The sequence below is a fragment of the Catharus ustulatus genome, chromosome 1 (assembly GCF_009819885.2).
Source record: "Catharus ustulatus isolate bCatUst1 chromosome 1, bCatUst1.pri.v2, whole genome shotgun sequence".
Classification (NCBI taxonomy): domain Eukaryota; kingdom Metazoa; phylum Chordata; class Aves; order Passeriformes; family Turdidae; genus Catharus; species Catharus ustulatus.
In genome coordinates, this window is record NC_046221.1 from 33,533,219 (window position 1) to 33,677,397 (window position 144,179).

The 144,179-nt window shown below is 40.1% G+C and overlaps 3 protein-coding genes across 10 annotated transcripts; 2 read left to right on the forward strand and 1 right to left on the reverse strand.

Annotated features, from left to right (window-relative positions):
• Nucleotides 1–630: 630 nt before the first annotated feature.
• Nucleotides 631–25,679, reverse strand: TRA2A (transformer 2 alpha homolog). 3 transcript variants are annotated; one of them, XM_033076152.1, is made up of 8 exons: nucleotides 25,410–25,679; nucleotides 16,552–16,685; nucleotides 14,927–15,092; nucleotides 11,252–11,440; nucleotides 3,076–3,191; nucleotides 2,544–2,651; nucleotides 1,776–1,843; nucleotides 631–1,603 (listed from the first exon to the last, which is right to left on the reverse strand). In XM_033076152.1, the coding sequence occupies exons 1-8, from the start codon at nucleotides 25,443–25,445 to the stop codon at nucleotides 1,593–1,595; spliced, it is 828 nt and encodes a 275-aa protein (XP_032932043.1). In that variant the 5' UTR covers nucleotides 25,446–25,679; the 3' UTR covers nucleotides 631–1,592. The 3 variants fall into 3 exon arrangements, with proteins under 3 accessions (XP_032932043.1, XP_032932151.1, XP_032932117.1); XM_033076260.2 differs by having other exon boundaries at nucleotides 14,927–15,086; nucleotides 25,410–25,624; XM_033076226.2 differs by having other exon boundaries at nucleotides 2,544–2,648; nucleotides 25,410–25,623.
• A 4,467-nt stretch (nucleotides 25,680–30,146) lies between these two features.
• On the forward strand, nucleotides 30,147–45,713 carry CCDC126 (coiled-coil domain containing 126). Of its 4 annotated transcripts, none has more exons than XR_006163049.1 (4): nucleotides 30,147–30,196; nucleotides 30,727–30,810; nucleotides 39,884–40,014; nucleotides 41,584–41,610. XR_006163049.1 is itself a non-coding variant. In XM_033071397.2 (3 exons), exons 2-3 carry the CDS (start codon nucleotides 41,750–41,752, stop codon nucleotides 44,293–44,295), a joined length of 420 nt encoding a protein of 139 aa, XP_032927288.1. In that variant the 5' UTR covers nucleotides 30,402–30,810; nucleotides 41,584–41,749; the 3' UTR covers nucleotides 44,296–45,713. The 4 variants fall into 4 exon arrangements, 1 of the variants encoding a protein (XP_032927288.1); XR_006163050.1 differs by lacking the exon at nucleotides 30,147–30,196 and adding an exon at nucleotides 30,305–30,323; XR_006163048.1 differs by lacking the exon at nucleotides 30,147–30,196 and having other exon boundaries at nucleotides 30,386–30,810.
• Nucleotides 45,714–50,859: 5,146 nt separating this feature from the next.
• On the forward strand, nucleotides 50,860–61,892 carry FAM221A (family with sequence similarity 221 member A). 3 transcript variants are annotated; one of them, XM_033079820.1, is made up of 7 exons: nucleotides 50,860–51,373; nucleotides 53,494–53,667; nucleotides 54,136–54,326; nucleotides 56,376–56,582; nucleotides 57,381–57,491; nucleotides 58,117–58,205; nucleotides 59,895–61,892. In XM_033079820.1, exons 1-7 carry the CDS (start codon nucleotides 51,249–51,251, stop codon nucleotides 59,967–59,969), a joined length of 972 nt encoding a protein of 323 aa, XP_032935711.1. In that variant the 5' UTR covers nucleotides 50,860–51,248; the 3' UTR covers nucleotides 59,970–61,892. The 3 variants fall into 3 exon arrangements, with proteins under 3 accessions (XP_032935711.1, XP_032935720.1, XP_032935728.1); XM_033079829.1 differs by lacking the exon at nucleotides 50,860–51,373 and adding an exon at nucleotides 51,793–51,929; XM_033079837.1 differs by lacking the exon at nucleotides 50,860–51,373 and adding an exon at nucleotides 52,313–52,774.
• Nucleotides 61,893–144,179: the final 82,287 nt, after the last annotated feature.

Genomic DNA, 144,179 nt, shown 5'->3' on the forward strand with positions numbered 1-144,179 from the left:
CTGCTTTCAATTTACTAAGAATTTTCAACTGCAATTTATGGATAAGACATCGTGGATTCAAAGGTATCCAGCAATAACCACTTAGAACTTGTTTTGTCACCAATGTCTCCTGGCATATTCTATCAAGCTTTTAAGATGTATGTTGGTGGTGCTTTTAACTACTTATTAGTAGTTCCTGGCACCAACACTCAGAAATAGCTAATACAATTACATTTTATACATCTACCCTCTTAAAATCATGACAAACTCTTTTGGTGGCGTTCCCTGATATCAGGATGAAAATTTGCTGCAAGGGCTTTTGGTCATATTTCTTTTGCTGTGGCAATATCAATATTCAACCAGCCACTTGCCAGAGAGCTAAACAAAGCCAATAGTGTTTCTCTCGTTCAACCACCTCACCACAACTCCAGCAAGTGACAAGGATGGCACAAGAGAAAGCTGAACTACCCACCCTGCTTTGGCCATCCCATATAACCACATACTGATCCTTAGGGAAGACAAGGTTCCTGAAAAGACAGGTAAAAGCAGGCTTTATCATTCACACCCCAGTACCAAGTATTGTTTAACCTATAGTGTGACAAAGTTTAACCAAAGTGACACAAAATGCAGAATGAAAGACAAGAAACCATATTATCAGTGGACTTAACTTTTATTGAGGGGAAAAAAAGGTTTACATGTAGCTGTAGGTTTTGCAATTCATACTTCCAAAAGTTCAAAAAGGACTGGAAACAAAACCTGCTCCATCATTATTTCAATACCAAAAAGTTGGCGATTTTATCTTTCATGAACAGCAAATTATATAACTAATTGCTATGTTCAATAAATATTCTTTCTGCTGCACCAATTAAAAGGAAATATTCAACCAAGTACCACAAAGACCCCAGGAATTTAACAACTTTAATTTCAACTGTTATCCACTGCGCAGCAATCCAGAAACTTTTTTCTATAAAACACACAGCCTTAATTTTGAGTGTACAAGGATCTGTTCTCCCAGTCAGCTAAATACCAAATTCTGATCTAGCTCAAATAGTCTACTGTCAAAGCAACTACTTGACACAAAAAAAAAAATTTAAAAAATCCTCTGGTTCAGGACTATCTAAGCAAATTTATCATTACAGAAAAGGCTCAAAGTCATTACTTGTTTATCAAAGTAATAGGTAAACATTTTAACAGAAAGATTAACAAGTTACTTGGAAATGCAGGTTTATGTTAAAGTATCCGAGTGTGTATACTACGTATGACATGCAAGCTTTAAAAATATCAATGCTCTCTTCTGATTAGTCAGGAGTCCAACTGTTTTAGAAACAAAATAGGAATGACTTCCAAAATGTATCAGCACTTTGGGGTTCTCTATTTTTTTGCTCGAGATGTTTTACTACACAAAAACTACAACAATTACAATATTTAAGAGTATTACAATAAGAAGGGGTGGAAAATAGGAATACTTCAACTGAAAATATGTATATTCTAAATGAATCAAAGACTTGTCAAAGAGCTGGAAGGAGGACAAGAAAGGGAAGATGTAAGGGGAAAGCTAAAGATCTGAACTTTGTATTTAAAAATCAAGTCCTCATCTGTAACTCTTCTGATCTTCAGTAGCGCCCTGGAAAAAACAAAAGATGACACAATTACTAATCACACAATCAAACTAATTCACACATTAGCTTAACTGTACCCAGGTTTTTTTTGCTTTCACATTCAGAATTCCCATTGATGAATTCATACAGCAATGTTTATGTCAGCCAGATTCTGTTCATTCACTTCTATTTACTTACTTGGACTATAGGAACGGGATCTTGATCGCGATCGATATCGACTATAATAAGGCGATGGTGATCGTCTCCTTTAAAGGAAATTAAAAAAGAAACCAAACAACATCCATTATGAAAGAAGCCTTATTCACATCACTTCTACAGAACACAACCACTTCCTTAGCACTGAAAGACTTGGCCTGCATGAATGATTTCTGCTTTATTTGGCTGTGGCTTATGGTTATTTAACAAATGCTTTTATATTTCTCTATTTGATGCATTTAAACTCTAAGATATTCCCAGACAAAGAATTTAATAAATTCTCACTAGCCTTACAAACACATGAAGTGCTTTTCCAGATGCCTACAATTCTTGTTGAACAACATTCTCTGAAACCAGATAACTTTCAAAACTGCAGGATGGTTATGAAATGTCAAGCATTAAAAATCCCATCTACAAATAATCCCTTTTTAAACAGCAGTGTGTATCAGCTGTCCCTGGTTCTATATACAGCATAGAAAAACGAGTTCCCTTTTTATCTATCCACTTGATTCCTGGGGTACATGCTCCACACCTCCTTCACGTAGCAAAATTAACCCCTTAACCAAGAGAAAGACCAAATTACATAAACACTGAAGATTCTCACTACTTTAATTTCACAAAACCTACAGGAATGAGGCTCTAACACATAACAACATATATACAGAATACTGCTACAAACTGAGTAATTTGTTTTGTCATCTAACTTGTCAACAAATCCACTGTTACAGAAATAAAATAAAGATTAGGTACCTGTATCTGTAGTCATATTCTTCGTATCTGTCATACCCTCTGTCATACCCCCTATCATAATATGAGTCCCGGCGACGACCTGCTCCACCGCCACCACCTCCTCCACTGCTATTAGGGGAGAAGAAAAAACAAAAACAAAACCCCCTTTATATATCTACTCTTTGAGTTAAATCATTAGATAAATAAATATGATTTAAAATGTTTTTAAAGTGGTCCTGCAGTAAATCAGACACCTAAGACTATACCACAAAAACATACAAACAAAAGAATCAAATAAAAACACCTTCAAAAACTCCCAGAAAAACAAGGGATTTGACTCTAATTCCCATCAAAGTAAAAGGCAAATGGGCACCTTAGTATTTCAGCAGGCTTGAGCATGCTGGATATTATTTTTTATTAACAGGTCTTTCAGTATTTTTAGAAATAAACAACAGCAGGATTTAAGAGTGTACGTAAACCATGGTACTGCATTCTTTATATTAGTAATTTCTTCAACCAGATCCAGCATTCAGTTTAAATCCACTGAACTTACTGTGTTGGCCTGCCCATGTAGATGCCTGGGGTGGGTGTATGTGCTCTCTTGGTGATTGAGTAATCCACTCGAATCCTCCTGCCATCCAGCTCCATTCCATTTGCATGCTCCATTGCCTGCAGGAGACAAAGCACAGGGAGGTGAAATCTGCAACCTACTGGTAACTATGGAAGGCTATGTACAAACACATTATTTTACACTGGAGAAACAAGCCTGGAACTTGTCTTGTTTAGACCGGTTACTAGTGCCCCACTGTGGCGACTGGCTCATCTCTTGTCCCCACGCCTGTCTGCCGGTGGTGTTACAGGACTGCACTGGGGTGCCGAACTAATGTGACTCTCAATCCCTTCTTAAGGGAGCACGGGCTAACCACTAACACAGCCACTTCTTCCTAGACTTTATCTTCTACCCATCTGAAAGGTAAACTGAAAGTCAAAACTGCTTTTTTCCTGAAAACTGCATCTTTGCTACCACCATCTCTGACCCAGAGGGGACGGGCGGATTGAAAAGCTGTGCAAAACAGTGGCTTCCTGTAGGGTGCATATGGCCGGATTACTGCTCGTCGGCTGCCATTTCATGCTCTCCCAGCCTCCTGCCATCTCCCTTACAAGGACCTACTTCAGCAGAGCTTAGTAAAATGGCGGGTTCAGCCTACATGGATACCTAATTACAACCTTCCTCCCCACTCCCTCTCACAATAGCAGCTCGCCTAAGTGATACACACAAGGGTCTGCGCTCAGACGCCCGTGCCTTCAGAACCGCCCGCAGCCCCTGCACGCACTCGCTGGGTGTTCCTGCCCCAGCTTCTCCACTCTGAGAATCAATACAATGGCCTTTCACAGACTCCCACCATCAAAGTAACTTTTTCAAAGGAGCACAGCGTACTTTTGAGAATTATATTAATGCAAAAGTAGCCTAAAAACTCAAACCCCAACAAATCCACAAGTTAAAAATAACAGCTAATGATGGACTTGAAAAGATTTTTTAAAAATTTTCTTTTTGAATTTTAACAGCTTTTGTTAGCTGCTACAGGATCTCTGAAATACCAATGCACATCACTCACTTCTCAACACCAAGCACAGCACCTAGTCCAATACACATTATTTTAATCTTTCATGTGTGGAGAAGAGACACTGTTACAATCTTGACTTAAAAGAACATAATCACTTTGCTATTTTTAATCTGCAAAAAACAACACCCAGCCTCAAAACATGAAGGCACCTCTGAGCAAAGAAATTTTTTTTCTTCTTTTTAATAACAAAACATTTCTTCAAAAATCTCAACTCTATCAAGAACCTTACTGAACTTACATACAAATCATAAAAAAGATACAGAAACCTGACCATCCACATGATTTACCTGCTGTGCCCAAACTGGAAGTGACTGATGAGCACTAACATATTTATTGAGAGTGAGTTTGTATTTTAATAATGCTGTTTGTGTCCATACTAGATCGCCACCTAGTGATTTGTGTTCCCGTACTAAACTAACTACATTTAGCCAACTGCAAGGCACAGCAAAGAGCATTCCAAGTTGTTCAACATACACTCAGGTATGTTTTGTGACTAAAACACGCTCCTCAGCTTTAGGTTTCCAGCCTTTTTTTTTCCACAAGGATGATGTAAACTAAAATAAATCTGTGCACACGTACTAGCAAAGTACGTGTGCACAAACCTACCAATGAAGGCTGCAAATAACTGGCTGGAAAAATTACTCTTCATGATGAAAAAATACCTTTCTGGAAATGCAGCAAGTTAACTTGTAAGAAGTAAGAAATTTTCTGCTGCATGGCATTTTTAAGTCCAGTAAACAACTTGCAGAATAGTAAGCTTAGCTGACAAGAAGCCACCTCAAACCCAGAACATCTGGGGTGTGTGTCTTATTTAGTTAAGCCAATAAACACCTCTTCCAGAGGAAGAGCTCTTTGACAGAGGGAGCAGTACAGAGAAGAGCAACATACTAGCAAGGGAGATGAAGAATTAATTTTGAGAGTTGCCTGCTTGTTTTAGAAATATCAAGAAATGTGTGACACTTCAGTGGATAAAGATTAGTTAGTTCACAGTTACCAGACTGCACAGAACTCCTAACACCCTGGTCATAATATCTAATCCCCTACCAAAGATTTAAACATTTATTTTCTTATGGTTCAGCAGCTGTCAGCAATAACTGCCAATCAAAAAATTTAAAATAAAGGAAATCTTTAAAATATAGACAAAACCAATAAAGCTTCTTATAGTTCTGACTGCATCCCCAAAGGCAGGAAAGCCAAAATCTACAACAATTAATAGTATGGGACAACTCACATTCAGTAATTAGCAACTGGAAACTCCTTCTAAAGAGGTTCCCAGATTCTCTGCACCACTCAACGTGCACACCTCAGGTCTCTGAAATACTTAAGTTGACATTATTAGGTAAGGACTGCTGCAAGATGACAAAAAGCCCTCTGAAAAATCTGTGTTCACGTGTTATTTATTTTGTATGAGGGCTGTAAAAATATATTACTGAGCCTAACCACTGTCATTTCTGTGCTTTATTGAAAGTTAAAGTAGTTTACAAGAATATTTCAGATTTCAGTCTTACTGTATGTCATATTCAAAACAAGTTTCCTTTTCTTGATGGTTTTGGGTGTGCATGACTGCTGTGTTCAGAATATTTGAGTGTCAAAGAGAAAAAACTGCATATTCTCTCTAACAACACTGAAGACATTGCCAAATACTGTTTAAGATGATCAAATGAAACTTTTAAAAGAAAAAAAAAATCAAATAATACTTGAGTTTAAGACACACAGTGCCCTCTGTCTTCGGAGTCTTTAACTGTCAAGAATCTATTTTTATTACAACCTGGATTCTTTTCTAAATATCTGAATGTCATTAAAAGACTTGCTTTTGCAAGAGAGCAGTAAGCAAGAAAACAGCATTCCTATAAACATATATTAATTCTGGTAGCAAATTCTGCAGGAATCTTGATTTTTGTAGAGTAGAATACACACCTATATGTTTGCAGACAGAAAACAGAACTAGGACCAGGAATAGCATCAGTTCAATCTCACATCATGTTTATAAAGTTTTAGAGTTTTAAACCTTCAGCAGACTATCCACAACAAGAAAACTTGATTATCTCTAAGGTGTTATTCTGACAAAATCAGCAGTTCCTGAACTACAGTATCATCTCCAGTGGCTCAAAAATGTCAGAAAGCATTAAGTTTAACAAAGATTTCAATGTCATTTGATATTTAATACAGTATGTGATGTTTCCTGTATGCATTATCAGTTAGGTAGAGTAAAACAAATGTGGAAACACAACTTTTAATTAAATGCAAACTCACACGGGTGGTGGGTATTAGTTAAGCAATCAAGAATCCACTAGAAAACTAAAGACTTTCAGTCTGGGTAACTATTTCAATAACTTGACATAACTACAAAGTTAGCAACATACATACTGAATACACTTAAATAGTCAAAACACTAGCAGTTTATACTGTGATATTTTGAAAATGTGTTCCCACAATTTAAAAGTAACTACACAAGGTACTGTCTTTTTTTTTTCTCCTCACTGTAGTTTTGGGAATTTCTTCTTTGTTTTTTACCAGAAGTTTTTCTCTACTGCATTTAATGCCACTGATAAAAAACCATCTCCACTCTATCACAGGTACAGCAAGGGATGAAAGACACAATGGATTAAATTCCCCCCTCCAGCACATCGATTTCTCATTCAGTTCTGGATTTACAGAGAACAACTGAAAGAAAATTCTGAAAAACCATCTGATGGAATTAATGAAGAAATTAAGAAACTCAACTTTTTTACACTTGCTGCAGTCTGCCAAGTTCCATTCAAGTGTCAATTTTACTTTTGAACAACACTCAATTAACATTCTCTAGTTTGAGATTTAAAAAAAAATTACAATACTGTCAATGATAACTTTTAAACATACACAGTTATGAGCTTAAGCATTGACAGATTCAATGCATTACCTTTAAAGTATACTTTAGAGCCTCAAGAAATACAAGATTTTAGAGAACCAGAATGACAAACTGGGTGTTCCTGCAAGTACTAGCAATTTCAAGGTATTTCAGAGTCTCCAGAAGCCTGTAACTTGTAATTCCAAACACTTGAGACCTTCTAGTGCTCTTTTCTGGTATATCAAGGGCTGTTTTTTATACCATGAAGAATATTTAAACCATTTCTTCAACGAACCATGGGAGTTTTGTTCAACAACATTGGTTCTAGGCTAGTCTGCTTGATGCAATTAGGTTTTTCAAACTGAACTGATAAACTTCATTGTTATTTTGGTCTCTGGCAAGTGAATGATGTTAATGGTTTGTGTTGATTGTTAATGAACAGTACTTCAGAAAATGGTTCTGGAAAGATGGTCAAAACTTTTTAAAGAAGAACATCTAACTAGGATTAGAAAATTCCATATTGCCAACAGCTGCTGTAGCTGATGCTTCTTAGATGAGTTCCTCCTACAGACAGTATATTCACAGTAGCCTCAGTTTAAACAACTAACACTTCACAGTCTGAGCTACTGAAAAGCTGATTTAGCAGCATATGAAATCCCTGGTAACTGTGGTAAGAACCACGTCCCTAGAACAGCCAGCACTTTTCACTCATGATTTTCTCAACTTACTGTTAAGTAAGACCCTGACACAATCAATTCCTCCCCCGTCAACTTCATCTTTTTTCTCATCCTAGTACATCGAAGTTTGTGATCCTCTTAAACACAGGAAGAAAATCCTTATGTGATGGGCAGATGAATATCCTCTACAATTTAGTGAAAATACTGCAAAACAACATTATAACACTGACTCCATGCCAGTGTTGCCAATCCTGCAAACTATATAAGAGTGTGAGAAACAAGTCTTGAACAGATGTTTACAGATATTGGCTGTTGCACATGTGGTTCTGAGGATGTCGAAAAGGGTGGCCAAGACAAGACACTGCACCACCCAAGGCAAATAAGCAATACCAAGCATTTTTTAAAAACCAACAACTCCACAAAAAATGAAACCCATTATACTAATTCTAAAAACAGGTACATAATGGCAGCAGCTTTTCAAACAGGCTTGGAACAAGCTGACAGACAAGAAAGAACACTGGCACAGCAAAACCTCAGGCTTCTAGACAACCATTAGACATTCATCACTTGTTTCCTAGACATCCATCAGTCCTTGACATTTACTGTCTGCTATCATACTTTGAACTGAAGACAGTGTCCATGAGCATCTTCAATATGGGTCAAAACCTAAGAATCCAGCTGAGTGTTATTTTGCAAACACTATATCAGTGCAATAAAAGGATGGAAAAGGAACCTTCTGTCTCATCATGAAGTTTCATCTTAACCTTGGCAGAGTTTCAAACAGAATAGAACATATTCTACAAGTAATCTCCAAGATGGGACACATCCTTTGAAAACTCCTTTCTCAGTTCTGTTACAGTGGAATGTCTGAAGCTACTCTAATGCTTTGACAACTTCTCTGTGTAGTAGTTACCAAAAGCTAAGCTTGTGCTCCTCTTTATAACCAAGATGCTCATGAACAGCTACCAACAAGGCTGCTATGATGGTGTCATAACCTGAAATTCTGAAATTTTTTTAAAACAGTTTAAGTAAAAATAAACTTTAAAACTGCCCTGTCTGGTTTTAGGACACTGAGAAGTATCAGCTTTAAGAAATGCTATTTTACGTTGACTTTGGAGTTCCAATACATTGAGTTAGTTGATAACTTAAAATGCCTTTACCACTATATAAACACTGTACAACTTAGTTTCAGAATCATGACCCACAGCAACATTTTAACTAGTCCAGTAACTGATCCAGTTTGTAAAAGTGGTACACAAGGATGACAAAGATCCTGAGTGATTTCAGCTGCAAGAGAATCCATGCACAACTGACACTGTTCAATCTTTAAATTATGGAAGTTTAAACATAACTATTCACAATTTTATGTAAAACTTTAGTATTATCTTTGTTTCAGAGCATGTCTGCTGAGAAGCTTCCCTGTGCTAGCCTTCCTGAAGGGCAAGAGTGAAGATTATGGAAAAAACCTCATTTTTCTGTAGAGTTCTATTCTCATTTAATCCATCTATCTTTAAAAGAGCTGGAATTTAGTTCAACATCTCATGTCTTTATTTAATGTTTAGAATGTTGAAGGTTTGGGATTGTGGTTATTGGTTTTGGTTGGAGTTTAAAAAATTATTACTATTTTTAAGAGGAGTTACTTACTCAGAACAGAAGTAATTTAATGTCACTACTTTGATGCATACTCAACTTTTCAGACTGTCTTTGAAACAGAATTGCTTCATTTCCTTCAGTGTTCTCTTACAGAGCCTGTCACAAAATCTCACACCTAGAGCTATGTATCTATCTATATATATGTAAGCATGTACCTACATTTATGTACTTCCCCTTCTTCTACACCAGCTGCTACTTATTGCCATCTTCAAATCTGTCCTCAAGGCCCATGAAATAAGTCAAATAAACAAGTTTTTCTTCTGTCCTTCTTGCCAAAGTATTTCAGTTATTTAAGTTCCAGGTGTTGGGAGGGTTTGCATCCTTTCCCTCTCTTCAGGCACCAAGCCGTTGGAGAAAAGAAAAATGGGTTTAATTACATTCCACATTATTTCAGTTCCTGCTTAAGGCCGTAATTTTTACTTCTGCATTTCTGAATGCAAGTTACATCCCTTTTTGTTTTCCTTTGCATTCCAGTTTCATAGCATCTGCCAAAACAGCTTTATACTAAACAAATTACTTCATGCTATTTACACGGAACATTTTAAGAAATGCATGGTATCACGCATGACCATTGCCTGTGGCAACCAAGAAAAAACCTACTTCTAAAGAGATCCTAAGCTGTAAAACAGAGCAGACTGGTATATGAATGTGTCAAGGAATATTGTGCAAATATTTTGGATGTGAAATGTTTTACAAAACAGCCACCTGTCCAAAATCCCAACAAATTCAGTGTGCAAAGAAATACAAGGCTAGAAGTTAGAAGAGAGTAGGTCATTAAAGACAGATGGATATACAGCTATCTACCCCATGAAGCTCTCTACCAACCTGAGAGTGCAGGGAAATATAGAAGGGACACCAAAGGAAGTTTTGTGTCCTTTCACTTACCTCTATAACCTGCAACAACCACACATATTTACACATCTACAAAGACTACTCTTCCCATAAACTGATTCTCAGTTGGATCACACCAGAAGTCAAAGACAAGAACTAAGTATAGTTCAATCAAGTAATCCACAAAAGTGGTTTGCTTTTTTTAAATTAAAATATCAAGTAGCATCAGAGTTTTTATTTTTCAGCTCCTGATAGGTTCCAGAGTTGTCATCCTCCCTGCCTTCAATGCTAAATGATCTATAAAGAGAGGAGTCATATTTAATATCTCCTTATAAACTTATCAAATGCACACAGAATCAAACATCTGCCCAAACCTATTAATCCATAAACAAGATGATGTCTGTGACTCAGTTTGTCCCAAAGAAAGAGATAATCACACAATGTAGGTTTAAAGAACTTTTTTAGAGGGTGTTTTTAACGGCAACTTTATCTACAAATTTCAGTAGATGTGCTAAACTTCACGGTATCATTACAGGGGTAAAAAAAGCTACTGTTTATTGTATATTGTGGTGAATCGTAACACCGGTTGCTGTTCATATTCTTTGATTCTTTCCTTGCAGATCAATCATAATAACTAAGACTGAGTTGTTAGTAACAGCTATCTGTTAAACAACCAGGAAAGCAATTGACCAAGGCACAAATCAAGACAAACCCCTGTTTATCAAATGTACAATAACATGCCTAAGAGGAGTAAATGCAAAGGGATTCTTCAGAATTTTGATACTTAAAACTTTAACTTCCAAAATGTTTCAAAAATACTTTAGACATACAAGCCTGAAAGATGTATTTGCATTTTGAAGTAACAGACTAAAAGTCCAGTGCTCACTGGTGATTTAATACAGACAGCTTATGCTCAAAATCTGACCATGCATCTGAACACTGAACTTAAATGCTTCAATTGTGTGCCACACTGCTTGAATAAAGCATTTTAAATTAATCTCAGTGTGAGAATCTGCCAGTGAATACACACTCAAAAACTTGTTGTTTTTTACAGACAATTAATGAAGCTAATGCAAAAAGAGCACACCTGAAAAAAGTAGCAAAGCATGTGTTTACCTCTTTAGAATCATCAATTCTCTCAAAATAAACGAAAGCAAATCCTCTTGATCGTCCAGTCCGTTGATCATAAACCACATTGACACCAGTCAAAGGTCCATAACGGGAGAAGACTTCACGTAAATCTCTCTCAGTCGTGTACAAACTGAGACCGAACACTCCAAGACAGGTATTAGGATCTGGATTAGCCTGGTAACAGAAATGTTAAACTCCAATTAATTGTAGTTTAAAAAAAATTAAATATTCCTATATCAAAAATTACAGACTATTAAAAAACAATCTGAAGAAAACTAAACAAGTTAATATACAGCTTTACACTTTTAACAGTTATCATTCTAACTGTAAGATTGTTTCAAAAAGCAACTACTTTCAATTGTTTTAATTTTAGAAAAAAGACCAAGACAAACTTCCCATGTTGGTAAAAAACTGAGTTGATAGAATTTAATTCTGATTTACAGAAAAGCTACAGAACAAGAGGAACCCATGTTATTAATATCTCATACTGAAATTACCAACAAGGGGCAGACACCACATACAAATCTGTGCTGAGAACAGGTCTGTCAGCCTGAACTCCCACCTTCAGCCCATTTGCAAGGTCATCGCAGGCAGTAGAGTGCACACTACCTACAGCTGCCCACACTACATGCGAACACTTGAGCTCCTAAGCACAGATTACTGAACTGCAATTCGGCTTCTACTGAAACTTCTTCCACCTCAGCATTTCCTATCCAACTATACTGAAAGTCAATATTTACATTTGTAAGTTAATCTTTCCACTCATAAACTGGATGAAAGGCACCTGCTTCTTTCATCTAGAGAGGAACAAGTGTTGAAGGCCAGTTCTGTGAAACTGTAATCCAAAAGAATGCGCAATTCTTTAGCGCAAAACTCTTGACTCTCTGACATGATGTGGGATATTTAATAAATTTCACTTTAACTAGACAAAGTCAAATATGTAAGAGTACAAAGTACAAGTTCTTTTTAAGGTTCAAAATTTCTCCACATGTCAGAAAATTCTAATCTAAAGCCAAATCCTCTGTAAGAATTATTTTAATCAAAATCAAATGTTTTTCAGTTAGGTGTCTGGCACCTGTAATACTACATGCAGCAATTTAAAAACACCAGCAACAAGCACAGAGATTTAATGTTTCTGCCAAAATAACAACTGGAAGTTGACACAGCTGCAATTTATATTTCAGTTTCAGATAAGTCATCTATGCATAGTAGTTTATGCCTCAGAGCCTGCTTCTCAGTCTGATTCAAAGACTGAAAAGGTTTAGATCTTCTGCCATATTTTTTTCAGCACATTTGTTCAGGAACCTACTGTGACGATAAGATGCCCACACTATTCACATATTTTAAGTTCCTTTCTTTCAATTTGTCAAAGTTTAAACTTCTTTTTAAAGACATGAATCTTCTGCAATTCCTCACTATAGCTGAAGAGCACAAGACCTGGCAGTTTGTAATTCAAAAGTTTCAACTATACATATCAAGATATATTTTTACTCCATATTTCAATCTGATAGCTCAATGGCACTGGCAACTATACTTATTTTATTATTGAACTCCTGTAAGTATAATGAAATTTGTCTTTTAAATCATTGTTTGGGTAAATTCCTCCACATATCCATACCTGCTGCCCTTTTTGAACATCCCTCTTACACTTAAAACCTATTAATTTTTCTGAGGCAAGAGAAGTACTGAGATCAGTCTGCAGACAATAAGTGCCAAGTGACAACCGCATCACCACTGGAAGGCCTAAACTGACTGTGGAGGATGGAAGGACAGCTTTTGTATTAGGTTTTTGTACTGCCTCCCATCAACCCACTATGCAAGCTGTCTCTACAATAAAATAAGTGGCAAAATTGCTACCAGTTTTCCTGGTGTCTTTAGGACCTTGTGATTAAGGGAATTTCCAATCTCTCTGATTTCAGTTTCATTTTGACACTGCTAGAACTACTCCTTAGAATTACTGAGAAATTCACTGTGCAAACAGTTAAAGCATTTCACAAAGTCACTTCCAAGGCAGAAAAACATCTTCACATAGCAAAGCATCCTAATATTTTCCAAAGTAGCAAAGTGGATTCTTCCACCTTTCACCAGAAAGATGGCTAACCCGCTTGAAGTTCAGCTACTTCTGCCAATTTTTCAAGATACCGGATTAATATTTACTTCATAGTGATTAGATGCTGGCAACAATCCATAAAAAGCTACTATGAACATTGCTTCACCACAGTTTAAGCCACTGCATGCCAGCACTGCTGGAGTCTTGCCCTTTTCCCCTTTCGTCTTCTCCCTCACATTGGTATTACCTGCTCCTGGTGATCTGCTTCACCAAGGTAGGCCTGCAAAAAAAAGCTGTATGCTTTCTGACAATTAATTTAAAAACTGCAGACTAAACCAGATTAAAACCAAAAGGATCAGAAATATCACTGCCCTTAACAAGGTAAGGTAGACCTGTGTAGCTGTGAGCAGTGACATTCATTTGGATCAGCCTGAAGTGATGTGAAACCAGAAGCTAAGCAGTGAAACAGATTAGACAAGAAACTGGAGTAGAGGCTACAAAGAAGATTAGGGGATTGGAGTACCACCCTTATGAAGAAAGGCTCAGAGAGCTGGGCCTGTTCAGAGTGGAGAAGAGATGACTGAGAGGGCATCTTATCAATGCATACAAGTATTGCAAGGTCAGGCATCACAAAGATGGGGCCAGACTCTCTTCAGTGCTGCTCTGGGGCAATGGGCACAAACTGAAACATGGTACATTCCATCTAAATATTAAGGAAACTTCTTTGAGGCTGTCTGAACACTGGAACACACTGACCTGAAAGGTTGCCGAGTCTCCTTTTCTAGAGGTGGTCAAAACACTCCTGCATGTGATCCTGTGGAACCTGCTCTAGGTGCACCTGCTTTAGGGGGGTTGGACTAGCTGATTTCCAAAGGTCCCCTTCAACCCCAACCATTCTGCTGTTACAAAGAAGGACACTGGGATAAATCCCAGAATTACAAGATTTAGTATTATAGATTTTGGCTGGTGTAGCTATACCTTCTCCTGCCCATACAGAGACACTTTTCATTTACATTTTGAAAGACTTACTGTGCCTCCTTTTCACAACTGCAAATTTTTCTAGTCTACTAAGAAGATTTACATATTACATAATAACACAGGGCTTTAATTCAAGGTGAACCAAATTAAATAATCAGAAGCATAAAATCACAAGCAACCTTCAACACGTGCTCTATAAGCAAATAAACACATGGAATTTCTTTCTGTGGATCCCTATGTCAATCTTATCAATACTGTCAGGTTGCCAGCACTCAGAGGTGTTCTCATTTTTGTAAAGGTTACATATACGTGGAACAGTAACAAAGAAGAATCAGAACAGAATCAACTTCTAGAGTTGACAGAAGCCCATATCACCATATCTGCACATTATGACTTGCAACAGAATGTTTTTCAACCAGTTTCTACAACTTCCCTTCCAGTTGCAGGCCCAAGAAATAAGTGCTCAGCTGTAAGGACAGAGATTGCTCCACACATACCCCCCACTCCCACCCAATTCTTGTATCCTCCAGTGACAGTACAGCAGGTCAAACTCAGCCTGCAAGTAACCTGGACTACACTGATACAAGCAGCAATTCTTGTGTTGATACTCAGCCTTTTTGAATATGACATACTCTGCTGCCAGTGTGCCTTCTCCTGTTGGACATCGGAGAATGACTACGGCTCCTTCGACGTCGGTATTCTGGTGTGTATGATCTGCTTCGAGAACGTCTCCTATGGGAATGAGAATGGGATCTGGAGCGAGTGTAACGTCTGTGCGAATGTCTTCTGGACCTGGATCTTCGACAAAGAGAAAGCCTTCAGTCAGGTCATGCATATGGTCAGAATGTATTGAACTGTAAACCATACATTTTGTAGAGAAAAATCTTTTTGCATGTCTAAAAGATTTCATGGATCGCTAATAACCTGCTAAGTAGCATAATTTTTAACTCTCGGACAGTACTTTTGGCATATGCTGAGGATTATATTCACAACAGTTTTCAGGAGTTTAAACTTACAGCAGCTTGGCTGCTTATTTAACTAACAACTGCACAGTGACACAGAAACTAGATATGCCACACTGTAAAGTACTGTTTTGACTGAAAAACTGAAAAATCTGGCAGGACTACAGTTCTGCAATATCTACAAGCGAAGTTTGTCTAAGCATGAAAATTACTCCAGACAAAAAAAAAAAGCAAAACCCAAACACCTGCTCTACTCCTCAAGCACCTCTTTGCAAACGTCTTGCTGACAATATTAGCTGTGTAAAACAGCAGGTAATCATCTGGCTAAACATTGCAAGAAGAGAAGAGAAACTGTAATATTAGCTGAACTTTGGCAATTCAGAGCACAGCAACTCTTTCAGTTACTCTGGTATAAAGCATTTAAATAGAGAAGATGTATTACTGATCTCTCCCAAGAACTGGGAAGGAGAAACAACGCAAGACTATTCCTTTTTCCCCTCCAGTGCGGCAAATGCTATTTTCTGGTTTCTCTCTTGGGTGGTAAAGAAAGATCCACTAGCTCTCCTCATTATCATCAATATATTGGTAAAAAGGAATAGAGAAGATAAGCAGTATAAACCAGGTAATACTTATGGCATAATTAGAGGAAAAATCCAAGATATGTCTCCTCTGATCCATGCAAGCTCTGTCAGAACCGAGAGCTATAAAGTTTTACCCTCCACACATCCATATTTGCAGTAGAGAAGGACAGAGAAGGACATGTGCAGCATTGAAAAATTAATTTAAATCTTAAAACTCTCGTAAATCACAAACATACCCACACCCAATTTCAGACATAGGTTTTAATCATGTTTTTAAAGCCTCCAAAGCAAGAATGTCAAGAACATTGACAAACACTGTTTTCCAGTATTTCTCTTTTTATCTAACTCTTTGCACCCCCCTATAGGAGAGGGCCACACAAGAATTCCCCTATAAGCAATTTTGGGAGAAGGAAGCAGGAGCTTCACAGAACTGAAACACAATCCATTCTCTCTTTTCTGGAAGAGTTAAGCCTACATATTTTAGTTGTGATTTCTATGTTACTACTTCTAATTATCATGTTTTCTCTATTCATACCAATGAAATAATTTCCCAACTTCGTCCACCTATATGAACACAAACAGGTAAATTAACATATCCCTGTTAACACATTCCAAAAAGTTTGTAATTTTTACAACAGGGGAAAAGAAATTTCATCAACCCACCAAAATAACAGCAGTAACACTGAGCTGACGTGAGTAACTTTTTGAACATACCTTGATTTTGATCTTGACCTAGAGTGCGATTCAGAGTGTTTGGAAGCCCTCGATGGACTGCGAGATCCTGACCTGCTCTCTGATTTTACACGAGCAGGACTCCCAGCTGGAGATTTTGACTGGGAGCGAGACTCCTAACAAAAAAGACAGTATTAAAAATGGTATTGGTTGTGTCAATGCCTAACTCCTAACATTTTAAGTACAGTAATTCTATTATATTGATTGCTCCTGAAAAACAAATGGTTAGGCAATACCCTCCAAAATAAATTTCATTTTGCTAACCCACTGTTAATATTGTATGCTTGCCTCAAATAGGTCCCTGCTTGAACCAGATCACCGATTCTCTATTAACTAAGTAATCATGCAAATTCATCTACAACTTGATCATACAGACACTGGAACATAAACCATACATTTACTTAACCTAGGACCCATTCATTCTTCCAGATTCTTTTAATTCTACTTCACTCTTGCTTTCTACTTTTCTTCATTCTTCATTGAGTTTTTCATTTTTCATACTTCGTGTATTCTTCCCCAATTCAAACAATTCATTATAGCCTTAAAAAAATATTCAAGTGCTTCTATCTGACCAATCTTCTGTTCAATTTTTTCCCCCATTCAATTTTAATTTTCTGATCTTTAATACTTTTCATTAGCCTTCTTTTATCTTGATTTATCTTCCACATTCTTGGAAAAAACTCTTCAATTTCTTCACGAACATTAACCTTAATGGAAAAAGAACATTTAGTATATTTAAGCACGTGGGGATTATAAAACTCTGCTGGAGTTCAGATGTTATCTACCAAATTGAAAAGCCAGCAGGTAAAGTGCAAGAAACTATTTTATAAAACAACTTTTTAAAAAATATATCTTTAAAACTGTATAAGTGTCTATGTTCTAACAATAAGCTTACTGAGTTCTCAGTGTTTTACTCTATTTGCAAAGCTACCCTCCTCCCCTCAGATTTTTTGGTAAGATACATAGATACACTAAAAACTAATTAGCACAAATATACTGAAGTATTGATATCAGTGAATCCCCCCTCTAATATAACTATATGCTTCTCAAAATTGAATATCCCAAATTTTACTCCTACAGATTACTAATACACTCTCAATTCAACAGAATGGCCAAAAATTTCCAGTCAAAACCTATCTATGCACATACTTACTTGCACAATACATGCACATAGGTATAAGCAACATAAATCATTATTCTTCCTATATTTTCTTCCTCATTGTTATCCTGTTTTCCTTATATAATCCATATAAACTAAGATGTAGAATTGTATAGTTAAAGCAATCCAATTGAAGTAAAAACAGGAGGGGTTTTTTTCTTGCATGGTAAGGCACACAAGAGAAAAACTAGGAAAACAAGCAAACAAAGAGCAGGTTAGGATTTCCTCACATTTTATAGAGTACAGCATTTCTAGGGAGCTTAGCCACAAAAACCCCTACAGAATAGTATGCTATATACATTTGTAACTTCACAAAATATTTAATGAAAAAAAAATGTATAGCAAGTTCCCCTCCCAAATGTGTCACATTTCATGTTCATTTGCAGGATTTCTCCTCCTGATTGTCCTCACAATTTTTTCCTCTTTCTTACTCTACCTATGTCCAGATTTGCAGGTTTTTTTGCAGTTAAAATTCTTCACTACTTTAGACTGGAGTTCTTTTTCAAAGGATGCTGTCCTCATATTTCAAGACAGTAAATTCACCAGAAATGGAACCTGAGAGGCTCCTTATTATCAACTATTACAGCCACACTACCATGCCCCTTTACCTCAATGAAAAAAGACAAAGGACTCATGGAGAATGTCACCTACTAGGATGATAGGCCTGCCAAACTTTAACAATGAAGGCCAAATCCAAAGCTTGGTTGTGACATGTAACCGGGTCTGCGTAACAAGTTGCCCTTATGAAGATGGCCAGATACTGAGCTAACTACAGGACTCCACTGAAATAAATTATGTACATGCCTTTAAATATTACTAAATTTGATTTGGTGTTTTGACATTTGAAATCCACTGCTTGCAATAAAGAAAAAAAATTCCCTTATAACCACTAACATGTTTTTTATCACCTCGCTTCTGTCTTTGTACTTTCCAATGTTTGACAGCCTCCTAAATTTTTCTCTTTATAACTCATCCCTTGCAACAATTGCCAATTTCTCTGGGAACTATTTGTATTTCTCTCCCGAGTAAAAATGATCAGTAATAAAGAAAAACATTCAAAGTGACATGAGATTTAGAAAACACCCTTCAATAAAATGACAGAGAATTCACCCTCCTCAGACACTCCTTCACAGGGACACTGCATTGTCCATACTTTTTACATCTGAAGATCAATTCTTGACCAAGAACTCTGGAAACTTGAACAAAAGCAACCCTTCATCCCACCCCCTGATCCTGCACAATCTAGAAGTGTTGGGAGGTGCCAAAAATACCATGGACCCAATTGCTCCCATACAATGTAGAACTCAGCTTAGTGTTCTTAGCTGTTCAACTTGAAGCATCTTATAATACCACCCATAGAGTCTTCAATAATATCAGCTGTGACACCAAATCTGTATAAAGTTGACAAAAGCAAATATTACATAATTTCATACAGGTTAAGTCCTTTTGGAAGTATCTGTTGAAGATCCTTAGGGGCTGTATTCACAAATATACAACTTGAAAATTGCAGTGACAGAGGGGACCATGCAAATTCTAAGAGATTTCAAACTTCCTCAATCAAGTAACTGCAGCTGAAGAGAGATTACCTGATAGCAGTTGCACATTGTCACTGGCAAGCAATTATATCTCATCTTCTGATGCAACACAGTTCACCTAGTTACAACTCCTACAATGCTTCTAAAGAAGACTAAGGCAATCACAATAACCTGCAAAAGTTTAAGGACTTAAAGATGATGTTGAAAAAGTACCTAGTAGTATTTATATTACTAGCAAGACTACAGGTAAAGATTTAGAGATTCAGAGCTTCAAGGAGTCACAAAGAGATTTTAAAGAGTTTTTCTCCTCTACTTCCCACTATAATTAAACAATTAGCAAGCTGTGTATTAGTCCACACCACAAACCAACCCGACTGTTCATCATGAACTGTTTATATCCATTCTGCAATACGTATGATTAAAATATTCAATATTTTTAGTATGTCATCTTTAACATAAGAAACCAGACAACTCTATTACCCCGAAGCCCTAAAATACCTCAATTTTGTACTAGTCTCAAAGCAGCCTATGCATTCTCATCTTAGCTCTGTTCTTACCACAGAAAACTAGGTATCACGTAGGAGTGAAAAGACTAAAATTGCACTTTGGACCCTCAGCATTTTCTTATCTTTCTGTTCTAAAGATCCTCCATAATTTAAGAGCCACAGATGAGACTCAGCTTAAACTCAGTTCCTCATCCCACCAGCTTCCTACAAAACAGTACCTTATCTTAATGCCTTGGGTTTCATTATGCAGCTGACCAGTCACTACTTTCACCCTTACAAATTTGTAGGCAGATAATTCATTATCCCCAAGCCAAACTACCTAGATTTGCTGTCACTAGAGCCTGCAGGAAAAGAAACAGCTTTGTAATACTCTTCAGATCAGACTGCCCTTTCAAAACAAATCCTGTATCTGCCAATAACACTTTTCCCAGGAAACACCACTCCCCAAAACACAAAAAACCCCCACCCACCCAAACAAAAAACATACATTCACCTCCTCCCAAAAGTAATTACAAAAAAACCAACTCAATTGTAACAGTGTGCTTCTTCAGAGTATGATATAGTGGTTTCCTCAAATACACCAGGAAATGGAACTAAGCTTCACCAAGAATCAGAACTTCGAGCCAAAACTATAGACAAACACAGAATCTAAGGTTTGCAGCTACAGATTCTCTGGATAAAATGCACAGCTTAGAAGCATTTAAAGAGAACACTGAGGAGAATTTTTAATCCTTGTTACCATCTTTCTTCTCAGGAAGAGTAACAAACCAAAATTATATGGAAAATATTTCTCCTCCTCCCCCATTACTCCAAGCTCATATAAACCTAGACACCAAACAACTATCAACAACTTCAGATGATCCATCTAAGCCAGGCATCAGTCTGTCCATGTATTTCGCCCATGCTGGTGAAACTGTTTAACTGATTAAAGTTCTACCTACCACTTAAATTCCTTGCATTTTTCAAAATAAACCCTACTTCTCAATGTTACTTTAAACACTTTTATGCAGAGGAGAATTGCAGAAGTCTTGAAGAGGTATTCTTTCCATTTTCCACCCATCAAGAGAAGGTATGATAAAGAATATGGGGGGAACCACAACAAAACAAAACAAACTGTCCAACCAACCCCCCCATCAAACCAATCAAACAAAACAACCCCCGTTCTTTCACACTACTCTTCTGTCCTGAACTCATCAGGCCTTATCCTAACTCTCACAATTTTAGAATGACTGAAAGGCTATCAAAATTTAGAGCAAGGATGCTAACTAAAAATAATCATGTAAGTTTAAATTAAGCTTTCTATAGCAAAGCATGGGAAATAAAAAAAACCCAAAACATTAAATCACACAGAAATTTCTGGTGAAATTCATTTGACCTGGGGTGAAATAAAAAGGATAGGACAAGTGGTCTAGCAATACCATTGCAAAAATTTGTTCAAAACTCCTACCCAGACTAAAAAAAAACAAATGAAGTCAAACTCTATTAAAAAGGAACAGAAAAATACAAGCAGTCAAAAAAGAATCAAGAATTTAGCAGCGGCCTACATTCACTGGATAAAGCTATTAAGCTACTAACATCTCACTTACGAGGACAAGATTACATTTTGGCAGGAATCTACCAACTTTCCTTGGAAACTCACAAGAGAAGTTAAATCCTTTTTGCTTCATACTGCGATCAGTCACTACACTAAAAATAAAACGGGATCCTTTAATTAGCTAATCTTCTATAAATATTACAATAGTAGACATAATAAGCTTTTGTATAAAAAGCATCTTGTAAGTTGTTACCTTAAAGACATGGATATTTTAAAAATTACTAACACAAGCAAACTTGATGTATTTCTCAATGATCCCACTTACAAAAAAAAGAAAAGGTTTCAGCAATAAAGTTTTAGAAATTACAAGCTAATCTCACTGAGGCTTGAAAATACACATCTTCAGGGAGGGTTGTGTAGTCTTTCCTCCACCACGCACAAAAGACAGTAAAAAGAATTTGTGTTCAAAAGGAGTAGTTTTCCCAGCTGACAAAGTCCAGAAGAATGCAGAATTTATTAAGTTTGATTAAAACAACAAAAAATAAAAACTGCACTTCCAGAGAAACTCTCCTACACTGGTCACTAGACACTGCAGAGTGATCACAGCACTTCCCAAGCAAATGCAGAACCCCAGAGCATTAGCAGTCCATTGTGCTTGTGTTTGAAAAGGTGTGGGAAGCAACATTCTTTCCTTTCCACAGAGGTGGCAGACTGCCACTGCAGGAGAGATGGAATATAACAGCTAAGCAAGCCCAAACCCTGACACCGTTGTTCTTGTTTTTTTTGGTTTTTTTTTTTTGGCCAAAGAAATAATCTCAAAGTTGATCAGTTAGGTAATTCCATATGTATTAAAGTATTTTGCATCCAAACTTCATGAAGCATAAGGCACTTTCACTTAGCTAAACTAACCCAAAAGCCACTTGTGTACCAATGAAATATGCATACTTTCTTAAATAAGATGGGGCACGTGAAAAATCATACATTTCTTGAAGCATTTTATTAGATTATACTACTTATCTCACGGTAAGATCCCACATGGAGCAGGATCATTAGAGCGAAAATAGAATTGCAAAATGGAATTTTACCTTTGTTCCGCTAAAAGGTTTTGCCTATTTAGACAAACAACACATTAGTACTTGTAGAAAACTACTGAACTCTTATGATCGCAGAAATCAAATGTTACTAGAAGCTCAAAAGAAAAAAAACTGATCGAAATTTCAAGTGGAGCTACTGAAGTGCATGTTTGTTCAGACTCCCTTTTGTTCATTGCTCTGGGAAACATCTAAAGTTGCACCACAGACTGAACACCAAATAACCTATAAAAAATTACAAAAAATATGAAAGGAAGTAAGAGTTGCGTGCCATCTGACAGAAACAAAAAATGAAAAAAGTCTCATTTGTCTAATCTGCTTACAAAAGCATTCAGTTGTGAAAATACACTTCTGATTTTTCCAAAACTGAGTCACTGGATAAGAAGCACAATTTAAAATCTTTCTTTCTTTATTCTTAATGTTCATAAACTTAGTTCTAGCGTATCCACTATATTTTTAATTTCTTTCCATTAAATTACCATGCTTGAGGACAGGGCTTTCTTCTGTTCAACCAGCCACGTTCTTAATAGAGAACTTGCTTAAGTTGAAACAAAATGACATAAAAACAGAGCAGATGTTGATTAGTCTCAGTATATTTGATTAACATTTGCTTTAAAAAAAAGTCAATAAAGGAAAAGCTCTACAATGATTTCACTGAATGCTTTAGAAATGGAAGTTTTAAAGAGTACAAACTAAGCAATATAATTGGAAAGTTATGCCCATAATTATTAACTTTCTGTTCAGATTAATTAATATGATTTTAAAATCATGAATTAGAGGCAAAGCACATGCTGCATCTTACAGTCAATAAAATTAGCATTTAAAAAAATTCTGCTCATACTCAACTTTCACTGAAGTGCTTTTGGGAGAATATGCATCACACAGATGAGACTATAAAAGGCCTTAACCCAAACTTAAAACACCCTTACTCCTTTGGCATTCACTTTTTAAAAACACATCACACTAATTACCACTTAAACTGACAGGGGGTGGAAGAATTGAAAGGGTACTCAGAATTCCTATTTGTGCCAAATTCTACGAAAACAGGTTCTTAAACTTTTTTCCAGTTTCTGCAGCTCTTTCTCCCAATGAAAACTTCTGCTTTGTCTCAATGCTCCGTGCCCGGACGTAGCAAACTGAAGCATCGGAACATTCAGTGCCTGACAGAGTCCCATCCAACACTACAGCCTCAAAGTTACATGTGCTTAATTTTATGCCTGTGAGTACTTCCAATGGAAATGAAATATAAAACATAAGTTTGAAATATAATTTCTTATTTCAAGAATTTTAGTACCATTACAATAAAGCAGTATCACTGAAGAAGAAAAAAAAAATAAAAGGCTTACAAATGTTCTTCAGTAAAACTACAAAACCCCCAACTAGAAATCAATCAAGTACTTGCCATTATGCTCAGTTATGCCATACTGATTAAGAAATTTCAGTGTAGGGAGCAAAAAAACCCCCAAAAACCAAAAATAACCCCCCAAAAAACTGATAAGCAGAAGCCACAGTAACTGCTACTGCAGGACTCTTTAGACTTCCTGTACTTCCAACTACATTTGGCAGGAGGTGACGTGCAGAAATACTGAAAGTACAGAGCTGTAACATACACAACAGATCCATCAAAGAGCCCAATACCAATGTTCTGACAATAAACCTAACATAATTTCTTTCCTAACAATAACCCACACTGGGAATACAGACAAGAAAATAATCCTTAAAGATATAAATCTTGACTGTAAAATGGGAGATTAACTTTATCTTAAAGAGAAAAAACCAATCAAGCATACTCATTGCTCAAGTTTCTGAAACTTAAGTTCTTCCCCCTTCAGAGATCTATTTATTTACCCCAATATTGCTTAGCTACACAGCCACCTTTTGTCCAAGCAACCAACACAAGAGCAGCTTTACGTCACGCGAGGAAGCAGCAGCAGTTACTGCAAAGCTAGGTAAAGAGCTAGCAGCCCACTGATTTTTTTAAAAATCACCACAAAAATAGCAATAATAGTCATGTATAAGTAATTTTTGGAAGGTAATGCCGTTCTTCCATGATTTTATTGCTTATTTCCCCGGACAGTAACTACATATGTAACTGCAAGGCTGCTGTCACTGGATCATCAGAAAGAGACAGCAAGAGGATGCTCAGGTGGTTCCCTAAAGAATCTCTTAAAAGGACAAACAAAAGGAAAACCTCTGCAAAATTAAAAAAATAAACTGTGATGGAGGAGCACACATTTCGTTCCTGTTTTAAGCAGCTTCTAACTCCTGCTTGCCTTGATCATCACTAAAAAATAAAAAACAACAACAAAAACAAACCACAAAAACACTGAAAATGGAAGGGACCTGTCACACGTGTGCATGAAAACCCGCAGCCATCAGAGGGAAGACACAGGCCTAACGAGGTTACAAAGCCACAGCAGCTCGTTCGAAGCCTTCAGCTGCACGATCGATGACTTTCAATGGTTTAATAAAGACGGCCAGACCTCCCCAGCGGCCAGGGGGGGCCCAGCCCGAGGCAGCTCCTGAGCCGGGAGAGACCGCGCACCTCGCACAAAGGACGCGGGGTCCCTCCTCTTTCGGGCGGGAGGAGGCCTCGGCGGCCCGGCCGCGGCCGGGGGAGCGGGAACGGGCAGGACAGGCGGCAACAAGGCGGCTCGGGACCGCGGGAAGAAAACAGAGCGGCGGGGAGGAACGCCGGCACTACAGCAGCGCCGTCTGCACAGGATCAGCCTGCGCTGGCCGGGCAGGGGCCGAGCCACAGCACTGGGACCCCGCGCCCGAACCCCGCCGGGTGGATGGGAGCAGGGAGCGGGTGAGGGAGAGACGCGGGCAGCGGAGAGGGACGCGGGCCGTCACCCACGGCCCAGGCAAGCCTCGGGCGCCTCAAGGAGCCATTTTAGAGCCCAGCTGCGCTGCCCCCACCTCCACTAGGCCCGAGGACGCCGAGTGCCGCCACCCACCGCCCCCAGGTCCGATCTCCCCCTCGACACGGCCCGCGCAGGGGAGGCCACTCACCCTCCCCTCGAAGTTGTTCTCCTCCACGTCGCTCATGTCGGCAGAGTCCTGGCCACGGGGCTAGGGCGAACGGGGGACGCTAGTCCCGATTAGCAGCAACAACACCCACGGCCGCTCTTATCGCCGCCGTTACCACTATTGCCGCTATTTACCGGCACCGCCACCACCGCCGCCTCCCGCCCGCGCCTCCCGCACCGCCGCAAAATGGCGCCGCCGCGGCCGCTCCGTCTGCGCCCGGCACCGCGCTCGGGGCGGGGCCGCGCCCGCCCCTCACAAAGGAGGGGACGAGCGCTGCGGGGGACCCGCCGCGCATGCGCACCCCCTCCGCGCGGGAGCGCGCGCGCTGCCCCCGGCCCCGCCCCGCCCCGTCAGGTGTGCGGGTGTCCCTGCGAAATGTGGAATATGTAAACACATGTTCTTAAGAAAGGATGTTCTTTGATGCCTGATGTTTGTGAGCTTTCAAGCCTAATCGGTAAGAAGGGAGATGTAATCCCTGAGACAGGCGGCTGGCAAGCAAGCGCTAAGAGATCTCCAGGCGTTAAAAGGACAAATTAGCTGTCGGTAGAATTGCCCGGCTAGGGTTCAGGGCTGGACATGTTTCAGTGGTATCCGACCTCGGGGGAGGTTAACAAAGCTTGGGAAGAAGGATGTGCCACTGTAAGTGGACGCAAAGAATACAGAATTTATGGGCCACAAGGACATTTGGCGGAATTCCAAGGTAAGGAAGAAACCATTAGAGACAACTTGGCGACGGTGCTGAAGCAGCTCCGACTGGGTGAAAGGTAATTCCGGCAGGGGGAGATCTGTGACCGACTCACAGCCCAGCGACTCAAGAAACCCACCGACCCAAAAGAAGAGAAGGACTGAGCATGCGGGCTAGTTAGCATGAGAAGCGAGAGAATAACTAACCAACAGAAGATAGAATACTAATTAGCAAGAGAACGAGGTAACTTGTAGCCAAGGGACATTAGCGCCTTTGTTTGCTAAAATGTATAAATAGCGAAAAGTTTTGCGGGGTCGTCGTGAAGGCTTTGTGGATTTCCCACCCAGCACCCCTTTCTGCGCAGAACTGTCAATAAATCAAATACCTCCACCCTGTGTGGACTGGCCTCTTGCACACCGGCTGAAAGGAACTTATTTTGGGACAACACGGGGCAGCTCCTGCCCCTGCACACACAAAGGTCTCATCCTCTCTCCTACGAGGACTGCTCCTTCACGCCATGGAAATTATCTGCCTTGCTCCTGTGTCTCCTTATCTTCCACCTCCCCAGAACATGTTCTGGCTTTCTGCTCCCGTGGTGTGAGGAAGAATATTTATATGGATATAAATATCCTTATGGCAAGAGGATATTTAATATGCAAGGCTGGAGGGCTGCTTTTATTGTACACACGTGAAGGTAAAGTCACAGGATCTGGTCTTGAGTGCTTCTGTGAAACAAAGGCCTAAATTTTGACTTGCAATTATGAGAATTTCATTTTAACCACTATTATTAAAAGCTTTATCCTTTCTGCTCTGTCACCTCAGAAAGGTTTCCCTGATCCTGTATCATGTGCAGTTTTGGTGTTTCCTCCTCCAGCATGCACCAATAGGTACAGCAGTTGATACCTTGCAGGCATTTGAGACCACATATGTAGCTCCTCAAGTCAGAAAATTTCCCAAGAAGATGAAACAGCTAAACTTGCTCTGTCAGTGCAGGAAAGCACTGGATTCCCAACAGGCGCTTTGTCCCAGTGGAGATGTCACATGAACACTGGTAGCCACTGGTCACCACAGCTTGAGGTTCTAATGGAGCCCTGACATACACTCTTCTTTACAGGAATAGTTCTGTTTCTTCCTACCTGGACCAGAAATAATGTTGATTGTTTTGTGTTTCTGTTGTAAATGGAAGGCTGGAACTGTACGTGCCAGCCCTTGCTCTTTTCCTTGGGGATTCAGAAGCAAATAATTGACTGAAGAGTAAATTATCACACAGAGGTAAAGAAGGCAGTATTGAGGAAAAGTCTTCCTCGTCATCTAGGTCTGCAAAATATTTAATTTTGAGTAAAAGTCACTTGCCGTGTCACTTACTTAAAAAGTTTCAGTTGATTCCCTAATCAGTTCCTGTTTAATTACAATTAAATTTCTATTCCTAGGAGGCTGGCCTGAGTTTTAGCCTCTGCTGATGTCTCACTTTCAAAAAACAATTCTGAATCCAAGTCACAATCTCTCTTTTATAGCAGCTCTACTCCATTCAGCTCTGGTAGATAGAGTTGTTCATCTTCCTTTTCAAATGTAACTTTGTTAGTAAAGTACTTATTCTACTGCAAGATCACATACTGTTCTGGCATACTCTGATCCTGTCTGATGTTACCTATATTATAACTACAGGGGAAAAGAAGGAATGAGCATGAAGGACAGGCTTAAATTCTGTGATGAAAATACTGATCAGTCTTCTACCATAGAATGGATCACAGAAAAAATGGAATATGAAGGACCCACTGAAAATACATCATGTATTTAGTTACACTGAAATAAAAACCAAAACGAAACCAAGCAGGGGAGGGAGGGAAAGGTCAGGAGAATACAGGACAGGAATATACTTTTTGCTAACATGGACATGTATGAGAATCTAGCTACAGTCCACATTGTGATTTCAGTTCCTGAGAGATGCACTAGACTTGATGCACACATTCAAGACATTTGCATTATTCCAGCAGAACTTTTTTATTCCTGTTATCTTAAGATGTTCTGACAATTAAACCTAGAATAAAAATGGCAGTTGCTGACATAAATACCTATTTTTCAAAAGTTTAATTGATTTTTAATTGAAAACTACAAACTGCCTTCACCATTTTCCCCATAACTTCTCTGTCTTCATTGCTCTCTACAATGATTTCACCATAGTTTCCTGGACCATAAAGACAATAATTATTTTATATTCTATTTTAGCTTTCACTAGTTATTAGCAAGACTCTGAGGTTCATCTGGGTCTTTGGGAGGATCTCTTAAATGGAAGATACTTCTGGAGATGGCCTAAAGGATAAGCTAACGTGACATAATTACACATTCTTCAAATATGCCTTATAGAGGTTTTTCGAGAAACATTAATACACTGGTTTAATACAGTGTTAGCTTTAATGAAGTAGTAAGTATAGAGTAGTCACAATTTTGATAAAAAATACACTTTGGGGAGAAAGATAGGCCCAGATCAGGCCCATTCCCTGAAGTGAAAGGGTATAAACAACTGATAAGGGATCAGGAAGAGGGAAAAATAGGAGTGGCAGTAAGGCAAGTATGAAGTTGCATGTATTCCTATCTGCATATACAGATTATAGGATTAACTGGTTAAGCGAGGAGGCAGAAGCTGCTAATCGCAGAGCATATTAATTAGTGTGCTGTTCTCTAGCCATTACCATTTAGCAGTTTAAACACATTAGGAGAGGAAATTCTTAATACATGTTTGAAAAGGACAGAGCAATAGCAATGCAAATTAAATTAGAAAGGACTGTCCACAGATAGTGAAAGAATGAAATAACATTGCAGCAGCAATCTAATTATGGGTTTTTTGTTTGTTTTTTTCACTTTGACAAATAATACACTATACTGTAACATACCTGCAATCCTGGGCTTTTCTCTACCCCTTGAAATGATACCAAGAATATTATTACCTACAAATATAAGGACTATAGAAATACCTTTAAGGTTTGATTTTCATATGTCACTGAAGAGAAACATGATGCTTGATATTGTTTTGTCATACAGTTTTCACCACAGATCTCGGATTCATCAGCTGACACAGCACCTGCCAAGAGTTTTGTCTGTATACCTGTAGGTCTAGGCCACTAACCACTCTGCTGTATTAATATCCCTTTCTCTAGAACAGCATCGCATTGAAATGCTGATTTTTCCCGCATAAACCTGTGCAGAATAAGGAGGTTGGAAAGCAGGGAGAAGCCATGACGCACGTTTGAAGGGAGGGGGGCGATGCACGCTGAAGGGATTGAGATAAGGTGACCAACAGGTACTTCTGAGTGCTATCAACTCTGCAGCTGTTGAGCGTGCTCTTTACTTTGCCCTTATGTTCACCTTTCCTTAACTGATACCAGCTTCCTTCAAACAGCTCTGTGCAGGAAGAGCCTGGGTCTAGCACAGTCTTGCACTCACCATGAATTTTATTGAGGCAATTATCGAGGGGGGGTTTGTATACCACCCCAGCCATGCACAATCACAGAATTGTTAGGGGTGGAAGGGACCTCTGGAGATCCCCCAGTCCAACCCCATCCCAAGGCAGGGTCACCTAGAGCAGGTGACATGTCCAGCTGGGTTTTGAATGTCTCCAGAGAGGGAGACTCCATGGCCTCCCTGGCCAGCCTGTTCCAGCGCTCTGCCACCCTCAACGCCAGGAATTTCTTCCTCATGTTGGGGTGGAACTTCTCGTGTTTCCGTTCACGGCCTTTGCTCGCCGTCCTGTCGCGGGGCACCACCCAAAAGTCTGGCACCATCCTGTTGGCACTCGCCTTTGCGATATTCAAATGCATCGATGAGACCCTCTGAGTCTTCTCTAGCCTGACCATGGCCAGCCCCGCTCCGCTGCCCAGAGCACAAGGGATGAGGACAGATTCCCCGCGGGGCGCGGGGCCTGCCCCCTCCCGCCGCTGGGGGGCGGCCGCGGCGCCGGGCGGGCGGGAGGGGCGCGCGCTGCGGCGAGGGCGGGGCGGGGGCGGGGCTCCGGGCGCGCGGCGCGGGCGGAAGCGGCGCGCGGGTGCGGGCGCGGGCCGGGAGGAGGCGGCGGAGGCGGCGAGCGGAGGTAGCGCGGGGCGGCCGGCGGGGGGCGCTGTGCGGGGGCGCCCCGGCCCGGCCCGGCCCCGGCAGAACCCCAGAACCGCCTCCTGGGCCGGGGCGGTGGGAGCGTGAGGGGGCCCGTCCGTCCCGCTGTCCGTCCGTGTTTTCACCGGGGAAGGGCTGGGGGTGGCTGCACGCTCGGGCGGCACCGGGATGGCGCAGGGTGGCTGCGGCTCTCCCGCACGCGCGGGTGCGCACCGCGCCTGAGCGCCCGCCTTGGTCCGCCCCTCCTGCGGGAGCTGCGGGACGGGCTCGCCTTCCCTGGGGCTTCCTTCCCGACGGGTCCCGGGAGCTGCGGGACGGGCTTGCCTTCCCTGGGGCTTCCTTCCCGACGGGTCCCGGGAGCTGCGGGACGGGCTCGCCTTCCCTGGGGCTTCCTTCCCGGCGGGTCCCGCTGAGGCCGGGATCCGTGTGCCCGGGATGTGATGCAGTGTCCTTGGGTGGGCAGGAAGCGGTAGAGCAAACGAGGGTTTTCTGGTTTTCCTTCGTCGTTAGCGGTGGTCTTCCAGTGTAAAGCTGTGACTGCAGTGACTCTGCAAGATCGATGTCTTCTGCTGTAAGGACATAACTTCAAAAGAGGTAAAGTATGATTAGGGTGGTGTGATAGAGCTTACAGGAAGGGGTAAAGAAAAAAGAAATCTTATTCAGGCAAAGGCAGGATCCTTAACAATGTCAGGTTAAGCGATCCTCGGGCGCTAACAAGTCTGCATTAAAAAACCCAAAACAAATGGGTAAATATTTCACTGACATTGATACTGTTGAAGAAATAGGAAAAAGTAATGCTGAATGAAGTCTGCAAGATTTGAAACACTCAGTTTTAGGAGATTATTATATATGGGATTTCCTGACGGCAAGAGTTGCAGAGTAATGCTTCCTTCATAGAATATAATAAAGTTGCTTTTATTTGTAGCATCTGATGATGTTTTGACTGCACTTATCTTTGATTAAGTTTATTTTGGTAAATATGTATAACGTACTATTATCTCTACCTTATTTCAGTAGCTCTGTTCATCATTAATTATTAATAAACTCTCTCCTCGGTTCCCTAACCTAACATGGTAGCATCCTGTAAATTCTCTTTTATGTCTCTTGTCATCTAAAAGATACTGACAGCTAGAGTGGAGTGTAATTTCTGTGTTTGTGTGCCACAAAACAAGCAGAGAGAATTTTTGTTCTATGCTATGACATGATGTGGAGTTTCCTTAGAACAGTGCAGATTGGGTTAACTAGTTCTTTTTGGTTGCTGTTTTGGGGTTTTTTGTTGTTGTTTTGCCCCCTCAGTGGATGAACTGGAGGTAGATGGGTGTGTTTTTTCACTGTGAAAAGCGATCTTTGTAGGAATTGCAACTTTTTATTTTAAGAGAATATGAACATGATGTACATCCTAGTGTGCATGTGATATGTCCTAACTGTAACGTAGTGTTAATTTTGGAGCGAATGTAATGAATTGCTGTTTTACTCTCATGGGAATATCGGATAAAGGAGACAATATGAGGGTAATATTGTATTGTGAGTAGCATCTTCTGGTAGTGTCACAAGCAGCGTGATTGCAGTTTTAGACCAAATGTAGAAATTCACTGTTATCTTAGTTCCCGTTTTGACTGCAGATACCCATGAGTATAAAGCCTCAGTTATTCTGGCCTCTTTTTCTTATTTTAGGTGTTTAAATATATAACTGTTTAATAGGTACTTGAGAACTCCAGAGAATTTAGCAATTATGCTGAATTCCTTTGGTGTAGTAGATAGGTCTCTTTCCTAAAGTTTTTACAGTTGCAGATAAAGGTATTTCCTTCCCCCACCCCTTTTTTTTCTTTTGAAAGCTTTTGTAGTATCTGATTTTAGAGACTCCTTTTTGGCTGTTATCTCCTTGAAGGAGGCATTGGTATCAGCTACTCACAAACTGTGAAGTATCTTGGGGATTGGATGTCATTTAGCTGCTAAAAGTAAGATATTTTCCCTGGAGTTCGTGATCACTTGTACCTTTTTTGAGAATAGTAAAGGGGACTAGTTCTTGCATCTTGCCTAAACTGTAAGTAGGATAAATGCATGCTGTCAGCTAAAACTGTCAGCTGTGTAGTCAATGTATCTGAAGACTAGTGTGTGTAAAAAATAACCATTTTCTAGTAGCTGTCAAAAATCTGTGAGGCTCAGTCACTCAAATGAATCTGTTTTTCCTGGTACAAGTTTACAGCTAAAATGTACTTTATATGCTCTTTTTTTTCTTAACAACCTCTTTCACCTGTGATTGATAATCTGTGCCATTTTGTGAGCTGGGTTTTCTCAGCTGAGCATTATGAATAACAGCCTCTTATATTTTCTTCCATGGTTTACAAAAAATGTTACAAACTTTACACAAAACAGATATATTAGCATTTGCCTATGTAATTTAGAAGATTAATTTTGGATTGCTCAGAACTGAATGGGTACTTTGCCCATGTAAAATAGGGTCTGAACTGGAGGCCTAGACAAGGGAATGCAAAACTTATTCCATTGAAATTGGTTTCTTCAGTAATACTAAAGAAATAGGAGGCTACCATGATATAAATAATCCATTTCTGGGTACTTTTTCTTTAATGTTAAGAATAAAGTATTTTGCAGTGCGCACTACTGTGGTGTTACAGTTAACTAATGTCTGTCATAATCCATTATTATGCTACATTGAGCTGACAAGTCAATCTAGAAATGAGATTGTAGAAGAAAAGATGTAGAAGAAAAGAAATAACGTGTCTTTAATATTTCCTCCAGTGTTATTTTTCTGAAATCTTCATCTGGTTCAGCCTGCTGGGAAGGGGCATGAATCCAAAGCCTCGTCTGTATTGCAGTTTTGCCATAGAAACATAATTTTGGTGGACAAATTCATACTCAGTTTGAATTGTACAGGTCTCTTGAAAGAAAACCAGACAAGTTAAATTATTCCTCTCTCCCCAGTGGAACAAGTCCTTTTTTGTTGCTGTTCTACAGGAATAGTGTTTGTGTGGTGCACTGTGTACATGTGTGAGCAGTGGCAATCTCTCCTGCATTGCAGCTGTCACTTAGTTAGTTGTCTACCCCCTCCATTCATAATTCTCTTTAATGACTGCTGCCTTCCTTTTAGCTCTCCTTAAAACATTCAGTGAAAGTCCCTCTCTTACCAGTCACCTACATGCATCATCTTGTAGGCTTGGCTCTCTGTAAAACTAGTCAAAATTAGCTAAACATTATCGTCTCAGGAGGAGGCTTTGGAGTCTCAGGGGCTTTGGAAAGAGTGATACAAAGGGAGTGCTGTGGGGGTACTTGTCATAGCCTGCAATTAATAAATTGTGGCAGTGTTACGGGGAAATTAGAAGCCAAGAAAGTGCCTTGTGCTCTTTCATAAGCGACTCTTACCAAGGAGCAAGGGTCCTACAGTGACATGAATGGTAGCAATAAAGCATGAAGAGAAAATAGAGAAAATAGTCTCAGGGAAAATGAACCTGAGATTTTTTTTTTTTTAAATATTTCTTCACTATTATTATTTTTAAGACTCTGATACAGAGATGTAGAAATGTTTTGGGGCCTAGATGGACCCAGTGGGAGGAGGGAAAGTTCAGCAAGTGTAACATACTGTCCCTATTGATATACTGCCCTATTGATATCTGCTTGCTTTAATTTTCTTCACAAGTCTTGCCAAGCCATTTCCCCTCTCAAAATCTTGAATCTTGGCTGACTGCCCACAGGCAAGGAACAAAGAATTTCTGTTTTTAAATGGTTGGTTTATTTTAAAAGCATTCATTGGCAGTAGTAGGCAAAATAAAGGGGGAAGGTGCCGAAAAAAAAGATACTCTAAGGTACTTGAGGAGACTTCTTAGACACAATGCAAAATGAAAATAATTCTTGGTAGAAAATGTAAAACAAAACCAATTAAAATAGGAATGCATGCATTTAAATAGAAACAGCTCTCTAGTATTTGTAAAATACTGACAAAAGGTGGTCTAGTGTTTGGGCTCTCAGATAATTTTATACCAGAACCACAATAAGCTTACTGTGTGGGTTTTCCAGTCGAAAGCAATATGTTTGTGCTCTCAACTTGAAGTTCATCTACGAGACAAATTGGTGCTGTTCTTAGAAGCCTGTAGGAGGTAAAACCTTTCCTGGTTTAAGATATGTTTGAGGTAGTCCCAGCAGTCAGCAGCACTGTGTCTGCTTGATGAGCTGCATGTTTTGTTGGCCCATATATCCTTTGGCTGCATTGAGAGACAGAACTCTTGGGAGCACACATGATTTTGTTCTTCCTTTGTAGAAGCATAGGTATTTTTGGTAGTTACCCATTTTTGATATTCTCTTAAGCCTCGTGTTTCTTTCACTTGGAATACCCATTAAAGATGTTCCCCAAAAGGCAGCTAGTAAGGCAAAAGGATTTTTTTTCTTTTTTTCTTTTTTTTTAGTGTGCCAAGGTAATTGCAAGTCTTGGGCACGTGGAAGCAGGGAATGAACACATGGTGTAGAAGAAGGTATAAACATAGATGTCCTGGAAAAGACGCAAAGGCAGACTCCTTTGGCAACATGCTCTGAAAGTGGTACAGAACTGCTAAAATCTGCAGCCCAGCAGCCTTTCTAGTGATATGGCAACCTTTTTTTTAACCCAGAAGTATGCCTTCTTACCTGTTCTTAGGATAGCAGCATGTTTTATAGTACTGATATTTTCACTTGAGTCTAGCAGTTATTAATATAAACAGTCTCTTCTGTCTACTCATCTCTGATGCTTTCTGGAATGACCCTTGAGTTTCATCAGCATGTTTTAGTGGGCTCTGCTGAGGTTTTGTCAGTACAGTATTCTCTTTTTCCTCTCTGCTGCAGTGTTTTTCTGTTGACCAAATTTTGCAGCAGCAATAATAGGAATACTTGCAGTGCTGAGAATAAATTTTATCAAAAGACAGCTAAATGTGGTTTCACTTGTCTGTGAACTGGCATTGCTATTATAGGTTGGTTCTGAGTAGAATATCCTGCTCTTTTATGGTACTTTGCAGCTGAGTGAACCTGATTAATGAACCTGGGAACCAAAGGACAGCATTGGTCTGCAATAGTCACCAGTGTGGATGTGCCAGTACAGTACAGTAGTTCCATTGGCATCTTCTCAAGAACTTGTGTACTCATAAACATATGAGGAATGTGGTTCTTACTTATGCACCAGTTTTAATCAGGCCTCTGTGTAAACACTTCACTTCTTTGGGCACCCGCTTGCCAGCTGCACCTCATGTGGATTTTTCACTGCTGCCAAACCAATAGCAATCTTAGACTTCAAATTACCAGAATACAAACATCATTTTTGGCATTCCAGAAAGTCTCAGCATGTGAGCTCCTGGGCTTCTAGGTGCTTATTTCATTGCCTCAGCCTTCTAAAATTTGTTGGCTAGTGAATATGTTCTGTGCTGTTTTGATGTGTATCAGTCATTCTTTAGACTTCCATTTTCACTGCTTCACGGAAATGACTGAAGGTTTTCCAGATAACACAGAACCAGCCTGTTTGCTCTCAGAGTGGTCAGCACAACTGATTCCTGTCAGCTGAGTGGTGCTCAAAGTTTTCTGTTGCAAAATTAGAAAACAAAATACTTTGGAGGTCACAGAGGTAAAAGGGCCAGAGGGTGCACTCTGTAAATGGATGCAAAAAAGGGAAAATAATAGAGTGGAGCTTGATGCTAGTGTAGAAATTTTTTTCCTAGTATTATGTAATGCCCAGTGGTTCTTGTCTTTCTGCAATGTTTGTTGGTTATTGCAATGAGGTATCACTCTGCATATTTACAGGCAGTTTGTTTACTGGTGCAGTATCCTCTCTGTATTGAGGGATGTTTGCTGCCATGAATTTAATAGTAATTTCTTGTACAGATGTAATTTTAAATCGTTAATGATGTCACAATTTTTGGTGCTCCCACTGAGAAGGTAATAATTTTGTACTGTCCAATTGTTTTATAGTAATTATTAATGTCAGCTTTTATTTGTACTGTCCTGTCTGCTGTCTGTATTACAAGTTTTTTTCCCACTTCCTCTTTAATTGGATGCATGCTTCTATGACTGTATGTGGTTTTTTTAAAACTCTGTCTTAATAAATCACTTCTTTTTATGCAGTTAATATTTGGTTGCAATGCCAGACCTGCTCTTGAATGCACCATGTCGTGTTGTTGTTGATCATAATTTTAAAGTGAGAAACAGATAAATATTGTGGTAATAAGTAATAGATTGAGCAAAATTCCCACATTTCAAAGCTTACTTTCCTAATATATGAGTGCATTAGAGACCTGTCTGTAGAGACCTAGTTCTCTAGGGAATCACTGAGGAACTACTGCCTTAGTGTTTGAGATTCTATCTTTCAAAATATATGGCCTAGGAGGTGACTTTATTGGACTGTATGTTAACAATATTATTTTCACTGCATTTTTCTTGGCTTTATTCTTAGAAGTATTTTTCATCTTTGAATCAAAGGGGTTTCTCTCAGGCTTTAGTTTTCTATATTCTTTGCATCTGCAAAGTGCTTATTAATGACTACCAAAAATACCTGATGGACCTGCTGCTTTCTTTTTCTCTTACAAATAATTACCGTCATCTGTCCTATACATTTTTTTCAAACTGGAAGGTACACTAATCATCTCTGCAAGACAGGTTTAAATTTGCCCTAAAACCATTTCCAGTGGTTTAGGAAGGCTGGAGTCTCTTGGCAGGTTAGAAAAATGATGATGAGTATGTCCCAGTCTTTCATAAGCTGATTGACTGGCAAAAGTGGCAGTGCTGTAAGGTGCAATAAATTTTTAAGGATTTAAGTACAGTAAATTCACGAATACAAGCCGCACTGAGTATAAGCCGCATCTCTGGGTGTTGGCAAATATTTCGTTTTTTGTCCATAAATAAGCTGCACCTGAATATAAGCCGCTCTGTCGTTCGCAATGAGGACCCGCGTGCAACAAAGTTGCCAAATACCAACAGAACCACGGCATGGCGGAGGGTTTACTGGCTCAACTAAGGCTGTGCAGGCTCGGCCCGCTAGGGGCTGCTGACGGGGCCGGGTGGCCCAGCCCGGCGCTGCCGCTCGGGGCTGGCCGCCGCCTCTGGGTTCGCTCACCCCGGCCCCGCTCCGGCCACGGCGCCGGCCGGGCACGGAGCACCCCCTGCTCCCGCCACGGCGGCGGAGGGTGGGGGCAGAGCCCCCCCCCCCCCACCCCGAGCCACGGCAATGGCGGCGCGGGGCCCCCGTCAGCTCCCCGAGCCGCGGCAATGGCGGCGAGGGGTCCCCCCCTCCTCCCCGAGCCGCGGCAATGGCGGTGCGGGTCCCACCATCTCTCCCCCGGCTGCGGCAGAGGAGGGAAGAAGAGAGCTCTCCCGCCTCTCTCCCCGCCCCCCGTGCTGCCTGCAGGGAGCCAGGGCAACAGAGTAACACTTTGTAACAATCGCGAAATGCCAGCTTTTACTGGCAGGTGCTTGGCTCAGCGCCCTGGCTGGCACGTCTGGGGTTGTAAATGTCAGAAAATTATTCACAGATTAGCCGCCCCCGACTATTAGCCGCACTTCCAGGTTTCCACCAAAATTTTTGTCAAATTGCTGCGGCTTGTATTCGTGAAATTACTGTATGCACAGTTTTCCTGATAACCTGAGGAATGCATGAGGCATTCCTTTGCATTGTAGACCGTTTAGTTTTTGTATTGTATGTTAATATAATCTCTTGGTTTTCTGGGAGTGAGTAAAGCAGAATTTGAGAAAGACTGCAACAAAATTCAAGAAGGTTGTTTTGTAGGTATGGACTGGTTTCCATAGAGAAGGGCCAGTACTCAAACTGAAGTCTGATGCTAGTTAAGTAGTAGTTAAGTATAACTGCTTTATTATGGAACATTTTGTGTAGCTCTTTCTTTTACCTTTGCTTCTTTTGTTTTATGCAGTCAATAATATAATTTATATATGACTGATTTGAAATGCAGGTATACAGGATAGAGACATGATTTTATTTTGGAGGTGATGAGTGCCTTAGTTCATTGTTTTTGTTGCCAGATGGGTGTCAGTGTTGTGGTACTACTGGACAAAGTTGTATCCACATTGGTAGGTTTTGGCAGTATTTTCTTAGACTATCAGCAATGGCAACAGTGAAGAAAACCAAGCTCTTTATATATCTGTGAAATCTAGTGTCAGATCCTCATTCAGAAATTGGTCGTAGCTGCAGTTCTAATATTGCTCCTGGCTTGGGCTTGTAGCTTTCAGAATAATTTAAATACGCATGCTGATTTAAAATACTATGCTGATTTAAAGTACAGTAATTTCACAATTATAAGCCGCACCATTTTGACTAAAATTTTGGTCTGAACTCGAAGTGCGGTTTATATATGGACAAAGAACGAAAAGTTGCTGGAGGACAGGTGTCTGCTGAGAAAGGCAGGAACTTCTCTTTGAAATGGAGAATGTAAACCCCATCCCTCCAAATTATTATAATTTTGAAATCAAGGGGCTTTCAGGCAAAGATACGGGAATTAGGAATAACAGTTCTTTACTAGGGAAATTAAAATAGAAATACAGTACTACAAAGGAACAAACCCCAAACCCTGACAAAGTCAGAGTACAACCTGACACCCTGTCAGGCAGGGTGTTGGTAGCAGTCCCATTAAATGGTGGCTGCATCCTCCTGCAGTGACAGATGTGGTTCAGTTGGAGCAGTGCTCCTGCAGAAGGTGCAGTTTCCCTCTAAAGGTCCAGTGGTGATGTGCAGAAATCCAGTTTGCCTCTGGAGTCCAGTGGAGAAAGGGGCTCCCTTAGTGTCCCAAAACCTCTGCTTTTATCTTGGTAAGAAATGTTGGGGTCTTCGCCCTGGCTGGAGCAACTTCCAATGGGATGCAGTAATTTTATCAGTCACACAGTGGGACTCAATGGGCCATTAGCAGAAAATGACTCCCTGGAGGAAGGATGGGTTGTGAAAAGATAAAGAACAATGCCCCACCTGGTTTCAATGGATGGCCCATTAGCAGAATATCACCCGCAGAGATAAGGATCACTGCCCCCACCCTCAACAGATGGTTTGGGGTTTTGTTTTTTTTTTTTTCTTTCCTTCCTCAGATTTTCAAATTTGGTTCTGGTTGTACTCCTTCGTCTTCATGGTTGTCTTCCTTTTGTCTCAGGCTGTGTGATTAGAGATGGTAGAAATTGTAAGTCTAGCTTTGATGCGTCTTTTTTTCCTGTTCCTCTCTGCAATGCTTTGCCTTTGCAGCAAAAGTCCTTCAGCTGTGGTTGGGAGAGTGATATGCCAGCATTTCTATCCAGGATAAATCAGTGTGAAGAAGGAAGTCTCAGCTTCCTTTTTTTCCTGTTCAAGGGAGAATTTCCAACTTGGCATATTGTGTGCTTTGAGAGAATGAGGGAGAATAAAGATCACAAAAGGCAGTATACCCTCTTTCATGTGTGCTGTTACTTATGGGATACTACCTCGAAATTACTGGAAACAAAGGTCCATTCCAAGTCCAAGTTTTCTTGAAACTATAATGTTCTTGTAGAAAAGTGCTGATCCTTCAGGGCAACAAGAGATACAAGAATATTCCAGTCCATCTATCTTACTTTGCTGTTTCCTTCCTAATATGCGTGTCTGCTGTTCCAATACTCTTTTTTTCCTACTTTGTGTTATAAGTTTCCTTTTTAAAATTTTTTCTCTTTTTTTTTTTTTTACCCCAAGGATTTTGCAGGGAGTGTTTTATGAGTCACTAGACGTGCATGCACTTCGGGGGAAAAGAGGAGACCAAATCCCCAGAACTTTGAGATTACACTGGAATTCATGAAGCGGGAATGGCCTTTAAAAATTCATAGGTAAAGTGGCAAGTTCCCTTCATTTTGGTATACCTTGCTCCCATTTCCCTTGCCTCTAGTCAGTATGTGGGTGTTATGCAATTTCCCAGCAGGTTAAGTCCTTGATTTCCATTAGTTTCAGTAGTCAGCGTGTGCACTGTGAATCAGATATACATGGCGATGGCCCAGTCTGCAATTCCTGCTGCTGCTTGGCAGGAGTTTATTCAATCTGTTCCTCTTGGCTAGACCTCTTATCCTGGCTTGTGGTCTTGTTTACAGTGTGATGGCAGAGTTATTTCTACTCCGAAGGACTGTAGTGATATTGTCTAAATGCTTCAGGATGAGATATAGCTGGAGATCTGTGGAGAGCTGAACTAAATTTAAGTTTTGCAAGAGCTATCTGTTCTTTTCAGTATTTTTTCTTTTTCTTTTTAATAGAAGTAGAGACTTTTGGGAATGGGGTTTGAAACTTATGGTCTCTTCTTGGGAGATACTGTTTCGTCTTCTGAGCAGTCACATGAATACTGTTCTCCTCGACCTCCTAATGTTTTCCATCATATTTGGTACTGTTCAGAGATCATGTAGATGCATAATGATGTGGGTCCAGTTTATTCTTTAAAGTCTGAGTGCAGAGCCCTGGATTTGGCGAAGAGCTAGGGAAAAGAAGTTTTGGTTAGTATATGTTTAGGAAAGCTCTGTTTCAGGAAATCTTAAACCACATGATTCCAGATATTCATGCTGTGGAATGTAAGTTTTTATTGTTTTCCCTCTTATTTTATGTACTTAGGACAAATTAGTATCTTGAAACAGTTTTAGGGGGGATAATCAAATTCCTTGAGTAAAATACATTCTACTGCATTTACAGTGGGAGTTCAGATTGCTGTGTGTTGGATGTCTGTCTGTTTATGTACTGGCAGTGACTGCCACGGGGCATTTTACACACAACTGGCTGTTACTTTACAGCAACTGTGGTGTCCAAGTCCTAATGTCGCCCCTGCCTTGGGTTAATAATTTTCAGAATAATTTAGATATGCATGTTGATATAAGAGCACTTAAAAAATTTGCCACTTGAATCAGGCACACTGGCTCGCCTGTTGAGAGGATTATCTGAAGAGTGAAGGTGAAGGGTAAGGGACAAGCAGGGCTTGGTGCCCTGCTGGCAGTGGCACTTGTGTTGGCAGCAGACAGCGGGATATTGGCATCAGGCCCATGGAACTGGTCAGTGGAGGGGCTGGAAAGTGCCGTGGAGCCTGAGTCAGGCTTATCTGAGAGCTCTGCAGCACAATAAACTTGGTCTCAATATTCTGATACAGAGTGCCACTACAGAGTGTCTGGGTGTGCCTGAGTATGTGTGAGTGTGTCTGGGTGTGTGGAAGCACATAACTTTTGATATTTGGAGAATAAAAATCAATAAAAATAGGAAGAGGAAACCCTGTAAATAACAGATTAGAAGGAAATATAACTGAACTTCCAAGATTAAAAAACTTGTTTGCTAGATGATGCAATAATACTGTATTTGGAAATTGGTATTTGTTGTTGAGATCAACTGTAACAGTTTTGAATAACCAAGTGATACTTTACAAATTTCAGGAATCAAGACCAGCCAAAACATGAGAAGATATATTCAAGATGATCCAGCCAGAAGATTTTTCACTTCATAGAAATATTATTTTTGTTTAATATGTAATATAATTTGACAAAGCCAAATTCACTTACTTTTCTCAAGATTTGGACGTGCCTGTGGCCTGCAGCAGAAATGTTTCTAACATTTTCAAGAAAAAATATGTCCCAGAAACTGAGTATGTTTTTACTAGTCTTTGGAATCATTTGGGGTTTGATGTTGCTACGCTACACTTTTCAGTATCCAAGACGCCAAAGCAGTGCTGAGTTGCGTGGACAGATATTAGATCTCAGTAAAAGATATGTCAAAGCACTGGCAGAAGAAAATAAAAACCTAATGAATGGTGGTGGTGGAGCCTCCATGTCCGGATATGGTAAGAGGAAAAAAGCCATACTAGTTACTTGAATATATTCTCTTTCTGAAAACTGTAATTATATTTTTTTTCTTAAATAGTGTATACTCTTCAGCACAAAAAAGACATCTCTGTATTAAATGAATTGGTTTTAGTTTATTCAATGAAGTTGAAGATTAAGATGAGTTGCAAAAATGAAGATTCATATGTGAAATTTTTGCTTTCCAGGACTTTATTTTTAGATCTCTTCAGGTACATGAATACAGTTACTTACAGAAGTAGCAGCACATTGGTCTTTTTCTGACTCTTCAGCTACTGAGGAATCAGCACGTGCTTGATACAGGGACAAAGTTTTATATTAAGTCACTTCAACATTCCAGATTCTTCTAGTACCTCATTGTACCTTCTAGTACCTCTAGTACCTTCCTGCCTTTATTTCCTGAATTTTCTTCTCCTTAAAAAAGCAGTGAAAAAGCAACATACTAGTTGAGTTTGCAGTGTGGAGACTGCAAGGGACTTACGATTTTGGCAGAGTCTCCCCTTGTTCTAGAAGTAGCTGTAGGAGATAAGGTCCCTTGTCTTGAAAGCTGCAATACTTGGTGCATCCTGTCTCTAATGGGCCCATCTTGTGAATATGTGAACTTGATAATCTTCTGAAATACTGAAAATAATAAAAATGTTTATTTTAAGAAATAGTATCTCAAAAGATGTATAATAATGGACTTTGATCCCTTAAGATTTCCTTAAATGGCTCTGCCTGTTGTAGGATGTCCTTTATAGGCATTTGGTAAGAGTACAAGCAGCAAAAATTTGTCTGAAGTCTTTAAACTTTTAATCCTTTAATTCGTAAAATTAATTTTTATGACACTGAGTGACTCCCTTCTCTTCCCTGTTTTCTCCTCAAGCCTTTTTGTTTTGTCATCAAGGGCCTCCTTCCTTTACTGTGTAATTGTTTTTTCTGTCATTTAAAAAAATAAAAAAATCCTTGTGTACTGCAGCTTTCTCCTGCTTACAGTGTATTTCCAAATGAGACTTGTCTTCTGTGGTTTTGTCTGAAGTTTAATATAAACTTAAGTCATCTCTTGATCTACCTGCTGATCATCAGAATTAAAACTTGACAATTCCCTCCCTCAGATTGTTGAGCACAAAATGATACTACAGAGTACATGACTGTTATTGACAGCAGACCCTACTCTGCCTTGAATTGTTTAGCAATTTTTTTTCTTTTTCAAACTTAACATTACTAAACAAGAACTAGTTAGTTTTAGAGTGAGGTACTTCTTTTTTTGAAATTTAATTTACTACTTATTTTTAATTTTATCTGTTTTACTCCCTTTTTTTTTTTTCACTTTGATGCCTCTGATCTTTCTCCCCAAACTTTCTGCTTAGTTAAGAACTGATTAGAGGGCAGGGGGGAAGAGACAGAGTTTGTAGAAGTTGTAATGTGTAAGGGGAATCTTAACACCCTGTAAAACCTGGTAAGTTTGCTAAAGTTTTTCAAATCTGCAAGAAGATGGTGATTGGCAACAGCATAAATAGTTCTTTGTTGAAGGACGTTACTGGTTTTGTGTTCCAGAACATGAGAATTTTCTTACCGTCTTTTCTCTTATTTTTCAGTCAAAGATGTAAATAGATTTTTTTACCCTTGCTTTATAGCTTATGTAAGAAGCAATAAGATACCTCCTAATAACAGCTTTTCTATGGGCTAAATCTGTCATTTAGGGGAAAGCTATTAACTACCTTTTTATACTGGAGAGTATTTAGATATATTCTCTTGCATCCAAGGCTAAAAGGTGACATAGCTGAGTATTCAAATACTCCTCTTTGGATGAAATTTGAAACAATACCTTTGAATACCCACTTCTAATGTTCCAGCTAGTGTTTTTGTTCTTATACTCTATTTGGCTTCCTTCACAGTTCCCTGTTATGGTGGTATCTCCCTTCCCTAAAATAAGAAAGAAATGTTATTAAAGAAAAATCTAACAGCTGTTTAATTCTGTACTTCTGGACCTATTTGCACTCCTTTCCAAAAAGTGTGGTAGGGAGGAGAGCAAGTCTTAAGATGTGAATATGTTGAAATGGCAGTTCTTTTCTACTCAGAGTAAATAACAGTTTGTAATTTGTTTTTTTTTTCCCATTGTCTTCAGCTGATCTTAAGAGAACAATTGCTGTTCTTCTGGATGACATTTTACAACGCCTAGTGAAATTGGAAAACAAAGTTGATTACATCGTTGTGAATGGCTCAGCAACAAATACCACTAATGGAACTAATCATCAGGTGCCTGTGACTTCAAATAAACGTGGAAAGCCAGCAAGCAACATTAGATAGCAAACAGGACCGCTTTGTGTTGCTACATCATTGATGGGTAATATTTAAGATAAGCTTTTTGTCTCGGCTAGGGCAAAGCAGTAGTTGATTCTAAAACAAGCGTAAAACTATTGTATTCTACAATGTGCTTGGATCTATGTAGGCCTAACATGTGCTTAGGTTCTCAAAGCATTATTTCATTGCCTTTGAGCAGTGCTTCTGAAGTGATCTTTGTTGTCTCTAAAGATATTTTGATATGATTTGATGTAGTAGACCATTGGATAATAACAATACGTGGAAAGCAATGGGAATCTTATTGGTAGATTTCTAAATATATTTATTTAAGTATGAATATAACATATCTTTTGGATAGGTGGGCGGTATTGTAGCTTACTTGTTTTTTGTGATCTGCATTAAGCCAAGGTAACTGAGGAAAATGTGTTGCTAAACAGATGTTAGGAGATGTGTACACTTAAAATATTTTCTTACTTATTTACTAAAACAATATTAAATTGAGGATAGCATTGGTGGTAATATTTTAAAATTGTGACCCAAAGAATGTATTTATTTGCACTATCTGTCAGAATAGTTAAAGAGAATTTACTGTATATTTAAGAAAATTTATTATAATAGGAAAACTTAGGTAGTAACACTGTCCAGGTTTATCTTTATGCCAGAGATAGGGCAGTTAGATTATCAAAAGCAAATCATCATCTGATATATCTTAGATGATTATTTCTTAAAAAGATATTTAAGTGTATGTATTTTGTAATTGCAGATAAAATTATTTAAGTGATGGAAATAAGTTTTGGATATGTGAATACAGTTTATTTTTATTCATTGCTGTTTGTTTTTAACATTTTAATGCCTTGCAGTTTGTGTTTAGTATAGCACACCATCTCCCTGAATTGCTTTCTTGATCAGAAGGAAAAGCAATGAAGGGAATCAAAGGCATCTCTACATTTAACAGAGGTATATGTACTAAGGGTGTCTAATCATGGAATATTTGAGAGGTAAGGTAATGTTTGCCTTACGTCTAAGTCAGCCTTACAGCAAAGTGAGTTGCATGCAGTGTGGTGCACTGTATCTCAAATGTTACTGAAATTATATTAAAGTGCCACTGAACCTGTTTTTTTGAACTGTACTGAATGTTTAGGGGGGACAGGATGTTCAGGGACTTTTGCCAGAAGTGTCCTGTAAGTGAGGTTTTGGGGATGAGTAAAACCGGAGGCATTGGGTGATATACCAGGCAAAGTTATGTGTTTTTTTCCTTTCTTCTGTTTCCCTGCTGACATTCTCAATGGTTATAAAGGAAAATACAATTGCAATCTTAGTTAGTACTTAGTATCCAGTTGATTTTTTTTTTGTCACATTGTGTGTAAACATGTACTCACTTCAAAGCAGAAAGAGAAAAATAAATTTCTAATTGTACTTGTAAATGTTTCTGGTGTTTTGTTTGTTTGTTGGGGTTTTTTTGTAATTAAATGGTCTTGTCATTCTTGCTACATATGCTCTATCAGTTTCTGGATTGCAAAATTGTACATTTCTGAGTTCTAGTAGTACTCTTTCTGGCATTCTTCCTTCTTAGTCATTGAGTTCTTCTGCTTTTGAAATTCTAATGCCCTGAAACTTTCCTCTGGTTAGGGGTGAGGGGAGGAAGAAATGAAAATAAAAGAACTGATTTAGATCCGTAATGGCAAAGGATAAAGGGGAGGTCTCGGCTAAATTTCCTATTAAGAGTAGCAAGAGAACATCTTCATACTGTAGCCTGCAGCCTCCTATAGAGGACATATGAGAGGTGTGCTAGCCCAGCAAAGGTAGGAGGTTGTGTAAGGAGCCCAAGGGCTTGTGAAGAAGAAGGAAGAGAAAGCCTGCAACTTACCCCAGGTCCAAAATGCTTGATAGTATCACAGCGTGTTTTCTCTTTCTGAGGAATACTTAAGTAGTATTTCTGCTGTGCTGCAATTTTTATGATGCAGCTGTGTATTTCCCATTACAGATGACATTACAAAAGCCCCCAAAAGTGACTTCATTCAAGTTTAGTGTATGAAATCTCCTTATGATTGGTTGGTTCTTAGACTGGATGGGGTTTGGGGTATTATTTCCTTTACTTCTCCTTCTGTTCTTTGGTAGGCAGGAGGACATATAACCTATTTTATATAAAGAACTGCTAATTTGAGGGATGGGGGATTGTTTTGGTTTTGTTCTTGAAATCTTTCAGTAAATTAGGGGACTTGAATTTTCCCAGCTGTAATTTGCCTCATGAGTGTTTATCAGCTGATTTTACTAGGTAATTGGCAGTACTTCTATGCCTCTGAGTGATTGCTTAATGTAGGTAGCAAAAAATGTTCAAAATCCACTTCCAAACAAAAGTTCTAATGAATTAAAATGGAACGATAAGAATATATATTGTTTGCTGTCTAAATAGACAGAACCAGCAGAGGTCTCAATACAGCTGTCAAGTTCTACAACTATATACCTGGCAGGCAAAAAATCTTGGAGAAATTGTATTTATTCTCTTGTCCTTTCTGTTGCTTTTCTCATCTAAATAATTAGTTTTTAATCTCTGCATAGTAATCTTAACCTAATGAAGATATCCAAACCTTTTCTCACAATTGTATGTGAAGAAGAAGTGCTGAGGGATTCCACATTAAAGAACTTTTGAGATGAATGGATGGACAGATGGACAGACACTCCTCTGAAACACACTGAGACAGCTCTTAACAAGCTGCCTATGCACTGTTAAGGTGGCAGAAGTTTGCTGATCTGTTTTAAATGAAATAATTTTAAAAATACAGCAACGGGTCCAGGATATACAGGTTCTTGTGTTTAGTGTGGTGAAACATCAGTATCCTTGGCACCCAGTATTATGCATCACGAAGTGAAGAGTTGTCTGTTTTTCCAAGTAACTACTAAATCAATGACGCAATCATTTAACAAAGCTAACTAGATAGTTCTAAATTCTAATTGAAAATATTTGCTAATGCAGAGGTTTCCAAACCTCATCATGTTTGTTATGTGTGCTAGTTGCTTTAGCAATCAAGCACCTCCTGTGCAGGAACATGTTCTGGAGGTATTTGCTGCTCTCACGACCTTTGTTCATGGGAATGCAGCATTAGAGTAAATTTAGGAACCTCTACCAAGAAGTAATTTAGAAAAATTATTGCATAAAATTTAACATCCCAGTTTATTACGTTTTCTTGAAAACTTTTTAATTCTGAAAAATGCGCTAATTGAATGAGCTGAATGTCTAAAACATTCTTACATAAAATTGGTGTGATATTTTTAAAGCTGATATAGAATGTCAATTAACAATCCAAATATGACCCTCCTTACCTAACGATTGTGCTCTTTCATTGTTCTGTACTTTACAAAACAGAGAGTCTGCCATCTTTGGGGTTCAATTTAGTGTATCTGATAGCATGCCACATTCAAAGGCAAGAGCAAAATGGGAGACTTCCCTTTATAGCAGCCAAAAAAAGTAAATTAGACTTCTGCTATATTTTTCATTTAGAAAAAGACTGGTACTGCATGGGTATTTCACTAATCTCTGTTAGGAATGATGCACATAGGCATTTGAAAATATCCTTTAGGTATTAAAATGAAGCCAACTTTTTTTAAAAAATCACATTACATACATTCATGGAATCACATCTCTTAAGCACCAGTGGCGTCACATGCTACTGCTACCTCTAAGTGATCTTAATTACTACAAGTTTCCTAACTGTGTTTGTCAGTACCTCCAGCAAAAGCCTTTCATTATTAGTTGATCCTTGCACATAAACTTCCATTCCATATTCCCTGTGGCATTCATCAGCTTACTTTGTCAGTTGGTGTCTAATTGGGTTCTGTTTTTCTGATAGCAAAACTGAAGAAAAACATGTTGACATTTTTTAAATACTGTAAACTAGGTTTAGTAATACATAAACTGATTTTTACTGTAGCATAGTATATGGTCATGGTTAGAAGTTTATAAAAGTGAGTACTGCTTGGATTTACTTTTAACTATATCGAGATATTGATAACACACGTGGAGAGTGGGAGCAATTTGACAGAAACTGTTTCTGTTATGGTTTATGCCACTTAAATTCTTCTCATTTTCAGAAGAGCTAATTAGACAGTCATTTACCAGATCCATAGAAATAGAATGACTGACTACTGCTTCAAAATGATGACTTGAGGTCTGAAATATTAAAGCAAGTTTTTCCTAACTCTTTGTGTTAGTGAAGTGGCTATCTTCAATTTATAGATGTTTCTCTCAGAATAATTTTAAGCACTTGTCAAACTTGTAAGGGTTTTAAAAAATTTAAAGGGTCACACATTTTATTGTTAACAGAGGGTGTTGAGGGAGACTGTCAACACCCTGTGAAGCATTAAGCTGTTGTCTTTGATGTGTAGGCAGCACCTTAGGTCTCACAGAGCTGTACTGTAAGTATGTGTCCATATGTTCAACCCACTTTGATGTGTTCAGGGATCTTGGGCCAGCAGTATCCGTATGCTACATCACAACTACAGGAGGGAAAACATGCCATCTGGATTCCCATTCCTTTTACTTACCTTGTGTCATGGCTTCATGGCTTCTTCATGGTACATGGTAGCAGAAAGCCTTTTTTTTTTTTTTTTCTTCCCTGCTATTCAAAATTATTTGACGGTTTACAAAAAAAGACCTGTTTTGAGCAGTCTTTAACGAATTTTATTTTGGAGGTCTATTAACAATCTCCTAGAAGGGATGAGAGACAGGAATGAGTTTTCTAAACCAAAAATGTATTTCAATACTCATGCTATGACAGTAAAAAGAGAGTGTTTGAGATACCTTTATTAGCTAAAAACTCAGTTTCTGAGTTTTACAAAGTACCTTTTGTGTCTGTTCCCAAGTAGGTCTACTGATCCAGATTTGGATCTCAGGAGTTCTTGGGCTGGAGTCTTACTAGAACTGGATGCTAATAAACTGTCTGTATTAAAGAAAAATCAAGCAGCTGTTCAATTCTGTACTTCTAGACCCATTTGCACTCCTTTCCAAAAAGTGTTGCTAAACACTTGCTCTGATCAAATCCAGGAAAAAAATCCTCAATTTTTTTGATGGGAAGTGGTTCATAGGACAGATGCCTCTCACTTGATTTCCTACTCTCAGTAAGTTCTCACTGGCTGTTCATTCATAAACACTGACATGAGTGACATAGACTAACATTTGTACCCCTCACTAAAAGCTGCCTTACTTCTCTCTAAACCCAAACTGTGTTTCAGGGGACTGTTTTTAACAAAGATCTTGCACAGATGTGGCACATCAACCCCATGACACAGGAGGTCTGCTCATTCTGTGTGAACCAGGCTTGCCAGAGTTCCTCCTCCCCACACCTCCCCCTCTACTGGCAACGCTGGGACCTCTGGCACCAGCAAAATGGGCATACAGAGATCTCAGAGATCTTCGGTTTTGTGCAGCTCCTGTGGAGCAGTGTGTTCCCAGTATGTTCAAACTCTGTCTGCAGAGCTTCTAGTCCTGCTTTCAAAGTCCCCTTTCCCCCATCTGTTTCTTTTTTGAAGTTTTGGTCACTGGAAGAATTTTCTCTTTCCTGACTTTTCCCTAACAATCCCGGTCTTTTTTTTGTGTGTGATTTTATTTTTGTGTGTGTGATTTTATTGGAGACTTGTGTCCCATATCTTTCCTACCTTTGAGGGTGACCTGTTTGTATTCAGATCTCAGTGTGACAGAACGCGTGCGTTATGTTGCAGTGCTGTGTGCTCTGCTGAAATTTCTTATACATGTGGCATAGCCACAGGACAAATGCCTGGACCATATGCCCTATCACCTTCCTTGGATACTGCTGGGAACCTGAGAGTGTCCCTGTTGTTTCATCTCCTTTGGAGGATGTTTTGGCAAAACATTGCCATGGTCCTTGTGACATTCCTCTTCACCTTCTGCTGTATTGCTGGTGGCTTGCCCAGTTCAAAACTATGTGGAGATTTCCCTGAATTGATGTATCTTTTTTTTTTTTTTTTTTTTTAAACTATTGTATGGTATGGAAAAAACCTTTCCTCCTGAATCTGAATTTGATAGTCTGAAGGCTCATAGCTTATGCACAATTTAAATACCAATTTCCTAAAGCTGAGATTAGAAAAATATACCATATTTTTTCTTCACATATTTGGTCACTTCGTGGCCAGTCTGTTTGTATCAAGGAGAATCCAAACAATTTACACAGATAGTACTGTATCAGAAATAGCAACCTGTGGTGGACTCACTAAAAACACATTGGAGAAGTTGTTCCAATGTGGCTACATTGATTGTGGCATATGGATAAGAACTGGGACTTGCAGGTTGGCAGTCTAAGAACCATCTTTGGTTAGGAATGTTTCCCAAAGTTGGCTTCCTGTAGTCCTGAACTATGAGCAAAATATATTTTCTAATGGAACATATATTTTATTTTGTAAAGGAAGAGGAATAACCAATAATACCCCTCACCTAGCCATCAGAAATATGATGGTCTGAGTAGCAGCAGCAGAGGGCAAAGTGGATGCAAGGCAGGCACTGGGAGGGCTTGGGAGCTGTGCTGTGTGGCACCCAAGACTGTGGGTGCCCTTCTCCTTCACATCGAGCCCCTCAAGGTTTGAATCAAACTTTGCAAGTTTTTTGGTTGTCAATCAGTAGCTATAGCTGGACAGTTATGATTGAGCAATTGCATAGTGAGTGTTGTATGCTTGGCTAATTTTTTGCTCTGAGGGAAAGAGAAGACAATTCCAAGATGAATGGACTGTCTGGATGAGAGCCACCACGAGTGAAGCCAGTAGAAGGGAGCAGTAACTGGGGGAAAGGTAATTCCAGCTGTGGGCAATCGCGACCACCTACTCCAAACAGACCCCAGACTCAAACGGGCAGAACCATGCTTGTGTACTGATTAGCATGACAAGTGAGACGTAGGACTAGCAAATAGGGGGCCGAATGCTAATTAGTAGAAAGATTGCGCAATTTGTAGCCGATGCCTATGCCTTTGTTAAAACCTAATAAACAGTGTAAAGTCTTGATGACCTCGCCTTTCGTGCGTTACCACCTAGCTCCCTGCTTTGCGCAAACCGGAACAGAACAAAGCCGCAGCTCGCTCCGGTGCGTGACTCGTGCCTGGCGCCCGGTAACGAGAGCGGGGACAGCGCCCGGTTCTGCACCTTTCAGGGGCACCGCACAGAACCTCCCGGTTCCGCACGTTTCAGGGGCAATGCACAGAACCTCCCGGTTCCGCACGTTTCAGGGACACCGCACAGAACCGCCAGGTTCCGCACGTTTTTCAGCCACCGGTGCGGAACGTGCTGAGCCGAGCCGCCCGCCTGCCCCCGTCTTTCCTCCGCCTGTCCCCCACCCGTCCCCCACTTTTCTCCCGCCTGTCCCCCGCCTTTCTCCCGCCTGTCCCCCGCCTGTCCCCCGCCTTTCTCCCGCCTATCCCCCGCCTGTCCCCCGCCTGTCCCCCGCCCGTCCCCCACTTTTCTCCCGCCTGTCCCCCGCCTCTGCCCGCCCGGCTCCTCCCGGCTCCTCCCGGCGCGTCCCTTCTGCCGCTCTCCGTGCCGGGCCCTGCCCGCTCCCAGCGCGCTGTCCCGGCCGGCCCGGCGGGCATGGAGCGGCTGCAGGGGGAGGCGCAGGCCCTGGAGGAGTACGCGGAGTACCGGCGGTGAGGGCACAGGGGCTCGGCTCGCTGGGCGGGGGGGACGGGCCTTTCCAGCCGTGCCGCATCCCCGGCAGCCGGCCCGGCACTCCTGAGGGAGGGATGGATGCTCGCCTCCGGCCCTCCTGAATCGGCTGCTTCGGGGTCTGCGGCGGCTCCGGGGAGCCGCAGGCACCGCCCGCCGCTCGCTGGCGCAGCCGGAGGTGCCGTGGCTGGTGCGCCCTGGAGAGGACGCGTTACCAAGCCCTGGCTGCCAGCACTGAAGTCACGCATCATCCCCCGCATCCCCGCAGCGTGAGATGTGCTGTGGGAGGCCATCTGCTCCACCAGCGGCATCCCTGCCCACGGCAGGGCACAAGGGATCAGATAGTCTTTAAGGTGCCGTCCAATCCAAACCATTATTTGATAATCTGCCAGCCGTACTGCTCTTTCAGAATACACGGACTTCTGTGCATCACGAGCTCGAAGTTCTGCGGTGTATAAATCCCCCACACTGCTGCGTGTCTTTGCTAATTTTGTCAGCGGTCCTCTCAAAAGGCTGAACAAAAATAAACATAGTCGTTGTGCTGAGATGAGATCTTATTTAGTTTAGGGAAACCTTGAGTAAAACACCAGAGGAAGGCACAGTGGCATTTCTTACATAAGATGTGCAGTGATTCAGTGGGTGTTGGCTGCGTTGACATGCAAATGATAGCGTTGTGTTGGCTCATTTTTCTGGTGCTGTACAGTGCTGGCAGTGCAGAAATCCATAGAATATTTGACAAGGAATTACTCCTTCAGCATGTTTTAGCATATCCAATAAATAATAACTGAAATATCTACAGACATTAATAAAATCACTTTCAGCACAGGTAAGTGCTGCAGCTAAGTCTCAATTGTATTTTACATACTTTATTTATTGTCCTCAACTGTTTCCATAAATGCAGAATTTGGATGCTGCTCCAGAGTTCCAGCTACCCAGTAACCTTGAATTTGAACATAGTAATAGCTTAAACAAACGGGCCTGTCTGAATTGAGGGATACAGCTCCCATCAACTTCAGTTACAGAAACTAACATACTGTAATCTTCTTGCAAATCAGAAGACAACTTGGATGTGTTGTTTGTTACTTTGATGGCAGTGGGGTTACCTGCTTGCAGCTGAATACTCAGACTAGACTAAAATTAATCTCCTGATACAAGTTTGCAGTACAGTTGGGTGTAGAAGGGCGATTTGCCAGAGGTCACTCAAGAAGTCTGAGGCAGTGCTGGTTGGTTACACGACCCTTTATGCTCACTGCTTTTTTTTTTCTAAAAGAACCTCCGGTAGTTTGCTGTATTAATTTTTTCCTTCTCTCTTAGAACTGGTTTCCAGTCCATCAGAGCAAAATTTTTAGAAGAGCGTGAGTCCAAAAATATTCTCTAAAAATCAGTATAATTCTGTCAAATTATTAGAAGAATAATATGAAATACAAGACTTATTTTGCATTTACAGAAAAGGTTCTGTTATATATTATTATGAAAAAAAATATCTGGAGAAGCCTACTATTTTGTCTTCCTTTTCTTATGGCTTTTTTTATGCCATGTATGCAGAATTGTAGGTGATGATGATGGAGGAAAGCTCTTTACTCCTGAGGAATATGAGGAGTACAAAAGAAAAGTATTACCAGCTCGGCTACAGAACAGGTTGTATGTGAGCTGGAGGTCACCAACTGGCATGGACTGTAAGCTTGTGGGACCAGAGACACCCTGCTTTTGCACTCACCGGTGGGTAGCTTCCCTTCTTTTACACTTTAGTATTTTTAAAAGTCAGGAAAATGCGAGATGTTCCCAGACACATTACAGTAGCACATAGGTAAGTTTATTTAAGGTTTAAGGAATGAGAAAACCAGGTTTTAAACAGTAAGAATTATTTGTAAATGCAAATGTGAATATATTCTTGAGATCAAAATGATTTTGTGGTCTCAATAAATTCACCTGCAAGGCATTCATTAGCATAGATCAGATTATTTCTGGTATTGCTCTCAAAATGAAACATAAGGATGCGCGATATCTATGCAATGAATAGATATAAAACTACCTGCTATTACGCATTTAATTGAAAATTAACAATTAGGAGTAAATAGTACAATTAAAGCTACTTCAAAATAAAACTTGTGAAGTAAATGGTAAGATTTTCAGGTAGTATGGAAAATACTAAGGAAGTTCTAAAAGTTACTGCTTTTCCTGTTTTAGGTATAAACAACACAAAACAGACTATGAGGTGCTTCCCAAAGAGCGCCCCATCCCTGTGCCTTGCAGAGTGAAGCGTTGCCCGTGCCAGTCCTACCAGTTTGTGCCCCTGAACGGCACCCAGCCCATCCGCTGCCGCTGCAAGCACTTCCCTGAGCAGCACAGCGCGGCGCCCGGCTTTCCCTGCAACTCCTGTAAGTCACTGCTGGCCTTGCAGCAACTTCTGTGCCAGGAAACTCAATGGGAACAGCATCTGTGCTCTGCCCAGGGTATGGTGTGTGTGCTGCTCTTGCCACTGATGCCCTTGAGGAAGGATGAGAAGTGGGAAGGAGGACAGCACCTTTTGCACAGGAGGGTTTAGAACAACGTCCTTATTTTCACCAGGCCCTGTGAAGGAGTTTAAATTTCTGAATGCTTCAGATAGATGCTTATGGAGACAGATGTCTGAAGGCAGACAGTATGGAAGCACCCTGTTTGCAGTTTGTCACTTTCAGCTGCATGCACATGCCATTTCTGCCTGAACTTGGTATTCTGAGAGAGAGAAGCGTTGATCTCCATTCCTCTATTGCCTAGTTGACTACAAAATTAATATATTTTTATGTCTTTTCTCAACTCAGCAGGAAGTAGTACTCTGTTCCCAAATAGTACTATTGCTAATACTCTAACAAAGATTTTCATGATCATGTAGATTGTGGGTCTAGAAATGCAAATGGAGTTTCCGCAAGATCTTAGAGAAGGGATTAAGAAGAAGCTTTTTGCTACAGTTGTTTGAGGTTAATGTTGTGAAACAACAGTAATTATTAACCATGGGAAATAAATAATGCATAAAGATGTTTTAGTTTGAAACCTCAAATTACGTAAGATGAGGAATTTTTTTTGCGGGAGTTCTGTACTGTTATTAAATTTCTTTCATGGAATGTCTCCATTTTGTATACAAAAAAAAATGCAAACAGCTTTGGCTGGTTGAGAATCATATCCCACAGAATAAACCATAAAATACCTATATGCCAGCTATTCAAGAATTTGCAAGTAATAAGTAATAAGTAATATGAAAATCTTAGATGTGCAACTGGATAATTCAGACCAAATCCATAGAACACAGTGTTTTCAATATAATGCTTTTTGTTTAGTGTTTCTTAAAAATACCAGACACTTCTGAGAGCTTCACAGATTTTGCAGTGAAGTGCCAAGAATTGCTTCTATTTTGGACTTATTTTGTTTTAATGTAATGGTGTAAGTCTTGTCCAGTGTTGATAAATCTAATGTGACAGATAAATTATAACTGGAAAACTTAACTGCTTGTTGCTCTGTATATATTGCATATACTGTATTCTGTGCTCAGTGTTCTGTTACTGAGAAGTGCCCAAAACAGTGTGAAAAAACCTTTAACATTTTCAAGAATGTGATCAACATATTACAATAGATATTTAAAAAAATATTTCTTTATATTTAAAGAAATACTTCATAGTGCTCCACAAAACGAACTGTGAGCTGGAAGCAGGGTAATTTGTATAAGAAAACATTTGCAACATCACTTCCTTAATTTCTTGGTCACATCATTGTTCCAGAGGGGTTTTGATGACACTTTTAGATGTATCTAGGGCAGATAAGTCACTTTCTTTCTGAATGTCACATAACATTTGTATAACAATTTCAATTACATCCTGTGCCTGTGTAAGCTTAAAAACCCCTGAAAGTCAGTCTAATGATACTCCTGTGTAGAACCAATTTTGTTGCTTCCACAGCCTCTATTTGCTGAGAAAATTCTGCTAATTTTAGAAAATATTTAAATCATGATTTGTGTAATAAATTGTGGTATGAAGTTTCTTAGCCCTGCAACATTGATATGAGCTATACACCTTTGGAGGAAACGCTGCCAAAATGTTGGCGGGTTGTCAAATTTACCCAGTGTCAGAACTTCTTCTCTTTTTGTTTGTTGAAAGTGGATGTAAGAGATGTGTTGTTAATGACAATGAACACAATTTGCAACATAGAAAATGCAGATATCTGAAAAGAAATTTCTGGTCCAGCATTGGTCCAGGCTGCTCAGAGAGGTGGAATCTCCATCCTCAGAGGTACTTGAAACTTGGCTCAGTAAGATCCTGTGGCTGGATGGCCCTTGTGATCTATTCCCAAGTGTTGTGTTTTCTCTTTTATACAGCCTTTTCATACAGCTAGATGCTGAAGTCCCATCACCATCTCACTAATTTTATTAGTTTTATTTTATTTTATTCATTTCTTAGGTTCCAAGTGTTCAGGCTTTCATAGCTGCTTTACCTGTGCATGTGGCCAGCCAGCATATGCTCACGAAACAGTTGTGGAAACAAAAGAGGAGCGCTTAGCCCAAGGGAAGCCCGTGGGGCAGGATGTTCCTTACGCTGCTATGGGAGGGCTGACTGGCTTCAGCTCACTAGCTGAAGGCTACATGAGGCTCGATGACAGTGGAATAGGTATGTGCAGCTGACCTGAGGTGAAATTTTAATTCCCCAGCAAGTTTTGAAAAGTACTAAATCAAGATAGAGTTTCAAAGTTTGAAGGCAGTTGGATGAATAGCAGTAGAACTGCAGAAAGATGGTTCTTTTCCAGCTGTTCTCAAAGTTTTAAGGAATTCACATTGTTCTACTCCCTGTAGTGAGCTGATAAAAAACCCTTTTTCAACAGTTCTGGTGTTCAGCCTGGTTGCTTCTGCTTGAAATGCAGCATATCCTTTAGAGAGAACCTGTAACTTCTAATACTCCTGTAACCTAGTACTTCCAAGTTCTATATGTTAGTCCTTTTGCCTGACACTGCCCAGGTATTTCTTGGTTATATATTTACAGCATTTTTGTTTCCAAACTCAAAGGTTAATAGCTGTTCAGCATAAAAAAAAAGAGGTAATTGGTAGACCTTTTTAACAGACGTGTTAGTTGGTCTTGGTACTTTTTCTGCTCTGTGATTTTGTGTCATTTAATAATGTACATGTTTTGTTCTGAAACACTGGTTTATATTTTATATTTTTTAAATTCTGATCTGTTTTCCTGGATTTATCTGAAGTTTAGAAACTGAAACATTACTGTAGTAATTGAAGAAACAAAGCTTTTCATTCCTTTTGAAGCCATCTTTGTAATGCTTTCGTTAACTCCAGTTTATGGGGTCTGCACTGAGAGTTGTAGATATGAATCTGTAACCTTGTTTTGACCCCAGCATGTGTATTAGGGCTGTATCTCCTGGAGTTAATTGTTGTTTTCATTCCACTTATTTTCTGACAGGTGCTCCTTCTGCTGAACTTTTAGAAGCCCCCATTACTAGCATGGATCATCCATTTCTAAAAGCATTTCAGGGGCCTTCAAGTTCCTCTCAAACCATGCCACAAATAGCAGGTGATGTATAAGCAGGACAATACTGTTATACAAAAAGAATTTAATATAAAATTAATTAATGGATGCTCAGGGAATTAAAATGAATGTTGAAGCTTTACTGTGTGTTAAGTTAGTACTAAATTAATGTTCTTCAAATGTTCAGAATAACAATGCTTGCTATTTTTGCTTGTGATGCACTTTTTACCTTAAATTATTTTTTTTCCTTAGTGTTTGTTATCCTTCTCATCAATGGTGTCGCGTATTCATTTGATCAGTTTTAAAAATTCCTCTTAGAAACTCATCATATCTGAATGGGTTGTACATATTCAGCACAATCCTGTGAAACTGTCTTCTGCCAGAAAGCTTTTTCTATATGGGATTGTGGATCACTTACACTTATTCTATGTCCCTTATTTAATAAAAGAAATTAGCAATTAATATAACTGTTGAACTCCTTTAAGACAATTTATACTAGGCGAATGCTGGGTTTTGTACTTGCTTAAAAAGGTGAGTTCCCATTTTAAATGGGTTTTACCAAATGTAAAACATAACTAAAGGAAAAGCAAGTGTCATTAATAAATCCTATTTTTTTAAAAATATTTTTTGTTTGTTTTGTTTTTGTTTTATGTTTATGTTTTTTTTTCAGGTAGTTCAAGTGGCACAGGGCAAGTTTCTCTTGGAAAACAGTCAGAAGCTGATGACATGGCTTACTTTGAAAAACGTTATCAAGAACGGGCAAGTTGCTGCATTTATTGCTTAATTTGAATACACTTTAACAAGAGGATGTCTAAAACCCATACATGTAGGATTTAAGTGGAATATAAATGCATTATATAAATTCTTCTAATTGCTGAGAAAGCTAACTTCTTAATAAAAATTTTTAAACACAGTTATGAGCTACTGCAGGATTTCAGAGGTCAGTCATGTGTGGGATGGCATTTATCTTAACCAAGTAGATTTTGATTAAGGTAACTCTGCTTCAGAAAACCAATGTTTTACTACGTGACAGAAAGGAACAACAAAAGAGTCACAGAAACTCCCCTGTGACATTTAGGACTGTGTGTTGGCTACCCCACTTATAGAATTTTATGATGGTTTTTTTTTTTTAATGGCTGTCTGTGTAAGTTTGGCTAAATTTGTTCTGTCTTTCTTAGATGATCTGTATCACTCACTTAGAGGTGCCTCCTCCACCACACTATTTTTAATTTAAAGGCCCTGTGGTGTAGGTTATTCGCATGTTTAAATTCCTTTTTTTCCCCCACATTAGCCCCTTAGCTCCACCATCTCAGCTGAAGAATGTCTTGACTTTATGAATTCTTTTGTAAGGCAGTGTTGCATAATCAACTTTAAAACTTCTAAACTGTTTTGCTGTTTTGCTTGCTGGCTTGCACCAAGGTGTTTGTTGAGGAGAAAGCTGTTCTAGCTTTGTGAAATTCAAAATAATTTTCTTTGTTTTGTAAATCATTGCAAAATATGGATAGATGTTACAAATATTACATTGGGGTCATAGCAAACATCAAATTCAAATTTCTCCATTTCTTATTCCCCCCAAGATTTTATTTCCTTTGGAAAAGGTGGTAGGAATTTTAGATAAAAACCTCAAGCCTCCAAAGGGGGACAAGTGTTTTAAAATGCATTTTTCTGTAGACCAACAACATTTGCTTAGAAGTGAGTTCATTCATAGACATCCCAATGAGATCTTGTTTCCTTTTGATATTATTTTATGACAGGAAAAAGCATATTAATTCTTGTTTTCTTGCATTTTTAATAGTAGCATATTTGTTAGATGGGATGCAAAAGTCTCTGCATCCCTTTTATATAATTGCTCTAAATATGATTTCATTCACTAGGGTAACAGTACTTGATAAAAATCATAGCTTCTAAAACCAAGAGATATATTTGTTTGGATTAATAGTCTTGCTACAAAATGACAGAGTGAAAGGTGTATGTGTTGCTAGATTTTACCAGGCTGCAAGAGCCTTTTGTGTAGAAAAAACCTTACCGGAGGAAGTCATGACCTTGTGGCTCCAGCGGAGACTCTGAGATGAAGGTCCAGCACCATTCCTGTGTGGTTTTATGTGTGTTGGTTCTTCTGTGTCTGTTAGACATCTGCTATAAAACTGCTCCACCTTTCATTGACATAGAGATAAACCCACGAGCACACTGGCCTTGAGGGATCCTCAAATACCAAGATTGCCATTACCAGAGATAAGGTTTCAGTCAATAAGGGAGGAGCTGCAGGGCCATGGAAGTGCTCCTTTGTCTTGTGGTGCAAAAGTAAGCAGTGCTAGGTTGGGATAATAATGCTGTGTACCTTTCTGCAGTGCATGTATCACCCTGGTGAATTTGTGACTGGATGTAGGAATTTAATATTTGCAAATCCATGTCTGAACCACTACTGGTGTCTTTTTTGTTTTGTTACAGCTGAAAATGGAGAAAGCTGCTAAACGGAAAGAGAGGAATCCAGTGCCATCAAAGAAGCCTGAGATTAATAAATAAATATTTATTATTTGGCACATTGTTCATTATTGCATTGAGTATTTTTCACTGTGCCTACCCTGTATTTATTCACTTATTTATTGTTTTGTTCCTTTGCCAAAATTAATTTTTAATTATCTCATTGTAATAAAACTGGTTATTTAATCAGTGTGTTTCTAATCTCCAGAACTCTTACACAGACATTTATTTGAGAATGGAGAATCATATTTAGGGAGTTGCAGGTCTGAAGGTTAAAGGTCTGAGAGGGTAAGATCTGAGAGAATAACCTTGTATTTAAATATTAGGTTGTAAGAGGGCAAAGAAAAGATATATCATTCTTAGACTTTTATGACATGTTTTCTTTGGATTTTGTGTAGTGAGATTTGTTCTGCTAATATTGACATTTTAATATTTTCTTTAAATCTTTTTCCCTTTTCCGTTAATTTCATCTCCTTGGCATAAAATTCAAACATATCCTTCTTCTCTCACACTTCTGTAGGTTCTGTTCTTGTCACCATATAAATATTTGTTTAAAATATGACACTCTGTACACTTGCAAACCTATTTCCACATTTATGAGCTACTTGAAGGGATTTTACTTGTATACTTTATCCCAGATTTCTCTGGTGGTACCAGAGAAATTCTCCCAATTCCGTTTGTCTGTTACTGTCCATAACAATTATTACACTAAACTTCTGAAAACCTTAAGTGGAAATAGATACGTTATTTGTAGCATGTAAAGCAATAATTGCATGTTGGTTGGTACAAACTTATTTATCCAGGAGATTCATCATGTCTAATCCAGACTGAATCACCTCAGGGAGATGTGCTTTTGTATTCTTTGTCCATATTCACAGCTGTGGCAACATATGTTGTATTAAAGGTAGTGGACAAGAAAATACAAAATTTAGTGAGTGTGTGGTGATTTAATTCTGCAGAGCAGCACAACAAGGACTTGTTACAGAATAACTGGCAGAGAGTGCAGCTTAGGAGGCAAAAGCACAGCCTGAGTTAACTGGTTCTGCTTTGAGAACAGAGAGGTGTAACTCTGTTCTTAAAAAAGACCTGAAGGTGTCTCTGGGACTGGAGGCTTTACAGGAGGTGTGTGTACTGAGGCTTTACACCAAGAACTGGGAGAAGCTTCCCATTGGAGAGAATGCCTCCTTGTGCCTGATGGCCAAGGGAAAAGAGGTGAGTTTGAAGGCATTTACTGCTTGGTTTTTGTTCAGGTAGCACCTGTGGAGTGGAGGCTCAGTTTTAAGAGAGCCTTTTACCTTTAACTCTGACCTGTACTGCCATTAGTACAGATGCCAATCAGAGAGGCTAATGTGTTACTTTAATTTAAATGCATGATACATCAAAGTGTCTAATTAATGTTTTAAAAGTACCTTTACTGTCAAATTCTAGTTACATGCTGCTTTAGCCTAATAAATGAAAGTACTAATTTGAGCTCCCTCTTCTGGCCCTGGCAAGCATCCATTCTACACATGCTCTATTTGGTCTTGAAAATAAATCAGGTTTTCACAATGTAATCATAAGAAACAAACAAATACAAATAACATTCATAAATAAAAGTGAAAAAATTCAAACGAAAAGCTTCCATTTTTCAGAGAGATTATTACAAGCTTAATAGTGGCAGTTTACTCTATTTTCCCTCTTATTCCCATTACTGTACCCATGAGGGAATGCAGTTCTGGAAATCTGTGTGTGTGAAGTGAGCCTTCTCATAGCAAATATTGTTAAAGGGAGAGGCTCTAATAGTTACAAAAACTTTTATTTTGTGTTCCTTTTGATACTGAGAGCATACCTTTTAGGACTGTAAAACGATGCATTGTTTTACATTTTGAGTTGACAGTATTTTTCTGTTTTAAATGTTAGCTCTGCCAAATTCAGTCCTACTAAACTGTACTTTGATCATCACAAACTGGTTTTATTAAAGTAATTTAAAAATATATTCTGTGCTTTGACCTATTTACTGTTTCCACTTTTATAAAAATATTAAAAAGTTACTACGTTTATTTAGTGACATTTCTTTTTAGTTGGAAAACAGTTTGGATCATAAAAATATCAATGGCATTAAATACTGCTTAGGAGTTCTGACCACTTTTCATTCATGTTGATGATGTCCAAGTAAAATAAACTTGCTTTCCTCATTAGAAGGCATGTTTCTGACTTCCTAGTATTTGCATACTACTTTTTTTTCTGAAACTTTATTGGTATCTGTACATGAAAAAACAGGTACAATATATCTCATAACATTGCTGGCTGTGAAAATTGGACACTGTTGTCATATTTTAAGTGAAATTTGAATTTATCCTAAAAAAACAATAATCGTTTTTTCAGGATCAATATTGCAACCCCCAATTTTATTGAAAAATTTCTTTATAAATTCATAGAAATGAATTTTTTAAAAAATTATAAAATCAGAGAGCAAATGCTAGAACATGTGCCATTAGCAGTGTTCATCAAATAAAGAGCTCTGTTTAACAGGTACTTGCTGATGGTTTGTTTTCCTGAGCACAGCCATGAACTTTGAACAAAATATTATGGGATGGATAAGTTACCAATTCATCCGTGTGGTTTATTGGGTGGGCATATCTGTCTTTCAGCTGGAAGCATTAACTGTTTCTGAATCTTATCCAAGGAAGTGAGGCACAGGGAAAAGGGTTTTGTTCTCATGCACATGAGTGCTCTGAGCTGTCAAAGCCTATCTTAACTAGGTAGTGCTTAAGCATGTCTTATTTTTAAAACAGTTGGCTTTCAAATCAGTATTTTACCAAGATTATAACATTCCTAGAGTGTACAACAGCATTTTTTCACTGGTTTTGATCATCCTGTACAAAGGCTTAGATGTTCCTTGGCTGCTATGATAGTGGACAGTGGTCAGTGCTCCTAAGTGGAGCACAAAGGAGCTCCTCCCTGTTCTGTGTGTTTCTGATACTAAATATAAACCAGTCTGTCTGTCTCAGGTCGGGAGGGAGGGGAGAGCCATGTGTGAATTCACAACCAGTAATGGCATCCCCGCAGTTGCTTTGTCAAGCTGTCAGTGTCTCTGCAGCATGCTGTGCATATTAAAAGGCTGGCAGGTCTCATGACTGTATGTCCCCAAACCTCTCTAGAGCTGGTTTATAGCCATGTGGCCAAAGAAAAGAGACAACTTTCCAAGTAGTCATAGTATTTGTTCTTAGCACAAATATAATTGAAAAAAAACCCTAAGGTTTTCCAGTCTGAAAGACCTTCCACAGGTGTACCTGTTATATTTTTTTTTTTTTTTGTAATTGTACTATTGTACTATTTTTGTCTAGAAGCTTACTCTTGCTTTGGAGCCTCTAGCATCTCTCTTCTGGTAGAAGGAATCATTACTTGCTTTACACTGAGTTTAGCTCTGATTTTACATTCACTGTAGCCATCATGTCTGGCATGGCTGGGCACTGATCCCATGGGCTGCTTTAGTTATCTCCCCAGGGAAGGTCCCAGGCTCAACCATGACCTGTCACCATGTGATGCTGTGTCTCAAACAGAATGGGAGCCTCACACAAAGTTTATTAGTTGGGTCACACGGTGCAGAAAGGACCCCCTTGCTTTCTGAACTCCTCAGACAGGAGTCTAGGTGTGGCTGGATCCAATCTTAGCCCCAGACTTAGTTTATGTCTAAAGGATTATCCAGGTGTAATTGAACCATTGTACAACTTTGTCCTACAGAGTTAAGGATGGCAAACCAGATATATTTATACAAAATATTTAATTTATTATGATAATGATTAGACTAAATTATCTTAATCAGAAATATTTACTCCACAGGCAGAAGCTATAACTATTAGTACAGTCTAATTCTCTGTTTTTAAGCAATATTGAAGCAATTGTTGGAAAGCTAGCAAAACCAATTAATAAGTAGGGATTGATGTTACTGACTCATAGCAAAGACTGTCAGCAAATTTCTTTTGTTCAGCCTTGAGGAATAACCTTGGGGGACACCCCCAACCCAAGGGACGATGTCCACACACACTCCAAGAAGGGGGATGTCAGAAGTCCCTGCCATTAAAGACTGGGACTGCTCAGTGAGATGTCTCCAGGCCAGCTGTGCCAGTTCAGCAGCTTTAGATAAGTTATCAGTAGTGTCACTTTGTCCTTCTTTTATCAGTCCCTTTGCCAGGCCAGCTACATCTTCACCTCTCTCTCAGGATGTTTAATTTTGGAGCTGATGAGTCAGTCTGCTTTCAGCATTATTCAACACCAAAAGCAGCATGAATACCTTTGCAAATAGGGCATTGTTCAAGTTTTTTACCCCATTCTAGGCAAAGTATCCTGTTACACACCAGCTGAGCACATTCAAAACTATTTGGTTCTAACTGAGCTGTTTAATCTTATCCTCTCTCTCTCTCTCTCTCTCTCTCTCTCTCTCTCTCTCTCTCTCAGAAGTTTCTATATAAGTGAGAATAAAATATAGCATTTAGTTTTGGAAAAAGAAGAATAATCTAATTCAGATTTCAGAATTTCAAGTTATTCTTTTCTGTTATGTCAAAAAGAATTGTTAATCAAATGAATACACAATGAGTGAGAATCTGTTGCACAAATAAATTTGTAGCTATACTTTCTTGAATATTTGGTCGGCCAAAAAATAAATAAATTGAGGGCTAAAATATTTACTGTTGACTGGAGAATACTGTAGAAGGCAGCTGGAGTCCTGCTGGGAGTGTATCTCCTGCCCTAAAAATATTAATTTTTATGTAGATGGACAGGAAGATGTTGGAAGGGAGGAGTGAGTAAAAGTAAAAATACTCAAACAATGAATAGTTTTCCTTAATATGAGGACTGCAGCAGAGAGGGGAAAATCCAGAAGGAGTAGCACAGGCTGCCTTTCCTCTTTGGTGTGCTGGCTAATTGGTGTGTGCATATTGGCCAAAATCTGTGTAGCTTTGAGCCAACTGGAGGAGGCAATGCTGCTTGTTGTGTCCCCAGTGGGAATCTGGGGAGGTGGACCAAACTCAACTCATTCTGTTTATGGAATAACTTTTTCTAATAAAGTGGTTTTTAGATTTAATAATCATAGGTAATTCTCTTTTTGGCTCTTATTCTGGCATTGAGACTCAGTCAGAATGTTTTATTTAATATTGCAAGGTACAGAGTATAGGAGTGTGCTTCTAAGATTATCAAAATATTCAGTTGCACAGGTGTTTTCTTTCCAGCTCTGAACTCCGGATCTTTTCCTTTGAATTACAGGTAGAATGTTGTCTACCAAAAGCCATGTTTCTGGAATCGACTTTGTCTTACAATGATTCAGATACTAAGTTATAAGTGGAGAAATTATGCTTCTCTCAGCCAACCCAAACCCCAAGACCTTCACGTAAAGAGAATGAGGGGTATGCCAGAACTTCTGCCTCCTTGATTTAAGGAGGGAAAGAGAATGGATACCACATGCATGCTAACATTTGTGAGGAAGGATTGATAAGTAAGATCTGCATACTTCTAGCTGGTAATTAAACTGTTAAAAGTGTTCATTGCAAACTATTTCTGTGAGGTACATTACCTGTCCTGATCTGATTCATTAATTCTTGGAAGAAAATGAGAGCAGGCTTGCAAGTGCACCTAAAATAATAAAGACTGAAAGCTTAAGGTGGGGCTTTACTTGTCTCAACAGCAGTGTGACTGTTTTGATTTGATTTTTGGCTGTTACAAGCCATCAAGCACCTATGAAAAACGACAGCTAATAACTTGTATGTTCTCTCCACACTTTGAATGTCAGGAGATGTAATGACTTCTTGAAAACAAGCTGTGTGTTGACTGAAGCTCATCCTCGGATTAATGGGGTTTTTGGCAAACCAGGTTTTAGTAAAGTAAGAAGTTTGTGTATGTGTGGAATTTGTTTCTTACCTGGATGTAAAAACTTTGATTCTATGCAACCACTTTTCAAGGTACTTGCTTGTTCCTTGAATATGTTGTGGGTTATATTATCTTAAGTTCTCTTTAAGAACTGTTGACTTTCCTACAGAAAATGCTTATTTTGTGTGAGCAAGTCTTGCTGCACTTCACACTTCAGTAAAATTATGGAAACACTGTTTTGGGTTTTTTTTAACACTCAGGAAATGCTACGAGAAGGTAATATTCAGAATGCTGGATTCTCTTTGTCCAGTGTACAGTGTGGGCTTTCTTTAAAAAGAGAGCAATGCTTTTTGAAGGTAAGTAGTTCTTTGCTCATATCAAGAAGAGAAAAAGATCTTTTAAAACCTGTAATGTTGAATGTGCTGGACAAAGTACTCTTGAGAACACAACAAGGACATATTTAGTAGCACTTCTATGACAAGCATAAAAAGGATGATGGCAGATTTTGGGTTTTGTATGTGAACTATTGGTGGTTTTGCCAATTGCAAATTAAGGCAAAATTAAAAGATGTGTCTGAACTTTTTGTGTAAACTACTTTCTAGATTCTTCTCGGAAAAGGAAGAAAACAAAATGCACATTTATTTTGTGACTAGCCTGTTCCTTTGTCATGTATATTCAGATGTCACTGTCAGTAAAATGTAGCAATATATTAAGAGAAAAGCCATGTGAGGCTTCTGTGTAATGTATTGATAGCCACAAAACTTTCTTTGATCTACTGTTTTTAGGTTAGAGGATTATGTTTTTGAAGCATTAGCATACATTTTTTGAGAGAGAAGATATTAAATGCATTACTTTTTTCCCCGTAATTCTGTTGGGATAGTTACAGGAAAGTGTAGAAATAACATCTGTATTCCATTCCACAAATACCAGTTTGAGGTATGCTTATATTTTCATAATGGCATTCTTGATAGGTTTTTTCCCCTAATTTCCAAGGTCCTAATTTCTTTAATTTACAAATTTATGGTGTCTGTTTATCTAAAGACAGATGTTGGTACAGCAAGAAATCAAGAGTGAATAGGCAAGAACTGTTTCATTAAAGTTTTTAACTCTATGTCAGCTCTACATACAAAATGCTAGCACTAAAGGAATCTTTCTTTTTTTGAAACCTGCTACATGAATGCATTTTAAAACAGTGAATAATGTGGGACACACATTCAAGTGACCTGTCATTTAAAAGAAATATAATGAAAAGACTGGCAAACATCACATATTTGCAAAGTGCTGTTTGTATCTCTTGATAAAGAGATTCACAAGTGATAGTTAATGTTGGTAAGAAATGTAATTTAATTTCAAAAACTTCTGTCTGATGAAAATGGTAGGCTTTGTGTGACATGTTAGCACTGATGGAAATGACCTGAAAGAGCTGCTAATCAGCTTTAAGAGACTGGTACAGCGGGCTTGGAGATCCTATTTAAAATGTTAGTGTCTAGACAGGCTGTTTGGCATGGAAACATTAGATTATATTGCTGGTCATGAAGAAGGTCTTGTATATCACTCCTTAATTGTAGCCTTTAGAGAAAAAAATTGCCAGCAGAGATCTATTATGTTACTTAAAGTTTTGTCACTTAGCTTTTAGTCAGATGCCAGTGTAAAAGATTTTTCTCAGTTCCTTCTTCTGAAAGGTATCTGGCCTTAGTATGGAAGATTCTGACCTCTGCAGCATGGTTATTTTCTAGTAATTGTCAGTGCATATTACTTGCATAATCTCCAGTGATCTGTATATTATCTTATTAAGGTGACTGTGGAAAATCTTAAATTCTGAATGGACCAAACACATTTAAAATTCCACCGAAACTGCAATGTCCAAGTGTTGATGAGAAGTACAGGCTCTGGGCACTGCAGATAGCAGCTGGTCTGAACTTAAACATGAGTGACCAGGTGAGTAACAAATTTTAAAGCATTTAAATGACAGGACATGTTAACAGATACTTGCAAATACTAGCACAGAGTTCACTGGAGGAGCTTAACTGAAAGCAGGGCAGGCTGGGGAGGATTGTCTGATCTGTTGCCATGAACATACTCTAGAAATTAAAAGGTTTTGTCAAAAATGGTTCATGTTGTGCTGGAGAAGTGATTTTTAGAGTACAATTTGCCCCAGGTCTATTTCTATCTGACCCAAGTTCTTCCTGGTGCTGAGGAAACAAAGTACCTCTGCTTCTTCCTCTTCTGAGGAAAAAAAATACCTCCCTTAGTCACAGAACCTGAGGTAAATTCACTTGCACCTGTGAGCTGCTTGAATGCCTGGGTGCTGTGCAGACTTTTGGTCAAAAGAGAAAATAGCAGGTGGGAGCAGGAGCCCTGTTACCCCTGGCCAGCACTGAACATGAAAGGCTCAGGAGCTGATGGCAACAGCTTAAAAAAGCTTTGAGCCCTTCTGAGGTACACTGTGACTCTTGGACAAGGTCTGCTAATGTCAGCCTCTCTTTCTGGGGCACCTTTCCCAGCCCTAATGGCATGCCTCTTCAGGGATGGGCTGGCACTGCCCATGCTGCACTAGCCTGTGGCTTGGGAGCAGAGCTTGCCAGAGGAGCAGGCAGGAAGCTCCTGTCCAGCTTGCCTTGTCTATCCACCTATCATCTAGAACAGGCTCCAAGAGCCCTGGTACATGGTCTCATCCCTGTGGTCCTATTGGCATTGCTATATGTGATTACTTAAAACAGGTGGAAAACTGTTGCCAATTCCCTGGAGTTTTGTGTTGGCTTATTTCTTCTATTTTTAAAAATTATTACAAAAAAAAAACCTTTAGTGTTTTTATTGCTTGAGCTACCTTTTTATTTGCTTTCTCTCTGTAGTTTTCCAGACCCTATACCTTCCACTCTTAGTTTTCAGCAAAACGAGTTCATTTTCAGAAGTGCTAGCGCAATAAGATGAAAACACTTAATAAAAGATTAATTTCTCCCAGACATCCTGCAAAGGTCTTGAGTGCATCCCCCAGTCTTTCAAACCTTTTTTTTTCTTTGATATTATGATGAAACTGGTAGCTGCCATTTCTGGCCTTTCCCAGTTTCTAGATTAATGGTTTCAGTAAACACTCTGAGTAGCTGCCAGCTCAGAATTTCACTGGAAACCATGTATTTGGCCCAAAGTAAGACAGTGGGATGTCACAGGACACTTGATGTAAGTGATGTGATCAGCTTAGGTGCTGAGATGGAAGTATCTGAGAAGATGGGAGTCAGTATCTAGAATATGAATTTTAATTCCTGTCTTTCCAGCAGCAGGTAGTACTGGTACTCAATGGAAAGAAAATACACGTGAGTAGGTGGTGGTGGGAATTAGGACATTTAATCTACAGAAAAACTTCATAGTTTATTAATGAACTTCATGTTCATTAGTAGTGTTGCTGGTTGGAGAGCTTGCTCTTCCTCATTTGATTTCTGGAGACAGATTGTTCTTATGTATCTTAAAGCAAGATTTTGAAAAGAAGGAAGGGGTAACAGCTTGTAAGTAGAGGAGGAGATACCAAGAAGCTTTTTTGAAAGTGGAGGTTGCAGGACATCAGGCCTCTAGGCAGATTTTGCAGTGATACCTGTTTCAGCATCTGTGTAAATTCCACAGGCTTGTCCTCGAGGCTTTTTGTAGCTACCCCCTCTTTATTTACCTCTATTAAAAACTCACTGAACACAAATATGGATTGCAAAAGCATGCTTGCCTACCAGGACAGACATGGTATGGTGATGTAGCCGTGTGGGAATGCAACAATGTGTGCTCATATGAAATAAAGGCAGCTATCACAGTTTGAATCAAGCTGTCAGGGGATAACAGTTTCTCTGCAACTTGTAATTACATTGACAAGAGGTGCAGCTAAGCTGGCAGATACAGCTGTTGTCAGAAGCCTTTTTAAAGAGACTGGTCCTGCTAGGATTGCCATGGCAACAGGCTGCTGAGGAAAACGCTTGCGGGTGGCAAGAATGGTGCTTGGCATTCAGAAAGTTGAGATGGTGTGAGGAGTATAACGTTCCCCAAAAAAACTTGTTCAGGATTTGCTAATGTTCCATAATTGGAGTTTTTGGAACATGTTAATGAATCACCTGAGGGTACACTCTTCCACATACCAGCACAGTATCCAATTCTGGTACAGTCAGGTCATTTAGGCAAGTCTGTGCTCTTAACAAATATTAATGTGAAGTGAGGTGCTTTTCACAATAGTCTAAATTTATAGCAAAATACCTCATACTGAATTATTTTGATACTTTGATCTGCCCTGTTTTCTGAGTTATAGTTGTGAATCTGATTTTTTTAAAAGGAAGAGAGATTTTTTTTTTTTGGCACACAGTGTTGAGACACTTTTATGTACAAAGCTGCCCTGACTGGCCTGAGCAGGGAACAGCCAGCAGATTCTCTGTTCCATTTCTCTATCATTTGCACATCACAGACATTTTCGGGGTAGTATGCCTGAGAAGGAAACAAGCCAGGATGTAACCGAAGCCGTGCAGGTGAGGATGGGCTTGATGAGAAGTGTAGTGGAGTTTTGACAGTGTGTAGTATCATCACAGCATTCAGAGACAGATTGTTTTACATCGCTCTGTTTTTGTTACAGAAACAACTTCTAAGATAGAGATCCCAAACACCAATTCTAATGTGCTTTGGCTTATTTAGTAAATGGGAGATTTGAGCTACAATGGACCTTGGCTTTCCCAGGTCTGGCATAAGTGTTTATTGTAGGATGGTTTTTGGGTGAAAAAAGAATTTTGAGTTAGTGACTGGGAAAACATAAGGAGCTTTCTGTAATTTTTTTTTTTTTTGTAAGCATCACAGAATCATAGCAGTTGTGGAATTTTAGAAAATTTCCTTAACTACTGCCTTTTAAAAAGGATGGTTTTGTTTCTTCCTGGGATTATCTGAGAGGCACAGCTCTCAGTAACTGGTTAAAAAGGCTGTGAATGGTTTTAAGTGTGATAAACAGCAGAAATATGAAGGGATTGTGTGAAAAGATGTTACATTTGCACAAATTCTGAAAAATGTTGTCCAAACAACAGATATGAAATGAAAATCTGCCACTGTGGATTTCCACAGTGACACCCTCCAAACCTGAACTTGCACACAGCTGTTTCTTTTTCTTGCAGTCTAAAATTAGTCATAACCAGCTTTGTTACTTGCTTAACTTTTCCTAGACCATCTACGTTTCTACATGAACCAGACTGTCATTGCCTGCATCCTCCATCCACTGAACATGCAATGTTTGTGCACTCCTGTGCCAGCTAAATTTCCACAGAACACAGCTAAGAAAAAAAAATCTGAACGTAAGGAAATCCAACATACACTCTGATGATTTAAAAAAAAAGATTGTTTTCTACAAATTTTAATCACCATTTTGTGTTAAATACAAATAAATAACTTTGAAAGAAGAGGTTGTGGGTATTCTCTTCAGTGAGACAATACTTACTCACTGCTAAAAACACTGAGGTAGGTGATGATTTATTTGAGAAGGGTGATTTGTGCTGTTAGTGGTTTTGAGGGATACTTAAAAAAAGTACCATCATAAGACTATCATAAGACTATGAGTGCACATCTGAAAATACAGAATTATTTAATTCCTTCTATTGTTTTGTTTGTTTCTTGGTTGGCATTCTTTTTTGTTTGTTTTTGTTTGGTTGGTTTTTTTGTTTTGTTTTTTTGTTATATTATCATATAAGTGAGTGTGAAAGGCTAAAACATTTAAAGATAGTTTCAATACCTAAAGAGGACTTTATAAAAACATCTCTGTGGAATGAGAGCAAAGGTTTTTAAATTTAGGTTGCCCCCTTGAGGGACATAGCCTGGTGTGATATTTGGGCTTTTTTTTGGGTCAATAATATTCCTTATTTCGTCTTAAGAATATTCCTTGTAGGAAGATGAGACTGGCTGTACATAGAGTGAGAGTTTTGCTGCACCATTTGAGGTGTGGCAAAGATGGGAGTGAGGAATTTAATGAGGCCCTGGACTTGATCTCCCTGCACTAATGGGTAGGAATTTTCAACCGTGGAAGAAAAAAATTCCATGCTTTCTGGAGACCTCCCAGCAAATGGGGAGTAGTTGGAGAAATGCAGTACTGAAATGAGAGGAAGGAAATTAACAATTAACCTTTTCAAAACTACTAAAGAAAAGAAAATTATTCTCATTGGTTTGTATGTCTTTTTAGGCATTTTGTTAGTGTTTTGAGGAGGGGCAGCTCTGTGTGTGTTTATCTCAAGTTTTCAAAAGTCTAAGCTGTGGTCTGTGTGCCAGTAGCACTGGCTGGCTGTTATGACTCTTGATGTCTCTTTCCCTGGCTTTGTTGAAACGCTGCTCCAAAAATGATAAATAATTCATAGAGAAGGAAGCATCTAAGAAAACTGCAGAAAGCTTTGAACAAACCCTACGTACTTATATTAAAATAAAAACAAGAAATTTGGCTGCTAGGGTGAAAGCATAGGGAAAAAAAGCTAGGTATGGGGTTTTTTTCTAAAATAGGACTATTAATCATTGCCTTGCTTATCTCTTGAAGCCATGCCTGCTTTTTTGTTTCCCAGAAGTTTAATTTTCTTAATTTTCTAAGAAAAATGTAGTGTTGCATGTATGGAGAGGGGAGTATTTCCCAAAAGCATGGCTGAAACCTGATTTTTTTTTTTTTGGAGGGTTGTTTTGCAATTTGCTTTATCTGCCTCTCCGTGCTTATCGGATAACTTCAGTTCCCTTCTGCACCTTTACTAGAAAAGTTTTCAATTCCATCTCCAAGAAAGTAATTAGTAAATGCATCTAGTTGCTAGAAGTAACTGGGTAATCAGGGTTCCTTGGGTGTTTCTATGGCTGTGAGAGGTGTATCTCTTTGGGTAGCCCAAATTACTTTTCCAGTTTTAAAAGAAGAGGCAAAAGTGATGGACAAAATGCAGACAAAAGTCAAGAGGCTTGAAATAGAGGTGACCATCAGTTCCTCCAAGAAACAAAGTGTATATTGGCATAAGCGTATATGACAGATGAGTTAAAAAATGACCAAGAGTAGAAATAGGACAAAACAGAAATTAGGAACAGGATCGAATTGCCATGTGCAGCCTGGTCAGTTCTGAGGTATAATGAATGTATTTTTTGTCCTTCCGCATTCCTAAAAACAAACAAAAACCAACAACAACAGCAACAACAACAACAAAAAGAAAAAGAAAAATAAATGATTTAATGGTTGAATGAGACAAATTGCTGCTGCTACCTTTTGAAAGAAACTAAATTATTAACAGGGCAGGTGTTATCTGAAAATCTGTATGTTCAAGGGGCCTGAATAGAGTTAATTTTTAAACTGTTTGAGTTGTGGAAAAAAGGTAAAATGTTGTTTCCTCCTCACAACTTAGACATCACAAATAAGAACAGTCATTTTGGGGAGCAGTTCTCACAAGCCATAACAGTGATTACAGAAGTTTTTCTCACTGTTATGTGTTCCTTGAAAAAATTGCTGAAGACTTGGACAAGAATGACTTAACTCAAAAAAGGATTCAGTTGTGCAGAAATGTGGTGTGTTGGAATGATTGTTTTCCTTAGAAATCAAAATTTAACAGCTATAGACATATATTTTATTACTATTTTAGTTTTATGCATGTAGCTGGACAGCATCAGGGCAGCATAAAAACATCTTCACTAGATGACATAAAAGGCTTTGCCATCTTTGCCACAATCGATGCATTTGTGGAGTTTCACTTTTTGTGTGTGCTAAACCCAGACTTTTTGACAGCCCTGCTTTGTAAAGAAGCGTAAGGAAATCAGAATGCAGTAACTAAAGGCTTTCTGTTCCATAATAGTTAAAAACCGTGCTGAAGCTGTGCGCCTTCAGCTGTGTTCAAAAGCAGAATGTCACCACTCAGGATGTGCTCCGAGCTGGGAATGGTGTGGAAGATGGGCTAGGACAGGGGGAAGCTGCCATCTAGCGCAACTTCTCCGGAGCCACAGTCCCAAGAAACCCGCCTGCGTGTGCAGGCAGTAATGCTGGGTGATGAGGATGGGGCTGCGCTGGTTTTGGGAGCTCCCTTTGCCCTGGAAAGGCAGGGAAGGGATGGGTGGCAGCTGTGCATCTGGGATAGTGACAGCGAACACGCTGGGCCTGTGCTCAAATATAACCTAACGTGCTCCAAATGTGCTTGGCTGTTCTATACTGAATTTAACAGCTCGTAAAGTGGACTAGAAAATGATCAGCCACAAGGAGAACCCAAGAAAATTCTGTTTTGTTGCTTATGAAGGGAAAACACTTGGAGCATGGCATACATTTAATTGGTGTTGGAGAAAAGAAATTACTTTGTTTGCTAAATCCCAATTTCAGTGTTTGAACTTTGTAACATTAAGGTAAGTGTTAATGAGCATTTTTAGTGTTGCATCCTGCCTGGGGGAGTAGAGTGTAGAAGAGTAGCTAGGTTGTGAGACAGGGCTGTTTAGGGATTGACTTTCACAAACTTTACTGATCCCACAGTAGCAGTTGGAGTTTTCTGGAGATCACAGGGGTGACTGAGCTCAGTGGGGTCCATAAGCTGGGTTAAACAACAGTCCACAAGTACAGCAAAGCTGTCTTGGAACTTGTTTTCATCCCGTTGTCCAGCTTGGTTTTGATTCAGTTGGTTTGGAGAGAAATGGGAAGAAAACTGTTAACGTGGAGCAGGGTTGGAACAGATGCACAGTCAGTGGTGTGACTGGGGAGTCCCAAAGGCATCAGTGCTGACAGAGGAAAGAGTTTCTTTGGTGCCATTCTGATGACAGTGTGTGTGAGGCGCTTTGGGGTTTTGCTTTCGTTTTTCCTTTTTTGTGTTCCCAACCCCAACAAGTAGTATTCTTCCACAATAAACATGATGAAAAGGGTTTTCCTTCTTGATGACTAATTGAGTGATGTACTAAATTGTTGAAATATTAGACAGTCTGGACATCGACACCTGTTTCAATTGTGAATAGCTAACAGTGAATTAATGTCTGCATGATGCATTGTGTCTTACACTGCCAAAATACTTGAAATGCTGCTGAAATGAGCTTACAGCACTTTGATGCTTCTGGTAGCTCCACATATATTTGTTTAGCCCTCTTGTTTTGTGTTGACAATGTGTGGCCTCATGTGTGGCTTGAAAACTATTTTTATTCAGGAACACCACAGCCCCTGCCCCATCTCCTCACCCATTTTGACATTCCTGGTTGTCTAAGCTAAGGTGCAAATGAATGACGACATGAAATCTGACTTTTCAAGAACATGCCATTGTAAAAAAAAAAAAGTCCTGCTATCTGAAGTGGGGAAGTTATCACAGCAGTCTCACAAATATTCTAAATGGGGAGCAATGAAGAAGAGAGGAGCTCTGCTGAACGTCAGGTATCCCCCAGAGTGAGTGAGTGCTGCAAAGGGTGTGCAAGTGGTAATGAGTGTGGAAGTGTAGAGCTCCCTGCAGAATTAATGCAGTTTTCAAGATGACTAAATAGCAGCTGGAAGCAGGCCATCTTCAGACTCTTGTGGTATTTGTCCTGAATATTTTGAAATCTTTGGTAGCTGAAGGATGCAGAACATGAGTTTTGCTGGCATCATGCTGGAGTTGTGGAGCCACAAAAGCTGTCCTGTCTTAATGCACAGTGTAGCGACTCAACTTTTTATTTTGCTGAGAGTAATTTTTAAGGATCTATTTTCTGTGTTGTACCATTCCACAGAATCTTGGCTAAGGTATTTTCAGGCAGAAGAAATGTCTAAGATGCACACAGTAAAAAGGTGTGTTTAGTATTCTGCCTGTCATACCCACTTAAATTATGCTGACTGTAGGTAGGTGAGCAAATATTTTTGGTAGTGCAACCAGGTGTGATGATGTTAGTGATTTTGTTTCCAGCTCAGTTAAAATGAAGTTCATGCAAATTCATTGTACAGGAAGCACAGTGAACCCAAACAGATGGATGAGATAGCTGGCTAATAAACTGAAGCAGACTGTTTAATTCTGCTTAATCTGTCAAGCTAACTGTCAAAATTGGCTTTACTGAGTTAAATCTTGCTGTTCAGCTGCCTAAGCAATGTGGTCCTCCTTCAAGATCCCTGAAGTGCTGGTGCCCTCTCTCACTGTCACAAGCCTCACTTGTTTTGAAGCTCTTGGGACTGAACATCTTGTCTTGCCTTGAGGAAACCTGGTGCATGTCAAACAACTATCACAGGTGTGAGTAAACCCAATAAACTTTGAGTGTAGAATAAATGGCATTATTTCAGTTGTCATTGCCTGTGCTTTCTTAGTTAGTTTATGCCGGTTTAATTGTGTCTCTCCTGGAAACTGTCCCAAAATGAAAGATGAGTGACTGGAACATTTGTTCTTAAAAAAGTATTTATGTAACATATGTCTTGGAAACATAAGGAGATAATCAGTGAACTGGGATATCACTGGGACATGGTGTGTATGAAAATAACAAAGATAGTTCTTCTGGAGTAGAAAGGCTTAAAAATAATTTCAAAACTAATAGAACTTGATGTAAATTCTATGTCCAAAGAGGAATGTAGTGGTGCTGACCACTTTACCAGCTCTCCTATGAAACATTGCTGAGAGGATAGCAGCTTTCCAGATAAAATAACAGGGATAATTAGAAGTTCCCTTGATTGAAGCTCAAGTAGGTACTCACAGTAATAGGGTGTAATATATATACTGACTTTTCAGACATTGTAGCTTGTTTTATGTGGATGTGTCTGCTAATTTGTGATTTTAATTTTGAAATGTATTGGAGATTGTAGTGTACATATTCAGTGCTTTTTTTGGTGGGAAGAATAAAAAGATACTCATGCTAATGTTTAAAAAAGGTAACTATTCAGTTGTTCATTAAAATAAAGATTTGGGAGATGGTGGGATAATTTGAACCATTTAAGGATGCAAGTTGATGCCAGAGCTAGCTTTAGTTATTCCATATACTGCACAGTAGTAACTTGCACTAAAGGGACCCAAAACCTGCTCTTGTAGACTTTCAGAAGACTTGTTGTAGTTATCAGAAACAAGATGGGAAGCTGGCTTGGAAGGTGATATGACTGAGTTTGGTGGTTGATCGTGTGGGTGGTTTGTAGGGTTGTTTGCATGGTGGCTTTTGTGTTTTTGTTGTTGTGGTTTTGGTTTTTTAAATTTTTTTTTTAATAAACTGAATTTTGTAGTTTGAAAAGCCTTTAGCCTGTTTTAAAGGAATTTAATTCTGTTTGCTAGTGTGAAGAGCTTTCATCTTTGTAAAGCAGACTTTTAAAATGCTGCCTGTGTACTTAATGCTCTGTGAAGTTATCTAACGGCCCTTATCTGAGCCATGAGCTGTCTCGCGCACACAGGTTGGAAGGGGATTTGTCCTGTGGTTCCTAAGCCATCTGTTGAGCTCCTGGATTTTCATTTAGTCATGGGTAGACCGGTAAATATTCTCTAGTGCTTGAACTGGTATTAACTGGAGTTTGGTTGAATCTTCTGCCATATTAAGTTTCTGTTGCTCTAGTGTTTTGAAGTACAGTAATTTCGTGACTATAAGGCACACCCTTTTGACTAAAATTTTGATTGAAACCCAGAAGTGCGCCTTATAATCTGGTGCGTCTTATATATGGACAAAGTTTGGAAATTTGCCAACCCGGAAGTGCGAGCCACGAGCCGAGCCGCGAGGCGCGACGGGCATGGGGGCCAAGCCGCGAGGTGTAGTGGCCGCGGGGGCCGAGCCACGAGCCAAGCTGCGCCAGCCACGCCAGCCATGCGAGCCACACCAGCTGGCGCTGGGGGCAGGCAGGAGTGCCGGGGCCTGCAGCACAGGGAGGGCGCATGGGACTGCATTTAAAGGCTACACCAATTAGTGAAAAATGTTTGCAAATTGAGCACGTGCCAGTAAACTCCAAGATCGTGGGATTCTGTTACTAATTCATTGCTTCGTTGCGCGCAGATCCTTGCTGCAAAAAAAAAAAAAAGTGCACCTTATAGTCCAGTGCACCTTATATATGGAAAAAGTTTGGAAATTTGCCGTCACCCAGAAGTGCGCCTTACAATCTGGTGTGCCTTATAGTTGTGAAATTACTGTAATATCCTGCAGAAATCTTCTCTTGGAAAGCGTTCTTCATGAGATGGGGTCCTTGTTATCTTTTATGCAGTGTGCTACAGTATTTTTTACAAAGTAGCTCTTGCCTTATGTAGTAAAACCAGAAGGAAGTCTGTAACAAAAGCATGTGCTTCTGGTCACCAGAGATGCTCCAAAGTGCAGGAGTGTCTATTAAATATTTTCTGTTGTTGTTTCATATTTTTGAGTGTTGAAGGAATAAATTTTGTTCATCTTCTAGAGCAGAACGTAATCCACTGGGTTTTGTTTTCCAGCTCATTAATTGAACAACAACTGTCCAATTGCTAATCTAAGCTTTTAAAGAAATGTGTGCTACAGTTCGGGGATTTATTTTTAGTTGGAATTTGTCCATCTTGCAATTTCCAACCATTGGATCTCATTCTGCCCTTGTTTGTTACAGGTAAAAGGTTTCTAGTCAATCTTCTGTGGATACTTAAAAATTCCTGATGAAGTCCATTTCTATGATTTCACTAGATAAACTTTAAAATTTAGAAACACTTTGGAACCTCTGTTTCTACACACTTATTTGAAATGTATCTGCAGATACATTTATATTATATATGGCTTGTCAGTAGGAGATTTTAATCTGATTGCTCATCAACTCCGTGTGAAACCGATATTAGCGCCATGTTAACTCTTCTGTTGTGTTTCCTCCCTAATTGCCCCCCACGCCAGACTTTCCAAGATTTTGAGATGTGTGTGTGCTAGGGAAGAGAACACGTGTCAGGACAGGGTGTTAGAGGTACTTCAATCATTTTTCTTACCTTTTTATTTTTGGAGATGCATGTACAAGGGAATAGCAAATCTTTACAGCAAATCTGTAAAGCTGTAGCTTGGTCTTCCATGTTCATATGCATTTTCATATTTCTGTGGGCGTGTTGGGTTAAATCACAGTGAAAAGAACACTGCAAGCCTGCTTCTGGGTATGGATTTTTAACTTTCTTCATCCATTTCAAAAGTTTTGTCTTTGCTGAGTCTAATAGGTACCTTGTCTGATATGAATATGAGGTTCCTCTAACTAATCCTGCCAGTCATTCAAGGAAGCTTTTAAAGTTTTTGTTTCTAGAAAATTATCTTTAGTTTAATGACTTTTCTACCAATAATCAGTAGGGAGTTCACAGGTCACCTGCTTTTCTTTCTAGAAGACAAGGATTTCTTTATAATTCTAGTGAATTCTTTTCCGGCAAGAAATCTTTTGTAGTCTGACTTTGTGGATGTTATTTTGAATTTATGGACACGTGAATAACCCAAATTCTAAATTCTGTAACATAATAAAAAACCAGAGGGCAGCTAGGACATTTTAAGTTTTCAGTGGCAGTTAAGAGTCACCCTGTTATCAGCAGTCATGCAGAAACTCTTCCTTTAGTTGTTTGATCATGTAGTTTTTACTCTGGGAAGCAAGGCAGTCATGTCAGAGGTTAAAAAAACTCATTTCTCATCAGGTATGTATTGTGTTACACATGCTTAACAAGGATTAATGCTTTTTTGGTATCAGTTTCTAGGTTCTTTGAGTGAGAGTTTCTGCCTTGCTTTCCCTTCTGCATAGGAAGAAAGAGATGAATTGATTATCAAGTGAGATGAGGTGCAGCAGAATTTGTATCCAGCAGCAACAGAATTAATTTTGGAAGTGGATCAACCACCCCTCTCTGAGCACTCAAGAACATTACAGGTGAGGAAGTTGCCCTGATGAGGATTGATTTTGAAACACTGAGAACCTGTTGAGGGTGTTTGTTCAATGTGAAACATTTTATTGTTGGAGACCTGGCAGCGGCAGATGAAGCTTTAGGTTACACTCCCAAGTGAAGCTGTACAGCTGACACCTGTGGATCTTAACAAAACTTTTGATCTTAGTCTCCTAGATGTTTGTTTCCAGAGGGGAATTATTAGCTAGATCCAGGATTTAAGCATCAGCTTTTCTTTTATGACACTGTGTTTGGTGATTGACAAGACTTCACAAAGCACAGAATATTTAGAAGACAAGTGTTAATGAGAGAACCTATAATTAAAAAGTCAATGCAGTTACCCTGTAAATTGTGGTAGAGGGTTGGTTGGTTGGTTGGTTGGATTATATACTTCTCTACCAAGAGCCTCTTTCCTCCCAGCCAATCTAACAATAGAAAGTAAGGATATAGAAGGGGAAATAGGCTCCATGGTGGCAGTAAGAGCTTTTGCAGAGGACTTTGCCAATAAAAATTTGACTGGCCTTTACTAGTAAAAATAATATATTTTCTTATTTTTTACTTCAGAAATATTACTTCCCTTAATTTTGTCTGTGCAAGTGTGTGTGGAGAGGGAAAATTTTGTCAGTAGCTGGGCAGCTTATCTGTATAAATTCCAGAGATTTAGTCATCCACACATATAGGAGATTGCATTCTTATGAATGAACACCAAGGTTACAGTCTGCACGTAAGTTTGTGTAAGGTTTGAGCAGCAAGGAGTTGAAGCATTCAAATTTTCATAGAATTAATTTCCAATGGATTCATTTTTCAATGGCAATTAAAACATCCTTGATACACATTTTTTTTAATGATCTGATATACAGATTGGTATCTAATTGGAAAAGATACTGGATAGGTAGCACTCTGTGGCTCTTTATTGCTGGAGGCTCTGTGAGCATCCTGCTCCTTCAGATGGAGAAAAGTTGTGGTGTGTTGTTTGTAGGTTTTTTCCTGTTTCAGAGTTGGTTTGGGTGTTCTTCTATGTGTGCATGCTCAAAGGTTATGCTGTGCAAATCCACTAGGTGGTAGGCATTAAGCATCTTGTAGCTATTTGTACAGCATAGAAATTTCAACAGTGCTTTGCAAATATTTGAAGGGGTACTGAAATACTGCTAACAAGTGTGTTGATCTAATTTTGAGCTTTTGCTTAACAGGATTTGATGGTCCTGTCTTGTGTTAGGAGCTGGAACCTACTTCTGCATGCACATGCTGGTGAAATTGCTAGTGTTTTAGAGAACTGTGTTTATAGTATGAAAAATAAATAGGAAGAAATAGGATATAACTTACAGGATTCTTTCCTTGAGGGCAGCCTGGTGGAATACATGCAGATACTCTTCTGGTGTGACTAGTGCTATTATTTTCTAAACAGAGTGTGATATTGGATATGAAACTGTTACTGATCATTTTTCTCTGCTCTACTACCCATTTCAGGCTGCTGTTAAGTGGGCTGATTTTTTTGTCTCTCCTTCAGAGTGTTCCATTTGAACCTGGCTATTGCCTTGCTCTGCCATTTTCTGCCCATGTGTGTCCTGGTGTATTGAATCCCAGCTATTAAAAAAAAATGCAAGGAAATTCTGTTGTGAACTTGAATGATTGAAATAGTTCCTGTAAATAGAGCACAGACCTCTTCCTGGTAGTTATTTATAGGGAAGCATATTTGTTCAAAGCTCATGCCACTTGGCTCAGTTGAAAATTGCAGTTTAATCAGCTGATTGCACAGAATGAATGCTACTCCTTGTAGCAGCTCGTTATGAAAGTAGGTTTATAACTTTCACAAAATTCTATTTGTTCTGGATTTTTTTTTGCTACTCTATTCAGTAATTATAAAGTGAAGAAATTCTTATTCTTCTGGCCCCAATCTGAACTTTTGCTGTGATGTGTCTGTAGTGCCACTTCAGGTTGCGGCATCATTGTGCATAGTTCTACAAAACCGGTTGAACTGTTGAACTCACTTCTCACCTCCACAATGCCTGCAGCCCTCAGAAAGGGGAGGCCACTGCTGTTCCAGCCTCTGGTGGTGGTGTCAGTCATTTACTTGGTGTTCCACTTGGTGGCTCATACCTCTGCATTTCAAGGGTCAAAAGGTTTGCATTCAGAAGGTTGGCTGCTCACCTTGCTTCTTAGTACAAATTCACTTTGTTTTGTGAATTTGTTTCCTGATATTTTTTTCTGAGTTTGAGCAGTTGTCTGAGGAGCATTATAAATTGAACCCCATTTAGCTCTTTATCCTGATGGGCATGGCCAAGTCTATTGGGGTCAAGTAACAAGAATACAAATAACTTCCTATGAGCTGTTAAGGTTTTTGTGGTTGTTGTGGGCTGGGGGAGTTTTAGAAATTTTTCCCATTATTATGTTAAGCTGGCCGGGGCAGCTCCCCTTTTAGCTGTTAAGTGCTCAAGACAAAGGGATGGCTGGGCTGGCCCTGATTGCTCGACTGCAGAAGGTGGAGTGCTGCTTTGTCCTGCCGCGGGTGGGGGGACACTCGCAGCTCACCGGCCCGAACTCGGGGAGAGAGGTTGCTTTTTCTCCGTGGTGGGATCAGGCCCCTGCACTCCGACTGCTAAAGCTTCCTGCTTCTGAGAACAGCGCTGAGAACCAGGATGTCCACGGTGAGCAAGTTCTTCCCTCGCCCTTCTCCCACCTGGGACGGGGCTACCGCCTCGCTCCCCTGCTCCTGCAGCAGCCGCGACTGAGAGGCTGCCCTGCCCTGCTCCATCGGAACTGTGCGGACGAGGAGGGGCATCTGTGACTGGAAAAAGGGACTGAGACTGGGTTTCGTTCTGTTCTATCACTGTTTTTTTCTCATAGCTGATGCTGTTTTTGTTTGTCTTGCAGATATATCAGTAAAGAACTGTTATTCCAAACCCATACCTTTTGCCTGAGAGTTCCTGAATTTCCAAATTATAGTAAACTGGGAGGGAGGGGATTTTCACTATCCATTTTTTGAAAAAAAAAAAACAAAAAACAAAAACAAAAAAACCCAAAACCAAAACAAAAACAAAACAAACAAACAAAACAACTCTCGCCTTTTCCTTTTCCTGGCAATACTGTCCCTTTAAACCAGGACAGTGGTGTATTTTATTTCCATGCTTACAGTTTAAAAGTTAGAGTCAATGATCTCTGTGTGAGATTCTTTTCTGCATTGCATTTTCTAGTAGACATACTGGCACTTGATCTCACAGGAAAGCGGAATGTAAAATAAAAATTTACTTCAATGGATATATAGAGAGACTTTTGTAGTAAAAGTAATTTTACACCAGCAGATAGTGCTAACTTTTTCTGTGTTAAATGAATCTTGATTTTAGAAGGTCATATGTGGTCACAGAATTCATCAGGTGTGCAAACCTGTTTTTGTTTGATTCACTTGACACACAGGAGCTGACAGCTTCTCTGGAGATGATGCATGGTCAAGATTCTGAAGCAGATGACTCAGGAGGTATTTCAACAGCTCTTTGGGTGGAAGAGTGTTAAAATAAAGAAATTAATTTGTGTCAGAAATAATATGGACACAACTCTACAAATTCTTGCTGACTGGTTCAGTGACATCTAAAAGGTATGACAAACAATCAGTCTCTGCTGTTGGTGAAAATGATGAAACGTGACACTTTCTATCCAAGCTTGTGAGGCACAGGCATTGGTAGGGACAACTGTTTGTGGCAGGGAGATTGTGCATATGAACAATGGCTCTAAATCTCAGTGTCTCAATACAGAGCATAAGGTAATGCATTGAGTGTTAATTTTCCTTTATTTTTGGTGCAGTGAGCTGGAGTTTATACAAAAGATGTCCTCTCAAAAGAAAACAGGAATGTCAGTGCTTTTGTGCAAGTATAATTTTGGGTGTGCTCTTCCACCTTGGTTATGTGACTGAAATGCCTTAATTAGTTCTTTCAAGTGGCCTTTGGAGAGAAAGATTTCAGATTTTAAAAGGTTCTAGTTCAAAAATGTTTCTGAAGGTGGTGATGAAGGCTTATGTAAACAGCAGCCAATCTGACTGGATGTGATTTAGGTACAGCTGCAGACAAGTATATAATAGATTTTCTTTCTCATTTAAATACTGAGTGTGGGGAATTTATACAAATAAAGTGCACACCATCCTGCAGTCACATTCTGATGCTCTGTCTCAGTCTGAGTTGTAGGAGGTTTGGAGCAATGAGATTGGCTTCAGGTTATTTTTCTTAAAAGGAGAAGGATGGAGCAAGTGGATTACCATTCATCGAGTTCTGCTTGTAAAGAAAACAAAAAGTAGGGAGGTAACTTTGAGACTTGCCTACCCCTGTGCTCAATATCTATGTTTTTTCTCAGTTTAGGACTCAATCTTCATGGGAAGACAATCAGCTGCTCCTTCTCCATTCCTGCAGGCCCAGCTTCCTCAGTCCCCTCCTTGTCACTATTGTACATGAATATCCTGTTTGTATCAGCACAACCTCTCTGTGTGAGTTGCACATAATCACAAGGGTTGTGCCCTCTCATAAGGAATGAGTTTTCTGCTCTTGCCTTTCATTGTACCCAGAACATTTACTGTAGCCAGATGCAGCAGTTTAGGCTGGGTGCATGTCATGTAGAGTATAATGTTAATGAATATAATTTCTTACACCTGTTTATAATCACGTTGGTTATTAGAGGGAACAAACAAACATGCAGGTGGGTTCCTGTGATTGCAATTCAGAGTGGCATTCTGCATGTACAAGCATGGATGAAGTTTGTTAGTACAGTAACAACTTTGGTTTACCTATTTCAAATCTGAACTTTTCTGCAAAAGCTTCATAGGTACAAGAAATGTACAAAAATTTGATATGGATTGCTAGAACACTAGTTGGTACATCAAGGAAGAAATTTTCATTTATCGTCTTTGTCACTTCTGCTATGGAATTTTTCTGTTGCAATTCAACTTCTACCCCCTTTTAAAAAGGGTGAGCAGTTGCGTAGAGGAAATGCTTCTTTGAAGGGTTTCCCTTCTATTTATTTTGACAGTAATTTCACGATTATAAGCCACACTTCCGGGTGTCAGCAACTTTCCGTTCTTTGTCCATATATAAGCAGCACCTGATTATAAGCTGCACATCTGGCTGTCAGCAACTGTCTTGGGTTACAATACAGAGTGTGATAAAAGGTATCTATTCTGTCACCATCTGTTGAGGGTGGGGGCAATGATCCGTATCTCTGCGGGAGATATTCTGCTAATGGGCCATCCATTGAAACCAGGCAGGGCATTGTTCTTTATCTTTGCACAACCCATCCTGCCTCCAGCGAGTCATTTTCTGCTAATGGCCCATTGAGTCCCACTGTGTGACTGATAAAATTACTGCATCCCATTGGAAGTTGCTCCTGCCAGGGGGAAGAGCCCAACATTTCTTACCAAGATAAAAACAGAGCTTTTGGGACACTAAGGGAGCCCCTTTCTCCACTGGACTCTGGAGGGAAACTGGATTTCTCCACATCACCACTGGACCTCCGGAAGGAAACTGCACCTTCTGCAGGAGCACTGCTTCAACTGAATCACATCTGTCACTGCAGGAGGATGCAGCCACCATTTAATGGGACTGCTACCAACACCCTGCCTGACAGGGTGTCAGGTTGTACTCTGACTTTGTCAGGGTTTGGAGTTTGTTTCTTTGTAGTACTGTATTTCTATTTTAATTTGCCTAGTAAAGAACTGTTATTCCTAATTCCCATATCTTTGCCTGAAAGCCCCTTAATGTCAAAATTATAATAATTTGGAGGGACGGGGTTTACATTCTCCATTTCAAAGAGAAGTTCCTGCCTTTCTCAGCAGACACCTGTCCTCCAAACTATAACAGCAACTTTTTGTTCTTTGTCCATATATAAGCCGCACCTGATTATAAGCCGCACTTTGGGCTCAGACCAAAATTTTAGTCAAAATGGTTACTGTACATAGTCCTCTCCCTCTTTTTCTGTTTCCAAATTAATCTACAGTCCATCTGTGAGAATCCATACAGTAGGAAATGTATAGAATTGGGTCAGTGACAGACAAGGAAAATTTCAGAGCCTGTATGACTCCTTTCCAGTACACATCTCCAGGCTTTTGTGAACAACACTGTTTGAATTTCCAATTTAATTTAATTTAATTTTATTTTATTTTTAGTTCCTTTAAGCTAAAGACAATAAAACATTTTTTAATTATTTAGTGGAATGCACAAGTTTGATAGGTAAATGAACAAGGTGGGGTTTGCAGGTTTCTCTTATGACTGTGTACCTAGTCTGTTAAATACAGGCCCATATTTCTATTTTAATTCTGGTTGCCAGGGTAATAGCTCTTCTTCTGCAGCTATGAGAAACAAAACTTTACTAAAAACAATTCTCAGTGTAGTTATAAGCTGATCTTACTGAATTTTCACTGTCCCTTTCTGCATTTTATATCTTGAAGTTATTTCTGACTTTTATGGAATTACTTATGGTTTTCTGGTGAAATCCTTAACCTCATGCCACACTTGATAAACTGTGAAATAGATCCCAGGATGTATCTTCATCTCAGGCAGTACCATATAGGAATGGAAATCTCGTGTATTGCCGTGTGGGCAGCACATGTTGATTTTTGACATGAAACTTAATAGGAGAGGGATTTTACTTCTTCTACTGTTTCATATTTTGATAAAAAGCCAAATGAGATTAGGAAAATAAAACCCGATCAAGGGAATAATTAACTTCATTTTTGCCTGGTGAATCTCGAAGCTGTTAGTTCTATAAATTGTTTTATTACTCAAGTGTGAGGTGAGATCTGACACGAATCCTGATTATATTTCCAGTAGATATAACTCTGCATTTCCTGCTTGTTTTTGCTCTCTGATTGCTAACTTCTTATTTTCAATTGCAAGGCTGATTGCTTGGGTAGGTCTGGGTTTTTTTTTCCAAAAACACCCCAAAGGTTTTTTTCCTTTCTGCTCTTTGAAGTGTTGTAACCTGATGCCATAAACATCTTCAGATCCATTGGAAGTGGTTCTCAGTGGGGATGAGATTCTTGAGTTGGCTTAACTAAGAAATATTGGAAAAACTGGTTCTACTCTCTCTGTGTGCTGAGGAGCTTTCTTTGAGCTTTACCAACTTTTTGTGTATGTCCTGAAAATACAGGTGAAAATTCTGTTTGAAATAACAGGATTGCCTGTCTGGGTCCATGTGTATGCATAAATTAATTTTTTTCCAGTCTTAAGAGATTAACAGTTTTTTATCCCCTTCATTTTGCTTGGGACAAGTGTTCTTGCCTTACTGGTACTCTTTTTCTGTGCTGCTGCTAGCCTTTTTCTCAGTTATTTACATTTTCCAATAAGCATTTCCTCCATTCTCTTTTGCTCACTCTGAGATACTTGCACTGTCTCTGCAATGAGAGTCCCTGCTGTGCCAGAGAAAGGCCATTTCAGTGAATATTGCATCTGCCCTTTGATGTAGCATCATACTAACAAAAACCCAGGAGTTTAGCTTGTGGCTGCTCTTGGTGATAGAACCAGTGTGCTTTAACATTCCATATCCATTTAACTATGCTAGTCTTAAAAAAAACCTCTTTAGTAGCATGTGGAATATGAAATTGGACTTCTGCATAGAAGTACCAGGCAATTTTACTAGGTTGAAACTCTTGGATGAACTCTTAGACTTGCTAACTTCCCTTTTTGAATCTCCATAAGAAGAGAGTGAAAAAATAATTTTTTTCATTAACAATGGAATTTCTCAGTCAAGGTTTCTCATCTTAAAGATTTGTGTGTATAAATGAAGAATGACTCTCAATATTTTCTCTCTCTCTCTAACTCAGTCCAGGAACACGATGAAGCACAGAAGGGAATAATTATGAGTACTTACAATAAAGCTATATATAAAATTAACCATGAACAAAGTATAATCACTGTCATATAGAATAGGTAGTTGGCCAGTGTTGAGGTGAGTTTATGCCTTATTTATTTCTAACCCTTTTTGATACAATCTCTTTTTGGCAAATGTCTCTATCTTTTTAGAAAAGAGTTCTAGGAGTATATCGGTGATGAGAGGTTGGTTGGGTTAAAGCCTCAGAATCCCAGTGGTACTTTGCCTTAGTCAATGCTTCATTTCATACATTTAGATACAAAGATGCTTTCTTAAAAAGTAAAGCACTGAAAGCTGGAATCTCTAGATTCACAACAAATAGTATGTAGCTTGTGGGAATTGAGCTTTAAGTAGAATGGTTATTCAGAAGATTGGTAATGTAATTAAAATGAAACGCAATAAAAACCCTCTTTTGTGGGGAAGGACCCTGAAAAGCTGAATTCAAATAGGCTTCAGGCTGTTTCTTAAATGCATTTGAATAAAACATGAAAAAAGAAAGATTTAACAATTTCTGATTTCTTTTCCTCTGAGTTCAAAAAACCAGGCAGAGGAATTGTTGATAGAAGACATGCTATTTGCTACTTATCATCTATTAAGAAAACTGTGAAAAGCTTAAAGGTCCAGTTAAAGTGGAAGCTGTTTGAAAAGAACAAATTTTATAGTGTTGGAATTTTTGTCTGTTGTTGTTCAGATGGGTTAAGAAACATTGATTTTATCTATTCCAAGAGGTAACTACGTAGAACAGTTTGTGTTTTCTGAATTCAATTTTAAGGCCCCTGAGACCAAGCTTGAATGGTTTAAAAACTGAAAAAACTCCACTAACCAACCATGAAGGAAAAAAAAGTACAGTGATTTCACGAATACAAGCCGCACGGACTATAAGCCGCATCTCTGGGTGTTGGCAAACATTTCGTTCTTTGTTATAAATAAGCCGCAACTGAGTATAAGCCGCTCTGTCGTTCGCAGCGAGGACCCGTGCGCAAAAAAGTTGCCAAATAGTAACAGAACCGCGTCAGGACGGGGTTTACTGGCTCAGCTAAGGCTGTGCAGGCTCAGCCCATTCAGGGCTGCTGACGGGGCCAGGGGGCCCAGCTCGGCGCCGCCGCTCAGTGGGGCCGCTTGGGGCCGGCCGCCACTGCCACTGGGCTCGGTTACCCTGGCCTGGCGCTGCCCCGCGGTGGCAGGCAGGGACGAAGCTCCCCCAGCTCCCGCGGTGGTGGCGGCGGGCGGGGATGGAGCTTCCCCGCTCCTGTGGCGGTGGCGGTTGGCGGGAACAGAGCTTCCCCGCTCCCGCAGCGGCGGGCGGGAACGGAGCCTGCCTGCTCCTGCTGCGGCAGGCAGGGACAGGAGCCTCCTGCTTACCCCACGGGCCGCGGGGATGGTGGCACGGGGCCCCCCCGTCTCTCCCCTGGGCTGCGGGAGAGGAGGGAAGGAGAGAGCTCTCCCGCCTCTCTCCCTGCCCCCCGTGCTGCCTGCAGGGAGCCAGGCTCCACCTGCGGTGCAACAGAGTAACAATTTGTAACAATCGCGAAATGCCGGCTTTTACTGGCAAGTTGCTCTACTCGGCACCTCGGTTTCCACTTCTGGGGGTGGAAATGTCGGAAAATTATTCACATATTAGCCGCTCCTGAGTATTAGCCGCATTTCCGGTGTGGGAGCAAAATTTTAGTCAAAATGGTGTGGCATGTATTCATGAAATAACTGTACATAGACTTTTCTGTTTCAGTCTCCAGCCAGGACACTGTGCTTTTAACCAATTCCCTCTAGTGACAGGTGCTGCTCACAGCATGAACAGTTTTGTCCAACTCTTTCTCCTGTGCTGGTTACTTTTAACTTTGTTGGTAATGTGTGCATCTTCTTCTTGGTGACACAAGTCAACCTTTGTTCTAGTTTTCAGGGTTCCCCAATATTCCTCAGAAAACTTTAAAGAAGTTAAAGGCTGCTTCAGCTTTGCTGCTGTTGGTTTGATTGTACATAAATTATTCTAATGATTAGGCTTAAGGTAAAAAAAAGAACCTGCACGTTTGCCTCTGAGCATTGCAAAAGGGCAGGAATCTACCAAGAGGGATTTAAAATGAGATGCACTAAGGAAACCTGCTGGGAAAAGGACTCTTGAGTAATGAGATGATATGAAGAAAATTCCTGCTTATGGGAGAAAAAAAGTGAATGAATTATGGAACCTGGTGTTGCTGGTAGATTAATGACTTTGCTGTTACTTTTATATGTGACCAGCTAATTAAAATAAATTTTAAAAAAAAGCTGTTTGTCTTAGGAAACAAGAAAGGCTAGAACATTTGGCTTGTCACATAAATAAAGGGAACACCTTTCTCAGTGATTAGGTTTTCAGAGATTATCTTGGGTTTCCCAGAAGGAGACTGAGTAAAATATGCGTTTGAGAATACATTCAACTCCAGAACTGTTAAATGCAAGCTGTTCTTAAATCCTGATGTAGTAGATTACTGTTGCTTGGTATAATAGCAGAATGAGAATTATACAAAGATTTTGCTATTCCTAATGCAGTCTGATGTTTACAGTGATTTTGAAATGACATAAAAAAATTCTCTTTTACTTAACGTAAAGATCAATCCCAGCTGTCACAGTCAGGGAATTGTACTACTTGTTGACAACTGAGTTTTCAGAAAGGTCATTCTAGGTACAAATGGTGTAATTGGGAAAAGTACAAGAGCTGAGGAAGACGTTCAGGTATGGGCTGTGCTGAAATGAGCAGCTGATGTGACAGAGCAGGAAGGTTTCTCCCATGGTTCACAGCCTGGATCAGGTTTGTGCCTTCTCTGTAAGGGTGTCAGTTCTGCCCAGTGCTTGACTTTCTGCATGGTCACAAAAGGAAGGAGCTGGCAACTGATCCAAAGGATGGGCTACCAAGGGCTCCTGACAATCTGCAAACTTGCCCCCTCCAGTCTGGCCAGAGCTAGTGCTGGCTGCAATCATGGAAAGGGGTAGAAACTCAGGGTTTGTCTTTTATTTTGACAGTAGATGGTCCAAAAATATGTTGTAAACCAAGAGGGGGGAAGCAACTAGTAATAGGTAAGAAGCAGGAAGGCAAAGAAGAAAAAATAGGCAACCTGGCAGAACTAAATTCTTCAAAATAACGCTGAATGTCTTTTTGTATTTGTAAACTTTTTTTTTAATTTGAGAAATTTCACAGTTTGTATTCTTTGCCACCTTATGAGCATTAATAGTTTCTTAGCTCATGGTATGCCAGGAAGGAGAAAGCAGCCTACTTTCCTGCATTAACTGATGTGTTGGACAGCATCTCCTCCACCTCCTTGCAGTCTTCTGGCACTGTATTGCTGCCTGCCCAGCTTGGTAAAGCTCCCAAATTTGAAAAACCACAAGCTACCCAGCAAGGGCTCATGTTTCCATGGAGTGGTTTTGCATTAGCAATTCATGTATTTGAACTGGTTTGCTGGGTACCAGTGGGAGCTCCAGGTATATGGGTGGACCCTCATGAGAAATACTGGCAGTTCCATCATCTCTACAGTGATGGCTTCAATAAAATCTCCTGTGCTGTTGCATTTTACAATTCCTGACAGAGGTGTGAACTGCAAGTTGATGGGTACCCACCATCGGGTACCTGTGCTGAGAAGATGAGGCTCATTCATATAAAAGTTGCTCTTCATTGTGTTTTATTCCCCATTTAGAGAGCGGTCGCTTAAAATTAAGTAATTTTTCTGTTTGGATTAATGAGTGATGAAACAGATTAACTAAAGTGTAGCTTCAAATCAGAGATGTTTATAAATTATTAACATGGTAGGATTTAGTCACAGCGCTTCTTCTACCATTATTCAGATCTTACTCTGTTCTAGAGGGTTTTTCACATAGAAATGAGGACAAGAGAAAATAAAAAACCAGCAAAACAAAACAAAAAACCCCAAACAAACAAAAAAAAATCAAAACAAAACCAAACAATACCCAAAACAACAACACCAACAAAACAAAACAAAACAACCCACCAAAATAAAAAGGAACAAAGACTGTTTTACAAATGTCTGATTCTTCTTGAAGAGAATATCTGGGGTGCAGCAAGCATTTGGGAACCTCATCCAAGCTTGGGTGAATTTCAGATTGCTCCACATGTTGCAAATGTTCAGCTCAGACTTGGTGTTGCATTGATCATTTGATGGAAAATTCTTAATATTGTGTTCAGCAGGTGCCAGTTTCATGTTGAGCATCTGAAATTGTGTTCTCCTTCATTTCATAGCAGTGCCACTTCAAAAATGGAGACAGTTATTTTTTGAACTCTCTGCTGATTTGTCCCAAGAACTCAGCACTCACTGGACATGTTTCCTTTTGCTGTCTATGTAATTTCTCAGGACAGGGGCATTTTCAACTTAACCTGCAGGCAGTGTCTGAAAAATGCTGTACTCATCCATACTTCTAGGCAATAGTGAAGACTGGGAGGAATTTTACTTGGTTTATGAGTACAAAGATCACATTTGTCAGTGTGCTTACCTCTCAGCATTTCTTTAACATACAACTTGGGCAGGGACTTTTCAGTCATATTTTTAAAAGTCTATTTCTTTTCACCTTTTAGAGTTTCTTCTGAAATTATTTTTTCCCTTTTGTTACTCTGTAAGGGAGACTTGAACCTCTTGCCTGTTTTACCCTACTGTAAAATTGGAAAAAACCGCTTTACTTGCCATTTTTTCATATAAATCCATTTTCATTTGGAACTTGGTGAATCTCTGCTTGTTTGGTTTGTAAAACTAAAGGGGAAAACACACCAGTGTTATGTATTATATATCTTTTGATTCACAGCTTTGCACTCAAACCCAGGAACTTGGTATAAAAAGAAGATGGAACATGAGATAGGTGTCATATTGTCAGATGAGGAAGGCAAGGCTGTTCTTGTGTGGAGGTGGTTGGTTGGATTTTAAGTGAAATATTTTATTTGAAGTGCTGGGCCGAAAAAATGTTCTTAATTGACTATTTGCATAATTCTGGATGGCCTACACAAATAACAGTTGAGAAGGCAGAAAGCCCCAGAGTCTTCTTAATATTTAACTCAGATCTCAGAAGGAGCAACTAATAATCGAATGATACTGTGTTATAGACTTGGAGAATAAGTGATGGGGATTCAGCCTCAAAGGAGTTATTTGCATTAGAAACCCATTTTTTTCTGAAGTCAGGAAGTTGACTTTTTAAATGTCTTACTACACAACAACTGCACAGTCTTTGAGCATTATTAAACCAGCCAAATTAAATTTTAATCATATAAATGCATTTGAAAAAGTGTTCTGTGCCCTTTATTCTTTGCTTTGGGTTTCTTTTTTGTGCAGCAAGTTTTCCTATGCCTCTGAAAAAAACCTACAGATAAAAGTGAGCCCTGAGAGATACAAATTGTTGTTGATGTTTTCATTCTTTCTAGTCTCAACTGTTATCCTCTGCCTGCCTAATGACAGCAACTTGAACTCTATTTGCAGACCCCTTTTTGAAGCTTATCCTTGCCCAAGGTCTTGGTGATTCTTTGAGAATAAGAAGTAGATCTGTGCATCTTCATGCTTCACAATCTGGCTCTCCAATTTTGAAGTCAATCTTCACTAACTTATCATTAGCGCATAATTTTATAGCCTCATATCTGTGCATTTTTACCTGAGTGCTTGTCTTTCCTCGGGTTTCTTGTGTAACTATTTTCTGTAATCTCTCAGTCTTCTGACCAGGAGTTAAGACCAAATAATAAATCCCTCTTTCTCAGTTATACTTGTGTATTAATGATTTTCCAACTTTACAGAGATGACTGTTTAAGCATAGTGCTAAATTACAAGAGTTGTGTTCATTATGAGCTTAAAGCGTTAATTACTTGGGACATTAAAACTAGTTGCTTCACTTCTGCTTTCCATAAAATTTCTGCTGTGATAATGTTCTATAAAAAAGGTCTGAAGTACGAAAATCAAAATTTTAATGGCCACTTTCAGGGTATTATACTTCTGTGTTCTTCTGCCACAGGTACCCTCTGGAGTGCAGAGAGCTGCCCTTATCTCTTAATTCTCATCATTAATGAATTTAGCTGGTATTGTTTTTAGCAGGGATTAATAAGCTTTACTGCTATTAATAAGAGCAAATTTCTTTGACTTTTTTTACCTGATGAAAAGGAGCATTTGATTTTGACTTTTTAAGGTGATACAATCCTAATCACCATAGCACTGCTGGCAGTTTTTAAGGATTCATTCTGGATGTGTGTACGTGCATGTGCCCCAACCACTAAAGTTCACCAGAAAAGCAATCGGTGCTGCCTGCAGAGCACAGAAATACAGATGAGAGTTTTACTAAGAATTGTAATACTAATAAATATCTTTCAGCTGTTTCCTGAGGAGTCTTTTAGACCTCTGGCTGTTAATCCTTGTCCCAGTTCTTGGGGAAAATCTATTTTGCTTCAAAGTGCTTTATCTGTAATCGGCTTATTCGGAATTAATCTCCATGCCCATCTGCAGGCTCCTGACAGACTGGTAATTTCCCTTCCATCTCAATCTCATGCCCAGAGGAATTGCACACTCGTACTCATAACTAGTAAAATTTGTGTTGTTTTCAGCAAATGTAAAATTGCCACGGGAAAATAATGTAAGGCTTTAAAACAGGGATATTAATTTTAGATAACCGTGTAGCAAGAGCAATGTTTAGCAGTCAGATCTTGCAGCCACTCATTTAGCCACACTAAGATTCAATGTTCAGTCTGTTTCAACATCCAGTTTTGTGTATTAAAAAAGAATTAAAAAGCAAGTAAGGTCAAACACAATGAAATGGAGCAAAGACGATGAAATGTCCTACAGCTGTACTCCTCGTTGAATCATTTTCCAGTTTCCTTAGTGTGAGAAGGGGGTATCTGTTGACAGACATTTGACAGTATCTTGAAATGCAAATATGCAAGTACAAAGTTTTTCAAGCTCTTCAAATGCTCAGATTTTCTTCACTTTAAGTGTGTTGTCATGGTTCATTCCTGTATTTCTTTGCATACCTTTGGATCCTCTTAGCTAGAGATTTTGCTTCGAGTATTTAAAATTTTAAAAATTTAATATTTATAAAATATCGAACAATCCTTTATGCCTGCAAGATCCACAGTTTTCAGATCTTGTCTTTTAACCCAGGTTTCAGGTTACTTGGGAAGTGACTAATTTCTGGAGTCGCTCTGATAATTAGTGAAAAAATTTGAAATGGCTTGTTTCTGTCTTCAAGTTTTTGTCTACTTGTGTACAACCCCTTCCATCCTATATCCTTCTCTCTGGGTGAAATAGGGATAGGTGGGAGATACACAGTTATCTTGTATTTTGCTGTTAATATTGACCCAGGTCAGAGGAGCTTCTGGCTTGAAGACTGTGAAAAAGCAAGCCTTACTGTGTAAAAATTCTGTTCCTGTTGAGTTTTTATATTCTTGATTTTGAGATCAGCATTTGAGATTGTCTTTCTTGTAGTCCCCAGTGTGTGCTCTTCCTTCACAACAGCTGATGTTTATGTGTATGTGTAGAGCTGTGGATTTATGTTTTGTGTATGGAGTCTAGTGCTGTTAATGTGCTAAGTGTTTAGGCATGTAATCCCCTCTGATACATCCAAAGAGCCCAAGTGTAAGTGATGGTTTAATGGCAAAATAGCTGCTGATGATTTAGAGTCCATTGCTTTGTGTTCTTCTCCCCTTTTGCTTCCGTAGAGAGATAAAACAATATGACAAAAGTTAAAAGATAAAGTTATAGAATGTGAATGACACCTGTTTCATTTGTTCTCTGTAGAAAGACCAACTTGAGTGTTTCTGTAACTTATAGCAGTTCAGTGGATTCATATTTCAAAATTTCAAAACCTCACATTCTTCTGGCTGGCACGGGGTTGGTAGACCTGGTGCTGAACATTTGCTTAAATTTTGTTGTTAATGAGCACTATGATGTTAAGTGTTGCTGTCCATTGGGAATGCTGTGGTACTACATCTTTTGAAGACTTTAGGCCTTAAGAATTTACACGATGTATTCATCAAATGCCTGGTTGTTATTTGTAATCGAGTTTGTTTTGCTTACTGATGAAATCCTTCTCCCTCTGTTTGTAGGATGATAAAGTTAAACCTCTTCTCCAGAATTTGTTCTGCTATAACAGACTGATGCCTGAGCAGGTGCTGAGGAATGATTGCTTCCTCATAGTTGATGTGATTCCAGGTTCACTGCGAACAGGTAAAGAGCATGAGCTGCATAAAAACAAAATTCTGAGACAGTAGATTAAATAAAATGATTATCAGAGGAAAATGGAGCAAACCCTACTCAATAGATGAAAACTTTTCCATCAAGTGTTTGAGACTTCTATTTGAAATCACTGACCTGATCTGAAATATCAAAGTATAAAAGGTTAGCTAGGTGTATTCATTTTTTGAGATTATACAGTTTTCACTGTGTTTTCTTTTCACTATGTTTTATTCTAATTAAGTATTTGGATTATAAGGGTGATTTTAGTGATTGTATTCTTGGTTTGTCAGCCTTTTTCTTTTACTTTAAATTTACAGAGACCAGTCTTGTTGGATGCCAGAGATCTTTAAGATGAAGCTTTAGTGAATTGGTTTTTTACTGAGTTTTCTATCCCTCTTCATGCCTGAAATCCAGATAACGTATTCATCTTAAAGATATTCTAGGGCATTACTTTTTTTGCTGAAGATTTGTTTTGTTGTATAGACCAGTTGTTCGTACAGTAACTGCCTTCAGGATTTAAGTAAACACCCCAATTAACTGCTTTGAAAACTGGTAAAAGACATGGTGAGCACCTTCCTCTTTTCTGTCTTTTTGCCTTTGAAAAATGCAATTGGCTTTCTAGAGAGCAGCCATTCTTCTGGCTGCTCCTCTGCTGTGCTGCTGCCAACCAAAACATTCTACACACACCTTTGCAAAACCTACTGTTTACTCTCCCTGTGTGCACATATCACCTGTTATTAAATGTTTTTATGCAGTAGCTGTGAGGGTGTGATTTTCATGAATGGGTTTGTTTGCCTGCAACACTTGGCTGTTGATATTTCTATTGAAGAAGTTTTGTCAGCTCTTTATCTTTACAGGAAATTGTGGTTTATCTTTATGAGGGTTCCCTTTCTTCTCAGAAAGGATCAGGTCAGAGTGTGCAGTGTTGCTGTAGCCTCTGGGTGTTGCTCTTGGACAGCGCTGTCGGCAGACTGCTATTCTGCAGAAGAGTTACTGAAGCTGCTTGTTGGATGAAGAATGTCAAAACGCAGTGTGTAACAGGCAAGCAGCAGCACCAGGGGAATTGGGGAACCCTCAGTGCAATAATATAGTCCACAGCAGATAGAAGACACCTTTGGCAGGCTCGTGTTTGATATTATTCTTGGTTTTCTATCCTTAAACCAATGTTAGATTTTAAAAATATGGAATAGTGTGAACAGTGTGTAAGATGCTCATCCTCTCTCCATTATATGATGCTGATTTTTTGGTGTCTATAAAGTCTACATAACCAAAGACAATAAAATATAAAAAGTATTTTTATGACATAAGAAGTATTTTTATGTAGAATTTTTGGTTAATATGATATATTCATTACAGAAATCACAGAAGAACTATACCTTGTCAATGAATATAAACATTTTAGAAGTTTTGTGGAATTCTTTCTGATTGCACTCTTTCACTATTAACTAACATTTTAATAATTTCATTATTAAAGTTCTAACTTGAATTTCAGTGAATGTTATATACTGAAGAGAGGTTAGACTAACCTGACTGTTTGTATCATGCTGTGAAACAAATGTTAGAATAAATATTTGCCTGGTTTTCCTGCTCCACAATCCACGCAAACTAAAGTGTATTTAAATCCCCAAATTGTTAACCTTCTTGCTTTTCTGAAACCAGAAGTCTTCATGTATGCTTGATTAAAGAAAAACAAATTGCAGAGTGTTCAAAATTCTTTCATCAGCTGCAAGTATGAATCTTTTTGTTATGTATGAGCCTTTTTTATTTAAATTAAACTTTGATTAAAGTTTTAGTGTCACCAGTTCTGTTTGTTTCTATGTTGACATTTTCTATGGTAATTCTGTAGCTCTGGCTTTCTTTTCCTTTCTTATTTGCCAGGGACCCTAACGAAATAGGTTAGTTTGTTCAGGGTCGTGTTGCACAGGTCTCCTGCCAAAGCTGAATACTGATTCATGGTAATGGACTGCCTGTATGTGGTCTGAGACATCTGTTCTGGCTGGAGATGGGTACTGGGGTGTGGGGTTATCTCTCTGGTGCTCTAGGCACCATTTGTTGGGTTGTGGTTATCTTCTTTAAAGAGCTAAGCAGCTCATAGCTGCTATAAAGTTGTTTATTGCAAAGGCAAATGAGTCTCGAAAGGCAAAGAGTCACAAACATTGAAGTCCATGCTAAGTTTTGGTGAAGAGTCCCAAACAGAAGCAGAAGCTGCTCCTGTCAAGGTCCCAGGAAGCTGATGTTGCTGTGGTAGCTCCTGTCTTCTTTGGGTGATGGCAGTGGGAGAGCAGGAACAAAAGCAAAGGGCAAAGTGAAGTGAAAAAAGTGAAGCTCTCCCCAGTGTATGGATTCTTATATAGAAACTTCCCAACAAGCTAAGACACAAACTCGAACCATTACTTCTCAACCTGTTAGAATTCTAGTTTCTTAGCACGCCAGGTTACGTATAAACTATGCACAGGGTCTATCTTGTTCTATCTGAAAAATGTAAATATTCTTACTAGAGCTCTATTATGTCTAAAACTATGTTCCTGGAGCCTCCACGGAAACACTAGTATGTAGGACTATGTTTTTCTACTTCACTAGAACTCACACTTCTACTCTGGAGTCTGAGACCTTTAATCCACTAAAAGCACTTAAAACGTATTCTTAATTACAGTAATTACACGATTATAAGCTGCACCATTTTGACTAAAATTTTGGTTCCAACCCGGAAGTGCGGCTTACACTCAGAAGCGGCCAATATATGAACAAAGTTGGGAAATTTCCCAACCCAGAAGTGTGAGCCATGGGCGGAGCCGAGCTCGTGAACTGAGCATCTGCCAGTAAACCCTGCGATCCCGCAGTTGTTACAAATTGGTTACTCTGTTGTGTGGCGGGGGAAGGCCGGGCTCCCTCTGGCTGTGCGGCACTGGGGAAAGCCCGGTGGCGCGGTGTGGGGGAAAGTTGGGGATCTCGCCAGCACCGTGGGGGGAGCACAGCTTGCAAATTGAGCACCAGTAAAAGCCGCGATCGTGTGATTGTTACAAATTGGTTACTTCGCTGTGAACGAAAGTGCAGCTTACAATCAGGTGTGGCTTATAATTGTGAAATTACTGTACTTACTTGCTTGCTTATTCTAAAACTTAAACTCACACCTCTACTTTATGTGTGAGTGGCTTAACATATTTCAATCCATCCACAGGTTTTCATTCAAACCCTGCATTCTGATTTCTCTCTGAAGAATTCAGAGAGACCCTTGATTACTGACTCCAACACAGGAGGATAGGGAAGGGAGGCTGAAATGATCCTGCAGGAACCATCTACCTCCTTGCTCAGCTACTGTTTCTTCTAAGAGGCCCAAGGGAAATTGGCCTCACTTGGTGTCAGTAATCTGCAGCTTTGAGCAGAGTCCTTGCCCAGACCAGGAGGGTGAGGGCCCATCAGGGGCTGGGTGATGCTTTCCTGGGAAATGAGCTATTCAGCTGTCATGGGCACAAGAGCCCTTACAGCCTTTAACAGTAAACCTGCAGTTCCAGCCCTAGGTACTGACAGCTTTCTTTTGTGAGGGCTGTTATCTTTGTCACTTGTTCAGAGTTGTGCTCTCTCATCACTCCCCACCAGCTGTGCCTTGGAATCAGTCTTGGCTTTTGCCCAGCACATCATACCCAGGTCAGCCACTACAGTTGCCTTCCATTGCACAGAAATGATGTCAAATTTACCTCAGAGGGAACAGTCTCTTCAGGCACCTGTAACCACTTCCTCTGGCTCTACCTAACCCAGCCTGCAGACCTGCTACATGGCTGCTTTCCTTTGAGAAGAGGAGTTCTTTCAGCATGTTGGGAGAACATCAGTGTTTCTTATCTCCATGGTTTGGGAGGAGCAGGAGGAGCTATTTCAGTTCTGACTGCTGCACCTCTGGTCAGCTCTGGAGACTCCTGCACTTCTTTTCAATCTCTCTTATTCTTCATGCCTACCTTAACATCCATAATAACATTACTACATCTTTCCAGGTAGCTTGATGCTCACTTAATCAGTATTTACTTGTACCTATGTAGTTTTAAGAAGGGTTGGCATGGGTATTTTGTACTTCAAAATAGATTTCTGCTAGTGCTTCTAACTAACACTTGCTGGCATTTTAACAGTTTTTTTCCTGCAAGTATGTATAGCCTGCAGGTTAAATTATATTTCTTCATAGGTAGCTGCCTCAAAAACCTCCCCTAAATAGGCAAAGATTAATTTCATCTGCAGTCACTTAATTTCCCCAATTTGCAAGGAAACTGGCATGAATTTATCCTGATGCCAAATCAGGAATCTGATAGCTTGCAAGTTGATGACTTTCTAGACTGTGATGAATGTTTAAGAGTCTCATCTTCATTCACATGATTTATAACCCTGGTGAAAACTCTCCTCAGATTTCTGGGTATGTGCTGACAGGCACTAAGATAATGCACCATGCCACAGCTCCTGCAGCAGTTGTCTTGGACCATGTGTTTTTCACAGGAGACACACCATGGCTAGATAAACAATTTTTAAATTGTCCTAAATCCACAGTTACCACATGTGGTGATGGCACATGGGATCAAGTGTTGGAGCTGGGTTTTAGGCTTTAGGTTCAGGGACTGCAATACATCAAGACCACGCCACGTACAAGGCTGAGTTAAAATGCTGAATTGGACTGTTTTGTAAATACATTTTAGTATGTTATGTATGTCTAGCATCTGTGCATTAATGCTGTAAGTTATGTTACCAAGAGAGAGAAACAAGATTTGCCCTGCTGTGTGATGATGTGATGTTGGTTTGCGTTTGTCACCTGTTGTGCTGCCAATAGTTATTTGGCTGCCTGAGGCCTGTGGGTGAGTATCCAGTACCCCTTTCCACTTCCAGTTCTGTAGAGATGGAAAAGCTTGCCAAAACTCCCTGACATGCCTTTCAAAGAATCACAGAATTGCCAGGTTGGAAGAGACCTCCAAGACCATCAAGTCCAACCTGTGCCCTAACATCTCAACTAGACCATGGCACCAAGTGCCACATCCAATCTTTTTTAAGATATATCCAGGGATCATGACTGCACCACCTCCCCAGGCAAGGCATTCCAGTACTTTATTATTCTTTCCATGAAAGACTTCTTCCTAATATCCAACATGTATTTCCCCTGGTGCAGCTTAAGACTGGGTCCTCTGGTTCTGCTGGTTGCTGCCTGGAGAAAGAGACCAGCCCCCACTGCCTGCAATCACCTTTTCAGGGAGTTGTAGAGAGTGATAAGGTCACCCCTGAGTCTCCTTTTCTCCAGGCTAAGCAACCCCAGCTCCCTCAGCCATTCCTCACAGGGTTTTCTTCTCTTGTGAACTTTCAGCTGCTCGACTTTCCTGCACCATTCACAATTGGTACCATAATCAAGCAGACCGGATCTGTTCTGTCTCATCTTGGCAGTCCTGGTGTGGACCAGAAGTTTCTGGTATTCTGAATATGGTATTGCAAGTTTAATCCGTCCACTTGGCAGCCCTCTGGCTTCCTTCTGTCCTCCTTTTCCAGCTCCATGGGCTGGTGTTTCAGCAAGGCCAAGAGCTGAACCGTCTGGCATTGTTATACTGGATGCTGACAGATGTGACAGCTCTGGAGAAAGAGACTTTGCTTGAAGTCAAAGAAGATGGTGAATGTGAACCTTGCTTTGAGATACTAGATGATATTCCTTTGGATGCCTCAACAGCAGGTTTTGCCGTTATCAGGCATGTCTTGGGTTTTCTCCCAGATTTGCCCTATGATGCTTGTGCTGTAAAAGTGCCTTGGGTGTGTGCAGTTAGCTGCAGGGGCTGAGGGAACAGACACATCCTCCTCTTCCTCACTTACTGAGCCCTCCCTGCACTGCTGCAGCTTTTCTTTCTAACCAAATTCTTGAGGACTTTTCTTCCATTCTCTCTCCCTACCGTGGCAATAAAGTTTCTTTGTTACTCTTACCATCTTGTGGTGTTGCTGGAACATGAAGATCTGCGAAATGCAATTTTTTAATAGTGTTGCCTGATGTACCCTGGAGTGGGTTAAGTTATTGCCCTGCCTAGGCAGCAGTAGAGTGGACACTAGGACTATTCTTGAAGGAGAATAAGAGTAATGTATCCAGTAGACAGTATTTCCAGTGTCTTGAAGCTCTGTAGAAGGATTTTTTGGTGGTAATTAACACACTTCAAATTTTTATGCTGTGTTTGCATGAACTGTGGCAGATTGCAGGCTGTGCAAGTCCTACCAGCTGAAACACTGAATAAACACACAAGAAGCCTTGTGCAGCATAAAAGTCACATGCAGTGTGAATCTGTATAGCCAGCACAACTCTGGATTTCTTTGTATACAAGTGTTTCAATTTCCAGGACCGATTAAATCTCCCTCAGGAGAATTCTTTTGGAGCAAATAGATTGAAGATGTTTTAGTCCAAGTACTGTGATGAAAGCTGGGTTCAAAGGAAAAGCCTACTCACCCCTAGATCAGGAGATGGAGGTAAAGGCTGATGGAAGTAGAAGTGGTGTTATTTTAAAAACCTTTTATTTTATAGAACTTGGTTTAAAGTTGAAATCTGCTGCTGAGAAATGCGGTTCTGTTCCACAGCAACTTTTCTTTCTTCTGATTTAATTTGATAATAGTCAAATTGGTAATTCCACAAAAGCAAAGCCAAGCTCTCCTTGAAGGCTGGCTGTGACTGGCAGGCACAGCTAAGACCATAATTTCCAACGTATCACATGGAAGAAATAAATATTTCAAAGTTGTTCTGGTTGGACAACAGTATGTTTACACTAATGCCTTTTTCCTAACACTTTTTTGAAGTATTTTGTTAGCCAGAGTCTGACTTGATTTTATTGCAGTGACATATCTTCAAAACTGTTACATTCTCGAGACATCTTTTGCTCTTGGGGCTTTATAGTTCAGTCACTTTGACTCGACAGACTTTGTATTTCAGTAGTAATTCCTTATATTGCCTCTACAAATGTTGCTATTGTAGATAGTGAGACTGGTTTGGTGCTAGCGTTCTCCTGGAGGCACTGTTATTTATTTCATGGTGCCATTTGACTGCTAGTGTGCATGAACTGTGAAGCTGAACTTTTGGGTATTCTGTAGTGATTTTCCTATTTCCCTACAACTTAATAATAATCTTCCAGCCATGTCTGCATGTGTACTGCAGATTTCCCCACTGTTTTACTAGGGAAGAGCTATTCTTTAAAGATAGGATCAAAAATCTCGCTCTTATTTATAGTCTTCTGCTCCTACTGCTACAGACAGAAATGGTGTGTGGAGCTCAGGGAGATACTGGACACCAATGACTTGGTTTTTGAATGTCTCTTTTCCCCTCCTGGGTGTTCTTGTTTCAGTGAATGTGTCTCTTAAAAAAGACAGGTTTTGATAGGAAGCTTAATAAATATGCACTGGAACTTGCTCTAAGTTCCATCTGAGGCACAGTTGATAGTGCCAGTACATACCACCCATACACTGCTTCAAACACAAGTGTTAATATTAGCTCCTGCTGCTCCTAACTCTACCAGAAGTTACAGATTTAGTCCTTTGCAAGAACACAGTGTCAAGAAACAACCTGTTAGTGCTGCTAGGTGAGCCAAAATACTGAATCTGGTTTATTAAAACTCGGTGTGTTGAAAATTTCCTAGTCAGAGCATACTGACAGGCTGGCAAGTTGTGTTAATATCTTAATACCTCAGGGCACTTATAAAGTTAAACTTTTGACATTTTTATTTGCTTTTTTGGCTCAACATCACGATCAATTTTTTTCTCTTTTAAAAGTTCAGTTTATGACTGTCATTTAATTGATGATAACTACAAATTATGCTAGCTGCAAAGCAATAAATAAAAGAAATGCAAGTAGTATAATTTGGAACATGGTAATCTTAGTAGCCTGAGTCATGAATTTCATCATCTGCGGCAGTTAGTATGATTTTATGATTCATAAATCTATTCATTTCTTTTTTTAGTGTGTCATCAGATAAACAACTCAACAGTAAGGTGGCAGAATTGTCTTGTCTCACCCCAGTTGTAGGAGAGAAGGCAGGTCTGATTGTTCCTGTGTATATATAGTAAATCTGTCCTGCTGACCTCTTAAATCTGCAAAACAGCTTCCTGTGCTTCAGTGTAGCACTAGCTTGTTAAGGCATTCAGATTATCAAATGACCACTGCCTCAACCTAAAATTTGTAGTTTGTTCAAATTGTTTAGAAATGCATTTGTTCATTTGCTGAAGGTGACCTTCCACTATGGATCAGTGCACAGACACTTGCAGAGTGGTCCTGGGCTGGCTAAGCAGGAAGCAATCAGCATTTGCTTAATGTTCAGTCAATGCTACTACTACAGAAGTACTGTCAGGCTCTCAAATAGTTGATGGCTCTAATTTAATTACAGAAAACATGCATTTTCCATTACTCTCTGTGCATTCACTTAAAATTTAAAATCCTTAAATGGTGTGATTTGTTTTGGAATGTCCCCTCTTTCTAGATGCCATGCCAGCCACAGTACCTGCCACCCACTAAACCTGAAGTTTGAAAAGCCCTACAGAAAGGATCAATCTTTAGATAGGTAGGTAGGTAGTGATGCATTATAAAATCAGAACTTGCCTAAATTCATGAGAATGAATTTGCTCTCGTAATGTTGCTTTTTCAGGAACTGCCAGTGAGAAGGAACAAGTTATGGGCATTTAAATACATGACCAGCATCTTTGAACCTATAGTAATTCACTATGAAATCAGTATGCCCAGCTCACAGAAACACAGAATGGATGAGGTTGGAAGGGACCATCGCGGATCATCTTGTCCAAACCCCCTGCAGAAGCAGGGCCTTCCTAGAGCACAGGACACAGGATTGTGTCCAGATGGCTCTTGAGTATCTCCAGAGAGGGAGACTCTTTGGGCAATCTGTTCTAGTGGTCAGTCACCTGCACAGTAAACAAATTCTTCATATTCAGGTGTAACTTTCTGTGCATTAGTTTCTGCCCATTGCCTCTTGTCCTATTTTTCAGCATCACTGAGAAGAGCCTGGCTCCATTCTTTTGCCATGGTCCTTTCAGATGCTGATAAACATTGATAAATAAATAATCTTATGCTAAGGTAAATGCCATACAAGTTGAAAGTGCTGGGGCATAGGCTCATGGCACTGTCTTGGCCCATCAATGATACAATCATAGTGTGACACAAAGAGGCTGCACTTTTCACTGACCCAAAGTCTGGGTTTTAAAGATGTTTACCAGGGTCCCTCTCTGCCATGTGTCTGTCCATGTTAAGGACAGCTGAAACTATTCTGCACTGGCATGCATGTGCTTTTTGGTATTTGTATTTAGCTTCCTCTGTGACTGCTGCATTCTGGTTTTCTTTTAATTCACCTACATCTCTGCTCTGTGGGGCTCTGTGAAAAGGGGTTCAATTGTGCCATTGGAAAAGACACATTAACTCTGGAATGGTCCATGAACTATCAGCCACTGTATACTATCTCCAAGTTTTTTCATTGTTTTTACAAATCTTAGTATGGTAACTCACTTCCATTTGCATAAGTTGCTGTGCAAGATTTATGTCACTTTGAAAGAATATTCAAAATTATGTATTTTGACCATGCACTGGTCATGTTAGCAGCCTAAAAAGCAGGTTAAATTAGCTTTATCAAGTTAAATGCCAAGCTACTTCAGCATAAACTGTTGGAGAAGACAGAATTTTTTAAGACTTGAAACATGTCCAGTGACTTCAATGCTTTGATCTCTCATTTCAGTAAAATAACAGAGAAACTCTTTTTGGCCGAGGTACCTTTTCCAAATTTTAACATCAGTCATCAAGGAAGAATAAAAATTTACCAGAGATAGTTTAGAGAGGAGCACAAAAAGGTCAAATGTCTACAAACTCGAATCTATGGGCCAAAAAAAAGACTCGGATAAAGAGAAGGTTTGATTCTTCAAAGAGGAAGAAACCTAGAACAGAGCTGAACACAATGGAGTTATTGTTCCTATGTCTATCCCTTGGGGATAAATGGATTGAATTTCACAGCAAAGGAAGTTAAAGTTAGATACAACTTCAAACTGAAAGAGAGTAGACTTAGACAAGATGTTAGGAGGAAATTCTTTACTCTGAGGGTGAAAGAGGTTACCCAGATAAGTTGTGGATGCCCCATCCCTGGAAATGTTCAAGGCCAGGTTGGAAGGGGCTCTGAGCAAGCTGGTCTAGTGAAAGGCATTGAGGGTTGGAACTAGATGATCTTTAAGGTCCTTTCCAACCCAAATCACTCTATAATATTAGCAGGAAAAATCCCATCCTAATTCAGCAAAATTAAACTCTGGAATGTATGCCTTTGTAGTGAGATAAGGTATCTGTCTGGCAAAGTGACGTAGGTATTGAGTGGAGGTTAGGCTGGAGAACTATTTTTCTGTTATACTTGACTCTGTCTTTGAAATTTTTAATGTATCACTTTGCCTTAAGCCATCACTATTAGGTAGGTTGGTTTCAGCAAGAAAAAAATGTGTGAACTTGAAGTACCTTGAAGTAGGTAAATTAAAAAGAGTAAAGCTGTGTCATAAACTCTCTGCTGCAGAGACCTGGGTTAACTGCGTGCAATTGGGATGTGTCAGCCCAAGGAAGCTTAAAAAGTGGCTGACATTTTTCCCTTATTGGAAGCTGCACACGAGTTGCTTTGTACCAAAGGCAACCTGACATTTGCAGAGACCTGCAGCACTCAAATTAATATGTTCTACTTGAAAGAATGACTTCAACAAAGGCTTTCTCCATTACAAAGTCTTGTTCAGTACATCTCTAAATCAGTTTTAAAAGATTTTGATCTACTTTATGCAAAGACCATTTGTCTTTAGTTGGTTGTCAAATCCATTGCTGCAAGCAGCAACTCTCTTTTGTGGCCAGAATGTTATGGGTAGATGATTAGCAAGATACTGAGCTTTGTTTGGACACTGAGAATACCCACAAGTGCCTTGTCCTGTTGGACAACATTCTATTTAGAGTATGCTGCCCATATATATGTCTTTCACAGGGGAAGACTTGCCAGATAACACACTGCCCTCTGGTAAATTGTCATCAGGCTGGGCAGGAAACTGCATATACATCAGTATTTGTATGGGCCTCCCAAATATCTGCTGTAAATGGGACTGACTTTGTCCCTTGAGAGAGTTTACCAGAGTCTTACAGGCTGTTTTTATGCCTCTTATTTTTTTACAAACAGTACCTGACTACAGAAATAGCGTGTCTTTCTACACAGGTCATAATTTGCTGTTGATTTCGCTTTACTGGGTTTGTTTGGCATATCTGCTGCAGAGGTACTTACCTTGATCCAGTCACAGCTGCCTTCAGACAGAGAAATAGGCAGCAGAAAGAGAAGAACTTCTGAGAAACCCACCTACTGCTTTTGTTCAGCTGTTCCTAGTAGGAGTAATATTAATAACAGTACACAAGTATGATGCAAGCAGACTTGTTTTTTAAAGGGAGCAAAGTGTTCCAGACCATTACCTCATACTCTATTTTTGCTATTAGCCTTTTCTCAGGAAAAATGAAGATCAGAGGCTGAGGGGTAATCCTGAACCAGGAGGTAAAGAAACCCACCTCAGTCTTTGCAGGGTTGGAAGCGGCAGCAAGAGATTGTCTAGTCCTATCTCCTGTTCAAAGTAGAATCAACTACAGCAGGCTGCTCTGGACCATGATCAGATGGGTGCTAAACATCTCCAAAGATGCAGACTTCAAATGTCACCATGCAGTTTGTTCCATTATTTGATCAGCTTGACAACACAAAAAACCCCCACTTTTTCTTACGTTTAAGTGGAATATCTTATATTTCAGTTTATGCCTTTTGTGTCTTTTCATTAGGAGTTTGTTCCATTTTCTTTTACACTCTCTTATCTGATATTTATACACTTTGATAAGATCACCCCTGAGCCTTCCATTTTTAAGGCTGTGAGCTCTCCACCTCTCCAGGTGTGGCAAATCCCCGGTCCATGTAGCATCTTCATGAATCTGTGTTCCACTTTCTCCAGTATGCCCATGTCCCTTGTGTAGCTGTGAGCCCAGAACTGGACCTCGTGGTCCAGAGGAGTCACCAGTGCTGAGTAAAAGGGAAGGATCACCTCTCTCAACCTGCTGGTGATTGGCACAGGCAGGTTCTTCCCCTCTGCGCCAGTAAAGGGAACATCCCTCCTGAGATTTCTTGGAGGAGGAGTTTGAATGGATTGCTGGCACCTGCAGAGCTGAGCAGAAGTGTAACTACTTTGTATGTGTTTGTGATCTCAGTGACTGGTGGGGGAAACTTGGAATCTGAAAATGCTTGGTGTAGTGTTACTGAAAGGAAAACCTTTGTCACTTGAATGACAAAGGACTGCTGAGGTGGTCAGCTCTGTCGAAGATTCAGCAGCTAATTAGGGGCAGCATGATGGCTGGGGGGCAGTTTCCTGAACTGGGGAACCCCAGGAAGGCTCAAGGTCCCACCAGGAGCTGGGACCTTATTCTGGCAAGTCATGGAGGGGAACAGGAGTAAGGATGGCCACCCCACTCCAGAAAGGAGAGCCCTGGGGAGGACCAGGACTCCAGTAACCTCCCTTTTTATCATGAGCTGGCTCTTTGTGCTTTCTTCTTGGTGTCTGAAATGTTAACAGGACCATATTATAATTGCCATATTATTGCCAGTATAATGACTGAGCTCTGACACAGAAGAACAACCCAATCTCCCCATGACAGTGGTGGTGCACTGCTGGGTGGTGAGCAGCAGAAACAGGGTCTGGTTGATGCAGGTTGAGAATCTTGCCTAAAGTGAAGCATCACCAGTGTTTCTGTGATAAGCACCTTTCTTTGGTGTCTAGTCTGTAATTTCATATTCTGAAGAACACAAGTCCTTGGAGGGCAAATGGGAAGTAGAGGAGGGTGAAATAACCTAGGACCTGGTAAATTTGGTACTTGGCAAGGGTCCTTTCTGCCATGTTTTGCTGCCAGCTAAGTCCCACTGAGTACTGAGCCCTTGTTCAGCTATGGTCTTGCTGAGGATTAAGCATTCCTGCTCTCCAGCAGACAGGGAAGGGACAAGCTTTGAGTGCTCCTATCTGCTATAAATTCAACCTAGGAGGGACTGCAAAGTGGGAAGTGTGCTCTTCAGTGGTGACCACTGATAGGTAAAGCAGAGTGTTCTTTGCTTTCTGCAGAGTCTCAGACCTTGTGGCTGGTGTATGAGATAATGGCCCAAAGCCTTGATGTTCTCATTCTCCTCCACGTGTCATCAATGATGCAGATGCTTTCCATGGCAATCTTTTGCTGGGATTAATCATAATGGGGTGGAAGGCCAACTTTAGAAGTGCTTTGGATGTTGGTAATCAGACTTCTAGGCTGAAATTGCTTTGAAAGCAGGAAAGAAGTAAGAGCTGACTCCTGTTAAAGCAGCTGTCCTTGAAAAAAACCATCTGAATCTTTGTGTAAGTCTCTTGGCTAACAGCATGCTTGAGGTACCTGATACTCATTAGCCTTCATCCTATGAAAACGTGTAGGTATTTTGATTCCAATACCTTTCTATTTATTTTAAAAAATAAGGGGTTTTTTTTGTAGCACATGGTCAATCAAACTCACTGACAGACCAATCATCTCATGACACTTTAATTGTCCTCCTTTCATTATGAAAATAAAGAACTCTGTGCAAAATCCCCTGCTATAAGGAAGGGAACATACATGTAATTATAGGATGCTTTTGGAATTTAAAAAAAAAAAGGAAATTAAATGACTAATACATTTTGCTGGTGGAACTGACAGCTGTAACAAACCTGCTTCTCTCATCAGCTGTAAGCTTTCATTCCTGCCTTGTACTAATGAATAAATCATCTTATTACATAAAATTACATTCTAATTGCTCCCATGTCAGTCTATTTCAAGTTAGACCTAGGCAGTAAGGTTCCCTTGATGCCTGGGTTTTCCCTTTCTGCTTGATTGCTGAGCAGTCCCATTTACAATGCCTAGGAATGGTCTTGGAGAAGAAAAAATGGGAGAAGGCTGGAGACAAAGGGAGAGAAGGACAAGAGAGGCTATAAAAGGGACAAGGAATGATGTAGGAGACACGAGAAAAAAACCTGAAGGAGCTGTTGAATGGGAGAGCCAAATGAAAAATACTGTAGAAAGCTGGTGGGATGTGAGTGGGAAGAGAGGGAACATGAGTCAAAATTACGGCAAAAACCTTTTTGTGCTATGCCTTGCGTGGAGCAGCTCGTGGGAGTTCCTGGTGTTGGCTAAACAGCCATGGCCATTTGTGTGACAGGAGCTTTTCCTCAGCTTTTCCTCAGCTCTGACAAGCTGTTCTGTTCTCATCAAAGTTCTCCTTTTCCTCTTAAAACGTTACCTGGAAAATATTAATTAGTCATTCAATCCCGCAGAGTGAAGGGATGTATCCCCCTGCCCCTCCCCATCTTCAAGTGAAAGGATTGATTCTCAGATAGGAGAAAAAGGCAATTTCAGTAGGCTTTCTGTAATAGAGAAAGTGTTTCCAAATTAATTGTAACTAAATGACTTGGAATTCTTCCTTCAACTACTAGTATCAACTCTCATACATCGATTTTGTTCAGGCTGATTAGAAAAAGGACCAAGTGCAAGTAAGACTCCCTTGAACAAAAACAAGTGCACCTGTGTAGAAATCATGCAACTTTAATTAATTAGGTTTAATAAGTGATTTAATTGAGGCTTCCTGTTGTAGATAATGCATTTGGAAATGATGGTGCAACTCCTAAACTACTGATGTAATTATTTGCAGATGGAAAAAGTAGGACTTCTTGTTGCTCTTCAAAGATGTGCTAAAATGACAGAATTTGTGCTAGATACAGAATTTTTGCTTTTGTTTATTTTCACAGCATGAGGTTATCTTGCCTACCCCATTTTTTTTATGAAAGACTGGAGTACTAGTAGGATCATACATTATAAACAAATGAATTTGATTAACTGAGGCAGGGAGATGCTATGTTCCAGGGTTGTTTACAATTCTCTTCTGTAGGTTGTTTATAAAACAGATTTTTCTTAAAATCCTGGCAAATGTAAGAAAAACTGTCAATGCTAAAGTTGCAGAACTCTATTTCCTACCTGATATTTCTGGGTTGTTTTGGAGTAAAGGTGTAACATTTTTGACATTCCTATTTTTTTTAATAAATGTGCTAAACAAAAAGAAGACTTGCATCAAGCAAAAAAAACCCCCAACATTTATTCTGCCTTTGCAGTACATAAAAGAAAAGGAGATAATAACCCTTGGTTTTTCTTTTGTTTGCTGAGTCCCTGCCTTAGATGACCCATATTACTGTAATTTGTTCCAGGAAAGAGTCCCTTTGCAGATGCTGCAAAAGGAGTGTGTGGGATCCTTGTTTTTATTTCAAGGTTTGAGCGTGGAAACAAACTGGCAATCATTTGGTTTTGTTGGGAAAAAAACGAATAGAGAGTTCTGTGTCTTTATAGCACCGTGAGGCAAGAATAACCCAAACAGATGAATAGAGGTAATTCCAATCCTTGATTATTTTTTCTGTATGAATGCAGGCAAATTGGGTTTAGTACAGACCTAAAGGCAAAGGTTTGTTACGATTCCAAACTTAAATGTTGCATCATGTTTTTCCCTTCAGTTTAATTGCCACCATGGACATTATTTTGAGGGAGCATTGTGATTTCTGGGAATTCCTATTAAGGTTTGCTTTTGATTAAGAGTCTTTCAGGTAAAGTGGTTTTTATTTTTGCTTCTGTTCCCCTTTGCCAGTTTTCTTCCTCCTGGTACTTGAGGTACTTTTTGCTACCCATTGCCATGATGAGTTTAACTCTTCCAGGTGACAGGACTGATTGGTATCTCTTCTGAAACTGGGAAATTTCCAGGGAGAGGTCAAAACTGTTTGCTCATGAGAGCATTTAATGTCACTGTCCATCCATCTTCTGGCTGCTGTGTGCAGCTGGATTGAAGAACTCATATGCATTGACTTCACACACAGTCCTCCTGGAGTTTAAGCAGCAGGGACACTTCAAAAATTGGCATTAATTGCCATGGGGAATGCATTTGGTACCTTGAAATGGTGCTGGTGAGAAGTCCTGTTAACAAACAAGAACAGGGGATAGGCTATGATGCTACAGTGTGCTGATTCTGACCTGTTATTTGGGGTCTTTGGCCAAAACCCACTGAGCAACATGTAACTGATCAGTGAAGAATATTTAAAATCTTTAAAAGGATGACAAAATAAATATTTGGATTGATAATGACTGGAAAGAGAGATTAAAAACAGAGAAACAGGATAAATGAGTTGTGAAAGAAGAACATGCACAGAAGAGTGAGAATGAGTTAAATTAGTAAGAAAGGCTGGATGGTCAGTGTAGATCTGTTTGGATTACCATGTAGGCAGTATCTAAGGAACTGAGCTGAATGAGAGAAGAGCATTTATGGTAGACTGCAAGAAAAAGCTGTACAGAGGCTGTTTTGAAGGAATTCAGATGGTAGGTTTGGATGGACTGTGATGCTGAAGAAACCTCTCCAAGCAGGATGACTTCTCCAGCTTCTGCAAGAGGGGGCAGCCCGTACTGGTCATGAATGGGTAGAACCTGCAGAGAGAGGATGCTGAAGGCCTGCAGTTCCTGGACATCACATGAAACACCATAAAAATAGAATTGGAAATGTGCTGTGGGCAAAGGGAGAAATGGTATAAAAGCTGTAAAGTTAATCTTTGGAATATCAAGCTTATTTCTGTACAATATCTAATGAGAACCATGTCTGAACACTATGTGTGCAAGCATAAGATTGCTGGGATGTCTAAAGTGTTGTGGTCACATTTTTCATGTGAAAAGAAGCTGAACTGAATGCAGAATATAGAGGAGAAGAAAAATCTCAGACTAAAAGGCATCTGTGTGAAGACAGACCTGTAAACACCACCTTTATGGTGCTTGTCAGTAAAAGCCTTGCCATGACTTTAGGAGAACAGGTTCTGTGCCCAGGTGCAGAAGCAACTACTTTGTAATAGAATCAAATACAATTATTATTTCCCAAGGAAGTTATTTTTCCAAGAGCCTTCTATCCTTCATGTTTTCGCCAGTTTCTTGAAGTGGGTGAATCTTATATGGCAGAAGGAGCTGATTCACACATCATCCATAAATAAGAGGGTCTGCTCTGCTGTACTTGTGGCACAAGTAATGCCAAACACCTAGGTTAGGTCAGCCCTCCACATTTTCTGCTGTTTACCAAAGGATGTTCCTTAGGTGTTTGAGATTTACTTGCAGTGTTCATTAGTAACCTTCAGGCTTTGGGTTTTTTTTGTTGTTGTCCTGTGTACTTGATTGAAGGTCAGATCTGAGCAAGACCCCTTTTTGATTTCAAAAGTGCTAAGTGGAGATTGTAAGTTTTTTTACCCTGTGTGCTAATGCTTTTCCCATTGTGAGTCGATGGAAGCATGTGTCCAGGCTGCAGTGTGAGCAGACCTAATCTTGGGCTGTCACAGCAGGACTGAGTCAACACAGAGCTGAGAGCGACTTTGAGACTTTGGTCATTATTGAACAGAAGGTGGCTTGAGGTGTATGGAAACTGCTGCCACAAGAACATAAATGAAGGGAAAACTCAGACCTAAGCAGTTAATGAAATAGAAAAAAGTAGAAATGGGAACAGAGATGAATTGGTAAGACTTTGTTGAAACACCTCTGAGAAACAAGCTGCTGGGTCCAGTGTCAGTGGGGTGTGCATTAAGTAGACTGAGTGGGAAGCTAATCACCGAGGAGACTGGCATTGCGGAGAAGAGCTTAGTGTGCTCTTTGTCTTACAATTCAGTGGAAGGACCACAGGACTACTTTCTCTGGATATATTTTTTCTTTGAAAAGGAATTGTACAGCTCTGTGAACGTCAGATCAGGTACACCAACAGTTGCTGCCATTAAGTAAAGGGTAATGTGTCGTCAGATCGCCAGAGAGTTCCGCTAATACAATCAGCCAAAACAAGCAGCTTCATTAATGGTCTGTGCATTTTAGTGACTTATACTGAAAGCTCTATTAAATATAAAATTTGCAAATCTGTTTTTGTTAAGAGTCCCCAGCTCATTAAATGTGCAATACCCCAGGAGATGCTTTTTGTCCAGGTCACCTGTGGCACACAGACAAACTGCTGTTACAGAGCAGCAGCTGCTGGAGTGTGAGTGAATTGTGTCCTTTACAGCCTCCTGGGAGAAAAAAGTCTACAGTTGAAATCTGAATTTGAGGTGGAAAACTAATAAATGAATATTAAAAAGTTTTTTAGAGGTAGGGCTATATGGGATAGTTACAGAGCTGATGGATGTGGGTTAGTTTTGCTGCTTGTTTCTCTTTCTTTGGATGCTGTGATAGCCATGTTTTGTTTTCCAAAGCTGTAGCCAAGCAGTCTGTCAAAACTGAGCATATAATTATGATGCAGTACTTCACTGTTTTACGATCTCATGTTTTTCTGATTGCTCTCTGCTGTTGCTTTTCGGATTTTCATATTCTCTCTTGTTGGCCTGAGAAGACAAGTATATGCAAAGACAGGCACTATAACAGTGCTTTTGTACATAATTTCATCACTCCAGACAGCACAGACTTTGAACTGCTTTAGGGAATCTTCATGTGCAATGGCTTTTGTGTGTCACTGGGGCCACCGAGAACCAGCCCATCCTCCTGCACAGGCAGAAAGAGCCGGCCTGGGCAAGATGAGTCCCCAAGAGCATCATGAGCCCCCTGACCATCATGCAGATAATCAGGGCCCATCTCAGACAAACAGCAGCAACATCCTTTGGGTGTGTGCCCACATGGCACATGCTGGCTTGCATCCCCGTGGTAGCTCATGAACGTGGTCTCTGATGCCCTTTTAGTGTCTCTGTTGCTTGTGGGTGCTGGACAGTGAAAGTGAAGGACAGTGAAGCTCAGAGCAGTGGGGCAAGTGAGGATGGGATGAGATGGGAGTAAGTGAGACAGCAGAGAGAGGAGAGACATGTAGACAGGAAGAGATGGCAGGTAAATGTCATTCATTGCCTTCCTTTCAGGTTTTCCTCTTTCTCCCTTGCTGAATCTTAGTTATAATTTGTTTTATGAACTTAAAAAACAAAAAAGGGGGATGAGGCAAAAATAATTGAGCCCAAATCTCTATTGGGACCTGGAATTCACCCCGAAGCTTGACAGAGATGCCTGTTGTGAGGTCAGCCATGTCAGCTGGAGAAGGCCCTTGACTGATGTGCTGCTCTTTCTGAAATAGCATGTAGATGTGCATTTCTGTTCATAAAGCCAAACTGAAATCAAGGCTCTCCTCTCCCCTTCTGTCTCTGACCTTGGATGGGCATGCCTATCCTACCTGCTTCATAACCATTGTTTGTATATGTGCCCTGACAGCCATTTTAGTGCTTTCTTTCTTTTTTTTAGTAACACAAACTGAATTAGTCGTGTTTCATCCTGGTATTTTTGAGACTTGGCACTCATACATCTTGCTGCGTCCTCTGTCTTTTTCTGCTTTGCATTGGTACCTTTTTTTTCCACCTTAGTAACCTACTCACATGTTGACATAACATCCAAGCAAGTGTGCCCTACTGTTCCCCAGTAAGAGGCAGTGTAATTAGTTTCAAAGACCTTCCACTGAAAGAAACCTTTGCCTTCCTCTGAACAAGGAGAGCTGTTCAATTATACTGGAAAGCTGCATGTGGGCCCAGGCAGAGAGACACCCCCTCACACCCCCCTCCCGCACTTTCTGAAGGACTGCTATATTGTCATCTGACAGAGTCACTCATTTCCAGATAATTGGCTTTTTAAAGGGCATCTATAGGACCCAAATAACTCCTGGCATAATGTTTATACCATTGGCCTGCCAGGTTAGCAAAGGTTAGACTTAATTGCCTCATTTATGGCTAATGCATTCCAGTTTTGCTTGTGCTTTTTCTCCAGGGATAATTGCTCAGACCTGTATTTTTGTTTCTGAAATCTTGATGAATAAAAACAAAGGTCCTGCTTTTTGAATTGGGATGCTGCTTTTATTGGGAGAGACAGAGGTCACATAAAATTCTTACGTTTAGGAAGTGACCACATCTGTGGGTGGGAGGTTGTCCGGGTGAGCCTTGCTCAGCCCTTTGACAGCTCAGATTTCCCACTGTGCTCCATCATCAAACCTCTTTGTGTAGTGTAGCTTATTGCAACAGAAAGCAATTTCCAGGCAAATTGTGTCCAGCTCTGCTCTTCTCAGTCCTGCCCACGGAGCACATGCCCTGTGGGTTCAGGGGTGGTGTGAGGGATGTCCTGCAAGCGCTGGTCTCCTCGTCACAGCCTGTGCCTGAGCATCCCTACATGGATGAAGGTACAAGAGGAGACACAGAGCACCCTCTGGGGTAGTCTGGGGTGTAAACACTGCACTGCTCTCTTGTGCTCTGCAGAATTAATCCTGATGTCTCTACAAATGCATTTTGTATGCATCCTGTGTGTGTCTCCAGCAATTTTACTGTGAGGATGGAGCAAACCTGGCAGCATACACTTCAGTTTCCTGATAGTAGTCACTGTCCTTTCCAGCACAGGTGATGTTTCTCTTTTTTTAGGAGTAAAACAAGAGCGGCAGACTTCAGTGTTTTGTTGCAGTTTTGTAAAGTACTCTACACATAATTGTGGGTTTTATTTATTTTATGATCAGGGTAGTTCTGGCAGCAGGTTTTGAGTGAATAGCTCTTAGAGAACAATGTCATGGCTGTCAGGAGAAGAGCACTCCAGCTTTCAATAACCTTCTGAGGTTATTGAGGGCCAAAAAACGACAGCCAGGAGAAGAGCTTTCTGTCTCTGGAATCTGAGGGCACCCTGAAGCTGTCAGCATGGAGATGGGATGTGGGTCAGGTGTCCATTCATCATGGGCTTCACATGCTCAGAGCTCTGCCTGCAACTTCACACCAATGACAGAGATACCAAGGTCTCATATTTGGTATCCTTCATAGCTTGGTTTGTAAGGCTTCCCTGGATTAACTCCCATTTGATTAAATCACATCCTTTAAATAAAGAGCTCATCTGGATTGACAGCCTTCCTCGTAAAAATGCCTCCAATGTTCTCGTGCACATGGTGAGAGAGGATCATAAATATGCTTTAAATGCTTTAAAAGGTGAGAAAGCTGAGTGTCAGCTGGTGCTCAGCCTTGCCAAATCTGTGGGTAAGGAGGAGGGTACTGGGTCTGAAGTTTAGCAGTTAGCTTGTAGTAGTGAGGAGACAGGTTCTGGGGATAACCATCACCATACATTTTTGGGAGTGTGTGTGTTGCTCTAGATTGAAAATGAAAATAATTAAGGAGACAACTTACTGTTGAATGTGATAGATGAACCACTGTTCAAGGCAGGGTTAAATGTCTTTATAAAATGTGTATTTTACTTCTGACAGAAGCTTTTAGTTTACTGCTGGAACTTCTGCTGTGAACATCTTCAGAGAAGTGTACTTCTGCTCCTGGGAATAAATACCTGAGGAAGGGTCTCAGAAGTTCAGCTGTGGTCACAGACAGCATATATAAAAAGGCAGGAGAGATGAATACACAAAGACTGATCACAAATTACAGTGAACATTTGATTTAATTTGCAGAAATTTTAAAGCATGTTGTTTTTTCCATTGGGCCAACTCTACACTCTGTTCCTTTCAAATCACCTGCCTTCCTGAGGAGAGAATAACAAACCTTATAAACAATTGGTTATTTTTTGCTGTGAAAGTGAAGGTGGTTGTACCACCCTTTAAGCATTTAGTTGTCAGTGTCAGCATGAAGATTATTTTGTTCATAACATTGGAATAGCAATTCAGTGCTCTTGAGAAAGAAATGTGAAGGTGACTACAAATGGTTGTTTAAAGAGGCGCTCCCTTCTTAGACACTCAAGAGATGGTTTAAAGCAGTGAAACAGATTTTTATTCTTGTTTTATGGAACTAGAAAGAACTTTTTATGTCGTTTGTCCTGGAGGTTTTGATCTAACGTGAGATAACAACCAAACGTTTTAAATGGCTTTTGGTGCTGCTCTGAATGAGGGAAATTCTTATTTTGATCTCAGAGTGGCTGGTTAAAGGTGATGTGTGTCCTGGAAGTCAGGATTTAATGTGAATCCCTGCTTCCCCCAGGGTGTGCCTTGGTAAGTAACCTTTGTTTGCTCCCTGTGATGCTCAGCCCTGGGCTCGTGCTCACCTGTGGGGCTATCTGTTTTCAGACAGCTGAAATAAACCCTCAAGGTCAAAGATGTGCTCTGACAAGGACACCATCCCAGCAAGTCTGAACACACATCAGTGAAGGCCACAAAACGAAAGCGCCAGTTCAATAAAATCATGTTGCTAGCGGGACCTTGGTAATTAAACACCTGCATGCAGTGATTGTGGGACTAATTACTACAGTCAGAGCAGCCAAACACAGTTGTTTTCAATCAGTGCCTCAGCCCTTGCAGATGTTTAGAAGAAAACAACTCAAAATCCCACCTTCACCCACCTCTGGCTTTGGCCTGATGAAACTTCTACCTTGTTTCTATCTTGCCCTTCATCTCCTTCTCTGCAATGGCTAATCTCAGAAATGATGTTTGACTTTGAGGATCAAATGAAAGCCATTTCTATAATTTCTAGCCAGGTAGTAAATGAAAAATATTTAGAAGAAATTTTACATTTCTGTGTTATTTTCCTTGAAATCATGTCTCTGGATTCAATGCTCGTACAAACCAGTGATCAAGCATTGTGCATCTTTGGTTCCCATCAGGTTGTATGACACCGGAAAATGATGTTTTCAGTGTTTCTGGGAACACTGAGCAATGTAGGGTTGCACTGGACAGGACTGGAAAGACTTCATTCTGTATACTTCTATTTTATGACCTGCTACATGGGTGCTCTCCAGAGCATTACCAGTACTGATTATCTAGGTTTCCTTGATCTTAAAGTAGCTAGAACCTTCTCAGTTTTGAATGAGAAACAGCAGCGCTATTTGAATTGGCAGTAGGAAGACCACTGCTTGATAAAATCATGCTGAGAATAAAGCAGAAAAACCTGGGGACATTACTTGAGGGCAAGAAATAAAAAGCAGGGCAAAGCAAAGAATAGAGCCTTTGGCAAACTTGTGCAGTTATACTTAATTTGGATATTCTTAAGAGAAATTGTCTCCAGCTAGAAAACAGGGAGAGCCTTTTTTTGTTTATTTGTTGAATATTACCAAATCTAAACACTAGTTTGCCTGGGGAGACCCAAACAGGTTATTTTTCCCTGAGCATTTCCACACTTCTGAGAAATGACCAGTCTTCAGAAGTGCAGAATTTTGTGGTCAGCCTTTAGCTCCAGTCCTACAAAGGGGCTCAAAGTGGTCATAATAATAATTGATTTCTAGCTGCAACATTTTAATGTTTTAATCACAGACCAATAATTGTTTCTTTTTATTTCATTTCACAGACCAAAAATTATTTCTTTTTATTTCATTCCACAATGCTGCCTGAAATGCCTCCAAATGTTGCCTAATACTGAAAAGCAGAGTGAAATTAAGCTCCCTATGTGGTATTTTTATATGACTAAGAAAATTCTGTCATAAACATGTCTAATTCTCTAAGATACAGAGCAGTGCTTCCAGCAGTCTCTTCCATCTCAATCATGCTCTTCACATTTAGAGATTTTTCTTTGCTGTGGTGTAGAATATATGATCACATCAAGATGAGGGGGTTTCCTATCTTGTAGATGCTATATATAGCAGTAGTGCCAAGTTTCACCTAAGGAAGCACTGATGCCTTCAAAAGACTCACTGGAGCTCAGTGTTCCTTGTGACAGTACAAGGGGATTTATTCCAGGTATGGATAATAAATGTAATTTGCAGAATAAGGCATCTGTTTTTAGTGTGGGAATATACATTTGTGGTGTCTCCACTTTGCACACTTCAGGACCATTTAAATATATGAAAATCAAATCTTTGCATGTCCTCTACTGAAGTGCCAATAAATTTGCATTTTTTTGAAAAGACATTTCCTCTCCTTTCTGACACTGCAGATTCACCAGTTCATTCTCCATTTCTGCAGTCTGCAAGTCTGGATTTCTCCTAGTTACACAGCAGTTACAAACCATCAAGGACATTCTCTCCAAATAACTTCATTCTTTGTTCTAACTAATTTCTTTCTTAGAATGCTTTGCATAGTAAAACCTCATGCTTTGTCAGGGTTTCCAGTGCCTCACAAATGTGGTGCCTCTGGGAAAATCTGCTCAAGACAGGGCAGAAAATACTGGGCAGGAGGAGGGAAAAGAAGGTGAGAAACAGCTGTGTTCAAAAACAAGGGTGGAGGAGAAGGTGCTCCAGGTGCCAGAATGGATACCACAGCCCAGGGAGAGACCATCCCTGGACACACTTGATGGACAAGGACTGAAAAACCATGCCAGAGCAGAGGGAAGATGTCAGGAGGAGGGAGTGGCAGATAGGAACTGCTGTGTACTGACTATAATCATCCATCCTCATCTATACCCAAACCTCCTGATGCTGGTAGAGGAGGAAGGAGAGAAGGAAGGAGGTTTGTTGTGGGAAAGGCAAGGAAAGGAAAGGTATTGTTTCAGGATTTGTTTTTTCATTTCCTGCCACCCTAATCAGTAGGCAACAAATTAAGTTAGTTTTCACCGAGCTGCATTTTTAATGGAAGCAATCTCCCTGTTTTTATCTCACCACACAAGATTTTTATTTCTGTTCTTGCTATTTACTCCCCTGTTAAATTAGTTCAGTTGTGCAGACAGGAACAAGCTGGGAGGTGTGAACATCTCAGGGAGAGAATGAGCAACTGGGTGGGAGTTTGACTGATTGTCAAAGCTGGCCCAACACACTTGTTCATGAATTCTGATCTCTCTGGCTCTGGAAAGCCTGGGGTTTCAATGCAGCTCATAGCCCAAAGGATATTACCTAGGAAAACCTATAAGCTTACCACTATTCTCCTCTGTGACAATATTACAGCTGTTTTCAGCATAAGTTCCTCCCATGGTGATGCAAAGGCTGATTTTGGAGTTGTATTTCTAGGGAAAAGGTGTTTTGGTGTCTTTTGAGGTATTAGGATCCACAGATCCCTTAATGGCAATGAAAATGCTGATTCAGGAGATACAGTCCCTTGATGGAGACGTATCTGTGGAGCTGTGGGCTGGGCCTGTGTCCTGCCCTTGTGGTCCAGGTTTTACAAAGAAGATGAAGTCACAATGTTGCCCCAGGTGATGAGATGGTTGTAATGTTTGATGGGTGCAAGCCAAGGGAAGAGGAGGACTCTTCCAGTAAACTTCCAGTGTATATCCAATTGATTCTTCTGAAAGATGTAAGATTTCTTAATTTTTAGCTCATTTTAAAACCCATGCATGTGTATAGACAGGCACTATTTATGCACACGGGGTACATATTTAACAGAAAGGGCTAACAGCCACTGTGTCACACAATATAACATAAAAACTGTAAATCTACACAGTCCTTGGAAAGTTAGGAGGCATCTTAAGAGGAATTTATGGTCTTTGAAGCAGAAATTGTTTGTCTGTCACTGGTGCTTCATAGCAGCCCAGACTATATGGCCATAATCTTCCTGACTGGACATAAAAATCCGTGATTTTGGTACATGTTCAAGTTGCTTCTAGATCAGTATCTTTGTATTGCTGTCCTCACAAATTTACCTGGGTAACTTTAGTAGCACAATGTTTCTTTATGGCCATTGCTAAGAAAATGAAAGCTCATTTTATGGAGTCAAGATTAAATTTAGGTGGTTCATTATTAGTGAAAAATATAAGATTTGATAGGTTGGAGAAATTGTATTCTGCTTGCAATTAGGTGAATTTTAAATCTAGAGATTATAAATTGTACAGGTATGCCATTATTTAACATCCATTATTCTAGTTATATCTTCGCCTGTTTCAGCTGCCAAATTTGAACAGTGACAGGCAGAAATATTTTTCTCCAAAGGCACAACCAATCTTGTTCAATTGTTCAGACTTTTGTCCCCTAAATGGCACTAACAGTCTTTCCTCAGGATTTATCACTGCAGAATGCCAAATAAAGAGAGTTAATAAATATCAGGTATTGCATAATTCATATTCTCCTATATAATATTGCTTGTTTAATATTAATCTGTTCTCATTCTTTTCTAATTCATGTGTCCCTACCTGCAGTCATACCTCAGAGAAATACAAAAAGGTTTAGTCATTTAGCAAAATTAGGCGCCTAAGTCCTAAAGGGTATTTTTCAGACATTTTCCAAGCTTCCTATGGGACCCAAATGATGAGTGTGTTTGTAGGCTACAGAATTCCCATCATATCTGTCAGTGTCTATGTCTGCAACACAGCAGCTGGTACCTAAATTTATTCTGGAAATAGTGGTCACTGACACTCTTGCCCAAACAATTGGGTAAAAGAGGGTCAGTGGCACCCTGTCCTCATGTGCGTGGAGTTGGTTGGTGGTTATGAAATTCATCTATGGGGAATGAGAGCCAGCCAACCATTTCCTTCTCAGCATCTTGCTCTAATGTTGCTGCAGTGGGAATGGCTCTTCCCACCTCTGCAAAAACACTGCTGGTTTCTTTTAATCATGAGAACAAGTACAGCTCTGGTCCAGCAATGCGGCTTCTGACAAAATGTGGCTAAAAACCTTTCTCCCCTTAAACATCTGCAAAACTCCAGTAGCTTTAGGAGCATAGGTGTGTGGGTTTGAATCCTCTCTGGTGCAAGGTGTGCAGAAGTCCTGCCTGCAGGATTGTACAAAGAGTGGGGGCTGGTGCTGCTCCCAGGCAGTGCCTGAAATGGCTCCTGCTCTGCTTTAGAAATAATCTGTTGTACTCTAGAGCCTGTAAATCCCAAACTGAGACAGGTATGTAAACCATGAGAAAGACTGGGCCTGAAGACAGAGTTTCTTTGCTGTGTAGCTTAGATGTGGCACACAAATGCTCTGACTGCTGTTCTGAAGGTAGTTCTGTTCTGGCAGCCTTTTCCTGTAATTGAGAACTGCAGATCCCTCTGCAGGTGCCTGACAGGAGGCTGCACATCACAGATTCACTGAGTGGTTGAGGTTGTGAGGGAGATGACCTCTGGAGATTACCTGGTCCCACTTAAGCAGATCCAAATGCAGGCAGTTTCCCCAGACCATGTTCAGATGACTTTTGAATATCTCCAGGAAGGAGGATGACACAACCTTCCTCACTTGCAGCTCTTCTGAAAAGGGCCCTTTCTTTCCATGAACTGTGATAGACTACTGCAAAAATGGCAATATTTGCAAAGAGCTGTGAGAAAGAACAGGTTTCCTGCCAAGGCTGAGACCTCACAAAGCATCCACAGGGTAAATTTGGTGAATGGAGAAATGGGTGAGAGAGGTACTTCTTGTCTGCCTGCATTAAGGTTCTCAATCCAGAAAGGTGTTTGGCACAGCTGATTGCCATTGACATGCAACTTGCATGTACATAAAGCTGCACCATCACCTTTGAAAACTGGGTCCCAGATTGGTTGCTTACATTTCATGTCAAATTGTACATTTGGGTAAAATCTGGTAAAAAATAAGCCAGGTTCCAAAAAGCTAGTCATTAACTTTTCCTGTTAGAGCCCTGGAAACTGGGAGTTTTAAACTTTCTGTGCTGTCAGGCACTGACCCCCAAAAGAACACTGCTTTTGACCTGAGGTCTTGGAGAAGGCTTCCAAAATTGAATGATAGAACTAGAATCACTATTGTGTGGTTTGAATAGAAATGTGTAATGTCACATGGTGAAAAATTTAGAATGTGGAGTTTTAGAATACAGCAATATATGGAAGGCAAGATGGAGGTTTTAAGGTGAAGGTTTCTTCTTCTTCACCTTCTTCTTCATGGGTCTAAGCGGCACTTTTAAAATTAGATAGAAAATGCCACACTGTGGATCACAAATGTTTGTTTATTAAGTCAAAAGTAAAAATAATTTAAGTGTTAATTCTTACTTGAACAGTTTAGGTTTGAAAGACCTTGTAACAACAGAAATAGGTCATTATTTCACCATTTTTAACTTGTTAGCTAAAAGTACTGTAGCACTCACTGTAATAGAGATAAAAATTAATAAACAGCTAAGTCCGAACACAAAATTCCGTCTCTCGTACATTCAATCCCAACTCTAAAAAAGAAGGGAAAAAACCCCAAAAAATCAATAATGACCTCACAAAGCATCCACAGGGTAAATTTGGTGAATGGAGAAATGGGTGAGAGAGGTACTTCTTGTCTGCCTGCATTAAGGTTCTCAATCCAGAAAGGTGTTTGGCACAGCTGATCACCATTGGCATGCAACTTGCACGAACATAAAGCTGCACCATCACCTTTGAGAACTGGGTCCCAGATTGGTTGGATATGTTTTGTGTCAAATTGTATGTTTGGGTAAAATCTGGTAAAAAATAATTCTGGTAAAAAATAAATCACTTTTCCTACTAAAGTGTGGTAATGATTAACAGCTACAGATGCTTTTACTCCTTTTTAGAAATTGTTTCTGCTCTCTTTGCCTTGGTTCGCTTTGAAGGACTTACTTGCATTTCAAATTGTGAAACGCCAGAGAGCAGATGCTGTCAGCTCTGAAGGCTGTTGTTATTGTATATGAATGTACTTTGAAAAACTTGTGGTTACTATTAACCTCAGACCACTGGGTTTTGTTTGGTTTCTTTTTTTTTCCCCCTGACATTTTCTATAAATCTACTTGTAAATTTCTTCTTGTATTTTAGGTTTGCATGGCACCTGGTTTGATGTATGCTTAATAGTTTCTCTCCCTCCCACCAAGGGCCTAGTGACAGCTCCTGTCTAGGATTTAGCTGGTTGGAAATGCTATTACCATATAAGATATTGACAGTTATCAAAAATCCCCTGTAGAGCTAAATCTGTATAGATGCTCTTGGTCCACTTTGTACTGCTGTGAGTGTTGTGGACAAACAGGTGTAGATTACAAGCTGTGGTAATAAATCCATGGCTGTGGCTGTTAGTCATATCATCAAGAAAATGGATCCCTTCAGATACAGACCCTGATATCTAGATGTGTTTGTGATTTACTGCTTTCCCAGGTTCTGGGAGAAAGAGGTACTCAAAAAGGATCAAGATTTCTTGATTTTTTTACCACAAGCATGCTATATGCCAGCTTTAAAAATATTACCCTCTTCCATTGTTAAAACAAGTTATATTTCTTGTCTCCTTTAGCAAAAATGAGCTAAGTTTCTTGGCTTAAGTGATAGTGGCACTTAATACTCTTCAGCAAATGAGAATAAATCTAATGCTGATACCTGACTGCTTGATGACTCAAGAGAAATCTTGTTTATTGGACTGTAACACAAAACTTTGAAGAAACAAAAAATACAGAGTTGTGGCTTATCTCAACCCACTCTCAGTGATTCATCAGGAGAGTTGGGATTTAGTGACTTTCATGTCAGAAATCAAATAAGAGGCAAACCCCCCTTACTGAGTGGCTGGCAACTTCACGCCCTGTTTTACAAAACTGTTTTAAATTAAAGTCTATCTCCTCTAAAGCATGTTAAGCCTGAAGAATTTATTTTTACAATTCACTCATCAACTCTTGCTTTATTCTATTTTGAAATGGAAAAAATAGCTCAAGCTTCGATAATTGTTCTCTGACTTTTAATTTTTTTTTTTATTTTCTGAAATTGGAAAGTGTATTTTTTTCTCTGGCTTTTTGTTTGAATTATCTGCTAGGCGTACCCTGGTGACCTCACCATGTGGAGATCTTAAAGCCCTGAAATGTGATAAAAATATGATCTTAAACTTCATTTGCATGTTCTCTATCTATTGTTTTCACATAAGTACAAAAACACCACTTATTCCCACCAGGCCTCCAAAATTATACTTATGTGGGACCTACTTACCTATATTCCTATAGGGTCTGTTTCTTAGACCTTTCTTTCCTTGAAGTGAACTTCCTCCCTTTTAACACACCTCCAGAGCTGTTCCCTGAGCACTGAGAAAGACCTTTGAGGAAAACAGTTCTGTGGATAATCTGTGGTTTAGATGTCCCACCCTGACTGACCCTCCTTTTGTATTTGTTGTCATTGCATCTCTGTTGTGAGATGTTTATATCCTGCACAGAGCCAGATGATTTAAGTATCTGTGATTAAAACTACAGTTTTCTTCCAAATTCTGCTATTTGTCTTCTACCTGTACATTAAGGTTTTAAAAAAATTTGTCTGCTAACCAGAGGGGACCCCTGGTATTCAGGCAGAATCTCAAGACATCTCAGGCTGGAAAACAGTAATCTTTAGTTAATGAGCTCATGACCAACTGATAGTCTCATGATGATAAATGCAACTCAGATAAGAAATTTTTTGTCTCCTGATGTTAATCTCACATACTTGTATTTGGTAACTTGTGCTGAACGTCCTATTAATATCAAACCAGGTAAACCAGAGAAGGTAGACTGCAAAAGTGTAGCAAAAAATTTTTCATTACATTGCATGTGGTTCTAAGAGAAATGCCTGCAATAGAAGCTGTACCAAAAGGAGAGGAGAATTTGTGCTTTAGTGTAGTCTGAGAAGTTTTACAAAAGTGATTTATTTCAAATACTGATTTATAAGGCTCTAGGTAATATTGGTTACCGTCACCATGGATGGGGCATAGAGCAGCAGAGCCAGAATAGGAATTCTTGAGGAGATAGGCAGATGGAAGATGGAGTTCCGTCCCTGGGTAGGGGCTCCTGGCTGCTGCAGAAACACACGTTATGAAGCACAAGATGTAACAAACTGATATCCCTGGGAGATGGGGCCTCATGAGCAATGTAGGGATTGATTTCAGGGTGCAGCTTGCTGACAGGTCAAGTTCATCTAAGTCTGTGCCATCTCTGAAACAGCCACTGCTGCCCTTGCTCTGTGTGCTCCTCTCCCTCTACCAGCACTGACTTACAGGCAGCTGTGCAGTGACCTGAATCTGTTTTCAGTCAGCAACTTTTCAGGGTTTATTTTCAATTTTCAGCTTGTGAATCTGCCCAGCCAGATGTTTGTGTGAGCCCAGCCTCTGGCACAGGGCATGAACAAGTGGCTGGGGATTACTCTACCTCTTCTGATGAGAATGTGGGTTTAGATCATCTTAATCCAGGTGTGAAAGTGCACCAGGAGTGGATAGGCAGATGTGCTGGACTGATGAGCTCGACATGTTTGGACATGTTTGTTTGGATCTGCTTTGTTAACTCTGGCAGCCCCGCCCATCCTGAGAACTCTAGTTCTAGCAGATAGTACCACTCAAAATAGCCCTTACATACTAAGACTACAAGCAGTATTTATATCCCTCTGAACACTCCTCATATACTGCTGGAAAGCTTTTTTTCTCTCAGTGAACTTTCCTATGTAGTGCTTATTAACTGTTTTAACTGTTGTCAGGGGGGAAATGCAAGACTAGGGCCACTTTAATAACAAGTTTTAGTTATAATTATTATGAGTGAATTTAAGCAAGTCATGATTGAGCTTTGATTAGTTTCCTTGTATGATATTTTAAATAAGCCCTTGTACTTAGTGTTCTGGCTTTCTTCTTAACTTAAAAAGTTGCATCTGTGGGTGTTGGAATGTCTCCACTGGTGTTTGTCCTGCTTTTCTACCAAAGCTCACTGAAGCTGATGCTGTTAAAGTTGGGTCTTTTTTTTTTGCTTCTCTGTCTTGAAGTCCAAATGATATTTGATGGAAAAGATCTCATCATCAGACCTTTGAAATAGAAGCAGTTCCTTAACATGTTTTTCCTGTCTGTCCATGTGTGTGCACGCAGCCAAATGGGGTAGCTTGCATGGCTGTGTGTTCTTCACTAAAAAACAAGTGATGATGGATTTGAAGCATTTTGCAAAGTGTATATTCACAAATGGGCTGCATGCATTATTAACCTTGCTTTAGTGCTTAGAGCTGGAAGGGAGTAGGGATGTTTGACTCCAGTGGACTGAGTTGTTTATGCTGAATACCCTGGGAAATGGTTAAGGGAAAAGTAACTGTGGCTGTGCCTTAAGATAAAGAGCAAACCCACATTTAAATTTGATTTTCCCATATGTTCTTATGTTCCCTTCATTATATTTCTCTCCCAGTAAGTGTTAAAAATATCTTCATCTCTCCTATCTACTGAAAAAAAAACCCCAACAAAATAAGGAAAAACTAAAATTAAATGAAGATTTGTTTAAAATGAAACAAATAATGAATTTGAAGAACTTGGAAACTGCACATCTTAGTTTGCTATTTCCATAAGTATTTAGGATCCTTCAACTGAGCTTAGTATTTTGAATTTAAAAACTAATTGAAATTGAAGAGTAAAAGAAAAAATGCTCAGGTTTGAAATACCATGTGTGCCATGATTTGAACAATGCAGTGGTAATGCTTGTCATTATAACTTTTTATACTACAGAAATGAGCAGTCTGTGAGGACTGCAAAGACTGCAAATGAACCAAAAGAGGTCGTTCCTTACACAGCATCTGGCCAACACTGAAAACCACTGTTAAAGAAGGCTTTATTTGCAAAAGCTTATCTATGCCAAAACATAGTAAAACTAAAAGAAGAAAACTCCTTTGCCTGCTAAGCAGTAGATCATATTTTTGTTTGAGGATGTGCCCAAACTTCAGGCTGTTTGAGGCAGGGAAGCTGCACTGGGGGAGGTGTCCTGACGTACTTGCCCAGTACTTGCTCTGTATCAGAGGCATCTGCTGCTCGTTGCTGTGGGAGTCTGGATGTGAAGAAGACAGCTCTTCTGTCACATTCAGAGGGACTGTTCTTATTAAATATTATTAAATATTATTTCCAACCAGAGGTTACAAACCTAGCTAATGTTGCTCGTACGCTGCAGGCTTTAAGAAGCGACAACTCCCGAAATGTGTCCTCCCTCAGAAGCTGTTTGATAGAAGAAGAAAGCAATTTTTCTGTGCGTGTTTGTAATGCTGCTGTAACTGGTAGAATTTGTTAGTGGCTGTCCTTGTCCTGCACAATTTTTTGCAGTTGAAGTTTTGTCAGAAAAATTTCTATCAGCTGAGGACCCCACAGTTTATAGGATGAAGTGTTACTGCTCTGCAGCGTTGCTAGTTTTGGTTTCCATTTTTAAGGTTAAGGATTAAATGCAGATGTGGAAGTAGTTTGTGGGTGGGAGATAAAGCATTGAAAAAACATGAAGTTGAGGAAAGTCTTTGCACTGAAGAGACAAGACTGTAATGAGGATAGGATGGGACTGAGTTGCTGGCTTTTTAGATCAACAGGAGAGTTTGTTCCAGAACACAGACTAGCAACAACAAAACTGTCAAATTTGAAGCTGTGTTTGCTTTATAAAGTGGCAGAAAACAGCTGAGAGGCAAGAGAACTGCATTCACAGAGGAAGGCTCATTATGGAAAGGAAATAAAAGATTTAAGTAAGCCACTGCTGATTCTCATTGCTTTGGATGATTCAAAATCCAAGATCTCCACAGTTTATATGCGTTAATCTTGCCCTCCCCTTTCCTTCATGCCTCTTGAGATCAGTATTGAACATACTAGGCAAAGATTTTATTTAGATTCCTCCTGAGATTGAAATGTGTTGACAAGCTGTATGTGTCAAGGATGCTTACATATGCTGCTGCCTAATAATACCACCAGCTCAGGAACACCGCAAAGCTCCTTTGTTAGGCTTGCAGCTCACACAGAAGGCTTGAATGACATTGCTCACTGCAAAATTGTTGGCATCTCTCCTCAAGAGTGATTAGCTTCCTGTGCTACAGCCAAACTTGAACCATAGCACATATTTCCAAACCAATTTACAGACAGATTTGGGTGTTTATTCTTATATTTAAGAGATTGAACATTTTCCCCCTTTCTTTTGCATATTTGCTTTTCTTTTTATGTTTTATTTTTTAAAGATAGGATGGTATTTTCACAAAAGACATACTTTTTTTTTTTTTTTTTTTTGATTTAGAACTACTGTGCATAAGGGACCAGACATCGAGCCAGAATGACTGGACCAAAGCAGCCTGGAAATGAAGAAAGATATGGACTCCAATAGATAAGCCCACTACTTTTACTGTTTCAGTTCTGAACACTGACTTGTGCTTGCCAATTATATGAGTGGAAGTAAGGGAATGCAACTTTCCCTTGACCTTTTAGGAAGTCAGGACTGATTGGTGTAATTTGTAATTAAATGCATTATCCCTTAATTGCAAACAGCACGGAAAAGGTTTGAATTAGTGGGGAAAGGGATTCTTCAAACGTCTTTTGACCCCAGACCTTTAAGTTGCACTGTAGGCACAAGAGCTCTCCACTATGCAAAGCTTTGCAGGGCTGAGGGCTTCCCTTTTACATCCCCTGCAGTATTTTTTCTCTTTAGTTCTGTGAGATATGCAAAACCCAATCCTATGGCCAAACAGATCCAGCATTTCTGTGGATTCCTGCCCCTGGAAGTGGCTGTTGGAAGCAGTGATGGAACACCCCTGCTTCAAAGTGCCCGGGGTATTGGTGGTGCTGGCAGGCAGCACTCCCTTGGTCTTTCTAGGGCATTAGGCCAGGTTTTGGGACACTGCCAGAAGCCTTTTCACAAAATCCAAGGATCAGTTAGGCTGAAAAAGACTTCTGAGATAATTGCATCCAATCTTTGACCGATCACCTCCTTGTCAACTGGACCATGGCACAAAGTGTCACAGATAGTCTTTTCTTGAACACTTTAAGAAGGGGGTTAAATACTTCAAATTACCCCAGAACTCCTTGTTTTTGTTTGTTTGTTTGTTAGTTTGTTTTTTTTAAATTATGGAGCTCTATTTCTTTCTCAGTGGAGAAACCTGAAAGGACAATATTTCAGATGAGACTGCTCTGAGCTGCGCTGTCACTCAGGTATTCCATCCATGATTCCATATGCTCTGACTTAGGAAAATCCTAGTGTGGCTGTGGCTTGACATTAAGAAGGACTTGATGCACGTGTCTCATCATCAAAGTGGGATTGATGTAAGGAAAAGCAATCTTTGAATAAGCAAAAAATCATTTATTTTGTCAAATTATTAGCAAATTTATAGCAGCATTATGTAACATCAAGATACATGTTTGGCCTTGAGGAAAACAAACATTAAATGATGTCTGACTGCAGCTGTGTTTTGATATCCCTTTTTCATTTACTTCACTCTGCTGTTCAATAATTCAAAAGACAAAACCAGAAAGACTTGGAATAAATGCACTCAGCATGGTAAATGTGCCCTGTTTGCTCCTCAGGCATCTTGGCATTGCTAGCAAACTGAGTTTTATAGTGCCAGTGGCAGGATTTTGAGGCAGAGTGGAGAGAAGGGAGGAAGGGCTCAGCCTCACTGCTTGCTTTGCCTGCCCCTGCACAGGTACTGAAGCTCATCCATGGGCTGAGAGGAATTGGCTCAGCCCCTCCCAGGCTCCAGGGAAACCTTGTCTTCTCTAGCATCCTACCAAGTGTGACTTTGTCTTTTTAACATCATCAATAAGAAACTGGTGATGAAAATTTCAGGTAAGATTAAATCCTCATGATGTGCAAGGGAAGAAACATGAGCAAACTCACCACAAAAAGTCTTTTCCAAATATATGTTTTGACATCAGAATCTTGTGTGTTTTACCTGAAATGATATTAACCATTATTATTCCAAAATAGCTTTTTTCCCCAGGGTTATCAAATCTTGAGGGTTTGGGTGTGCCAGTTTGTGTTGAGAAGATAATTAATTAGAATGATCTAACTCTTCTACCACTGATTACATACCTGGTGGGCTTTATATTTCTGTGAGGTTTTTTGACAGAATTATATATTTTAAAACCTGTTTGGTACCCTAGTTGCCTAGTTGCATGATGCTAAATTTCATCTCATTAGCATCTGATTATAGGTAAGACAGAGGGAGGAACTGGCGTATCAACAGTACTGCAAAATTTCTTTAATTTTTTGGGCTTGAAAAAGAAATGATCAGTTAAATTACTTCCCTAGAAACAGTAAATATAGCTCTCAAATTACATTCCCTATATCCTAAATTGTGTTCAAAGCCTAGCTTTACAAAATTGAGGGGGAAAAGCAGGTTGTTTTATGAATGCAGCATTAACAGAAAGGATGGGAAACATGTTGGGCAGATGAGGAGTAGCTGTTGCACTTCCTTTCCTATAAAGGAAAGGAAGCTATTTCTCTCTATTTATTTTATCATATAATCAGCCTTTATACTTTTTATTAAACTGTAATGAGTTTGAGACATCAATAGGAGTTTATTACATTTATAGCAGTCAGCGCCTCTCCCCCCATTTGCTTGTTTGAAAATGGCTTCTTTGCAGAACATCTCACCTGCCTGAATTTCTTTAAATAAATGTAATATAAGCAATTCAAGACATAGATGATAATGGATGTTAGATAATATCTTGGATACTGCAGCATGAATTGTGAGATGACTATATTCAGTCATGATGAATATTGGATAATGATACCTTGTCCCTATAAGAATAACTTATTTTATTATTCAGAATGATCTTATGAGCTCTTCGGATTCATGGGAAATAACTTAGTAGAAACCATAATCTATTCAGATTTTGCTGAATATTCTAATCACACTTGCATCATTCTTAATTATGAAGTCGAGGGACTGCCAAGAAAGAGACAGAGGCAGCACGTAACTTAACTCACTACTGTTGGAGGGCTGAGTGCCCTTGTGTTGGAAGTTGGCTTGGATGTTTCATGTTCCCAGTGTTCTCCTTAGCACAGCTCTTCCAGATCTCCCATATTGTCTCTGCCCAGCTGTAGGTTTATCACCTAAGAAGGTTTTCCTCAAGTATTTGCTGCTTAGGGTGAGTGAACAAAGTTGCTGGCCTCAGCGAGGCAGCAGGACTCAGGTTTGGATGGGTTAAAAATGCTCTGTCAGAACCAGCTCTGGCTGAAAGCTGTGATATTTCCTGGTGGCTATGGCACTCTGTTGTCTCCTTTGGAAGGGGAGTAACCAACAGTACTTTATTTCCCATGGAGTATTTTGGCCATGGGCCTTCATGTGTGTCTGGAGTGATAATTTGACAAGAGGATGCTGCTGGTGAAGCAGGAGCACTGGGCATCCAAACTCAGGGTATAGGTCTGTGAGACAGATCCTTTAGGTCTGAAATGTTCTAACTCTTATTGGAAGGTGAACATTTTCCATAGGAGAAAAGGAGCCTACCATTTAGATTGCTGGTTTTGACCCAGATAACAGAATGATTACACAGATAAACCCCAATGCTACTGATTATTTCTGCAAAGGAGAAACATATTCTTTAAAGGTGCTGCTTTTCTAAGCATGAGTGATGTGTTGTCTGGGAGACAATGAAATACAAAGGGCACCCCACCCTATGCTTTGTCCTTGATGGCTCAGAGGGTTAGCACAGAAGACGGTATGCTGGGAAGGACCAGTGAACATGTGCAAAAGGAGAGAGCAATATGGATCTGCAAGTTTACAGATTCCAGATTATCACACCTGTTGCCTTCTCAAGGCGTGGCGACCTGGTTCAAGCCCGGCACGGTGGCCCAAGCCCAGGGCTACTTGGTCCAAATGCTCCTGACACCAACGTGGTGGACAGCAAATGGCGTTTATTGAAGGGTCACAGGGGTTTTTATCACTTGGGCAGTCTGGCTGGGTGCGACCGGATACCGGGCTAGGGGCACCCAGCTTTGGCTGCAGAGAGGAAAGGGGCCCTCTTTGCCCGTACAGCAGAGAGGAAGGGGCCCTAACTGCTCGTCACAGCCCGAAGTCTTCCGCATGCACGTCCCTAACTCTCCACATTTCCCCCCTCTCTCATGATTACTAAAAATGCATAAAATGTAAATGTTATAAAATTTCATGGGTTAGTAAGGTTAGTATAAAATTGTAAATGTGTTAGTAACAGGAACGCCTCAAAGTAATTGTCGGCATTCGACAAACATAATGTCAACTGCTTCTAAACGCTTCTTAACGAATAGCACTAATTTGTTTAATATGCAAGGCCCGAAGATTAGTGTGAGTAAGATTATAGTGAGTGGGCCTATTAGGGTAGAAATTAGGGTGGTGAGACATGGGGACCGGTTGAACCATGACTCGAACCAACCCTGTTGGGCTTCTCTGTCTATTTTTCTTAGGTTCAGTCGGTCTCTCAGTTCGACCATGGAGTCTCTAACAGCTCTGGTGTGGTCTGCATAGAAGCAGCATTCGTCTTTCACGGTGGCGCATAGGCCTCCTTGCTGCATGAACAAAAGGTCTAGTCCTCGCCTGTTTTGGAGGACGACCTCTGAGAGTGAGGAAAGGGATTTTTCTAGGGAAGAAATGGATCTCTCAATCCTTTGCAAGTCTTCGTCGACAGTCATCTGCAGTTGGGCCAGTCCTTGATGTTGTGTTGCGAGGGCCGAGATGCTTGTGGTAGCGCCAGTAGCTCCTAAACCGAGGAGCATTGTGATGGTGATGCCCGTTATCACTCCTCGCTTGTGGAGCCGGTCGGGTTCCTCGAACAAGCGGTACACGTCTTCTTCTTGGCGATACAGGACTCTGGGGATGATTAAAACTTGGACACAAAAGTCGGCGGAATGATTGAATTTATCAAGGAGTACACATGGGCTTACCCCGGATTGTTGACGGACCTACATTTCCGATGCGGCTGGGATTACCCATTGGAACTTCCCCCCTTTAAGTTTGACGAACTCCCGGCAGACATTGCCCATCTGCTTTGCTAAGGTTGCATTGCCAAAGCATTTGCCTTGGCCCGTAACCTGACTCAGGGTAATGCCTCTCCGGGGGGTGTCCCATCTGGGGGCAGTTTACTGCCATGTGGCCTGCCTGGCCACACTTGAAGCATGCCATCACACTGGTTATTGCAGTGCAAACTGCTGCTTGGATGGAGCTAGGTGTTCTTCCTTTGTGACATGTCTGATCATGGCAGCAACATTGGACCCAGGTGGCAGTGATCTTAAAATGTCCTTGGTGGCTGAATTGCATTGCTGGCGTAGGCAGTCTGCTAGCACAGGACCCTTCGCCTCTGGAGGTAATGCTGAGGAATCTAGTGCTGCCTGAAGGCGGCCCACGAACTGAGTGAAGCTCTCACTCTCACTTTGCTTTATAGTGGACCATGGCGATGGTTTGGCTATTACTTTAGAAGCAGCACGGATGGCTTCTCGGGCAGCACGGGTTGTTGTCATAACCTCATGGGCCCGCAAGCCCTCTGCCTGCGCCTGGGGGGTTATCATAGTGGGGTCTGTGCCCATTAGCCTCTGTATGCTCGAGCCGTGCAGTGGATGGTCTGCCCCCGTTACTAAGGCTAGCTGCTTTGCACAATTGTCCTCCCATTCCTGTTTAAAAACGATCATCCCCGCCGCATCAAAAATCAGCCTGCACGTCTGTTTGATATCGAAGGGAAGCATGTCATCGCCTCCAAAAATGCTATCAATGAGTGTGGAAACCATGGCAGAATTAATCCCCCTGTCTGCAATTGCTTTAACAATTGCCTGCACGTCTTTCGGGTTTACCGGTGAGTAGGTTCTTTGATTTCTACCGGCCTCCCCGACACGGACCGGGAACACCAGCTTGGCAGACGAAGTCCTCTCCGCGCAAGCTGTTTTTATTTTCCACCAGTCTGTAAGCGGAGTTCGATCTTTCTCTGATGTCCCCTTAACCCACGCAGGAGCGTTGCAGCTAGTGATCTTATATGCCGCTCCTTCCGTTTTGTTAAAGCCCAAGTCGGTGTCGGACTCGTCCCCCGACCAACTCTTGAGCCCGTCCCAGCTCGAGTCGGAGTCTGAGCCAGAAGTCGACTGGCTGGACGTTTCCGGAGAGCTCAGCCATTTTCGCGGGCTCCGACCCCGCCCCTTCTTGCGGGGGTCGGGCCGTTCCCTCCCCCTGGGTTCCCCCCGCCTCCTGCTGGGGGAGGTTCTTGCCCTATAAGGACCTGATTTAAAATGAGCGCTGTGATTGGTCTTAAGTTCCTTCTCGGGGGCTGTCCCTCCTCCCCGCTCACTCGCACTTGCGCCGTTCACCGTACTCCCGGCATTTCCGCCCCCCGCGTCATAGACACACAGTCCGGTGCCATTTTCAAACCCATATGGCGGCGGTTTTCCCTTTAATTCCGTGGCCATTTCGGGCTCCGATACTATGGCCGCATTCCGCGCCTCCTCCGCGAGCCCCTGCCAAAACGTCCGCGCGTGATCCCCCCCTCCGATGGTGGTGAGTCCTGCCCCGGGGGTAGCTGAGTGGGTTCCGGAGCACCGGAGCCCCCGCGCTCAACCGGGTCAAAATCTTCCGCGGTTTGCGTCGCGGCCCCGATCCCCATCTGCGACATGGCTAATAAACAAGTCTGCGCGGCTTTCCAGGTCTCCTGCTCCTGCCGAGCTTCTTGCAGAGCCTGGATAACCCTGCCCCACGATTTCAGGGTTTTCCCTGAGCCTGAGGACATGGTTTCCTCATCTAGAGTCTTGGTGCATTTATCCCATATCTCTGGATGGAGAATTTCTACCGGGCTTTCTATAGCCCCTAGCTCAATCAGTCTTGGCACCGCGAGAATAAAATCCTTAAGTTTACATTCAATATTCCACTGCGCATGAACCTGACTTACGACCTTCGCGATAGCTTCCATGCTCCTCGCTGGTCCGGGGACATCTCCCCTGCTGCACTAGACCAGCTGTGCAGCCACTGGCTCCTCGTCCAGGTGATCCCTGAATCCTGGGCGAAATCTCCTGGGTTTCGGCACCAGATGTTGCCTTCTCAAGGCGTGGTGACCTGGTTCAAGCCCGGCACGGTGGCCCAAGCCCAGGGCCACTCGGTCCAAATGCTCCTGACACCAACGTGGTGGACAGCAAATGGCGTTTATTGAAGGGTCACAGGGGTTTTTATCACTTGGGCAGTCTGACTGGGTGCGGCCGGATACCGGGCTGGGGGCACCCAGCTTTGGCTGCAGAGAGGAAAGGGGCCCTCTTTGCCCGTACAGCAGAGAGGAAGGGGCCCTAACTGCTCGTCACAGCCCGAAGTCTTCCGCATGCACGTCCCTAACTCTCCACACACACCTTTGTATTTTATAGTGGGATGTGTTCAGAGACAACATGATATACATCACTGAAGGGATGGGTTTCTACCTTGGATGAAAACAAGAGCCTTCCAGCAATATTAATGCAGGTTATGTAGACACATTGTGAAATCTCCTGCACTCCAACAGAGCTGTTTCGACTACATGAGCCACAAAACAATCAGGAGGGCTCTAGCTGCTTTTACAGCAAAGCAGGGTAAGAGGTTTACTGAACAGTAAACAAATATATTATGAGAGACAGTAAGTGGTGCAGAATTCTCAGGGGTATAGAGTAAATGATGAGAGGTGTTTGTAGGAAGAAAGCATTTAGGGTGTAGATTTTAGGGCTCTGGCTACAGACAACTGATTCAATGATGCAAACCACAAGCAATGACCACAAATTCCATTCTGAATATACCTTCCCCATACTCATGGATATGGGGAGATACATATTTATGTATCCCAAAGAAGTCCCACAGGACTCCTTTCACTGTGGATGCCAACTTTTGCTTTTAGCTTTCAGCCTCTTTGCTGAAGTTTCAGGATCTGGTCTTGGAAGCTTACATCAGCTCCAGAGAATTTTTGTTCTTAAAGTCCATATGGTGAGAGAAAACCTCTCCAAAATATTTTAAACCTATTCCAGCTGTGCAGACCTGTCAGATTTTGTTCCAGGTATAGTTTCTGCTTAAAAGCCTATCTGGTCTGCATTGTCCTAAATTAACTAGTTTGGTACATATGGAATTTGGAATATACAATAATGCCAAATTTTACAATGCAGAATTTTTTAAAGGTGGGAGAAGCGCAATAAAATTTCTCCTCCTCAATAGAGCCTGAGCTCATGCTAGTTCCTTTTTGGCAGACTAAGCAACACATTCTTGAGGAAAAATGTCAAAACCAGTATTTTAAGCTTAGGCAAAAAATTAAAGCAAGAGTAAATGTTATGGAGTAAAGAGTAAATATTGTACTGTTTTATGAGCTCACAAAAAACATGAAACTCCCTGTGTGGAGATAATTTTTTTGGTGATAGCTCTAGAGGGAAATTTCTTGTGGCCTTTTCTTGCAGGATTTTCAAATAAATAGCAGTCCATGCAATCCTGTTTGGCTGAAGAGAGCATGAGAAAATTACCTTGGAGAAATGGAGAAGAGAAGGAGAAAATGAAAGAAATCTTGGCGATATTTCCTACATGTTCAGATCACTTAGAATTACACCCCATAAAGCACTCTCAAAAAAATCCAGGGAAGAGTGTGTTTTTAAATACTGAAGTTTTCAGGATTTGCTATGTGATTATGTATATACAGCACTGTAATTATGTGCATGTACACATGTGAGGGTGCAGGTGTATCTCTGGCTTTGAAATACCTGCCTGTGACAAACCTGAACTTTTATTCCCAGAGCATTCTAAAAAACTATTTCTAAAATAAACTGTTAGAAATTAAGAAGAAAGGTGAGAACTGAAGAGGAAATATCTTTTTTTGATGCTATGTAAGCACATGCTGCCCTCATATCTTGAACATTACCTTATCTAGAAAGAGAGTTAGCTGAGCTAGGGGTCTACAGCAAAAAAAAGGAAACAGGAATGACACACAGAATGCACATAGAATAGCTTCTCCTTGAGGAAACTAGATTAGGATTTCAGCTTGTAAAGAGTCTAAGGCAGAAATGAGAAAAATCTATGGAATAACAAAGGAGTGGAGAGGTAAGTGATTACTTGTTGCTTCTCAAAGAGCATGGAACCTTGAAGGAAAGTCCTGTAGTACTGACTGCAGAAAATGGGAAACACACATTCAGGAAGAACCAGGACACCTACAGAGTATTCTTATGGTCTTTTGGTGTCTGTTGACTGCCAAAGAGGAGATACAGGGATAAAGGCTTCTTGTCTGACATGGTGTAGCTGTCTTTATACCAAACTTAGCCATGAATCCAACTAGCGCTGTGTTTAATGTGAAAAGTAGGAGTTCAGACACAGGGATATGTCAAACAATTCAGAAATCATGGTTCCTATAGCAAAATGGATAGCCTCATACAATACATGATTCATTTTAGGTTATTTGGACTCCAAATATACCCTGTAGTGTGAATTTCATTACATCCATGGAATAAGTTTCACATCAGTTTTATCTATGGGATAAGTGTCACAAAAATTTTACAGTCAATTTTCTCGAGCTAGCTGGGCACACCTAAGGGTTAAGGACTTTGTTTTGGCAGTGTGCTGATGACCCCACATGGCTGGACCTTGAGTTTGATTCTTCTTCCCAAGATGTCATATGCAGCAGGCCAGGCTTTGCTGCTGGTGTGTTTGGTGATTAGGTCAGGGCAGTAGGTGTATCTGCAGTAACACTGGCACTAACAGCCCCTGTGTAGTTACATCCAGGAGAGCTGGTTGATTTTTCAAGGATCACCTCCAAGTTTAAGAGTGGTCCATCCTGACAAGCAAGAAATAAAGGAAAGGTGGAAGGAAATCTGTAAAAGTGAGCAAGCAGCTTGCAGAAAAAACATTGGAAGTCCTGCAAAGGGCCACAGAGATGCTGAAAGGATTGGAACATTTGACATAAGAAGAGACTGAGAGGGCTGGGACTGTTCAGCCTGAAGAACAGAAGACTCAGAGCAGGGGAATCTCATCAATGTGTATAAATACCTAAAAGGAGGGTGCAAAAAGACAAAGCTAGGCTCTTCGCATTCGTATTTTGTGACAGGACAAAAACAATGGGCACAATTTGAAATACAGGAAATCCACTGAGTTTCCACCCAAATATAAGAAAAATCTTTTTTTTTACTGTAAGTGTGGTCAGTGCTGGAACAAGTCTCTCAGGGAGGCTGATGAGATTGTCAGAGAGATTCAAAACCTGACCCACAGTTCTGTGTATCCTGCTGGAGCCAATGATGCTTTGGAAAGGAGGTTGCTTTAGATGATCAACTCTTTCTGCCTTAGAGATGTTGGTTAAAACATCAGTGTTGGAGCAATTGCACCTGTGAGAGCAGCTGGCTGCAGTGCACTCATGTTGAAGATCTCTGGCAATGAATCTCATGGAAAGCTTTGGGGGAAAATTGTTTTCAAAGGGCATTATATGCAGATGTGTCCATGCATGCAAAAGTGTAGTGGATGGATATCTCATGTATAATTTGTCTAAGTTCCTGGAGTTCTGTATCTTTACCTGCAGTAATTTCTCAATGCAATGGTGATGTGTCTGCACAGCTGTGCTGTCATCCACTTTCATATGTCTTTGTATGTTGCACTGGAACATGTTAATGAAGCTGCTGCACATCCTGCTCCTACTATTCCCTGGAAACCTATGCCTAATCACAACTTTGAACTTCTAGTCCTAATAAAATACAGCATTTTCAGCTGTATTCTGATGTATTGTGATGTAAAACCTTTGTCAAAGAGAAGGTGCTAAGGCAGTTTTAGAGAAAATGGCTCCATTCAGCCTCCTGAAAAGGTCTTGATTAAAACTGGCTAATGACAGAAAAGTAAAATTTTTACTTTTGTTCGATATATTTCTTTTTATTGAATCAATACATCAATGTGGATTTTGCACAGGCTTTTTGTCCAGAGATTTTGTAAATCAATTTTCAGTGATAAAGACAAATAGAGGCTCCAGGGAATGCTTCAGCTAGTGGGTAGAAAAGGAATAACGCTCTGACACCAGGTTAGCAGATTTTTTTGTGAGTGCTAGTAGCAAAAGAAGAAAGAGTGTTGCTCAGACTGCTAGTTTATCTTGACATAAGATAAATGATCCACAATTTTCTAATTTATATTTCTGTGGTTTAGAGATAAGAAAATTAATTTTTGAGAGTTCAGTGATGGAATGAAGATCAAATTTACTATACTCTATGAACCAAAGTTCAATTCGGCCTTGTCAAAATATTTCATCAGTGTTCTGTTAAGGAATGGAAAACTCAAAGGTTTCAGATTTTTACAATCAAACAAGGACAAATGTCTGACTGCCTCACCCAGCATTTTCTTCTGAAACAAAAACTGCTGCGATGTGGAGCTGGAAGTAGTGGGGGATATTTCTGAGCCTGGGGGCAAGGATATGGATGGTATGAATGCCACGAAATGTAGCAGCTGAGAAAGGCAGTGACAGGTAAGTGTTTTATGGGCACTGATGTATTTGCTGTTTGCTGTGTTTTTCCTTTAGTCCGTGTTCTTTGGAAAAGTATCTGAAACCAAGCTGTGTATCAGAGGCATGATACCCTCTTACTAGAGAGAATCTGATTCCTGAAGTCCTGTCCTTCTCAAGGGATGATCTCTCTCACAGGAGTGCATGCAAACAGGGAGAACTCTTGGGACAGTAACTTCATCTGTCCTTAATCCAGCAGAGAAAGTGCTTCTTCTCAAGAAGTTTTGGGAAAAAAAGGTGTAGAAGACAAAAAGAATAGAGAAAACTTCATTTCCCTCTGAAGTGTTAGAAATGTGCAATGTGTTGAATACATAAAAAAAACCCAAAACCCTAAACTCTTTTTTTGAGTGCATGTGTATCTTGGTGATAAGGATGCTTTAGCACTGCTGGAAGAAACTGTGGAATTTTACTTGAATGGACACAGATCTCTCATATGTACATTCAGAAATGTAAATCCTACCTGGTTTCTTCTGAAATTAGATCTGGACTATGGTCTTCAAGGAGAACCATGACCTCTTAAACTCCACTAAAGTCTAAATCACTTTACTGTGATTTTTATTGTACACTAAAATGATGTGGCCAAAAGATCAGGGGAGATTAATCTGAAAATGCCCACCAGCTGATGTGGAATCAAATTATATACGCTGAAGCTGAAGAACAAATCTGTTGGCTGAAATGTGCAGATTTGCATAAAACACTGTAATTTCTAAGAAAATTTACAGAGCAATTTCTTTTTATTCTGTGCTGCATAATAGCATTTCATTTTTATTCTGGTCTTGAAAATTTGGAACAAAAGGGATATGCTGAAAAATAGTACGACAAAGCAAGTTCCCTTCTTGACAGTTAAAGTAGGAATTGACTTGGTACATCGGGTTTGGTTTTTTTTTTTTTTTTTTTTTTTGAGGGGAAGAGAAAGATTGTCTCTATAAAAATATTTATGTAAAACATATAGTTACAAATAATATAGCTATCTTGCAAAAAAAACAAACCAACCCCCCCAACATATATGTTTTGTTTCATAAAGAAGAGAAATTAAAGATACTTGAAGCACGATTAGGGCATTTAATCAAATAAATCCAAATTTAGAAGTTTTAAACACACTCTACTCCTGAAAACTTTGTAGAGCAGAAAATCAGTTTGCATATCCTACTTTGAAAACTTTAATTAGACTCATCAAATGAGAGAGAATATGGTATTCTTGCTCTGGGTGAGAGGTGCATTTTTTAATGAATTCCTTGTGACTTTTAGGGCAGTTACAGGATGAAGCTGTATTGAAAAAGTCTATTTCAAAACAATAATTTATAGTTTTGTGCACAGAGAACATGAAGGAAATGAGAAAAAAACGAGGGGGGAAAAAAAAGTTAATGCTGGAGAAAAGCCATGAGGCTGAGCTAAGCCAGAAGATCAAGGAGAGAAGTGTGATGCAAGAGTTTCATCCTGGGATTGCTGGTTACAATTACTTTATTGCTCTTTAAATACAAACCAATCCCCCAAACAGGGTGGAAATAAATGCGGAATGAAATTGGAATGCTTTGTCTTCATGAGAAATGAAGGAATGGAGAAATAGGAACTTTAATTCTCTGTTGAAATTCAGTAACTACCCAGCATCTCCAGTGCAGCTTGCTGTGGTGCCTGGTGGACCATGGCAGCTGACCAAGGAGTGGTGGCCACTCACCAACGTGAGATGTGCTCTCTGGGCTTTCATTGCAGGCCACTGATGCTGCAAAGATGTGTTGTCTTGGTTTGTCCCTTGGTCGTGGTTTGTAACAGCCACAGTGGTGGAAAAGAACTTTTGATTTATCTTTCTTTTCCTTCTTTTCCATAGGTCTATATCCCTGTTAATTCCTGCCTTCTCTGGTAATTTTACCTCATTATATTTCAAGGTCACTCTTCTGATTCCTTCCCATCACTGTAAGAGGTGTCACAAGTCAGAGGCGATGGACCTGTACTATTGACTGTGCTTCCAGCTTCTTGTTTTTAAGATGTTAATCCCATTTTTTGTTTACCTTCCAATCCACGCGGCTGTGAAATAGCAATTTAATTTCTTTCTTAGATCCATATTGATTCAGGCTCCAAGTTTCTACTGATCTGTGTAAAAAGCAGCAAAATCTTGCGCACCTAATTCATCAATAATAGTATACATAATAGGCAACAAACCTCACAGCACGGGTGAGCACAAATATTAAACCATAAATGCAGATATAATATTTATGATTTATGATAATATTATCTACTGAACAGGAAGTGGAAAGACTTGATTTCTTTCTTGGTTCATTAGATAAAAACCTTTGTTGACTATGTGAACCATTTTGTTAAGAGACAAGTAAATGGAAATATTGTGCATTGTTAAGTGCATCTGAGAAGTGCATCTAAGAATAATCTCTGATGACCTGAATTTAATGGGATGAAAGGGTGAAGATGGGGAAAAATATTTACTATTTTTCTAGAGGAAGGAGGAAAACAGGAAGGAAATATACTGAGACAAGAGGATGAATCCATGTATCTGATTTCCTTATGGATGCAGGAGAGAAATCCTCACTGGATTAGTCTATGAGCAAATGAAGCAGTGAATAGTCACGGGAATGGCCTCCCCAAAGGATGGCATGGAGATGATAGGTTCAGGAGGGAGACAAGGGGGTTTTGCAGCCTGGAATAGTCCCACACACTTCTCCTCTGGGTGTCTGCAAAGGAAAGCAGACAGAGCAGACGAGCCTGTTCTGCCAGGGCTACGGCCAGAGCAGGTTTTCGCTCCTTGAGAACAGTGTGATTTTTCACCCTTGCTCAACAAAACCCATAACAAATTGTTTTCATTAAAACTGTGAATATAGGGTATGTTCTTAGGAAACCACAATAGAGACCAAAAAGAACAAACTGCAAATAATTTAAAAGAGAACAGAACTAGTGAAAACCAACCCTAAATCCCTAGATTTTGTTATTGGTTTGGCTTTCTTGTTCCAAGTCTAGTATTTGAAAATGCCACTCCCAAGTATTCCAACCCACTGCATGGGAGCTGAATCTTATTTCTCAACTTTCTACAACATACTTTTAAACTTCCAACAAAGCTGGTTTTACTAGTACGTTATTTGATTAAAATGCAACAGTAGATATATAAAATATATCAATGTGTGGCATATCTATAAAAAAAGGGTGTGTGCATGTGTGTACCTACCCAAAAAAATTATAACAATTTATAACATAGGTAAAAGACAGGAGTCTGTCTATGCTGAAGGGGCTTGTGGAGTATGGTGCAAACAAAATGTGAAAATATGGAAATTAATGGTCCTATCATAACTAGTAATAGAGTAATAGAGTTATCTTGCTTCTGTATTCTTAAACATTACTGGTGGTAGTGATCACCAGAGAGGGAAAGAAGCTGAATATTTTGGTCAAAGCAAATTGTTACAAATTCCTAATTATTCTATTTAGAATCCAGATGTAAGTGTGAGAGACAAGATCTGGGAATGGAAGACAAAATGCATTCCCTTATGCACTAATCCCATGGCTGTCCAGACAAAGAGACTGCTTCCTTTTCCCACTCCTGAGAATTTCCCACCAAAATTGAGGTCATACTCTTCCATCCTACCCAGCTGTACTTCTCCTCCCCAACTCCTCCTCAAGCCTGCAGGATGAAAGCATTGCTCTCTTTGGGGTGAGCCCATTTCCAGGGCTCTGAATTCCCATATAACACTGGCAGGCAGTGGTGGTGCAGAGAGGTTTT

What these genes read in the sequence shown, in the direction of transcription:
- TRA2A (XM_033076152.1), bottom strand. Translation starts at nt 25,445, where the DNA reads ATGAGCGACGTGGAGGAGAACAACTTCGAGGGGAGG. An exon ending in AGAACAACTTCGAGGGGAGG is followed by an intron (nt 16,686 to 25,409) that starts GTGAGTGGCCTC and finishes CTTTTTTGTTAG; the next exon opens with GAGTCTCGCTCCCAGTCAAA. An exon ending in GAAGGCACACTGGCAGCAGA is followed by an intron (nt 11,441 to 14,926) that starts GTATGTCATATT and finishes TTCTGTTACCAG; the next exon opens with GCTAATCCAGATCCTAATAC.
- FAM221A (XM_033079820.1), top strand. Translation starts at nt 51,249, where the DNA reads ATGCCTATGCCTTTGTTAAAACCTAATAAACAGTGTAAAGTCTTGATG. An exon ending in AACCATGCCACAAATAGCAG is followed by an intron (nt 57,492 to 58,116) that starts GTGATGTATAAG and finishes TTTTTTTTTCAG; the next exon opens with GTAGTTCAAGTGGCACAGGG. An exon ending in AAAAACGTTATCAAGAACGG is followed by an intron (nt 58,206 to 59,894) that starts GCAAGTTGCTGC and finishes GTTTTGTTACAG; the next exon opens with CTGAAAATGGAGAAAGCTGC.
- CCDC126 (XM_033071397.2), top strand. Translation starts at nt 41,750, where the DNA reads ATGTTTCTAACATTTTCAAGAAAAAATATGTCCCAGAAACTGAGTATG. An exon ending in AGCCTCCATGTCCGGATATG is followed by an intron (nt 41,988 to 44,113) that starts GTAAGAGGAAAA and finishes CATTGTCTTCAG; the next exon opens with CTGATCTTAAGAGAACAATT.